This window comes from Furipterus horrens, unplaced genomic scaffold (assembly GCF_987537825.1).
Source record: "Furipterus horrens unplaced genomic scaffold, mFurHor1.1.pri manual_scaffold_4, whole genome shotgun sequence".
Taxonomy (NCBI): Eukaryota; Metazoa; Chordata; class Mammalia; order Chiroptera; family Furipteridae; genus Furipterus; species Furipterus horrens.
Window position 1 is genome coordinate 15,322,856 of NW_028327174.1, and position 128,676 is coordinate 15,451,531.

Genomic DNA, 128,676 nt, shown 5'->3' on the forward strand with positions numbered 1-128,676 from the left:
TGAAGTTATATTCATAAAAGCTGGCTCCACAGCAATATCACATTCTTAAAATAACAGGTTTTCCACTTGCCCACCGATCACCAATAGTAATAGTTGGTAGGCCGTGGACAAGAGTGTATGTAAGCTTCCAACACATATCCATATTCTTATGTATCCTTACTAATAGAATTTCAATACTATTTGTGGTGCCAACTGGAATTTAACTAAAAATTACTTCCTAGCTTCCCTCATAATAAGGAGTGATCGTGTGAGAGTAAACAGACATACCTGGCTGTCTGTTCACTGACACGTGCCATTGCTTATGCCCCCTCCACCTCCTTCCACCCAAGAACACAGATGTGACTACTGAAATTGCCGCAACCACCATGGTGATCTTGGGAATGGAATCCAATGAAGTATGGCCAAGATGATAGAAAGAACCTTCTTTCCGGTGACGCTGTGGAGCCAGCACACTGGCCCTAGTGTGATCATTCCCAAACTCCCCTCTGCAAAGAAAAACGAAATCCTCTGATTTATTTAAGTGCCTCTATTGTAAATCTATGTTACTCAGCTAATTATTAACTAATACAACAATCCCTCTAATTATTATGTGCATCAATGGTGGCAGTGTCCAACGATAAAAAGCATACACAGATATATCACTTTAAAATAGTCTACATGAAGTTGCAAAAATCAACAAAAAGAAAATAATTCTCAGGAGGTGGAAATTACACTTCATAACCCCCTTCTCTATTTAAAAAGAAAAAAGAAAAAAATTGCCAAGACTTAACAGCATGAGCAAGACTTGATGATTCGAAGGGGAAAACAAAATTAAAATGCTAATCTCTGGTTAAGTGCCAATCTTCACGGCTTATCTTCTAGAATTTTCTATGGAATGTCATTGGTAACATCAACAGCAGCAGCAGCAGCACCAAAAACATTTATTAGTTAGGCAACTATAACTGCACATCATACAGAGAGAGGTAAATAAGGACCGTTTGAATGAATTAGCACCATTTCTGCTTCCTAGGGAAGATTCATATATGCACATGTCACAACATATGAAGAGCTTCAAAGACACAATAATTGCCATCAACAAGAAAAAATATACTTTTTGGCAACTGCCAGGACACATTGTTTCTTTCCATCGCTGGCAAGACCTTGGCTGGAATTCTTTTGGATCAGCTACTGTTCAATAAGGGCAACTGTGTACTCCCAGAATAACTGTGGCTTTAAACCACAGGGCAACTGACATAATCTTGGCTCTATAGCAGAAATAAGAAAAATACAAAAAACAGCCTGAATATTACTAAATGTATTGATTGCACTGAAACTTTTACTGTTGTCTATAGACCTGACTTACAAAGTACTGTGCTTCCAATTCATCAGGATCTAAGGAGCTGGTGGGACAGTGCATTAGTTAATCAACAGTCATTTAAACAGCCACTGTAAACCTGGCACTATGCAGATTATAGTTATTTGTATGATTGTCTATTTCATGACTATCTCTCCCATTAGAATATGTAGCAGAAAGAAAGAAGGAACTCCTGCCATTTGCAACAACATGGATGGAACTAGAGAGAATTATGCTTAGTGAAATAAGCCAGGCAAAGAAAGAAAAATACCATATGATATCACCTAATACAGGAAACTAAAGAACAACACAAACAAAGGAACTAAATAGAACAAAGAGCAGAATAGCAGTCAATAGGGGGGAGGGGAGAGGGAGAGAAGGGGGATAAGTAAGGGAAGGGTTTAATTAAAGAGCCTGTATGAAAGACTCATGGACATGGGCAACGGGGAGGGATATGATTGTGGGAGAGGGGGTGGGTTGGGTGGGGGAGAGAAATTGGGGGAAAAAGGGGACAACTGTAATTGAAAAACCAAAATAAAAAATTAAAAAAAAAGAATATAAGCTTTATCTAGAAGGACTACCGAATCCCAGTGCCTAGCAGTGCCTGGTGTATATTATTAGATGCACAATGACCATTTGCTGAATGAATCAAGGTACAAGAGAGTTACAAGACACAATACTTACATTTCCCCATGGGGTGACAAAACATAAAATAATTATATCTTATTATCTAGATTAATCCTCACAGATCCCACTGTCTAGGGCAATGCTATCCAATAGAACTTCCTGCAATGATGAAAATGTTCTGTAACTGCACTGGCCAATATGATAGCCACTGGCTACATGTGGCAACTGAGCACTTACCCTGCAGCCAGGGTAACTACATTCTGTTACCCTATCCTCATCTTATGCTATGCAGCCTCGTTTGGTTTTATTAAAATTTCAGTTAAGAGTTTCTTGGACCTTGAAGTAGGGAATGGAGAATCCTAACATAAGATTTTCCATTAAAGTGTTGCTTTCCCCCGCTTCCACTGCCCCCCAAAATATACACAACTAAAAGAAATCCAAGAGAGGACTTCCGGCCAAGATGGAGGCTTAGACGGACACGCTAGGTCTCCCTCTACAACTAGAGAGGAATACAACTACTTCAAAACAAAGGATAACTAGAAATTCCAGAAAATAAAACTACACGGAAGTCCAACATATGAAGTTATAAACCAGCGGTGCCATTTGGGCAGGTAAGAGTTAAAGAGGGCAGTGCTGTTTGCGGTCGCACCTGGACAACGGCGGGGCGGCGAGGAATCCCGGCTGCGGCCAAGCCCCTGGCGGTGCGCGACTCCGGCGCTGGGGAGAGCGGCCACCGCATCGCCTTGAACAGTGAGGCCCAGGGGGGCGGGAGGACGGATCCCGGTCTCCTAGCTGAATAACTGTGTGAATCCATCTTGGACCTCCGCCCCCAAAGAAAGCACCACAGGGCTGCAAAATAGGTCGCGGACAGGCAGGCGCCGGCCGGTCGCTGATTTGTGACGCGTACACAGGCACTGCCCCCGACAGCCAGCCCAAGAAAACAAAACGCATCTGTCAAAATGAGGCAGACAACTATAGAAATCCCGGTAACACAACTCACCAGACAGCAGATAGAGAACCTGACAGATGAACAGATAAGAAACCTGTCAGAGGCTCAGTTCTGGGCCATTGTTAACAGATGGCTTACAGAATTCACAAAAGAGCAGGAAAAAGATATGAAAGAAGCGAAAAACTTTCATAACGAAAGGAACAAAACCGCATACGGGACAGAAGGAAAGGAAATAAAATCCAGAGTTCATTTCAACAAACTGGAATATGGAGAAGGAACAAGCAGTCAACCAATGCAGCGAGAGGAAATGGGAAGCAACAATGAAAGGATCAGAAACCTCTGGGACAGCTATAAAAGGCCCAACATAAGAATCATTGGTTTGCCAGAGAATGAGGAAGATGAACTAGAACTTGAAAAATTGAGTGAAAATATAATAAAGGAGAACTTCCCAGACTTGGGGAAGGGAATAGACTTGCAGGTCCAGGAAGCAAGGAGAGTTCCCAAGAGACTGGACCCAGGGAGAATCACTCCAAGACACATTATAATCAAAATGTCAAAAATTAAAGATAAAGAGAGAATCTTAAAAGCAGCAAGAGAGAAGAAAAGAATTATATACAAAGGGGTCCCAATTAGACTATCAGCTGACTTCTCAAGGGAAACCCTACAGGCAAGAAGAGACTGGCAAGAAATATTCAAAGTAATGAAAATCCAAAACCTACAACCACGAATACTCTACCCAGCGAAATTGTCATTCAGAATAGAAGGACAGAGAAAGTGTTTCCAGGACAAAATAAAACTGAAAGAGTTCATTAGATCCAAACCACTGTTATATGAGATGTTAAAGGGACTGGTTTAAAAAAAAAACAGAAGCTAGGGAGATGAAACAAAGGCAAACTAAATAGGCAACGAGAGTGGAGAAGGAACTGTGGGTACGGGAAGCATATTGGGGGGAGGTCAACAGGGAGGGGGAATGGGGAAAGGGAGGGAGATGATATAGGAATTCGGGATCAAGGTAGGAGGGAATGGAATAGACGGAGAGAGGTTGGGAGGAACTGTATGCACAACTAATGGACATAATCTAAAAGGGGGGGACAACTGGAGGGAGGGGGGCCACTGGGTGGAGGGGAGCAGAGGGAAGGGAAATTGGCACAAATGTAATATTTTAATCAATAAAACACATTAAATCTGAAAAAAAAAAAAAAAAAAAAAGAAATCCAAGAAAGATGGCTAATAGATTGTTTGCCTGGGAATTCTACTTTAACAAGTTGTAGTTGAAAAAAGGTAGAAGAGAGTTTAACCATCTTTAACTAAATAGAGAGTAGCATTTCAAGGACACAATATTAAAAGTTAAGATTATAAAATCAAACATTTATAATACAAATAAATCCACAGAAATATCTCCATAACAGTGTTATGTAGGCAGACACTATACCAGCCCAAGCAGTGCTGGATGGATAACTGGACCGTCATATTACAGAACATTCACTATTCAATATACATTTATTGAGTGCCTACTGTGTGCCAAATGCTATACAAAGCACTAAGGAAACAGCGATGAACAGACTGATAAAACTCCTGTCCTTGCAGAGTCTACATTTTGGTAGGTAGAGACAGCCAGTCCACAAAGAACTGAGTAAAATATATAGCATGTCAGGTGGCAGGCCATACAGGGAAGGAGCTGGCTCAGGAAGACCTTACTGAGAAGACGACATTTAAGACAAGATTTGGAGGTAAAGGGGTGAGCTGGCAGGTACCTGAGGAATGAGTTTCAGGCAAGCAAACGGCAAGTTCGAGGAACAGCAAATAGGCCTATGTGCCTGGAGCTGAGAGAACTAGTAGGAGTGCAGAAGAGATCAGAAAGTCAGGGAGAGCCTTGCAGACCACTATAAGGACCTTAAATGTGACTCTAAGAATGATGGGAAACCTTCATGGAGTTTTCAATCATCAAGTGAAATGATGTGACTTCCGTTTTCAAAGGTCTACTTTGGATGCGATATTGAAAGAGACCGTTGGGGAATGTGGGGTGCGGGGGAGTATGGGGGAAATTAGGAACAAGGCAGGAAAAAGACCCTGCTCTCAGTTAGCTTACGTTCTAACAACTAGAAGCAGGTACTTCTCTATCTTACAAAGGACTTTTTAAAAAATTCATTTATTTAATTATATAATTAAATGACTTGTTATCAATATACAACTTATTAAAAGCTGATCTTAGGAATGCCTGCCAAACTAATAGATAAGCAAGCACTTCCAACAAACATATGTCAATAATATATTGTGCATTGAACAAGAGAGAAGCAAGAAGAGGCTAGCAGCTCATCCTTTTAAGTCTTTAAAGAAGGGGTAGGTGTCTCCAAAATCTCCCAGTAAAAAGATTTCACAGAAAGGTCTTGACTAATAAACTTATATTATCAAAAGGAGGTCAAATTAAATCAAGGCTATAAAGATTCATGGTTTGTGTGAGACGCATTACCCAAAAACCTCTGGTTTTTCAGGAAATGCCAATGGAAATCTCACAGCTTTTATGTGAAGACAATAATAGCAGCAACAAACAGAGAGGCTGTATATGATGACGTAGTTAGGAACACAGACTCATGAGACAGAATGTCTGGGTTTGAATCTCACCTTCATCTTTTGTTAGATATATGATCGTGAACAAGTGGCTTAGTCTCTATCCATGAGGATGAAATCAGTGAAGGCATGAAATGTGCTTTGAAGAAAGTGTGGCACATAGAAATGCTCAGTACCTGTCACTTGACGAGTGTACTGATATTTATTGAGCACTTACTATGTCCCAGGAACTACTGAAGGCTTACATATCCATTCTTACAACAACCTTTTGAAGTAAACCCAGAGAGTTAAGCAACATGGCCATGTGCCTACAATAAGAGGCAAAACAGTGATTCAACCCAGACACTGGCTCCATAGCACAGGCTCCTAAACTATGCTATTCTTCCATATGCTAGGGTGGATCCTATCTATATTTGTGGTAGGCCAAAAATAGCCCCCAAAGCATCCATGTCAAATCCCTGTAACCTGTGTTACCTTATTTGGACCAAGGGTCTTTGCAGATGTGACTAAATTAAAGATCTTGAGACGAAGAAATAATTCTAGATTACCCTGGTGAGCTTTAAATGAATCCTCGTGAGGGGCAGAGGATCTTAGGGACACTCACAGAAGACAGACACAGAGAAGACCACGTGACAACAAAGAAGAGAGAGATGCAGCCACAATGCCAACAGACACCAGAAGCTGAAGAGCAAGGAAGAATTCTCCCCTAGAGCCTCCGGAGCAAAGGTGGCCCTGTCTACAGCTTGATTTCAGACTTCCTGCCTCCAGAAATGTGAAAAATAGATTTCTGTTGTTTTAAGCCATCGAGTTTATAAGAGCCCCAGGAAATTAATACAATGCTCTATATCATATTCTAGAATCTATTACACCATGTACCATCCTCTTGATTAACAACAAAAAAAAAGTTATCCATACGTTTATCTCTTATTTTTTGAAAGTCTACTATGTGCCAGAATCTGTTCTTAATGCTGGAGATAAAAAGGTAAACAGAGTCCCTACTCATGGACACTGGGGAAGATGGACAATAAATGTAGGCAAGTAAGAGAATTTTAGAAAAAGCACAGTGAAGAAAGTTGAAGTTGAGTGAAATGGAACAGGGAATGACTGGGAAGGGGGCTCTTTAGGCAGTGGGATCAAGGAAGCACTATCAGAAATCATGACATTTGATCCGAGCCTCATGACGATAAGAGGTCAATGACCATACATGTAAGAGGAGAAAGATGCTTCTGACAGGGGGCACACTAGGGCAAAGATCTGGAACCAAAAATAAACTCCCCGTATCGCAGGAACAGAGGCCAAAGTGTGAATAAAAAAGGAAGTACAGGCATGTAGGACATTTATATCAGTTATCTACTGCTACGATAATGCTGTGTAACACACACACTCAACTCCATGTTTATAGCCTGTGCTTCCGGGGTCAGCGGGGGGTCCACTAGGCAGCTCTGCTGATCTCAGCGGGACTTATTTCAGCATCTGGTGTTTGAATGGCAGCCTGCTGACCAAAAACGGCCTCAGCCGTGGCCACTGGGGCCCTGCTCCATGCGGCACTCCCTCCAGCAGGCGAGCAGGGAAATTTTCTCATGGTGATGGCAGAGGTCCAACAGGGAATCCCCAACGTGCAAGACCGGTTCAGCCTTTTCTTGCATGATCTAACATCTCATTCATTAAAGCAAGTCACCTGCCTGAAGTTAGAGTCAAGAAACAGGCAAGGCACCCTCTCCACAGTAGGAAGTCAGAGTCACACGGATGGCAGGGAGACGGAACAATGAACAGGTGAAGCCAGCAAGGCCAACTGCTGCAGATATATAGGACCTTGATAAACTGATGAATACAAGAAACAATTACTTTATAAATAGGATAATGTTTTGTAGTTTAGAAAAAGAGATTTGACTCTAGTACTCAGAAGGAGCTGCAAAGGGAAGGCTCTTGAAGGATAGTTTAGACTGAGATGGGTGGAGGGACAAGATGAGGGAATTTTAAGAGTGGGGAGTAACATGAGCAAAGTTATGATGGCAGAAAAGAGCATCACACATAGACAGAATAAAAAATGAAAAAACTGGCACGTGTACCAATAGCAAGATGTTCCATCTGATCCAGTCTCTGTCATAGAAGCAAATGAAGTAAAACGAGTGTGTCTCATCTTTATCCGACATTGCAAAAACCACTGCATTTCCAAACATTTTGAGTCCAGGGTTCTCAAAGCGATAATAAGAAATGTGGGAGGGCTGAAAACAGCATGAAAGTACAAACATAAGATTCCCAATAGGTGCAACAATGAAGACTCGATGCAGCATCTACCACAGTGGTGAAGAAACCTAAACTATGAATCAATGTATAAAATATAACAATCTTTTTTTGTAATCTAACATTGAAAACTATCATCACATTGTTATTTGGAAAGCATTCTATCAGATGAGACCAAAATTGCTAAGACTCAAAACAAAACACAAGAATCATCTTTGCAAGGCAACTGAAAAATCTGGCCACAAACATACTCTCAAGGATGTTCATGTAACTATTTGGTATTACTTATATCCTGATTTAAGTAATGCCTGATGGCATTAAGATGTTAAGGCAATTCTCAAGATATTAGTCTGCCCTCTAAAAAAATGGTGATTAACACTAGAACTGTCTCTTCATTTGGCTCTTGAAACAATTTTATTAATTCTGCTTATATAACACTAATAGCAATATTTTGTCCAGTAAACAGACTCAGGAAAACAGCCAATCCACTAGTGTTCATAGAGGTGAATTCAAATATTTATGCAATTAACTAAAAAGAGGAAACCAGATGCAAGGCAAACCCATTAATTCAAATACATATTGTAGCAATATAAATATTTAAATCAAATAACCACTGCAACAGTGGAAAAAACCTTGAGGATAACAATATTCCTACTCATCTGGTCTCATAGTCACTGGACTAATTCCAGTAACGCATCACGAGCTCTCCCCACATCTCCCACCCACCATCCCACAAACCCAGTGGATTGAGCATGGCGAGAAGATACCATACTCATGCCCATTGCTGGAGCAAAACTGAAAAGCTTTATGGCCTCCATTTGGCACCGCTGATCACTGTGATTTTCTGCATTTACTGAGGTGATTGTGTTTTTTCTCCTTTAGTCATTTAATATGGTGAATTTCATTAATTTTTTGAAAGTTAAACCATCTTACATTCCTGAAACAATTCTCATCTGGTCATGAAACATGATTCTTTCCATATAACTGGTTTCTGTTTGATATATTTTGTTTACAGTTCTTACATCTGTGTTCATTAAGAAGACCGGCCTATAATTTTCCTTCTCTTAATAGCCTTGTCAGGTGTTCATATCAAGCTTATACTACATTCATTAAGAAGAGAGTTGGGAAATGTATCAAAATGCAATCAGAGAAGCAGAACCACTCACATATATACACACACATAAACACGTACATGACTTGTTACAGGGACTTGATCATAAGCAGTTGTGGAAGCCAATTAAGGAGTCTCCCTAAGATTGTTCCAACTGATGCTGGAGTCGATAGGCCAGGGGGTGGGAAATAAAGATGGATGTGAAGTAGGGAAGAGTACGGACAGCTGGAATCCACAAGCATGAGTTAAAACCAGTGAGGACAGACAAACTTATAACCCATCTTGCTGCATCTGACATTGACGGTATGTTTGTCCTACAAAACAGCTCATTCCCTTTATCAGAGAACGACACACACACACAGGCCCAGGAGTGAGAGAAACTGAAAGTGGGCCCAGGAGAAAGGAGGGCAGGTATAGGCCTGATGCTGCCTGAAACCAACCAGGGAAGCCAGCAAATAAGCAATATCCTGTGTGAGCTACAGAATGGTTGCTGTTCCACGCATCTGTCCTCCAATCTCGTACAAAATCGTCTCTCATAGCACACTCCAACTAGAAACGTACAGATAACGGGAAGGAAATTTCCGAAAATGTAATTCAGCCTAGGCAAGTTGACATGTTAGAAAACTACCATAGAAAATGTTTCCTCTTTTTTTATTTTCTGATAAGAGTTTTTGTAAGACTGGCAACAGTGCCTGGAAGAAATTACCAATGAAGCCAGTTGGGCCTGGAGTTTTCTTTGTGACAAAGGGTTTTAACTTATGGATTCCATTTCTTCGGTAGATATAAAAATGTTTAGATTTCCTGTTACTTCCTGTGCGAGAGAGAGAGGGGGGGGTATATGTGAGTTTATAGCATTTGTCTCTCTCAGGGGTCCACAAACTATGGCACCCAGGCTGGCCGTTATTTGTAAGTAGTTTTACTGGGACAGAGCCATATCCAGTCAATATACATTGTGCATAGCTGCTTTTGTGTTGCGATGGCAGAGTTGAGTAGATGTGACTGTATGATCCACAAGGCCTAAAATATTTACTATCTGGCCCTTTACAGAACAAGTTTGTCAAATGTATTGACAAAAAGTTGTTCATAATATTCACTTATCTTTTTAATGTCTGTATCTGTAACAACACCCCCTTTTTACATTCCTGGTATAGGTAGCTTGTGTATTTTTGTCTTTCTTTCTTGATCAGTCTTACTATAAGTTATTAATATATTAATCTTTTGGCTTTGTAAAAAAAATTTATTATATTGTTTCTTTCTATTTTATTTATTCTTGGTCTCCCCTCATATTTAGTAATTCCTTCCACTTTCTTTGGGTTCACTTCATTGTTCTTTTACTAATTCCTTAAGATGTAAGCAAGAGTGTTGATTGTTCAATCTTTTTTAATTTCTAAAATGTGTTTTAGATATACATAATTCCCTGTAAGCATGACATTAAATCCCACAAGTTAAGTGATGTTTTCATTATCTTCACTGCAAAATATCTTCTAATTGCTATTGTGATTGTTTTCTTCAACCACACATTATTCAAAGTGTGTTGCTTAATCCCTAATAGTCTTGCCTATTTTTCTGTTAATTTCTAGTTTAATTCTCATGTGTAAGAAAATATATTCTATGATTTCAAACATGAAATTTGTTGAGATGGAATATCCAGAGCAGTCTTGAAAGTTAACTAAGTTGAGCCATTTACACTCTTGATTACAATATTATAAAACTACAGGAATCAAGATAATGTGTACTGAAATGAGAATCAACAATTAGATGAGTGAACTCAGAGACCTCAAAAGTAGGTCACTTAATTTTTGACACCAAAGCAACACTGAGGGAAGGAAAATATTTTCAGGATATATAAAGAACTCCTGCAACTTACTAATAAAAAGAAACAACCCTCCCTCCAAAAGCGCAAAAGATGTAAACAGACACTTCACAAAAGAAGATATATGAATAGCTAATAAGCATAAGAAAAAGTGTTCAACATCATTAGTTATCATGGATGTGCACATGAAAACCACGAGATATCATGACTCATCTACTGAAAATGGTTAGGAGTAAGAAGACTTAACATCAAATGTTGGCGAGGAAGACCTAGAGCAACTGGAGCTCTAATACTTTCTTGGTTGAAGTATAAAATGGTATAGTCGCTTTGAACAATAATCTGACAATTTCTTATAAAATTAAAGATAAATCTACCCTATGGACCCAGCAATTCCACTCCTAGGTGTTTACCCAAGAGAAATAAAAACACAGGTCCACAAAAAGACTCATATAAAAATGTTCAAAGCAGCCTTATTCATAACAGCAAAAAACGGGATACAACTCAAGAGTCCATCAATAGGAGAATGGATACACCAATTGCGATATATTCATACAACGGTAAAAAAATTATGGAAACTACTGATTCACACATCTCAGGTGACTGTCCATGCTGAGCGAAAGAAGCCTTACACTACCTGCGTTTGCTACAGCAACCGAGTCTAACCTATTCCGGTGCTCTCTGCTCTGTGAGACTGGCCGTTATATGGACTTACACAGCGTTAAAAAAAAAAAAAAAAAAAAAGCCTTACACTAAAAAGACTACAGACTGCGTCATTCCAGAACAGTCAAAACTAATTCACAGTGGGGAAAAAAATCAGAAGAGTGATTGCCTCAGAGCAGAGGGTTGCGCTGAGGACTAGAAGTGGGGAAGTGATGACTATTAAGTACGAAGAGGCAAAAGGTAACTTTCTGAGGCGACGGCAATATCTGATCTTAAAAGAAATCTGGGTTACATAGGTGTATACATTTGTCAAAACTCAGAACATGTACAATCATGATTTGTACATTTTAAAAATAAATTTTACCTTAAAAGAAAAAAGTATGAACAAATATTAAATTCTGGTTAATTACATGCATGTGGAGAGTGCACTGATGTATGTAATATATTTTGAAATGCATTAAAAGAATACGATGATTAAGGGAAGGACAGAAAGATGAGTAGAAAACAAAAACAAGTGTAGAAAAGTATGAGAAGTAGAATCTAGGTGAAGGTATATGGGTTATTCACTGTGTAAATTAGGGAAGGAATTTTAAATTTTTCTTATATCTTTGGATAGATAATATAAGTGCGCAACTGTGGTTTTCACAGTCATAAAATCGGCCATTAAGAAATTCAGGGTTTCACTTCCGGCCAAGATGGAGGCTTAGACGGACACGCTCGGTCTCCCTCTACAACTAGAGAGGAATACAACTACTTCAAAACAAAAGATAACTAGAAATTCCAGAAAATAAAACTACACGGAAGCCAAACATACAAAGTTATAGACCAGCGGCGCCATTTGGGCAGGTAAGAGCGAAAGGGGGCGGTGCTGTTTGCGGTCGCACCAGGGACAGCGGCGGGGAGGACAATCCCAGCTGCAGTCGAACCCCCGGCAGCTCGCGACCCCAACAATGGGAAAAGCAGCCACCACATCACCTCGAACAGTGAGGCCCAGAGGGTGGGAGGACGGATCCCGGTCTCCTAGCGGAATAACTGCAGGAATCCATCTTGGACCCCCGCCCCACACAAAGCGCCACAGCGCTGCGAAATAGGTTGCGGATCGCCACTGGTCGCTGGGCAGAGACGACAAAGCGCCACAGCGCGGCGAAAAAGGTTGCGGATCGCCGCCGGTCGCTGGGTCATTACGAGTACACAGGCACTGCCCCCTACAGCCGGCCCAAGGAAACAAAACGCATCTGTCAAAATGAGGCAGACAACTATAGAAATCCCGGTGGCGCAGCTCACCAGGCAAAAGATGAAGAACCTGACAGATGAACAAATAAGAAACCTGTCAGAGGCTCAGTTCAGGGCCATTGTTATCAGGTGGCTTACAGAATTAACAAAAGATCTGGAAAAAGATGAGAAAGAATTGAAAAACACTCACACTGAAAGGAACAAAACCACATACGAGACAGATGGTGAGGAAATAAAATCCAGAGTTCAAATCAACAAACCAGAACATAGAGAAGGAGCAAACAGTCAACCACTGTAGAGAGAGGAAACAGAAAGCAAAGAAAATGAAGAGAGGATCAGAAACCTCTGGGACAGCTATAAGAGACCCAATATAAGAATCAATGGTTTACCAGAAGGCGAAGAAGATGAACTAGAAATTGAAAAATTAAGTGAAAATATAATAAAGGAGAACTTCCCAGACTTGGGGAAGGAAATAGACTTACAGGTCCAGGAAGCACAGAGAGTTCCAAAACAACTAGACCCAGGGAGAACCACTCCAAGACACATTATAATCAAAATGTCAAAAGTTAAAGATAAAGAGAGAATCTTAAAAGCAGCAAGAGAGAAGAAAAGAATCATGTACAAAGGGGTCCCAATTAGACTATCAGCTGACTTCTCAAGGGAGACCCTGCAGGCAAGAAGGGACTGGCAAGAAATATTCAAAGTAATGAAAATCCAAAACCTACAACCACGAATACTTTATCCAGCGAAGCTGTCATTCAGAATAGAAGGGCAGAGAAAGTGTTTCGAGGACAAAATAAAACTGAAAGAGTTCATCAGATCCAAACCACTGTTATATGAGATGTTAAAGGGACTGGTTTAGAAAAAGGAGGATCAAAACTATGAATACTAAAATGAGAACTGCATCACAAGAAACAACAACAGAAGCTAGGGAATTGAAACAAAGGCAAACTAAATAGGCAACAAGAGTGGAAAAAGAACTATAGGTATGGGGAGCATATTGGGGGGAGGTCAGCAGGGAGGGGGAAGGGGGAGAGGGAGGGAGATGGTATAGGAATTAAGAAGCATAGTAAGAGGGAATGGAATAGACAGAGAGAGGTTGGGAAGAACTATATGCACAAACAATGGACACGGACTAAAAGGGGGGGACAACTGGAGGGAGGGGGGCCACCGGGTGGAGGGGAGCAGAGGGAAGGGAAATTGGGACAAATGTAACACTATAATCAATAAAATACATTAAAAAAAAAAAAAGAAATTCAGGGTTTCAGTAAAACAATGACTAATCTTATTTGATTTGCACGGAATTTACTGGTATCACACTGCAAAGATACATTGTTTGGTGGAAAGAATTTCAATTAAGTTATTTACAAAAATGTGGTGTTAATAGTAGGTCTTCAGAGAATGAAGATCACATTTCACATAAACCTTTGGCCATTCCAAGGTTATCTGGACCACCCAAGCTCATCTGGCAATAGTTTTTCTTCTTCAAAGTTCCTTTATACCACTTGGGGACGTAATTTTCAGCATCAATGAAAAAGAAATCTATGCTCCATTGCACATCACAGTAACCAACATGAAAAAGAAAAGTTATCATTAAGGAACACTGGAAAATATCTCCATAATTAAAGGATTATAGGAAAACTTCATAATGTTCAGTCTATGACAATTTAAGCAAAAGATTAATTTTTAAAAATTAGCTAACTTTTCTAAACTATCAAACTGATTTATATTTGGTTCAAATTTTGGGTGAAAATCAGCCAAATAAGTTTATCCAGTGGAAATTTATAACAAAATACATAATTATTGATATTTACTATACTTTCAGAACAGCGACTAAGAAAAAAAAGTCACCATTGACAAGGATTTTTGTAAATTAAACAGCCACCTCCAAAGCAGGTTCAAACCCTGAGAAACAAACCAGGGCACAACTAACAACGTTAAAAGGATTTTTTAAAAGCCCTAAGTAAGAACAAAGAAGTCAGAGTTTCAAAGTCTTATAAGTACATTCTCAGAAAACACGCCTAGTAAGACTTGAATAATTCCTAAGAGAATCAACAGCTAACTATGGCCATCTCTGAAAAAATACTTTAAAAAATCAGAATATTAAACTAGCATTTAAGGACTTAAAACATAGCCCTATGAGTTAAAATGGAAATACTGTAATGAACTGGGATTCCCTTACACAGAGAATTTTCCACTAAAGAGTGAACTGAGACATCCATTTCCAGAAACATGGCCGACTAGTTGGGCAGGGAACACCTCTCAGTAAAAACACTTTCAATGCTAGATGAAAACATCTTCCATAGACAGCTTGGCTGAACTGGTGGTAAAATAAAAAATAAAATAAAACAATCATAGGAGGCCAGAAAAGAGAAAGTAGGATATTTCACAGGAGTTAATAGGATGAGAAATAGCATGTGCTATTTCTATGAATTCCTGGTGACCTAGTATCTGGTTTTAATGACCCACATGTGCTGTGACAAAAGGTCAAGCTCAGGACCCATGTAAATGAGAGATCAGATCAGTAACTCTTACATAAAGCTGGGAACCCCCGTAAGGAAGCCAACTAGAAAACATCTAGCTAATCACAGGAAACATGCCGAGTGTTGCAGTGGCACAAGAAAGAAGGGGGAGAGTGGGGGAAAAAGGTATACACTGTCCTGAGAAGTCCTAATGATAAAGGCATATTCACATAGTTTGCTATCTGCACTAATTGTGGTCTGAAAGGCCTCAAGCATCACACAAATGTGAGCTTAAGGTGGCCCTGGGCTGGTCGTGCTCCAGACGCCTGGCTGAAGCAAAGAGAAATTTCAAGACTTCCTTTGGATACAATTTACTTAATACATACATAAAATAAAAATTCCATGAACACATGATAAACACATCACGCGCTAAGATCAGCAGAAATAACAAACTGCAGAATCGGACAGATAAAATCAGCAGACACTGGAATAATTAGATACAAATACAGAGATTAGCCGAAGAACCTACATGCATAGCTCATGGACACAGACTACAGTGTGGTGAAGGCCAGGGGAGGAGGGACGGGGACTGGGTGGAGGTGGGCAAAGCACAGGGTAATGGGGACATCTGTAATAATGTCAACAATAACCAAAAAATAAATTAATGTTTTATAGATTTAAAACAACAAAAGAAGATACTGAAAATGCATTGACTAAAAAATAGAAAACTATAATTGACCAGGCAGATCTGAAAAGGAACTAACAGCAACTTTTAAAAATAAAAATAAAAGAAATTAAATTCAAAGCTCAATACAAAGATTAAACAGCAGGTTAGATACAAGTGATAGTGCATTAGTGAACTGGAACATAATTCTGACGAAATAATTTTAAAATGCAGCACACAGAGAGAAAGAGAAAATAGAAGAAAGAGGCTGTTAAGATAATGGAGAGTAGAGTGAGCAGGCAGGCCCAATACATACCTATTGGGAATTCCAGAAGAAGAAATAGAACAGGAAAGAGGCAATATTCAGAGAAACAATGATTAATAATTTTCCAGAATTCACAAGAAACACCAACCCTCAGATTCAAGAATCTAAGCTAGCTTACATTAAAAGAAATCCAGACACATCATGTGAAACATCAAAGGCAAAGAAAGATTTTAAAAGTAGCGAGGTAGAATAGAGATTACCCTATGAAGGAATCACTATTAAAACTGACGGCTGAATTCTCAGCAGTAACAATAAAAACTAGAAGAAATCAGTGAAGTACTGAAGAGAAAATAACTGTCAACTGAATAACTGTATAGACAATAAAACTATTTTTCAATAACAGCAAAATACATTTCATTAAAACAAAACATTAAATAGATAAATGGCTGTTGAAGAAAGATCTCAGATGTAAAAAAGAATATTGAGAAAAAAACCAGTAAACTTGTAGATGAATCTAAAAAAGGTAACTCTATTAAAAAAAAAAAAAACCCTCTAATTTGTTTCATTAAGCAATCGAAATAGAACTTAAATCTTAGAAAATAAAAGCATATAAATTAGAAATAGTGGTGACTGGAATTTAGGATTCTAAAATCTTTACATTACTTGGGAGGAGGGCAAAAATACTGATTAACTTTAAATGTAACTAACTGAAGATGATATTAAAATGTATAGGGTATCCTTTAAAAGAATGACAAGTAGATTAAATGTAAACCAGAAGGCAAGAAAGGGAGGAACATATTAGAACAAGTGAAATTCACAAAATAAGATAGTAGTACTGAATCTCAGTAATTCAGAAATGATAATGAAAATTATAAAACTCAGAACTAAACATTGACTATTCTACCTATCAAAATTGTAGGACTTAGCAAAAATGATGTATAAAGGAAAATGTATAGCCTCAAATGCTAACTTGTAAAAAAATCTAAACACTAATGACTTCTCTCTCCAATTTAAGTAGATAGAAAAATAATAAAATAAGCCTCAAAAAGTAAATAATAAAAAGCTGAAACTGATGAAATAGAAAAATTATACATGGAAGAACAAAGATGCCAAAAGTTAGTTGTTCAGAAAGCCTAATAAACCTGAAAAACCATTAGTAAGCCTGATCAAAAGACAGATGTAGAGCCCTGGCCGAGTGGTTCAGTTGGCTGCAGCATCATCTCCTACACCAAGATTGCAGGTTTGATCCCCGGTCAGGGCACATACCCAGGTTGCAGGTTCGATCCCTGGTTGCTGTGCATACGGGAGTCAATCCATCCATGTTTCTCTCACATTGATGTCCGTCCGTGTGTCTGTCTGTTTGTCTCTCTCTCTCTCTCTCTCTCTCTCTTACTTTCTCTCTCTCCCCCTCTCCCTCCATCACCCCACCTCCCCTTCTTCTCTAAAATCAATAAACATATCCTTGGGTGAGGATTAAAAAAACAAAGAGTGAGAACAAGAGAGACAGAAGAGGTCGCAGATACATATAATTAGAATGAAACACAACTACAAATGGAATAAGGCTTAAAATATTTAGAAGACAATAAATATTATTAATAACTTTGTACTGGCAAATTGCAAAACAAGTGAAATGGACAAATTCTACAATAATTTAAATTCTTAGAACTAAAATAAACAAGAACAACAACAACAAAGACTCCGGCTACCGAAGAAAGTGTATCAACTATTTGGAAAAAAATCTCACCAAGAAAACACCAAGCCCAAATCGTTTTACAGAAAAGGAATAAACCTTGATTCCCAGTTTGTTTTATGAAGCTAGTACAACCTTAGTGCCAAACCAGACAAAGGCAATATAAGAAAGGGAAATTACAGATTAATCTCACTCATGATAATAAACATAAAGTGTACTGCATCACATAATACCAAGCTGAATCCAGTCACATTTTTAAAAGGTTTGTGTCATAAACACATGGTTGGTTTAACACGAGAAAAATCTGTTCATTTCATTTACTAAATTAAAGAGTAAAGGAGGAAATTGGTATTATCATCTCAGTAGATGGAGAAAAAGTATTCAGTAACATTCAACAATTCGTGAGAAAAACTAATTATAAGCCAGAATCAGAAGAGAACATCCTGTAAGTTATAAGGAATGCCTATAAAAAAACTAGAGCCAACATCATGCTCGATGGTGAAACAGTAAAAGCATTCTCTATAAAATCAGTCAATCTGCAAAGCTGTCTGTTATCTCCATTTCCAACACTTACTGGAAGTTCGGTCCATTTGTTTGTGCACATGGACATGCAGAAACACACACACATAAATATATAGGACTTGCAACAAGGAAATAAAATTCCATTACTCTATTATTCATATCAGTTACCTTCATGGAAAACTCCAAAGAATCAATACCTTTATAAACTACTTGGAATTAAAGATTTTATAAAGTTTTTATATATGTGCACTTCCTAAAAGCCAATTACATGTGTACAAACCAACAATAATGTTAGAAAAGGTAAATTTTAAAAAATACTACCATTTACAGCCTTGGACAGTGTGGCTCAGTTTGTTCAAGCACTGTCCCATAAACTGAAAAGTAGCTGGTTCGATTCCCAGCCAGGGCACATATCGGGGTTGCAGGTTCAGTTCCAGGTTGGGCACGTAGTGGAGGCAACCAATGTTTCTCTCCTTCCCTTCCACTCTCTTAAATCAGTAAGTTTGTCCTCAGGTGAGGATTAAAAATAACGGTACCATTTACATTAACCAGGAATAAGAAGTTGAATTATAATTAAATTATAAAGAATTATAGTTATTCCAACAAAAGATATATAAGACCTTTATGAAAAAAGCAATATTTTATTAAAAGATTAGTGATCTAAATAAATATGGAAAAGTGCCATATTTATGTATAAGAAAATGATCTTACAGGTGTCACTTCCCCTCTATTGAACCGATATAATCCCCTTCATAATCTCATCGATGTTTCTCAAAGAACTTGTAAAGCTGATATTAAGATTTATACGGAAAAGAAATGGACAACAGCCAAGTTACTGCTGTAGAAGAGAAACTGATGGATGAGTAGGGGGTTGAGAAACTTGTCCTATTAGATATCAAAAATTATTTTAAAGTTATAATTATTAAGACCATAGATGTGGCATTGGAATCAAGAGTTCAGAAAGAGACCCACACATATATAGAAACTAGATACACTGCAGAGATGGCACTGGAGACTAACGGAGACAGGATAAATTATTCAAGTAAGGTAAGGACTTTCAGATAAAGAAAAATTGTATATCTTGTGTCATACGCAAAATTCCAGATAAATTAAGAATTTAAATGTGAAAGTAAAAACATTTAAACTTTTAGAATATAGAGAAATATGTTAACGATCTCAGGGTACATAAAACTAAGAAAGAATCAATATGCAGGATATATGTATAAAAAACGGCCATGAATCAATAAGAAAAATACAAACCACCCAAGAGAAAATGAAGAAGTATTTTTTTAAAGGCATTTTACATAAGAGAAAAGTTAAATGGCTCATGAACATATGAAAAGACACTCAACCTCTTTGGTAATTAGGGAAACACAAATTAAAAGGAAAATAAGATACCCTAGTGTTGGCTAGGACATGGAGTAACGGGAATTCTCATAGCCTGCTGGTGGAAGCTTATTGTTTGCCACTATTCTGTAAACATGTTGGCATCAGTAAAGCTGGACACACACATGCTCCATGACCTGGCAATTTAATATCTAGACATATACCCTAGAAAAACTCTTGCACATATGTACCAGAAGATATATATAAGAATGTATTCTTACTTGATGCGGTCAAAATTAAAAATTAACTATGAAATGTTTAATTAAAAATCATACAATATATTTGTCCAAAATTAATATTTAAGGAGCACATAAATATTATCTTCATGAACTTCTTATTCATTAATTGCTAAGTTCATTAATAAATATCAGTAATACCCTTTTTTAAATGCAGAGATAAAACATACTTGACAAGTCAATTTTAGGTATAACACGAATGACTTTGTTCACACTGACAGGCATATGCAATTTAATCATCAAAGACTGTATCAAGCATTTATGAAAGAAAATCCTTTTTGAAGATTATTTCAATTTAATCAGGATTAAAAGTAAGGAAAACTTTTATCCCTATTATCACTCAGTGAAATAACTTTGATTTTAATACCTTCCTCAATCAGAAAATATACAGAAGGAAACAATCAGACTATGGAGAGCCTGGCATCCTGTGGTCTTCCTTAATAACCATCCATTTTCAAGAGACTGTAATCTGCTGAATAGAAAGCATTCTACCAAGGATCTTAATCAGATTCTGAGAAAATTCACACTCAAAATAAACAATATGCCACTAAAACCAAAACAATGTAGGTATTAGCAACTATACAAAATGTTAGCTCTACCTGGTGAGTCATTTCCAAAGTGATGAAAAGTCTGTCTTTCAAGTGCTTTCTATTCAAACTGGAAAATATATAAAGGTAGATACCATTCATGAAGCAGGTTGGGAAATTTTGTTCATTTTACACATCCTTGTTTGACTCGATGCAAACATCAAACTAAGAATAGCAAAAATGAGTTTCTCTTCCTACATATTAATACTAACTTTTTCTTTGCTTTCTCAAGGCATTATACTTTCAGCATCCAAGTCCATAAGAAACTTAGAAGATGACATGGCATTTAATACATTGAGGCTGGGGAAAGCCTTTCAGAAGGAAGATACTGCGGAAAAATCAGTTGTTGCTCCTTCCCTGGAACAATATAAAAATGATGAGAGCAGTTTCATGAATGATGAAGAAAACAAAAATTCAAAGGTAAGTGGCAGTATGACTTGTCCTTTATTTCAATGGATATTTGAATGATTTTTATGAATCTTTTGAAAGTCAATATTTATTTTATAAACAGAAGTATATGCAAATAGTCACAATATACATTAGGACAACTGATGAAATTTTATACATATCAGGTTGTTCTTTCATCCTGAACAACTCTTATCCAAAAGTCTTTCCCATAAAACCTTGTATCTAAGATATTGCATCTCTGAATCAATCAATAAGAATATTATGCAATTATATTATATCGCCATTCCCAATAAGAGAGTTAAAATGCAAATCAACCTTCTCTTCACAGAACTCAGGCTACAAACATAATTTCTTAAATCATGGTCTGCCACTGAATCTGGCCATAAAACCTTATCTTGCACTAAAAGGATCTGTAGCTTTTCCAGCTGAGAATGGAGTGCAGAATACTGAGTCAACACAAGAAAAGAGAGAAATTGGGGATGAAGAAAATGCAGCTAAATTTCCTATAGGAAGGAGAGATTTTGACAGTGAGTAGTCCTTTAAAATTTAATTCTTATATCTTCGTACCATAAGATAGAACTCTAAGTTTACCTGAATTTGGATCCAATCATAAACCAAATTAAATAAGACCATGGTTCAATTACATCTGATATTAAGTGACCCCTGACAAATATGTGGAATTAAATAGCACTTAATTAGTTATAATTTTGATTTACATAGAATTAGCTATACTAGATCCAATGTTTTCATTTCTAATAAACTTTGTTTGATAATAATAGTTCTCTAAACAATTAAAAAAATTGTTTTCCCCTTCAGTGCTCAGATGTATGCTGGGAAGAGTCTATCGACCATGTTGGCAAGTCTAATACCTGTTGGGCCACATCATCTTTTCAGAAGAAAACAAAATCATTTAATTGCCTGTGGAGGAAAAGCCCTTAATGTTACTATGACATATTATTTTGAATGTCTGCGTTAAAAGAAAATCGTATTAAGAGATATCAGTAACCTAAATGATATACTTTATCTGTGCATTAAACTTTGTGAATATTCTGCATTATTTGACTTAGTAGTATTTTTTTTTAATTTTCCACATACTAACCTAACATACACTCCCCGCCAAAATAATAAAGCATCATAATTTACACCTTGATCTCTTAAATATTAAGTAAATGCCTTTGAATGGTTTTTTATATACGTAAATCTAAAGCACATAAAAGACAGATTCACAGTCTAAAAAACCGAGTTAACTTTGTCTGGCCAGTAATCAGTGTGTCCTTGGCAGCACACTTGTTGCTTTTTGCTGCTCTGGCTAGTTTGCCATCCAATTTTTTCTGCAAATCGTTTGATGTCTTAGGTATCTTAACGTTTTTATGTCGGGGTGGTTCATTTCCATTATCACAGAGAATGTTTTCATCATCTAAATCCACCTGTTTCCTTTTTGAGCTTTTATTTCCTGTCTGACTACTTGATTTTCTTTCTACTTTTTCATATTTACTTCTATCCAGATGAACATTTCCAGAACTTGTTCCAATTGCTGGTCTTCCAACAGATGAATTTACACCTTCTGTTATGCAAGATGAAAAGAGGAAAGGAATTATATAATACTTAGTATTATTACATATGAGAATTTTACAATAAACTTTAAAAATGGCTAAAGAATATTCAAAAATTTATGATTTGCAATCAAATAATGCTATAAATTACATGACTAACAAATATGACTATATTATTACCACATTACTTTTCATTTTACCATATTACTTTTCATCCCTACATACAACAAATACCTGCTTTGTTTTAGTGCATGACACATAATCCTTAAATACTACAAGTTATTCCTTAAATACATTTAGTTAAATCAAACTGTGTCCTATTCCTGTCTATAAATTTGTACTTAGATTTCACTTTTTAAATAAACCCAAGTCTTTAAAAATATACACCATTATGTTTCACATTTTATACTTTGCAAAGCAAAAATCTAGTTTTACTTAAGTTAAAACCAATTAGTACACTGGAATTAAACTGTTATTTAATTGTTCAAATAAGGTCAATTACCAGAAAGGTCATTTTCCATGTGAAGAACACAGGATGGCTTTGATGATGAGTTAATGTTATTCCATGTATTCCTGCTTACTAGGCAGTCATCTTTATAAGTACAAGAAAACTGGGATCTAATTAAGGTTTGCTTCATCTGGTAATGGGAAGAAAGAAGAAAATATGCAATTTATTCTTTATTTTTACTAATATTTTTCACCCGAATTGAAATACACTTAATAGTAATCAAAGTATCATAAATTTTCCCTTAAAAATTCCCTTATTCATTGAGAACTTTTTAACACTTGCTATTTCAGTTTTCAAATTCATTGATTGTTACAATAGCATTTTTATGCATTTTAGTAATACCAGTTTTATGTATATTTTTCATATTTTTTCTAACAGTTTAGAAAGATAATTTTAGACTCTTCAGAGGTCTTACTCATGCATTCCTGTGTCTGAGCTGCTTTGGAAAGTAAGTTTTATAAGTTTAATAATAATATACATGATAAACATAATCCTAGAAAAATACAAGTTCTTCATCCTAAGAATTACAGAGTACAACTCTTTAAAAAAAAAAAGCATACGCAATTCAATAAATTGAGAAATTGAGGAAGGGAGAAGTGCTCAGATAAGAAAGAGAACAAAATGGTGACTGAGAGGCATTGTCTTGATTAAAAACTTGAATATTTAAGAAAGTAAGAAGGATGATTCAAATATATCATTCTAGGAAAATCTGACCAAGTCATTTAATGGTTGAATATTCAAAATACACTCTTCCATTTATCTTCAAATGTCACAAATAGGAGAAAATTAGAAAGCTAAATTTAATTCTTAGTCACTATAAAGGACGCCAGGAAAATAGTTTTGGAAATGTATTCTGAAAACATAAAACCAGTGGCTGTGTTAGGGATAAAAATTAATTGCAGAACAAAGTACTCTAAACAGATAATGCAAATTTCAACAACTACATCCGATGTGTAATGCCACTCAGTTATGAGGACATTTCTCCAAATCCAAAATCATCCCAAATCCTTTACAGAAATAAAATTTAAATTTCAAATAAATGGTTAAATAAAGAAGACTTTACTTCAAAGTATAACTACATTATGCTGAAGATTATTTACAGAACATTTATTGATACAGTTCTTAAATTCTAAAACAGTATAACTTTATATTATATATTCAATAGTTATATATTATTTATTCAGAAATATCACTGAATTAACCCACTCAGATGTTTGCAAAGATGATGGCAGTGAAATCCACTGACTATGGTTTAGAATTAATTAGAATAGTGTCCGGTCCAGCTGCTTCACAAAATCAAGTTTTCTCAGAGTGACAAATGTTATACCTTTCTGACTAATGACATCTATGAGAGCCCACAATTCCTGGATGAGTAAAAAGTATATTTAATTAAGATTTAGATCATTAGAATTTATCTTCCATTTAAGCACAAAACACACAAAATTGAAAAATAAAGTAAAAATATAAAAGGTTAAAACTATTTTTTTAATTTAAATAGAGTAGGCTCAATAATAGAACTGTAAGTCATATCTTCATGAATCTACATGAATGCAACTACTATTACATAGTTTCCCCCTTGAGATGCCCTAAAAAATAAGTAAACGTTTTAACTAGCCCCTTCTAGACTTTATTAATTCCATTAATACAGAATTAAAGTAACCGACAAAGCTATTAAGTGAATTTCGTTAATAAAATAAACTTTCTATTATATTACATCATGTCATTATTATAGTACCTTTATCTAAAAACTTATTTCCATCTGCAAAACAAGTACTGTTGACATTATCTTTTTACACGACTCTTCTTTCATTTCACCACAATGATTGCTTATAAACAATTATAAATTTACTGCTTATAGAGAGTTACAGAGTACGGTAAGCCAACGAAGGCAAATGAGTGCTAAGTGGCTGGCTAGGGTCGCCCCCATCACACCCAGATAGGAATGGGTGGCTTGGGGGACTTTAGCTTCCTGCCACAAAGTCTTCATCAGCACCATCCATGAAACATTCTTAACAAAAATACAATTATATTATTTAGTACAATCAATTGGTGTTTTCTCAATCTCATGTTTAGCGTAAATAAAAATGTCTTTAGAAAGCTGTTATTTTTATTTTTATTCATTTTTAACATACATTGAAGTAAAAAACCTTTCTTTGTTATGTAAATACAGTCACAAAATAAGTGCCATTGCCGTACTTATTATAACTAGATTTCCTCTCCTCAGGCCCCCCACTGAGAAATTCTCTACCCCTTAGTGACATCAGGGCAATTTCAGAAAACTAGAATTGCAAAGCAATAGATTCTTAAAATCCTGAGAATGGGTTCGGGTATGAAAGGAAAATAGTTAACCCCTTTTTCTGCAATGAAAGATATTATTTATAAACATATCAAAACATAAGAGAGAACCACAATAGATCTATGGTAATTCTGAAATACTCATGTCCAAAAGAAATAATCTTGAGAAGTATATTGAGGGTATTTTTTTCTTTTTATACAAGATTATATAGGTTTTCTTTTCCCTACCATATACAAAAAATCTTTTTTATTAATTACTATTTATTAAGTTCCAACTATGCGATAGGCACACAGTGTATTAAAAGAGAGTACTAAAATGGCTTCTATAATCACACAGACATTCTACTTATAAAATTTGCTGTTGACACACAGCTGGAAGGAATAATAAATAAACTGGATAACAAAATCAAGATTGAAAAGATCTCAGATGACTAGAACCATAAGTAGAAAATAATAAGATGAAAATGAATGAGGATAAACAAAATTCTATATTTAAGTTCAAAATATCAATTACAGATGTACAGGATGAGGAAAGCCTAACTTAAAAACAACATATGAAAAAGATCTAGAAATTTTAATTGATCATGAACTTGATTGGAGCCAACAATGTTAAGGTCCAGCTAAGAAATCAGCACGAAAAGCAATGATGTGATGGGCAAGGCACCAGATTTGCAGTCAAAACACCTGGCTTCGAACACTGGTTCTATCACTTAACTAGACGAGGCTGGGTAAACAAAACTTCTCACTCGTCCACATATTTATCTTACAAAATTGTCAGGATTAAACGAAGTTAAAAATATGAAAGGGCTATATAAACTCTAGAGATCTATGGAGATACTATGCAGTTATCAATGTAATATCATATATGAAGACAGTATTTCTACAGAGTGAGAAACCTGTTGAATGAGATTTCTCAGGACCAGGCCAACCCTAAACTGATTCTAGGAATGCAGCTCAAAAGCGAGCTTAGAATCAGCATCTTCATTTTTAGTTATTAAAACAATACAAGGTACATTGGCTTGTATTTATAACTTAAAAGAGAATGTTTTTCCTTTGTTCATAAAAGTTGAATTTTTCTGCACAAGATTAGTGGCTACATAGAACTGAGATTACTTCCTGTTGCAAATCTTCCAAATCTCACTGTGTATTTGATTTGGAATCACAAATAAGCAAAACAATTCCCTCTTGAAAGTGCTTTTGAAGTACTAAACAACTAAGAATAATGTCCAGATTCATAGATGGCTGTTAAAATCATTTTATGTTCAAGTCACATGAGAGAAAAGGATTGCAAGTTTTCCTTTGTAGAGTGATTTCCCCCCTTTGGAAAGATTTCTATCCACAGTAAAATTGCAATGAACTTCAAACTTGCCAAGATTTGGAAAAGTCCTTTTGCCACAAGTTCTTTTTAAATTGAAATTATTAGTAGGTTCCCAGTTTGAGGAAAATAGTACTTCACATAGGAAAGCCTGACTCCAGTTAAAACGAATGAGTCAAAATATTGAAAAGCTGCAGACACTCTCAGAGTATTATTAAGAAAAGTAAAGTTCTAAGCCATTATACCGATAAATAGATCAACAAGTTTGAAAAAGAAAATTATTCTCAACGTAACTTTTAAATATATAACTAAAAATAAGTACTCTAAATTTATCTTCTTGTTCTAACATTATCACATTTTCAAAAGAACAGATTCGTTACCCTTATGGCATATGAATTTATACATACAGTATTGCAAATGATCCATTTATTCGTCAGTGAAATTTCATTTACTTTGCTTAATAGAAGAAAGCATTATCGTTTTATGAGTCCTCATTATAATTACTATGCCTTTATTTACTCTTTTAGAAACAGCATAAACCTTGAAGTCTTATACCTGAATACAAACCCTTGCTCTGTTACTAACTTATAGTCTAGGAAATGTCTTCTAGAGTTGAGCAAGGATTAATTAGGATGAAAGATATAAAATGTCTAGTATAACACTTGGCACTTAGTAGGTACTCAATAAATCCCAACCTCATTACTTCGGCCAAAGCGAATTCAATTTCTAATTGAATTTCTAGTTCAGTCTAATACAAAAATCCCATCTTCATTCTGATGAAAAATGCTGCTCATTCCCTTCATGTTTTCGCTTAATGTCACCTTCTCAAAGAGCCCTGTACTGATCATCCTATTTAAGAGCAAATCACACAGAAAGGAACACACTCTCCTTACTCTCCTCCCTAGCTTTATATCACTCCATAACACTGATAACCTCCTAACATACCATATAATTTCATTTGCTTGTTTTGTTTATTATCTGCCTCTCCCAACTAAAATGTAAAGGTCCATGAACAAAACCCTTAGCTTGGCCCTCCTGTGGCCCTCTCTTCCCAACAGGGAAAGGAGACCACAGAGCCTCAGATGTGCCCACCAGAAGACCATGACTCCCCTTTTAGGTCCTGTTGCAAGTATCTGGGACCCTAGAATTCCCTGCTCAAACTGCCCTACGCACTGGCGTCTTCCCCTAGGCTCAAGGGCTGACTGTTTATGGCAAGGATGATGGGGACTAGGGTTTGTATACCTCTTGGTGGAGTGTCCTTAAGAATATGGAACAGAGTCAAGGTTGAAGGGGTGTAGGGATAGATCAGGGGCTTCCATTTAGATTCTTGTACTCCAGGTCCACCAATATCTGGGGAAGACTTGTCCACATTGGCTTTTTTTGTTTTGTTCACTGATGTTTCTCTAGTGTTTAGGACAGAGCCTGGTATCCAGGAAGCATTTAATACATGTTTGTTAAATGAATTCAATAAAATTATAACCAACTCTAACAGGTATATGCAAATGGAAAGTAAGAGGAAACAGAAACATGAGTAAGCAAAAGCTTGGAGGTACAAAAAGATGTGCAGAATAGATTCTACTCTTTAAAACAGAGCAAAGAAACCACATGATAGAGAAATGAGAGACGTCAATTGGTAAACAGCCAAATCACCCTAAAGACAAAAGCTCTGAGATAGAAAAACATGTACTGAGTAAACTCTACTGTGTTCCATAAAGTAATGAAACCATTTGGTATGGAAACAAGAGACAAGTAACATGCAGAGAAAAGCTAAATCACATTTAAGCACAGAACCGTGCAGCTGAGGTCCTTAAGCTCCATTATATCAACCATTCCTTTCAAGTCCTGCAAATACTGCGCCTTTCTCTGGTTCTCATGCACATATCCTTACAGTGAGCCCTACAAAAAAATAGCTTCCTTAAAACCATAAGAACCACACTTTCCTTAACCCTGCCCCACATTATTTATTCACTGATTTTGTACAACAACACAATACACTCTCCCTTTATACCTGTAAGGCAATCTAATGCTTTCATCAGGTTGTGTACTCAGCCTGAAATGTTCCCTTTCATTCTCTCTGCCTGTTTAAACCCTATTTATTCTAATTTCCCATGGTCAAAGCACCATTTCCTTTACTTACTATGGGTTTCTAGTTATTGCATCCTCAGGTATCTCTAATATACAAGAACTGCAATTGTTTTAATATGCTAGCAACATGTATTTAATTTAAATAAAATTAAAAACCCAGTTCCTCGGTTGCAGTAGCCTCGTTTCAAGTGCTCAGGAGACAAATGTGGCTACAACCTACAGTATTAGCACAAACACAGACCATTTCCACAGAAAGTTCCGTGGAAAAGCGCTGCTCTAGAACAAAGCTTTATAACCTATGTCCCGTGGCACTTTCATGTGCTACAAGTGGACTCTCAAGAGACCCTGGTACACTTCTGCTTGTTGGGTCCATCATATTAGAACCCATATGCAACTTCATATGAGTAAAGGAAATCTTACATGTGTTGCCCTTGTTTTCTAACTACTACCTGATGTGAAGCCAATTAAGCTTTGGGAAAAATTATAACTATATATTCAAATATTGTTTCCATTTTCTCATCTTGTTCTGGAGTTCCAAAGAGGCAAATTTGTTAGACTTTTTCTCTGTGTCCTGCTCTTCTCTTTTGCTTTTTTATTCCGCATTCTCTCTTTGCTTTAGTTTGAAGGTTTTTCTAATTAACTGTTTTTAAGTCCACTTATGCCACCTAATGCGACATCCAATGTACTATTAAACTCATCTAATGAGTTCCTAATTTTAGATGTTTTTTACAGTTCTGAAATGACTATTTGGTTCTGTTTTATAGACTTTAATTCTCTGTTAGAATTCCCCAGTTTTTCAACCATTTTGTCCATCTTTTACATGTTGAATAAATTTTAATTCCTTGTCTGTTAATTCTAATATCTGGATCATTTGCTAGTTTTTTCTCCTAACTAAAGGATAAATCTTCCATCTCTTTTCATGTCCAGTATGTTTTATTTCAGCTGGGTATTGTTTATAAAGTAACTGTACAGGCTCCAGATGAAGAGTCCTCTATCAAGAAGGGTTTCCCTTGTATCTGCTAGGCGGACACAGTGAAGGACTGACAACTTCAGTGCAGTCAAGGCTAAGCTGGGTTAGAGCTCTTCTTCTTTCTTCCTTCGGAATGTCCTTCCCAGGCTTGCAGTTGAGAGCCTTGTGTATCTCTGCGACCTCTGACCTCAAAGTCGGGAGGATTCAGTCTGTTCTTCCGAGGTTTTTTACATGTGCTGTGTGGCCTTCCATCTCACTTCATGTCTAAATGTGGTAAATATTTTGAGGAGACAGCCACGTGTTTCAGGCAGGTCCCACTCTTCCAGCCACCTCAAGACCACAGCTGATGTTAAAAACTGGATTGAGGCTCCTTAGTCTTACTCTCAGCTCCCAAAATTCGGCAGATGTGTTCTAGGTAAAAATAAGTGTGCATTTAGGGCTCCTGAAGTTTCCAAATTGCTACCAAGCCCTCAAGACACACAAGATCTTCGTTGCTTCCTCTTTTCCTCTAGAGTTCCTTTACGTGGGCCAACACCAATCCTCAGGTCACACCCAAAACTGACAAATCATCCCAGGGGGGAAACAGCTAATAATGGCCAGTTCACCTCAGAAGAACTTCACTCTCCCCAGATTTTTAGTTTATTTAAACTGCTTCGATTACGTAGCTTTCCTATGTCTTTAAAATATATTTTCCCATTTTTCTGCCTTTTATTTTATTATTGAAGCAGAAATGGTATTCTGCTATGACCTCCTATATCTTGGTTAGAAACAGAAGCCTCCAAGTCTATGAATGATTTCTTCATTCTGTTCCTTATTTGAGAGCATTTTATTTTCTCTTCAGTTACATACTGAAGGCTGCATAGTTTGCTGTCCCTCATTTTTCTGTAGCCTGAGGAATGGTAGAGGCAGAAGAAGGGTTCAGCTGAGAGGATACACAGTTTGAAAAAAATGTATGGGTCCTGCACTCTCTTCTAAAAGTTTATTACACAGTATATGTACTCTAAGAAGGTCTGCTCTCCCTACTCAGGGACTGTTTTTCATTCAAATGAAAGGGGATCATTTGGAAATTCTCCCCAATTCAGTGTGTAAGTCCCAGGGTTCATTTTCCACATTTTATCCATATTACTCTCCAATGACCACTTCTACTATTTCTCTGACAAAAAAGGAAAACAAAACAAAACAAGAACACACCCACTTAGTTGGCTACTCAGATTTGGGTATATTAGTGATAATTCTCAGAATTTTGTCAACTCACCAGTACAATATTTGGATACTGAAGCTAGATTAAGTCACTAAGTCATGCTGTGCCTCTTCACTCTGAAATCTTCAGTTTCTTTCCTTGGTCATAGTTTTTGAAGTTTATTATATCTAATTACATTACTCTTTGTTGTTTGTTCTTGGTGAATATTTTTTGCTAGGTTTTACTATTCTGTACTCATTTTAAGTATCATTTTAAGGGGAGGGAAATTCTATGAGTTGAACTAAGTCTACCATTTTAATTTGGACATACGTAGAGTTTTCTAATACCCCAAAGGTTAAACTTGGATATCTAATTCAGAATTTCCTAACACCATGAGCGCTGGCTTGCCTGGCAGCTTGAAAGTACCAGCTACAGTACTCATTTTTTTTTTACACTACCTAAGTCCGAATTTTCACTCTTCTAATTAGGCCAAGGTTTAAAGATCCAATATTTTCTTGATCAGCTCACGTAAGTTATTAAGTCAGTCAACACTCATGATTATTTTACCATACATAGGGGAATAAGGAAAAGATCTGTATATATGACCTTTTAATGTGCCTGATGTGTAAAATACTGCTACACCCAGCTGGAAGGAATGGAGCAAATTTATTTACAGCGATATGTGGAGGAGTCGGCGTCGTCGTCGTCGTCGGCAGCCGTCCGTCTCAAGAGACGATGGTGTAGCTTCCTAAGAGTCTATCTGCACCGCCGAGAATGGTTGTGCAGTCCGACTCGGGAGTGACACGGTATCTGTCTCCTCCCGTGTTGAATCGACATCTTGCGATGACGCTGGAGTGTCCTCTCCAGTGAAGCTGAAGCTACAGAGCCTGGGCAGGGTGATATGGAGGGTCTGCTGTTGCCCATGCAGCAGACCCCCCCTCTCTTCGCAGCGGAAGGGTCCAAGGGAAAGACGGAGTCAATACGGCTTGGCTTCAGGTGCGCCGCAGGAGTTGCCGGTGTTGACTACAACGTCAAACCGCCTTAGGGACTCCGGCTCCGGATTTTCTGTCGGGGTTTACTCCCTTAGCCTTTCCCCTGAAGAGGTATGCCGCAAGGCAGCGGAGGTTTTTTGGAGTCAGAGTTTTCCTTCTCTGATGTGCCCTGACTGGAAGATCGAACCAGCGACACTTAGCTCGCAGGCCGACGCTCAATCCACTGAGCTAAACCAGCCAGGGCCAAGTGGAGGAGTATCTCCCTGAAAAGTCTTTTAATAAAAAGGTATAAGGGTACTTGTATAAATTGCTTGGAAATTGGGGTTAAAATGGGGAGAAAACATTCTCTAAAGATTTCTATCAAAACCATGAAGGTTCTGGAAGAACCTTCTGATTTCCTTTGCAGGAAAATTTACTTGACATAATTGACAAGTTTCCTAATAAACTACAGTAGGACATAAAACTTGAGGACTTAAAATGAGTATGTTAATAAATACTTTCCATAATGGTATCATAGGATTTTGTGTTCAAAGAAGTATCCATTTCTATTTATGAATGAGGAAACAAAAATCTAAAAAAAGTTAATTTGCCCCATATAAGAATGATATGGATATTTCATAATCGAATATCAACTACACATCATCGTTCTAAGTTCCCTAATATTTTCTATCTTTGCAGTGCTCTTTCAAAGACAGTATTTCAAGTGAAGATCATATACTCTTTCCATGTGTTAAAAAAAAAAAAATTGTATGCCAAAAGAGCAAAAGTAACAGGATAATAGGGTAATTAGCTGTTAAACTACTTTTCCATAGTTACTTAGTAGTAAATATTAGCAACATTTTTTTATTATTCCAACAAGTACTCTACCTGGCTATGGTTCAGCTATATAGCTGGCTAAATCAATTATTTTCACACTTTGCTTTTATAAAGAATACTGTACAATAAAATATAAAATCATAAACACCAATTCCTTCATTTCTCTATTGCCATTTGGAATCAGAGCTATGTAGACTAAGCCAGCTCCACTGTTAAGTAACAGAAGCAATATAATTATAACCTCATTAGTAGTTAATCATGGCTTTGCACACTGGCATAAAATATTTCCTGATAGTTATAACGTCTTGGATAATGTGATTTCCCAGAAATTAGGTCTCCTCATCTGTAAATAAGACTAGATTAAACAATCTCTCTTCTATTTTCCAAAACTTTATAAATTTCTCTGTATATTAAATTTGTCTATACTACACATTTTATAGTGATTAGTTGACTCTTACAAATTTCTAAAAGAAAAACCCTCCTCATTCTTCAGATAGATATTTTAATTTTGATTTACTTAGTTCTAACAAAATATCTTTATAATCTTTAAATGAAAATATTAAAGCCTATCAGTATCCATAGCAGGAAAAAAAACTAAAGAATTTACATGTTACATTTCTGTCTCTAATTAAGTCCAAAGAATATATGTTTTAAAAAAAATCTCATGCCTTAACTACAAATACTAATGGTTAATAACAAAGAGTTGACATTTTATTCTCAGAAAAATTGTATAAAACTCAATGTATACCACAGTTTAGTTATTAGCAGCTACTAATAATCAATAGAAACATAAGACTTATTAATACATATAAATAAACTAAATGGGTTTGGACTATGTGGATGAAATAGATGATAACTAAAAGCTTTGCTAATTGGAACTAAATTTCCAAATGGGAATATAAAGCACATACAAATTAGAGTTCTCAGATTTGTTCAAGATAAATAATTATTAGATGATTTAAGGATAACTGTAAGTTTTACATGAACATTTTGTTAAACAAATGGATGCATTCCCACCACAGAAGAGTATCTGGCACATAGTAGATACTCAAAAAATGGATGTTGAATAAATGAATGAAAAAAAAAAATTAAACCACATTATTGACTACGTATAGGTACAAATGTTTCAAATGAGAACAGGCTTTGGTTTAAACCCAAAGAAAATATAAAGAGCAGCTCTAGTCAAGGAGCGATGTCAAACGTTCTCCTTATCTCACTCTACAATTAATTATATTCTGCCATTATGTCTTGAGACAGGAACAAAACTAAAATTATGCATTCTCTCAAGATTCAATTTAAGATATAGAAATGTAAATGAGGAAACATGTTCCTTTATTTTCTCCTTCATTCACAGAACAGATATTTCTTAAACACTTACAGCAGGTGCTTAATTCCTTTCCCTTTTAGACCCAGTGGAATGAATAAGCCAAGGACATATTAACCAAGATTGTATAAAAGAAAAACTTCTGTATGTCAACTGTCATAACTCATTTTCCATTTAATTCCTATTGTTCCATGCACAATATATATCTAGCATATCCAGCTGTTTTATATAGTTCTTCTAAAAATAAAACAATTTCTTTCATTTTTAGGACAACACATTAAATTGTACCTTTATTTTTTTCTCTTCCATTGACTTATGGATGCGTTCTCTTAGTGGTTTCACCGATGAATTATTCACTTGTATGGGAGATCTATGTCCAAATAAAGCAAAAACTTATAAACCAAAGTAGCCTTTTAAGTCTACTGTGCCTCCCCTACCAAAAAGCGATTATAGAATAAAAGACAACTGAATCTAGTTGTGTATAATATTATATAAAAATATCAGTATCCCGGGGACTTCCGGCCAAGATGGAGGCTTAGACGGACACGCTAGGTCTCCCTCTACAACTAGAGAGGAATACAACCACTTCAAAACAAAGGATAACTAGAAATTCCAGAAAATAAAACTACACGGAAGTCCAACATATGAAGTTATAAACCAGCGGTGCCATTTGGGCAGGTAAGAGTTAAAGAGGGCAGTGCTGTTTGCGGTCGCACCTGGACAACGGGGGCGGCGAGGAATCCCGGATCCGTCAAGCCCCTGGCGGTGCGCGACCCCGGCGCTGGGGAGAGCGGCCGCCGCATCGCCTTGAACAGTGAGGCCCAGGGGGGCGGGAGGACGGATCCCGGTCTCCTAGCTGAATAACTGTGTGAATCCATCTTGGACCTCCGCCCCCAAAGAAAGCACCACAGGGCTGCAAAATAGGTCGCGGACAGGCAGGCGCCGGCCGGTCTCTGATTTGTGACGCGTACACAGGCACTGCCCCCGACAGCCAGCCCAAGAAAACAAAACGCATCTGTCAAAATGAGGCAGACAACTATAGAAATCCTGGTGACACAACTCACCAGACAGCAGATAGAGAACCTGACAGATGAACAGATAAGAAACCTGTCAGAGGCTCAGTCCTGGGCCATTGTTATCAGGTGGCTTACAGAATTCACAAAGAGCAGGAAAAAGATATGAAAGAAGCGAAAAACTTTCATAACGAAAGGAACAAAACCGCATACGAGACAGAAGGAAAGGAAATAAAATCCAGAGTTCATTTCAACAAACTGGAATATGGAGAAGGAACAAGCAGTCAACCAATGCAGCGAGAGGAAATGGGAAGCAACAATGAAAGGATCAGAAACCTCTGGGACAGCTATAAAAGGCCCAACATAAGAATCATTGGTTTGCCAGAGAATGAGGAAGATGAACTAGAACTTGAAAAATTGAGTGAAAATATAATAAAGGAGAACTTCCCAGACTTGGGGAAGGGAATAGACTTGCAGGTCCAGGAAGCAAGGAGAGTTCCCAAGAGACTGGACCCAGGGAGAACCACTCCAAAACACATTATAATCAAAATGTCAAAAGTTAAAGATAAAGAGAGAATCTTAAAAGCAGCAAGAGAGAAGAAAAGAATTATGTACAAAGGGGTCCCAATTAGACTATCAGCTGACTTCTCAAGGGAGACCCTACAGGCAAGGGACTGGCAAGAAATATTCAAAGTAATGAAAATCCAAAACCTACAACCACGAATACTCTACCCAGCGAAATTGTCATTCAGAATAGAAGGACAGAGAAAGTGTTTCCAGGACAAAATAAAACCGAAAGAGTTCATTAGATCCAAACCACTGTTATATGAGATGTTAAAGGGACTGGTTTAAAAAAAAACAGAAGCTAGGGAGATGAAACAAAGGCAAACTAAATAGGCAACGAGAGTGGAAGAGGAACTGTGGGTACGGGAAGCATATTGGGGGGAGGTCAACAGGGAGGGGAAATGGGGAAAGGGAGGGAGATGATATAGGAATTGGGGATCAAGGTAGGAGGGAATGGAATAGACGGAGAGAGGTTGGGAGGAACTGTATGCACAACTAATGGACATAATCTAAAAGTGGGGGACAACTGGAGGGAGGGGGACAACCGGGTGGAGGGGAGCAGAGGGAAGGGAAATTGGCACAAATGTAATATTTTAATCAATAAAACACATTAAATCTGAAAAAAAAAATATCAGTATCCCTATTCTGACAGTTCTCAATATTAATAATTTGCTTAATTAATCCAGTCACTAGATAGTTGCGCTCCTACCATATGTAAGGCACTGCATAACGTAATGGGAAGAAAAGAAAGTTTACTCCTTCATTGGACCTGAATTCAAGGATCATGAAGTCGATGTAAGATAAATAAGACATTCATTTAACTAAAGTTCAAAATAAAAAAGACAAGTGCCATAGCAGAGGAATTCAAAAGAGAAAAACATAGTTTCTAAACAGAATGGTTAGAGAAGGCACAAAGGAGAAGAAGACACTGAAGTTTTGGAGCCACACAAACCTAGATTCCTCAATAAATTCCTTTGTTGGTTCCAGAGCCAGAGTCATAAGCCCTTCATCTCAAAAGACCATTATAGAAGAATAAAGGACAGTCTATTCTAAGAAAGACTAGTTTATAACCTTACATTGACTTATATTCATATACCACATTGTCCTTCATTTTATCATTTCAATGAAAATGTACCTTACCATGGACAGTACCTGTCTGCACAACAACAGTTGGAAGGGCCAAGGAAACTGTAAACAATTAAAATGTGTTTGGCCATGTGACCGAATACAGAAAAATACTTTTCTAAAATGAATGTGGGGATTAATTCTGCTTTAAAATATTCTATTAAAAAGAAATAACTTTCTCTAAGGAAATGGTATAATTAAATGAGAGAATATTTAAATTATCCATATTTCTACCTAAAAAGCAAACTTTGCTGAACAGAAGATAACAGGAGAAAAAAAACAAAGATTTATTTTCTTTATATTCATTTCTGGGATTCTCACACAGAAATTCTAATAAGTAAATCGTTGATAAAGTAAATGTCCACTGTTAGGAAAATATTTGGGCATTTTTAAGGTAAAATGTGAAAGAACTATATTATGCCCAGATATAAAAGAATAAACATGGGAAGCTGGGGAAGAGGACAAGATCTAAAGGAATTATAGGATAAAACTGAATTACAGATCATTAACATTTCTCTTTAAACAGAAAAGACAGCGAGGCACAGGAGGCTGTGTGAAGCAATCATGCATGGATGTGCATGAACAATTTTAGACTAAAATTAGATTTCTAAAAAGTAGCTCAAGCAGGAAATAAAAAAGATCAAACAGTAGGATGACTTTGTAAAAGTTCTCCACAATGTACCAAATACAATTTAAATGTGTGTGCTAAAATTTTTAATGTTTCTATAAATGAATGCTCCTTAATTAAAAATACCATCAAGCTTCTCAAGTTTGACCTACTTATTGTTAAAACTGGACAGTATCAATGTCCTGCATGGAATACCAATGCTAATTTAGTGTTTTTCTCCATAATATGAGGAAGAACCAGTAAATGTCAATTCCAGGGGAAGCCTGGTGTTCTGCTCTCTCCTTTCCTCAGGCAGAACAGCACAGTCCTTGGAGTAGAGACCTCAGGCTTTAGAGAAAGACACCTTTGCCGCTTGCCAACTTAGCTCTCTTGGGCAAATTACTTAATATCTCTCTGAAGTCACTAATTCTTTAATTATAAAGTGAGGATACTATCACCCTGGCTGGTGCGGCTCAGCTGGTTGGAGCACTATCCTGTAACCAAAGGGTTGCAAAGTTCAGTTCCCAGTTGGGGCACATGCCTAGGTTGTGGGTTCAATCCCTGGCCTGAGGCACGTACGCTAGGCAGCCAATCAATGTTTCTGTCTCACATCGATGTTTCTTTCTCTCCCTTCCTAACTTCCTTCCTCTCTCTCCAAAAGCAATGAGAAAAAAATGTCCTTGGGTAAGGATAAATAAATAAACAAACAAACAAAGTGAGGATAGTGTTAAAAGAGGTTGCTATGAGGGCTGAAATAATATAAGTGAAAGTAATTAGCGAAGTCCTTGACACACATAGCAGAAGAAACACAGTAAATACTTCCAAAGGAAAAAACAAAAACGAGAACAAAAAAACAAAACCAAAATTGAAAAAAAAAAAACACCTGTCATACTCTCACAAAATACCTTTTTATGTATAACCCCTTCACACGGAGGTGGTCAATCTCCTTTTAACTAACCTTTGTTTTATCTCTTCATTCTTTTCTACAGTCTCCAAGTTTCTTACCATAGCACGTATTTGTTTTATAATCAGTGAAGTGCCTTCTCACAAATTCCCTTCATAGACTAGTTAAAGTTAACACTCACATACATACAACTCCCGCATTACTTACCTAAAAAGTGTGAGAAGTGAAGTTCCATTATGACGAATAGTGTTTTCATCGCCATATAAAAGCTCTGCTTTGTTTGTGGTAGGAGCACTGGCTGCTTCTTCATCCAAAAGAACGAGCAAAATTTTCACAGTATCTCTGCCACAGTATGCGGTGCCATGGTTTATGGCATACGATTTTGGCTAGAACAAAAAATAATTGTAAGTAAACGTTACAATCACCCCAGCTGGGTCGATCGGTCACTCATTTCCATTTCATGTGCCACTGTTCTCCTTCTCCTGTGCTGGTTAATAAAAGACCAGCCGTGAGAAGGCATGTGAATATTTCTCCCTCAAGCCACACGAAAATCAATCTTATCATCTTCCAGAAGCACAAAAGAATATGAACAATAGTATCATAAAAGAGAAAGACATTAGGGTCTGGTCAAAATAACATTAGGCTTAAAGTCTGAAAATGTAGCTATTGCCTAGCCATGTGACCTCAGCCTCATGGCTTACCCTCTCTGAGTATCTCTTCTCTCTTACACCAAAGAGAGACAGGATTCTGAAGATCTAAATACCAACCCCACAGATCTAGTCAAATGCGAAAATGAAAAGCTAGCTGCCATTCATTCACTTGGTAATCACTGATGACTACATACTAAGTCCCAACCACTGTGTCAGAGGCTAAGACTACCAAAGTAAAACCACTGCCACAAGGAACCCACGGTCTCCTTGATAAAATAAGTAAGCAATAACTGCATGGTACACTGCTCAGTGCTATTTCTAACATAATGTATACATGGCATAGTGGGAGCAGACAAAAGGTAGTGATCAATTTACCCGGGAATTGGGATGCCTGCATGGAGGAGGAGACACATGGGAGTAGGAGAGAGCAAGGCACTTTCAGGGATCAGGTAGCATGATGTGGCCGAAGAACAGGGTAACAGAGAGGCAGTTATGTGAAGTGAGCCTGGGAAAACTTTGTGTACCAAAGAGGTTGTAAGTCAGTCTGTTACAGAGTTAAAAATCTCTTGGTTTTCTTCAGCAAGGAAATAAAACAATACTATTTAGATTTTAGAAAAGTGATGGCAATGTATAAAATATAATCCATGGTAAGAATGTTATTAAGTCTGAAGACAGAATGACAAATTAAGAGACTGTAATAGTCCAGATTAGAACTGAAGAAGACAGTAGCAGCAGAGATAAGGAAAAAGCAGATTAGAAGAGGAGGACTGAAAAAACTTAGTGGCTAGGTAGAAGAATAAGCAAAAGTATGATAAGAACATTATCTATAGATACATGTAAGCACAAACTCTGAAGGCACTTCTGCCTAATTTTGATACCAACTTACTGCGCTGTATAAGTCTGGGAAAATTGCTTAACCTCAATGTGCTTCAGTTAAATCACTGGTAAGACAGGTTAGTGCCTAACCAACAGGGCTGCTGGACATAGTGCCTAGATATCAAAGTCGCCTTATCTGGGACCTTCCTCAGCTTTCACCAACATGGCCTTGGCCTCCTTTCTCTATTTGATGGCTGAGACTCAGGCCACAAGTGAACTATAACGTACACCCACACTGGAATTTTAACCAATTAACTATCATAATCCAATGCTTAACATATATATTCTTCATTAGCACCAGATAAGTCCATATTGTTTAATACTAACTTTACTGAGAATTATTGAATTGTATTTTTCAGATTTCTGACTTGGTTAAAAATACACAATTAAGAACTAGGCTGCTTGCATTTTTATCTCTCGTCGCTGGAAATAGAAGAGATTGATGCTCTTCATTCTCTGAGCTATAAAAATTCCTTATTTATAATGACAGTAATAACCTGGTTGCCATTTGAGCCAACCTAGTCACAGAAAGTGTTAAAACACATGGGATATATGGGGAATAACCCAGAATCTCCCCCATCAAATTAATCTAAAAACATTCACTGTTCTTGGAAAATATCTAAAAATAGTCCCCAAAGGATATGAATAAATAAGTAATAAAAGTTAAGCAAAAGTCTTTCTTCATACACTGGCTGTCACAATCCCACCTAATGAAAAAGAGCTTTTGTTACTTGAATAATTAAGCTGCAACAAATGGATTTTAACACATACTCCAAAATTGTGTTTTAGAGCTAAAAGCATGCTAGTCAACTTTTCCTGTAATAGTATAGTCATGATACCGCATAATGTTCAAAAATCTATGTAAAAATAAAAGAGGTGGATGTTCTGGGAATACATAGTTAAAAGATTTCTAAGTATAGGAGAAATTCCTTATGCTCACAGTAGGCTGACAATGGAGGCAGAAAGTAAGAAATCACGAAGATGAAAAAATTCTATAAAAGAAAAATAAAATACTGAATAGAAACCATTCCTGTTGCTGATATATAGCGTGCCCAGTACTGAGGTCAAACCAGAGGAACTATGTTCTTATTTTATATCTGAGTAAATGGGAAAATGTTTCATAAGAATAACTACTTAAAAATGATAAAACACCTTAGTATCCATCAAAAATTATAAATTTCTAATGATTCAAGGGATATTGAAGACTATTCAATGCCCTGCTTTTAACAAAAACAGACAACTTGGTCCAAAGATGTTATGATTTACCCAAGTTGAACATAATCCTACATAATCCTATTGAGAAACTTGAATTTTCAATAATGTAACACAGGAAACACATTCTTCTGACTTAAAGAGCAATAGCAAACCATTTCTACAACAAATAGAAGAGCAAGTGTTTTATATAAAAGGATAATAAAAAAATAAAGAGCTCATTACCCGTGCAGGACTGCTGTCAGTGGTGCTAACAGCTACGTCTCCTTGTTGAGAACTGATAATATTTTTAATCCTCAAATCCAAATCCTGAGCAACCTCCTCTACTGCTTTATAAAAAGGATCCCTGCTATTCTGGCCTTTAATCAGCTGCATCTTTATCACTGAAAGTATCCGACCCCCTGCAATGCTGAAAATAGAAATAAGATTGCCTTTATAATAGTATTAGAAATGACAATATGCTCATGAGCTTGAATATATACTTCTCAGAGTTAAGCACTTTTCAAAGAATATGGCTTTGGTATTGAAAATCGAATAGTAACACATTTAAGAAACATATGAGAACCATCAGAAGCAAAATTGAAAAGTTCTTCTAAAAGCAAGTCATTTCAACAGCATAAGTTAGTTCTTCCTTGATTTGAAAGCTAAAGGGAAATAATTCAGTTATATATGAAAACAAATTCAGATGCAGTTATATACACAAATCCCGTCGTCGGCAGCCGTCCGTCTCGAGAGACGATGGTGTAGCTTCTTAAGAGTCTATCTGCACCGCCGAGAATGGCTGTGCAGTCCGACTCGGGAGTGACATGGTATCTGTCTCCTCCCGTGTTGAATCGACATCTTGCGATGACGCTGAAGCTACAGAGCCTGGGCAGGGTAATATGGAGGGTCTGCTGTTGCCCATGCAGCAGACCCCCCCTCTCTTCGCAGCTGAAGGGTCCAAGGGAAAGATGGAGTCGATACAGCTTGGGTTCAGGTGCGCCGCAGGAGTTGCCGGTGTTGACTACAATGTCAAACCGCCTTAGGGACTCCGGCTCCGGATTTTCTGTCGGGGTTTACTCCCTTAGCCTTTCCCCTGAAGAGGTATGCCGCAAGGCAGCGGAGGTTTTTTGGAGTCAGAGTTTTCCTTCTCTGATGTACCCTGACTGGAAGATCGAACCAGCGACACTTAGCTCGCAGGCCGACACTCAATCCACTGAGCTAAACCAGCCAGGGCTTATACACAAATATACTTAAAATATGTACCCTTAGATACAATTAAGGTAACAAAAGCTACCTCTCATTGAATACCTGAAGTCCTACTTCGCTTTAATCTTAAAGCCAATTCTGTATTATTACCCTTAAATCACAGATGAGAAAATTGGGTCTCAAAATGGTTAAATAGCTTATCCGAGAATACACACTGCTTTGGGCTAGGAAGAAAGTGGGAGGATCGAGACGGACCTGAAACACGTGATACTGCACTATAATATGAGAAGTGTTACTATATGAAAGAGGAAAGTAAGCTAGTTAATACTGATCCAAAGGAAACCAGAGACCGGACCAACTATGATAAACAGATACGTGTTTTTAAAATCCTAGATTCAATTGTTTCTTTGTACTAAACCTGAACCTGAATGAATTTGTGTTGCAGTTCCTGCTCTAGATAGCAGTCCTAAAACCAATGTGCGGACACATGGAGGGATTTTGGTCCATTAGAGGTGCCCAACGATAGAAGGGGGCTTTTTTGAGGTCGGGAGGTCTCCATCCCCACTGGAAAGGCTGCACTGCGCAAATGAGAAGGGATGTGGTCTGAGTGTGGAGTCGGACTGCCTGAGCAAAAATCGCAGCTTCTCCACTTTCCACCTTGGGTGTGCTATTGAACCTCTCTGAATTTTACAGTGCCAGAAAGGAAATTATGAATTGAAGTTTCCATCCTCACTGACCCCATTGCCAGATTATATGTTTTAGGGAACAAGCCAGGTTCCCTAACAATCATCGGAAATAGAATTGTTCACATTTAAATAGCTGGTCCAAATAGAGAAGGAAAGTTAGGAAAAAAAAAAAATGCGGAGTGATTTGCTGTACAATAGTGCATGAGACAGTGTCTCCCAAATTTGCCTGATCTTCATAATCATACCCAGCATTAGTTTAAAAGATCAACTCTAGATCCATCCTACTGAATAACAATCTCCAGAGAAAGACAGTAAATAGTTGCATTGTTTTAAAAGTACCACAGGTGATTCTTATGATTAGATAAACTTGGGAAACATTTCAGGAAAAACATTAGCTCCTTGAGAAAGGACCGTATTTTACTAATCTTCTTATTACCAGTTCACACTTGGCACACAGAAATGATCGATATGTTTGCTGAGTAAATTAACCACTATCACACATAAGTTTTTAATACTTAAGACAAAATATATGCATCTTACTATGATCCATAATATTATTATTATTATTTGCAAATACAAAAGCACTCTAGGGGAACATATTTCTGAGCTTGGCAGGAATAAGGAGAAATCTCCAGGTACCACCCAATCTCTCCCCCAGAAAGGTACAAACAAGAGCTGGAGTGGAAAGTTGGAAGCCATGAGTGGTAAGCAAGCAGGATGAATGGGGTTTTCCTGAGGACAAAAATCTCTAGTAGAACCATGATCAGGACACAAAGCCCTGATTGACTTTCAAACTGTGTGAACCTTCCAAGGGGAAGGGAGCAAGTATGGCTTTTATTAGGTTTACTCTATGTACTTTATACTTCTGATGCTACTTTTTAACATTTTCTATTTGCTTTTTGTTTACTGACCTTGTGCCCAGCAACACTGATATCCTCTGCTATTAATTTCAACATTTTCTTTTGATTCTTGGAGTTGCCTACATATGTAACCATAGCATCATCAATTAGAGTTGGACTTCTTCCTTTTCAACTATTCTATTTCTTTTTCTTGCCTTACTACAGTGAGTTGGACATCTAATACTATGTTGAAAAGAAATGACGAGAGCAAGAGCTCTCATCTTGTTCTAAATCTTAAATAGAATGCTAAAGCACTTTACCATTTAAGGAGGTTTTCAGAGAAACCCTTTACCAGGTTAAAACTCTTATTCTTCTCAATAGACTCTTCCCCTCAGGCAATCCTGGGGCTTTATCCTATACCCTTCAGGCTTTGGCCACTATAAGAACACTCTCTAAATTACCAAACTCAGCACATAGTCTCAAAGTAACTGGTTTCCCTCCTTGACTTCCCTTTCTGGCTTTCTTCCTTCCCCCAATTTTTGTCTGTATTTTCATTGCATTTTCCTGTTTATCAATGCATTTAAAAATATGTTATCCAGCATTATTAATTACTGCAAAGGACGGGTCCATCAGCCAACCTAGTCTGCCATACATGCCTACTCAGTAGACTCTAAGAATTCTTCCATGTATACAGGCACTTTCCTTTTCAGCTAGTTTTTAAATTTTCAATTAAAAGCACAGAAAGTAATTGGATAAAGTGTAGCCAAAATGAAAACACAATTAACATTATGTGCTTTTTCTCAGAATTCATCTCTAATGGAAAAATTTTGGAAAAGATTCAAAGGGATAATAAAATATGAAAGAGTGTGTTAGTCAATTATAGGAACAAAAAAAAAAGTCACCTTTGCCTCCCTTTTCTCAAATTTTAAAAATAATATAATTCACTGATTGTATTTTATTTAGAAAAAAATAAATAAGACTTGTACGATATTTAGGACACTTGTAAGGTCAATATTTTGACCCCTGGCAAAATACCCCAAGCACCAGTGTTATGACTCATCTGTTGCTATGCATTCACTACATACTAGCCAACCATTAACTCTTCAAATATCTGCTCAGCAACAGAGTGGCTTAATTCATACATTTAATTCTGAAGCCTAGAAACTTCTGAAGTTGTAATTCAAATGACGCCAGGACATTTGTGCTAGGCACTAGAAATACAAAATGAACAAACCTTTGTCTTTAAAAGGTCATCATCAACATATGATATACAATGAGACACTGAAGGTATAGAGAGAGTTTGAGTGGGGAGGGAGAGAAGGGGGTGTTCAGCAAGACTTCCCAGGAGATGCATTAGGACTGTGCTGGATAAACATTACTAGAAGAATTTAGGTGAGAAAGGTAAACTGCAGCTCCTGACTACTAAATGACCACGACATTAGAACCCTGTAGCAGAAAGAGAAAAATGAGGCTAGTGAGGAAAACACAATTAAGTCCCCAAGCTTGTATCAAAACACAGTGACTGGAAGGGAACAGTAAGCAATAATAAGGACAAGTTATTGGTAATACTTTAATGCAAATACCAAGTATCTTTACTATATAGAACAATTGGCTTTTCCTCACCATCTTCATGAACTTGATAACTACTTGCTAAAATAAGTATTATCTCAAATAACTAAATATAATTAAAGGTGCTACATAAAGTATCAATGCTTCTGAAATATTTTTAAATGAGAAAAATGTAACATGAAAATTCTCGACTGAATACTTTTAACCAGGTTCAGTATTCCATAAATTCATAATATTTAGCCCAAAATACGCAATGCAGGTGTGCCCTTAAAGAGTTGTTGTGTAATGAACTTGAAATACAGAATTGTAAACACTTGAACAACAGGGAACTATGTAACCAGAGACGTTTTTTTTCCCCCAGGTGAAAGTATAGTATGCATTTTATGGTGGCCCCTACTGGCAAAGGGTAGAAATGCAGCCAAACAACAGCTAAGATGGCCAAGGGCAAATCGGACAGTGGAGAGCTAAAAGTGAGAATGGATTCTCTGACTTCTCCCCTGTCACTCTATTTTCAGTCCTTCTTTGGACTCAGGTTATTGTGATTCTCTTTCACCATCATCCTATGATAAGACACGTAGTACAAGCTCATCCTCAGTTACAAGAGTTAAATATGTCTTTAACTCTAAGTTTTAACATTGAGAGACAGGAGTTAGAGTGCATAGAGTTCGTATACCATACTGAGATATCTGGAGTTTTATCCTTTACCTTATATGGGATCTTTAAAGGGGGTTAATCATGGAAGTAACATTTGCTGTTTCAGAAAGATCACTGGCAGCACATGAGGAGGACAGGTTAGGGCAACTCAAGACTGGAGGCAGAATGAACAATAAGTGAAATAGGTGAAAAAATCCAGGCACGAAAGAATGAAGATCAAGGCACTGTAAAGAATGGAAATAAGATAACAGTTATAGGAATAGAGATGAAAAAGAATATAAAAAATGTTTAAGAAGAATTGGTGAATCTTGGTGACTGAAGGGATAGAGAAAGAAGAAAAAGGAGTTTAAGACATGTTCCTGGTTTCTGCTTGGCGGACTAGAGGGAGAGAGACTTCATCACATCAGAAGGAGAAGCAGGTTTTCAAAAAAAAAAAAAGATGAAGATTTAATCTGGGTATGTTAAGTTTGAGTTGCTTTGAGGTAACTATAGGTAAAGATACAATTTTGAAATTCCAGTAAGAGGTTTAAATTTCACTGCAATACAGGCTTAGAATTTGCATATATGAAGTCAGAGAGGTAGTTGGAAAATAAAAGAATGGAATCTCAGAAGTTATGGGGGAAAGAGGAAATGATCGGATTTGAGGACCTAAGACTACTGCAACTTGAAGATCTAAAATGATCTGTGCAGAATTAACTTCAATAGAGTGGAAAGGTGTGAAACAGCTAAGTACAGACATTGTCAGTATTGCGTGTCTACTCTGTGCCAGAAACCGTGCTAGGGCTAGCGAACATTAGTGAAGAAAACCGAAAAGCTCTCATAGAGTTTACAGCTTAGTGACAAGTGTATAATAAATAATTAGGGATCGGGAAGAGGAATAAAGAATATTCTTTTCAAGAATTTGAGCTATGGAAAGAAGGAGAAGGAACTGAGAAAGATGATGGTTTGAGAAGATGGTTTGTTGTTTTTCCTTGAAGTCTTTATAGACTGGCTAAAGTACGAATAAAGAGGAAGCTGAAACTATAAGACAAAATGAAGAAACAATGAAACAACGTCCTAACAGGTTACCCATATTGTGCCCACTTCTTCAGTGTCTTCCCTAGAGCATAAAGTAATTACTCATTATAACCAGATAGGATATTAAAAATAACTGGCTGCTAAGTTACTGAAGCAGTTAAGAATTTCTAAGAAGACCGTTAGTCTACCTCACACCCTAGATGCCTCTAAAAAGCACTTCTAGCTTTTTGCACAAATGTACATTACAAATTAACTTTTACCTTCTTGATAACCTACCCCAAACAGAAATTCCTCCTTTTGGAATGATAACAAATTACATCGGCTTGAATAGATGCATTTATACCTGCTCCCTCTCAAAACCCCACTAAAATGACAAAAAGGCAAGAAAGTTTTCAAATACTTTAAGAAAAAGGGAACAGGAGAGGAGACAGCAGTCAATGATGGCAGAGACATATCATGGAAGTATGGAAAAATGAGAAGCAGATGGACAAGTGGTAACTGACTACACAGACCCGAAAACACTAAACACTAAGTAACTGCTGAGAGAAACACGAATAAGAAGCAAGCTCAGAAATTCTCAGGAACTGAAGGCAATCTTGAAGGCTATGGTAAAGGTGGGGTTGCAAACAAGAAAGTTGCTTCAAAGTCTACATAATAGTTAAGATTCCTAAATCTCCTCTCCTCTTCTGACAAATCAGGCCAGTGCACTTCTCTCCCCTCAGCATGAAAAGCAGGGCGCTCTGCAGAAACTAAGCCAGAGAGGCTCCAGACCCAGAGACCCCAGAAACCGAAAACAGAGAGACTGAGTAAAAGTCTCCATGCTGAGCTGGGAGACTCAACACCAACTGACCTCAAAGACCAGAATATTACCAGCCACACCTACAACTTTCAGAAAGAGACTGAAGGATGCCTCCTCTGTAGAAATTTTTGGGAGAGCCCCACAAAAAGACATATAGTTACTGACTTTTGGAGAATCCCAAGTAAAAGAGCCAACTGACTACCAAGCTATGATGAAGTCCACTGGACAGAGGTACTAAAACAGCTTTCTAAGACCTTATTCTTAAATATGAAAGGACAGTCCAGAATCACCATACATCCTAGGAACTCCTCTAACCTGAAAGAGGGCAAAACAAACAAAAGCTCTCAACTTAGATAAAAACAAAGGTCATCCAGTAAGCAAATAAAAATAACATTAAAAATTAAAGCCCTGGCTGGTGTGGTTCAGTGGATTGAGCACTGGCCTGCAAACCAGAGGGTTGCTAATTCGATTCCCAGTCAGGGCACATGCCTAGGTTGCGGGCCAGGTCCCCACTGGGGGCGTGCGAGAGGCAACCACACATTGATGTTTCTCTCCCTCTCTTTCTCCCTCCTTTCCCTTCTCCCTAAAAATAAATAAATAAAACCTTTTTAAAAAATTAAAGATAATAATCTTAGATAAATGAAACATGGTAAGATCGCTGATAAAGAAAGGTGAGAACAGAATAAAGATATTTGTCATAAACAAACAAAATTGAAACAGACTCAGAGATAGAGAAAACAGACCGATAGTTGCTGGAGAAAGGGGGAGTTGGGGGCCTGGGTGAAAAAGATGAGGGGACTAAGAAGTAAAAATTGGTGGTGACAAAATAGTCATGGGACGTAAAGGGAATAAAGTCAATGATATTGTAATAACTATGTATGGTGTCAGGTGGGTACTTAAAATATCGGGGGAATCACTTTGTAAATTATATGCTATACACCTGAAACTAAAATAGTAAATGTAAACTGTAATTTTAAAAAAATTATAGAATAAATATATTTGTCTCCCATTTACTTTTTCTCGGAAAGCTATTTGAGCAAAATAGTTTACCAATTAAAGTCAGAAAGCAAGGCAGAAGCAAAGAAAATTCACAAGGTGATGATGAAGCTTCATGGCTACCACTCTGAAACAGGCCAAGCAAGCAAAGTAGATTGAATGAAGATGATAGAGGACTCTCCAGAAAGAATATCTTCAAGGGCAAAAATCAGAACTGGTAGATGCCCTATTATTAAGAAGAAACTATATAGTTTTGTCTCCCTGGCTGGTTTGGCTCAGTGGATTGAGCGTCGGCCTGCGAGCTAAGTGTCGCTGGTTCGATCTTCCAGTCAGGGCACATCAGAGAAGGAAAACTCTGACTCCAAAAAACCTCCGCTGCCTTGCGGCATACCTCTTCAGGGGAAAGGCTAAGGGAGTAAACCCCGACAGAAAATCCGGAGCCGGAGTCCCTAAGGCGGTTTGACGTTGTAGTCAACACCGGCAACTCCTGCGGCGCACCTGAACCCAAGCTGTATCGACTCCGTCTTTCCCTTGGACCCTTCAGCTGCGAAGAGAGGGGGGGTCTGCTGCATGGGCAACAGCAGACCCTCCATATCACCCTGCCCAGGCTCTGTAGCTTCAGCTTCACTGGAGAGGACACTCCAGCGTCATCACAAGATGTCGATTCAACACGGGAGGAGACAGATACCGTGTCACTCCCGAGTCGGACTGCACAACCATTCTCGGCGGTGCAGATAGACTCTTAAGAAGCTACACCATCGTCTCTCGAGACGGACGGCTGCCGCCGCCGACGATATAGTTTTATTGACGAGCTTGATAAAGAAGTGATAAGTATATAGAAAGTAAAGAAAAAAGTAGATAATTAAAACAAAATTAAAAGTAGATGAAAAAACAAAAATTTGTACAAAAAATGTGTAATCGTGGTATATCACATAGTTTAGCTACAGACAATATTGATTCGAGTTGTAATAATATAAACTAATAATTTAACTTGAAATTGTGTCTGGTGGGAAGGAGTATTGGGAGGCTGGTGAGTGGGTTGCAAATTCTCACCTCCCACGGCAGGAAGTTAATAGGTAACGTCTACAACTGAAAAAATCAAAAATAGCTGCATTAAAACTTTATTTAAACGAGACAAATATAAAACAAACACAAAAAAAGATTAGAACTTTTTCTACTACATCTGTAGTTATCATGTGACTTTACCAAAATATACATATATTCCTTTGCTAAAAATAAAATATCTTAAAAAATTAATTATGTGCTACCTCAGAAGAAATAATGAGCCATTATATTATCACAGAGTTCATTAGATGTCACTGATATTTACTTCATTATAACAGATACCCATGTAAAAAGGAAGAAGGATGTAATTCAGAATAAAATCCTGAAATAAATTCTTCCTAGGATCTTGAAATGGAAAGAAATTTCATGGAATAAGACACAGTGACTAAGGGAATGCTTACAAGGTCAGAACTGGCAGAATTCAGATCTTAGCACCAGTACTTAGTAACCATGTGACACAGGTAAACTACTTAATCCCAATGTTTCTGCTTCTTCCTCTCTAAACTGAGTACCTATATAGTATCTCTCATGAAAAGGTTTAATAATCAAATGATAATCCTCATAAATCCTGGCTGGTTTAGCTCAGTGGATTGAGCGTCGGCCTGCGAGCTAAGTGTCGCTGGTTCGATCTTCCAGTCAGGGCACATCAGAGAAGGAAAACTCTGACTCCAAAAAACCTCCGCTGCCTTGCGGCATACCTCTTCAGGGGAAAGGCTAAGGGAGTAAACCCCGACAGAAAATCCGGAGCCGGAGTCCCTAAGGCGGTTTGACGTTGTAGTCAACACCGGCAACTCCTGCGGCGCACCTGAACCCAAGCTGTATCGACTCCGTCTTTCCCTTGGATCCTTCAGCTGCGAAGAGAGGGGGGGTCTGCTGCATGGGCAACAGCAGACCCTCCATATTACCCTGCCCAGGCTCTGTAGCTTCAGCGTCATCGCAAGATGTCGATTCAACAGGGGAGGAGACAGATGCCGTGTCACTCCCGAGTCGGACTGCGCGGCCATTCTCGGCGGTGCAGATGGACTCTTGGGAAGCTACACCATCGTCTCTCGAGACGGACGGCTGCCGACGACGACGAATCCTCATAAAGAGCTTAGTACAATGTCTGACACATATTAAGTATTCAATGAATACCAGCTATTTCTAAATTGACAGTGATGTACCACAACACAATTGCTATTATATACAATCCACCTGCGCCCCCCGAAATTAATCTAAAAATTACTCATCATCCAATATACCTCTACTATAAATGAATCTGTAAAATTGTAAAAAGAATCTCTTATTTCCACTACCACATAAACACAAATTTCAGATGAAGTAAAGATTTATGCATAAGAAAATGAAAAAAAAAAGCTAGCAGAAAATAGAACAGAGAATTCATAATATCTTAATTTTTTTATTTATTCTTTAAAAAAAATTATTACTTTATTTTTTTCCATTACCATTTATCCCCCCTATACCCTCTTCTACCTATATGGGATTCGTTTACTGCTAAATTAAAAGCTCAAAGATATTCTCTATTAGATCATTTCCAGTCCTAAAAAATCCATTTCTTCCAGATAAAGACAAATGGTAAACCTGTTTCTCTAAACAAATTTAATTTGAACATGTCTTTTGACTTTGGTGAATCACAGAGAAGCAGCAATTTAGGGGAAAGAGATCAAATGATTATATTTCATTAGTCTTCTCCCTCCTATTTGGTCTGAAGATTCGTCATTTCAGTAGCTCCTATATTCCTACCTTTGATTCTGTGAAGTTTTAAAGATAGAGTAATAACAAACATTTGTAATTTAGGAAAAGTCATTACCTTGGATTTGATATTTCTCCAAGAATCTCATCTAATTTGTCAATGAAATTAATAAAATTAGACAATCCTTTTATATGTGTCCTTAAAGGATCAGATGGTGATGGTGCGTATCCTTTCCCTCCAAGCTCTATTGTTCTAATGAATGATGTGGCCACCTATGGTTAAAACAAATGACTTAGTTATGCTTAATGATTTAGTAAGTTAAAACTACAATTCACTTTATGAAGCATGGTATATTTATATAATTCTGGTTATACAAGTGAAGTGTTTTTGTGACTCAAAACACACTTTGACTGAGAAGCAAATAATCAGAGAAACAGGTGCCATGCAGAATTCATGCCAGCAATGGTTAGGGGACAAATTAAGGGCATAGTATGTTCATAAGAGTATATCATTGACGATAAAGAATTGGTTTATGAATGTATTCTTATTTAGGTTGGCTACTAGCTACTGGAATCGTTGCATGGAACAAAGGGCTTTTCAGTGCCAACTGTGCTGATTTATTCAAGGTTGGGCAATTAATTCAACTCTCCCAAGCCGTAGATTCTCTACATGTAAAATAAAGATTTAGACTAGATAATCATGTGTAGTTCGAAAGACCTTGCCTTAACAACAATAAAAATACACATGTGATGGTTATATTATACATAAAAGTATCTCTGCCAAAGAAATATTCTAAAGCAGTATTTTCCAGAGTGTATCCTTAAAAAGACAAAATCTATGAAATTTCAATAATAGGAGAAAAAGTTCCACAGTAAAATAACTTAGGAAACAACATATTAAATAACAAGGTTAATTTAAGCATATTTTTTTAGAGCAGGACTTTTCAAAGATTTTGATGTACAAATATAAATTTATGTATATCCAGTAAAGGTATATACTATTTCCAAACATTTTGTTCTTGGAAACATTTATTTAAGAAGCATGTAACAGGGTTTTTTTTGCCTTTGGCTAGCACAGTACAGGATACATGCAGGGAAATCCTCTTTGCAGAAATTCTCCTTGCCTAATTTAAAGGATTTAGCAAAAAATAAAAAATACTGTGGATTTTCAAATACAGAGGTAGGACATATAGTAATAATTTAAAAGTTAATTTATCATAGTTGCAAGAATTCTACATTAAGGTACCTGGATCCATTGTTCAAAAAGTCTTTATTTTAAAAATCTTGAAAATGTAACATATCCATACCAAAAAGATAGACATCTGTTTCTCTCGAGCAGCATGCTTCAAATCAGTGAAGGCTTCTCTTCCAAGTCCTCTATCAGGGATATTGAGAATATGAGCCAGAGCCAAGTCATTCTTTGAATTCACTAGCAGATTTAAATATGAGTAGATGATTTTCTTTGCTTGTAACTTCACCTACAAAATAAAATATTATTTTTATTGAAGTTGTTCTGAATGAATCCATTTTTTTTATATGTAGTAAAAATATTTATGATCATTCAATGACAATTATCTCACTCAGATCTTTGGGAAAAGAACTGCCAAATAAACTGAAAGTTTGGGTCCGACTATTAACATAGCTTTGCTCATATAACCAACTCGCTACAATGAAAAGCTATGAGTAAATATCAACTATCATAATTATTGGAAAATGGCTCTTAGAAAATGATATAAAAGATACAGTCTAAAGCCTGCCTGCATTTCTGATGAGGCCCGATCTCCTTCCCTCACATACATTTGCCATTAAATAATAGCCAATAATGAAGCTCCCTGAAGCCGAGGGCATGGGTCAACTGGCACTATTTGGTCCTATATCCCTTACAGGGCTAGATATAAGGGTTGCAGTTGTATGGTTAAACTTTTGGAGAATCACGAAGATACTGAATTTGACAATACCAAATAACCAAGTAAGTATTAAAATGAAAAGATTCAACCACATGCTAAGCAAATAATAGCAAATAGCTGACGTTGATAATAACTGGCCAGAACAGAGCTGAAGACCATTCAAGCACAAGATACATAATATTTGAAAGTACTTGATGTGGGCATCACTTCTTTTCATATATATTGTACTTGTCCTTCATGGTCAAATGATAAAACAGGACAGAAAGGGAGGGGGGAGGGAGAGATGGGGGTAATAAGGGGAAGGGTCTAGTCAAGGAACATGTATTAAAAAAAAAACCAAAAAAACAGGACAGAAAGACAATAAAACAGCAATAAAAAATTACAAATAATTAAGTCTCTTAGATAATTATTAAGGACATCTCAAATTCATATACATCTTAAAAGTACTTTTAAAGATAACATCCATTTGAATTATTTAAATTTCATGTGAAAAACAGTTATTGAAATATGGGAGAAAGGTTCAATTTTAAAAACCTCATTAGACAGAATAAGGTTACCTTAAGTATGGACTTAAAATATAATTTAAGCAAAATTGATTAAAAGAAGAAGTCTAAATGTTAACTCTATAAAATTTTCTTCTTAAATATTAAAGGTACTAACACTTATTACCTTTGCAGAGAGGCTCCCTAATTTCCTAATATAAAGAAGACAGCCATTCACATACTCCTTCTCACCCTGTTATAACTCTGCAGCTAAGTCAGTTATATAATTCTCTGCATAGATCTTAATACTTTCTGATACTTTATTTTCTTAATATTTCTATTACTATATGAGTTCCATGAGAGCAAATGATGTATCCTTAGGGCATGATAAAATGATTGGCATTGTATTAGGAAATCAATCCATTTTGTTAATAGTTTCTCAGTTTTTGTTCAATGATGAATGAAAGAAAAATTAATACATGTATTTGGCCCTTTTAGATATTTCAAAATTGAAGCTATGGATAAAAACTTACATGGGATCAAATAAGTGCTAATATATTTTTATTACATTGTCTTAAAAAGAAAAGTACTCTATATTACAATTAAATTAAAATCATCTTTAAGATCTGTCTTAAACTTTTATAAACTAAGATATAACATAGTTTTCTGCTTATATTTCAAATGTCCTTTTATCTTTCATGGTAAATCATACTACTTCATGTGAATCTATAAAACAAAAATTTCCATTTAACTTCACAGTGCAATAGTATGTCTAAAACATATCTTCTTTATCTCTTTGACATTGGGAAGAGTAACACAATTTGCCAGAAACCAAGACAGAGAAACCATGATATCTACACTGTACTCAGAAACTTTTTTAACTTTTTCTATATTTAATTCCATAAAACTACATTTAGGTTCACTGCCCCCAAATAATGAGGATTTACCAGTATGTATATACCTGGATCATTACTGGGTATAAAACCAGGTCTTAAATTCCTGCATCTACCACTTGCTCTTTAAGGCTAGCAAATTTTGTCCTTCTGATGGTAGGCAAACATCAGGGGAAAATCTCTTGGAGTCCTCACAGTTAGAGTGTTTCTTTTAACTCATGGCTGTAATTAGAAATCTGTCCCTATCATTATGGTCAGATAACATGGCAGTTATGGTTTCCCTGCTCTTGTATTTGCAAGTGGGTTTTAAAGAGGTTCTCTGGAAAAGCATTCCACATAAATACAGTTAGGATGTCCAGAAGCAAGGGCCTAAATTGAAAAAATCCACAAGATTGAAGCTTTCACTGAGATACCAAAAATAAAGATACTATTCTGTTTATTTAATAAACTGATTCTGTCCATACCACAAAGTATTTGCAATGTTTGTTTAGAAGTTGAATAATTTCAAGCTTTCTGAAAATTCCAAGTTTCTTTTCTTATCCTTTAATTATTACTGAAGTGCAGATATTCAATCTCATTTTGAAGTCAGTTTTTCTAAATTAAGAAGATTGACAATTTATATGGGTATTTTTTACTTTATTTGCCCATACATAAATTATTACATATAATGACAAAAAATAAATAAATAAATAAAGGTTGGACTAGAACTAATATACTGGTAAAATTTTTCATTTAACTGATGATTTCTTCTGGGGTCTTTATTATACTTTTCGCTTCATTACTTCAGAATTTCTAAAGCAATAGTTTAGCACCTTAAAAAAATAAAATGAAGTAAAATAAAAGAAGGAAACAAAAACATTGTTTCTCAAATTCATTCCACTCATCTACTTGAGGACTCTTGTGTGGCATTAGTAAGCACGTTTGGTGATAAAAATAAATCTTTGCAAGACTACAGCCCAAAAAGTTACTTTGGAATTTTAAAAGAAATATATTGCTTTCCAAAAATACTTTGTAAAAAGAAAAATTAGAAGTCTGGAAATACAGAAAAATGGCTAGATGATAGCTGGTCCTGTAATAGCCCTCATAAAATCTAATCCATCAGCTAACTAGTAGATAAAATATTCCTAGAAAATGTAACCCAAGAAGGCAAAAGATAAAAAGTAGAGGATTAACACAATGAACTATCATTGCTTTTTAAATGAGAAAACTATATGCTTATAACAACTACCCATTGGTTTCTTTAAACTATAACCCCTTTTCACAGGTGTATCTGTTTTATATCTCTAAGATGAAACTCTAAAAGCTTAGGTCACTTTACATGTACAAATTATTTCATCACTCCTAATTAAAAGGCACAATAACAATGATTGTTTCCTCCCTGTAGAGCTTGTAAGATAGATCAAAAGAACAGATCTGTAAACGATCTACCCTCCCAATATATGAATACACTCCTTAAGTACCACTGAGAAGAAACCAGGTAATATCATACACATTTTGTCAATATTTAGGGCAAGAGAAAAAAAACAAGCAGAATTGAAATGAAAAATTAATTTCAAGCAAGAGAAAATAGTTACAAATCACTAAAAGGAATCACAAATTTTAGGAGGAAACACCCCAAGGTCTATTTGGAACATTTTCTTGTACCAAAAAGGGGGAAGTGCTCAAAAGTCTAACAGGGCATGTAAAAAATATACAGAAGGCAGCTTGAAGGGGATCCTTCTATTTTAGCAACAAAGATTAATGACTGTAATTAATTTAAAACTCTAAATAAATGAAGCTCCATGAGTCCTTAGCAATATATACACACATAAAAAAAAGAGAAAGCTACATAGAAAAAAACCTAATTTGCCTCCCATAATTGGTAATTAAAGAGAAAGAATTAAGTAGTGAGCTTGCCATATTGGGGAACTGTACTTCATCCCAGTTGTTAAAATAAAGCTCTTCTTTATTGAGAAATGGCAATTAATGTAAAGACACGACAGAGCTAGAAACTTGCCATTCTGCCAAATCTAAAGAAATGACTGATTTAGACAAGCATGATCAATGAATGCATGCTTAAAACCATTTGATGAAAGGTTGTTGGGGCACAGGACCTCACACAGTGTCAAAGCATCACCCCACAGATCTTGCTGACAGCAAAAGGAGAAACCACTTCTTTATACTGGAAATACCAGACAATTCAAGACAACTTGAATTTGTGTTTCCTGATATAGTACAAAATGAGACACTCAGCATCAGTTATGAAGTATTTGTTAAGAAATGTTAAACCCTTGGGGGAAAGCAATGGAGAAAAAGTGGGACAGCTGTAATAGAAAAACAAACAAAAATTTTTAGTGGGGAAAAAAATAAAAGCAAAAAAAAAAAAAGAAAGAAATGTTAAACCTTAATCTAAACAAGCTTTCTGATGTAACTCCCAGTTTATTGGAAATAGAGAAAAAAGTTAAATAATACCAGTAGGAATTAATCAGATAAAATGCAAAAAATAAAAAAATAAAAAATAAAAGACTGAGGGGAATTCTTCTAGATTAAGAATCTAAAGAAATATAAAACCCATTTAGGGGACAGAGAAATGTGACTAGGAAAGACAGCAAATGGCATCAGGGAATACTTAAGTTTTCTTATATAAGATAATGATATTGTGGTTATGCTCTAATTTTTAGGAAATGACATATAAAGAAATTTAGGGATTAAGTGTCATGATATCAGCAACTTTCATACAGAACAGAAAAAATATCACATGCAGATATAAAGTGAATTACTATGTCTAGAAAGTAGGTATACAGGTATCTATTTGAGGGCAATGACAAATTGTATTTCTGAAAGTATTATCTGTCTAGCATGGGACTAGAGATAGAGTCTGTTTAACAGTGTTTCATGAAAAATGAAGAAGGTGATTCATTTAATGTGTTAACTTACTGAAGCAACTGGATTTGGAAGTAGGTGTATTCTAAACATTTTATATACTGTATTTTTAGATATGTTGAATGTATTTTTATGCTTTTTCCAATACTCATAAACTTTCACCTTGTCAATGATTCTATTAACCATAGAAACTTTCATAAATGTTAACTCACATGGTTAGTGAGGGGTTACTACGTATACTTAATTTGGCACCTACCTTTACCAGCCAAAGGTAAATCATATTAGACCAAACCTGCACTTGGCACTACTTCTCTGTGGTGTGCTTGTCCAGCACACCCTGTTATCAGAACTCATGATTCATCAGTTATTCTACTGAAAAGGGCTCAGAACAGATTTTCCAATTATACAATCTTCTTAAGAAGCAACCATATAAAACAGTAACTGTGAAGTTTACCAAATACAGTCAGCTCTCTGAATCCATGGGTTCTGCATCTGTGGATTCAACCAACCACAGATTGAAAATATGGGAAACAAAAAAACAGTTATGTTGCTGCTGACGCATAATATGTACAGTTTTTCTTGTCCTTGTTCCCTAAACAATATAGTATAACAACTATTTACACAGCATTTACATTGTATTAGGGACTACAAGTAATCTAGAGATATTTAAAGTATACAGGAGTATGTCCATAGGTTATGTGCAAATACTACATACATTATTTTATATAAGGGACTTAAAGCCTCTGTGGATTTTAGTATCCTAGGGAGATCCTGGATCCAATTCCCCAGTTACCAAGGGACACTGTATAAAGATTCAAAGAACCTGGCAACCTGGACCTTCAACAACACTTGTCTGATATTTAGGGCAATACCTATTTTTGCACAGCATCTGTTACCTTGGCCCCAGACCATGAAGTAACTGATTGATATGCTTTCGCCAGTCTCCAATGTATTACTCTTTGCAAACAGTTTTATTTAAACAAATTAAAAACTTATAAAAATTTAAAAAATAGTAACTGTATGTACAGTCAAATTTATAGTAATTTGTAGGGAATCATATCGGGCTTTAATTTACTCGCAATTTACCTTTTCATTACCCTGATTGTGTTCACTCATTGGTGATGGTGGTACATAAAGATCAGTTTCATCATCTACTGCAGACTGTCTGCCAGACAGAAAATCCCATAGTTGACTCTGCAGGAAATATAGGACATTATTAATAAAATCCTATGCCAACTATAAAAAATAATTCACACCTAGCTCTACTCAAGGTCACTGATGCTCCAGTGTACAGCGTATTACTTGGCCTTTGTTGGTTCAATAATATGTAGACATGGACTTAAACTTCCTAACAAAATGCTTCAATTAATTTCCACTGGCACCTGTACTCACAGAGCTTTACAAGTTTGCAGTTAAAGGATCGTCGGCAGCCGTCTGTCTCGAGAGACCATGGTGTAGCTTCTTAAGAGTCTATCTGCACCGCCGAGAATGGCTGTGCAGTCCGACTCGGGAGTGACACGGTATCTGTCTCCTCCCGTGTTGAATCAACATCTTGTGATGACGCTGGAGTGTCCTCTCCAGTGAAGCTGAAGCTACAGAGCCTGGGCAGGGTGATATGGAGGGTCTGCTGTTGCCCATGCAGCAGACCCCCCCCTCTCTTCGCAGCTGAAGGGTCCAAGGGAAAGACGAAGTCAATACAGCTTGGCTTCAGGTGCGCCACAGGAGTTGCCGGTGTTGACTGCAACGTCAAACCGCCTTAGGGACTCCGGCTCCGGATTTTCTGTCGGGGTTTACTCCCTTAGCCTTTCCCCTGAAGAGGTATGCCGCAAGGCAGCGGAGGTTTTTTGGGGTCAGAGTTTTCCTTCTCTGATGTGCCCTGACTGGAAGATCGAACCAGCGACACTTAGCTCGCAGGCCGACGCTCAATCCACTGAGCCAAACCAGCCAGGGACACAGTTAAAGGGTAACCTTAGAAATTTAATCTTAGGCTTTTATTTTTTATGAAAAAAGAAAAAGAGAAAGAAAAGTCTTCCCTAAGACCCACAATAAATGTTTCATTTTGGAATATTTAAGTAAATCTAGTGTCCTAAGTAGTACAATATTCAAACCAAATAGTCTCCATGAAAAAATTTATTAAGAGATATTTGCTTTCACCCTGCCATACCACTCAATGTCTCCACGTTATTTCATTTATTCTAAAGAATCTTACATAAACACACACATACACACACACACACCATTTCTGATGAGTAAACCAGGAGCAAAGGTACAAACTGAATTAATAAAGCTCAATGTGGTTGTAAACCACTCTTCCTCTCACATATTGCAAAGTTATAACTAAAATAACTCACCAATATATATTTCTTAAAAGTAGCATTTGCCGCAATTCTATTGATATGATGAGCTAGTACTCACAAAGAGTTCATCGTGAAAGAAAAAGAACTAGAAAACCTAGGATTTTGTTGTTCATAATACATACAATTTTTAATCTCAAAATTCAAGATCACTAAAACATTAATTTATAATTTAACAAATTTTGAACAGAGGTGGTCCTCATACTTGTGGTTCTGATGTTTTAAAAAGACATTGAAAACAAAGATTTATTTTTCTAGAAACACAATATTATGTTTTTAAGTAGAGTATTAGCTTTTGTCAAAAACTGTTTTTATATTTAATAACATGTAAAGTACATTATTCTAGATAAGTTCTGTAGGTCGAAAATATGGTCCAAACTGCGGTCCCTAAGACCATCCAGGAAGTCCCCATTTTTCTATCTATGTATCAATGTTAATCTTAATTTTCTTGACATACTTGAGTCAAATGATATATCAAACAGAAGTAGATATAAGAATCCAGCTATTTCTATCATACATGACATTAGAGATTTGTAAAAATGTAAAACAACACTACTCTCATAACTTTTTTTATTTTTAGGAAATACAGTTATTCTTCATAAAATGTTATTCATATCAACATTAATAGGTTTACTATTAACATTTTAAATAACTGTTAAATATTTTAAACACACCTCTATTTTAACTTTTAATATGGCAAATACCAATAGATATAACCCACATCAACAAAATCTCTTTGTAGTTCTAAATAATTTTTTAAGAGTGTAAAATGTTTCCTAGACTTAAAACTTTGACAAGGACTTGCCGCGGACCTCAGACCAGCGGGGTCCACAGCGTTGTGGGTGAAACGAATAAATGCACATGGGCTGCAAGAATGCTGTGGAGAAGAGGGGACAAAACTGGCCACCCTCTAAAGGAGAAAGCGAGGTTTGCCCCTGCCTGAACAGGCTTTTATTAACTCTTTAAGTGGATTACATCCAAGCAAGTTGTGAATCATTGTGCCAGTTGTTGCTTTATACGATTATTACTTTTATATAACAGAGAATAGAATGTTATACATGCATAGATGATAAGGATAACTGGTCTAGCCACATCCTGTCCTCGAAAATCAGCTCAGAATAGACCTTGAGAAACTGCTTTAAGGTTACATGCTGAACATCTTTTGTTCTCAGCCCAAGATGAGGGAGTCCTTTAGCAGAAAGCAAGCTTTTAAGCTATTATAGAAACGCAGGCCTGACTCCCCATGGGAAAACCGGTGTGTAGAGTGGGTCCTGTGTGCCTCCATGCTCCCAGTGGTTTTCCAAATCTGGGGCTGAGCTACATTTGCCACCACCAAGCACCCTGGCTTCCCATAAGGACTCAATAACATACCATAAAGCTTTCTGAGGTAAGCATAAAAATCACAATATATTTGTTTGTTGTAATACCCTATTAATTTTATTGATTTGTACCTTTGCTGATTTGATAAGTTGCTACTCATTCTATTTTTATCCTATTAACCTAGAATATGTACTATATTTTTCTATTCCATTAATTGTTACCTTCACTTTCTCTGTACTCAACTGAGACCCATATTTATCTATTACTATTTTAAAGTAATAACATCTGCTACTTAACCCCAACTACAATGTTCAGTAGTTTTAATTCTCAACTAATATCAGAATCTCACTTACCATAATCCTTCCACATTAGCATGCATAAGCCCAGTCTAACCATATAATTTTAACTATACACACACATGCTCCAAGTTTTACTGTTCACCTACCATGTTCCCCTAGATACATATCTATCCTGGTTCATCTGCTTAGTTATCAGTCTTTGGAAAGGTAATCTCTTCACAAGGTAGGAAGATGACATCCTTTAGATTTTTGCACATCCTCACAAATCCCTCCTTTAGCTTGACTAATAAATGATATATTGACTGAGGATGAGATGCTTAGGTCACTGTCCTCTTCTTTCAGGACAGGCCATTTAATTTTTTGCTCTTTATTAAGTAGCTTGTTCTGTCAGGAAGCTTATATTTCTCTCTGTTCTTAAAAGTTCAGATATTTTACCAATTTATGCCTAGGTATGTGTATTTTCTCATCAACATAGCCTGAAACTTAGTAAGTACTCTTAATTAGCCAACTCAGGAAATAAATAAATAAATATTTATTTATTTACTACAACAAATGTAGTTATAAAAAGTATTCCTTTTCTGCATCTGTTCCTTTTTCTCCTTCTGGGATACCTATCATTTGCATGTTAAGTCCTCTAGATCTAAACTCCAAGTTTCTTAACTTTTTCCTCATGATTTCTTTATCTTCACACTGTTCTCTCTGTGCTTTAAATATTTATTTGTACTTGATGTTCAGAATACTAACTTGGGTCTGAACTTATCTATTGCTTTGGGAAATTTTTTCTCTTTCTTCTTTCTAACATCTACAAAGTCTTACGTTTAGGTGTATCCTTGAATTTCCTTGAGTATTTCTTATTTGTTGCTGATATTCCCCTCTAGCAGCTCTGTTTTGTTGGGCATGTGTGTTCTCAGCTGACTCATCTTTCTCTGGCTGCTGAAACTCCTTAAGCAGGTATTGCTCTTCTTCATTGGCTCTTTGGAGCTCAGCTCTGACTGTCGAGGTACCTTATGTATATGACAGTTCTACAAGTAATGCAAGTTGAAATGGTCTCTACTTCTTAGGGAGCCTCAGTGGAGAAATAAACAGGATGCCAGTCACCTGCTCAGGCCAAGGGAAAGGCCTCCTGTGGTCTCTCAAGCCTCATCCACAGTAAGTCCATCCACTCAGCTACTTGTTGGCTTCTTGAGAGTCAGGAAATCCTAGCACTTTCACAGAGAAGCATTTGTTGACCTTCCCCAGAAAGTCCCCAGGTCTCTGATGGCTGCTAAATTCTTCTTAATCTACCATATGTGCCCAGGTCTTTGATGTTGTCCTCCAGGTAACTGCTCAGTTCATGAGAAAGCAAGCTCTTTCTTGGGCTCTGTAGGGGCCCTGCATCCATGTTCCTCAGGAGAGGAACTATCAAGTAAGGAAATAAAGGAGAAAGTATATTGTTCAAATTATCACGTTCTCAGAGCTTCCTTATTTTACCTTTATCTTAATTCCTCATTGAGGTTGAAATAAATAAGAAACAAAGAAACCTTATAAGGATAATGAAACTTCAGGACTCTGAAATTCACAATTGCTTGGAATTTTCTGATACCTTTAAACTCTTTTAGCATAAATTTGAATTATATTTAGTGCATTTTTGAGAACTCAATCGAGGGATTTTCTTTTTTTTTCCTGCTCACTTTTTCCTCACTGGAAATTTCCCTTGAGCCCCATAAGTATGAGAGATCAAGTTGTTAGTCTTCCCGGATTTAAATGCAGACAATTTTCTACTTCATATACTGTCATCTTAGCAGCTTCCACTTCATTCCTGATGTTCTTCAGAGAAGATATGCTCATGTTTGGAGACCCTTAAATATCTCATACCATAAGTTGGTTCTCTTAAATGAAGAGACTTACTAGAGGACTTAGATGGGGCAAGAGATAAGATGAAAAAATGTGCCCAAAGACCTCAGGCAAATTATTCTCTCAATGGCCAATCAAATCTTCTTTTTTGGTCCTACAATCCAATACTTATGTTTGATTAGCCTCTCCAAATTAACTATGTTAAAAGTAGTCAAAAATCATATTTACAAGCAAGCAAATAAAATATAGCTAGGGAGGAATTAAAAAAAACTATCTTCATTCATCAGTTCCTTACCATACTGTGGGTGTGCATGTGTGAGTACGTTTGTAAATGGATGCATGTGTGTTTTGAGAAGGATACAACAGGGGGAAGGCTTCCATTATAGCTTAATGAGGCAAAGACAGCAAACTACCCACAAATATCCATTCTCCCCTGCTTCCTTAGAAACAGAGCTTTTGTTTTTATTGTGGCGCGTGATTACCCAGAATAATGACTATACTCTCCATCCTCCCTAGCATCTTTATGTGGCCACGTGACTAAAGCTTTGAGGAATGAGATGGAAGAAAAAAAGCTATGTCTCTTTAAAAGGAGAGAGCTGTTCTCCCTGACTACTTCCTGCTACAAGGAATGCTGATATGACGTCTGGAGCTGTAACCACTATCTCTTGGACTACAAATAATCTTGAGAGTAGAGGTCAAGAAATAAGATCGGAGAACAGAATGACAGAAAACTCCTAGGTATCTGATAACCATGGAGCTTTCATATCTGTCCTGAATGCTTACCTTGAGATATCTTTTATAAAAGAGTGAAATAAACGTCCATTTTCTTAAAACCATTATTATTGTGGAGATTTCTATTGTAAGCAGCCAAAATACTATTCCCAAGTATCAGATAAAATATATATAAAATATTTAATATCTTAAGAAATACAGTAAACATTCTCTTCTAATTATAGCTAAAATTTAATGATTACCACTATTTAATATATCACTATTTAATTACTACTTGACGCTCAGTAAATGGTAAGATAAAGAAAAGTATTTTAAAACTAAATATATCCAAATATATTCTAAAACAATTTAGTAATTCTAATGTAAACAAAAGCAAATGTCAAGGGTTGTTACTCCATTCGCTTTAAAATTTATACTCCATAAAAATATAAGACAATGAATATATTTTTATATTATCTTCTCCTCATAAAATGATAACCCATGTCAGTAAAATATTATTAATCCACAGTCATAGCAATGATTTATATAACATATGCCAAATAAAAAGATGCACATTAAACCAAGAAAATAAAATAGGAAGGCAATCCTTGACATAATTCAAAAAGAAATCATGTCTGAGACTGATTTCTTTGTTAAACATTTTCTTATCTAATAAAAAGCTACTCATATTTCAACCAAATAACACAAGTCCAACAAAACTTACCACCAAAACATTTTTTTCAAGTAATGACTAGCTTTCAGGTAGCTAAATTTTCCATTCTTAACATGATGTGAAAAGCAAAAGTTATTATAAATGCTAATACCAGAATTAAAAATAAATCTAATCAAATTTTAATTTGATTAAGATAGAATTGTTTTAAAAAATACTTACAGGGGATATGTTGGCATTATTTTCACAATCAGAAGTCAAAACACTACACTTTTTATAAACATCAATCAGATCTAACATGTTACTCTTCTTTAAGAAATTATCATAAATCCTTCTAATGTCCTCATAATGGTCAATCATTTCCACATTTTCAACTGGTAAGTTCAGTTTCTCATGCAGTAAGTGTTTCCAGGTCAATAAGACATCGCTGAGAGAGACTGTAAATTCTCCACTGTGCTGAAAGAGATAATGTCAAAAATAAAAGGATAAAGTTGGGTGCCAGAATAGTGATGAACTTATATTTCAGAGGTGAAGTATAAATTGAATTTCATATTAAATTCTTGAGAATTTGAAGAGAAATCCAAGTTGAGCTATAAAATAATTTTAAAACCAGATATAAAAAAACGATTTTGATGATTTTATAAAATTTGAACAACTATGGCATTTTACACATGACAAAACCGGCAAATTTATAGCCATGGTCTATTACCTGAACTCCACTACATTTCTTCTACCCAAATTGGGGAGACAGGTGGGTAGAGAGCTGTACCTAAGTACTGTTGATCGGGGAAAGATTCTATTGTTAATTTTTAGTTCCTATTAGTTCTTTTAGCTAATGTATTTTAAATTTTATTTAAAAACCATCAGTGCCACAGTGAATTCCCACATACCACACACACTATTCCAAGTGTTAGTCTTAAAATATGATAATATTCAAATTTTTTAAAATCATGTCTCATTTCATTACTCTTCCAGAGAAAGCAAAATACCACTGCTAAAAACCTTGGGTCAAAGAAGAATTTTTATGCTTCCCGGCTCAGGGATTCACATAGGCAAATGAGAGCTAAAAAGCCACAGTCAGGTTTCTTTCTATTAATATAAGTTGTTAGACGTTAGTAATCAAGCAAAATTATTTCTTTTTTCTCTTTTTCAATATCTACATAGTGTCGTCGGAGGGTGGGGTGGAGATTGAGGAATAAATAAATAAATAAGGAAAAACTTACGGACATGCACAACGGGGTGGTGATTGTCAGAGTGAGGGGTGGGTAGAGGGAGGTGGGGGACAGCAAAGGAGGGATAAGTGGTGATTAAAAATGGTGGACATTTAAATAGGACTACAATTCACTGGAACTAAATTATAAAATCGTATTTAGCTAATGAAGAATAACAGGAAGAAATCAAATGGAACCATATAATGTATACTATTTCTATGTATCCTACTCTTTCAAATGTAAATCTTTATATCTTTTATGAAGATCAGCCACATTTTCTAGCTACTCTCCAAATTTAAGACGAAGTGTACAAACTGCCTTAAAATAATTAAGTCTCTCTTCATCCATACGAAAGCAACTAAGAAAAGTATCCTTACTGTCCTTATTATCCTTAGAGTAGGGACCTGTTACATCATAGTTGTAAAAATTAATTATATTTCATGAAACTAGTTCAGTGAACAACCAAAAAATATATCATTAACTCTCAAACCTTAGATCCATAATCCAAACATAAGACAATTTGTAATTTCTCAGTATTGAATCAAAAATTGTATATTTTACTTCCCAGCCCCACAAAGATTAAATACTATAAAATCTCCAAATGGTATTTAAATTAAATAAATCCAGTTATTTAGAGTTTCAAGTCTAAATTGTTTTATCTCAAAAATTCTTAAAACCATTTTAGTATAACATCCTTCACAGTAAAAATAAATTCAGATTTTGCTTAATGTAAATGTATGATTTATTCTCAATCTGTTGACTGTAACTAGTTAAAGTAAAACTAGGCAAGCTCTTGATCTTGTGAGAAAAGGCTCTGACTAGATTAACAGTATTTATACTTGGACTGTAAAAACATTTTAAATCCAAATAAAAATGTACTCCAGATATCAGTTTTCATGATCAGGTGCCCACCATGAGAGCATATTCTATTATCTAAACCAGCAACAACTGATTGAGAGAGAGTCTGTGGTCAAATCAGAAAATGTTTTGCTAGGAAAACATGCCAGCTGGCTAATATCTGAAGGAAGTTCAAAATGTTCAATGATTTAATTCTTTGATGGACATAAAAAAGATTATATTTCCAAGAATAAAGTGAGAAAAAACAAGAGTTATACTTTTTCAGAGCATATAAACTTTGTATATATTATCAACATTGTTTTTATAATTATTCAAAACTTTAAATAAACTTTACAATTTTAACTAGCTGGAATTTTTATTATTAAAAGAGAAAAGACAGGAGGTCCACTTATGAGCATTAATTGGCTGTTTAAACTTGAGTAAGATACTGAAATCCCTCTGAGTCAATTTCCTTGGTTATAAAACAATATTGTACTGATTAAACAACACCTTATAAATGGTAGATAATCAAAAATATCAGTTGCCTTTCTCATTCAAAGGAAAATAATTGTTAGTTTGTTGGCTCGGGGAGGAGTCATATATAAATGTAATTCAATTTTAAAATCTATTTCTTCTTGTGTGTTTCTATGAGGTCATTTTCAAACCTGACAGTCAACCACAGGTACTGCGATTGCTTCCCATGAAGTTATAAATTTAATATCTTTGTCTGTTTTATCCAATGGAATATTTGTAATATTCCTAAGGCTTTTTAAGGTGAAAAATAGCTTTTATAATATAATCACCAGACAGAGTCAAACTATGAAGCCAATTCCAAGGAAAGGAAAGGCTAAAAAATATTATTTGCAACTTAATTAAGTCATACATATGTCTGCCATAAAACGAAGCCAATAATGAATGAATCTATAATAGATTAAGTCTAGAGAAGCATAAAACTGCTAGAGAGGTGTTACATGAATTAGGCTAAAAAATCTTCCTCCTCTGAAAACATGCCAAAAACCTAAAACTCCAAGATTATATAAATATACTTTTTGTTTTCCCCACTAAAGCAGTTATGAAAACAAACATGCCAATAGACAGACTAACAATTTTACTAGGTATTCAAAAGCTTTACTGTAGTCAAATTCAGTTGTAAGGACTATACTTTAGGGACTCATGTTCTCAAACTTAAGAGAATTAAAAACCTAACTAGACCACAAACACGGGCTAAAAAAATACAGGTAAAGGACATTTACAAACAGTGACACGCCTTTATCACTGTACGCTACCTATGACCGTACCTGCAGGCACAAGTGTATGTTGTTTCATACTGGTGACTTGGCAGCCTGAGCACAGCCTGGAATGCCTAGGCTAAGTCTGTACAGAGAGTTAAAGTCAAACTAAACTGCAGCCCACCGTCTCCACTGCACACGTACGCACACCTACACGAACGTGACAAGCTCAGTTGCAATTCACCACTCCCCCTTTCCCACCCGGAGTCTGAAGTTTCACAATGAATAATGTGGATTAGCAAGTAGAAAATTAACAAGCAGAAAGAAACCCTGAGTGAATGCTAGCTACATAAACAAGTCCTGAAGAAAAACTGACTTGCATTAAATATCTTAATATGTCAAAATGTTTACAATGAACACTAAAACGTTTTCAGGCTACATTCTACTTAGCTTGTTGATATATTTATTTTTAATTATTTTTGCACAAGTGAACAAACAATAGGAAGTGATTTGAACATGCTCTGTTTGCTTCCAGAACAGCCCCAAATCACTAAACAGTAGTAATTCTTAATAATTGCCTTACTCTCTTTCTCTCCTTATTCCCCAGTGCATAAACACCGAGGTTTAACTTTCAGCTAGCCCACTGCATGTATGTAATATCCTCAGAATCTATTACCTACCTTAATACCATTTATGCAGATTATTAAAGAGGGACTTTTTTTTTTAATGCTCCAACAGTGATACTGACAAGACTTATATATGGATTGCAATGGGGAACAAAGGAAAGAGACTCTATGATGACCCTTTGATGTCCAGCTTTAGTGACGGAGTGAACAATGATATATACCATTGAGACTAAGAAAATGAATAGGAAGGTAAGTTGAGGGAGCAAACAATGTGCTCTACTTTCAAAAACCGATGTGGTGACAGTGATGGAACGTCAGGGTAAAATGTCCAATGCTATTTGATCATACCAAAGGAAGACTCAGTAGAGAGGTCTGGTATATGAATACCAATGAAACAACATAAGGGATGTATATCCAGTGAAAGTGGGTATAATGGAGTACATTGGAAGATATCAACAAAATATCAAACAAAGAGTATCTAAAATACAGGTAGACCTCTTTCAAAGAGTAAGAAGGAAACAAAAACAACTCAACAGCAAAATAAGCAAAGGATATAAACTGACAGTTTAAGAAGACACCTAAATGGTCAAATAAGTGTTTTAAAATATGTTTAAATGCTCTAGTAATCAGAAAAATTAAAACTCAGTACCATTTTTTCTCTTTTCTAATCAAGTTTGATAACACCTAATATGGAGAGAGAGATAAGGGAATGGTGCTCTCCTACATGATTGACATAAATGTAAATTCTAGCAGCCAAGTTGAAGAGCCAGTATGGCAATATCAAGTCAAATTACAGTTCAGATCTATCATATGACCTGCTGGGCATGGGGCCTAGAGAGCCTCTTGTTCAGTGGACGGACATCTAACTTCAGCGCATAAATGCTTGTAATACCAAAAACTTCAAACAGCTTAAAGGTCCAAATATGAATAAAATATATCAGTCATACAAAGCATGACTAATAAAATGAATAAGTTAGATAAACTTTTTATCTGTACTTGAAGAGGTCTTGAAAACAATGTTGGATGATAAAAACAAGGTGCAGGAAGAATGTATACCATCTGTTATCATTTCATAATAGACACATTACGTATGTGTCTGTACATGCAGAGAAACCCCTCCTGGCATAAAATACCTACAACTATAGGAGAAAACAGAAAAACATATTTTAAACATGACTAAGCTGTCCATAAGAGGAATTACAAAAATGATAAGAAAGTGCCAATATAAAGGGGTAAGCAAATGGTGGGGCCTGTGTTTCCCTGTTTTCTTCTACTCCCAGGCACTCAAGAAAACCTTATTTTTATGACCCTGAGCACAAGTTTAGGAGACAAAGCTGAGAATATATGGCAGGTGGGAAGGGACCCTCCATATAAAGCCTAAGTCCCTAAAAGCCTAAGCATCTGCCCAGCAGAAGGTGATGGTAGAAACAACTGCCTGTGAAGAGATTTTTTTTGAAGTAGCTTCACTTAGATTTTTTTTCTAATAGCTCATTTCTGCTGAGATAGGGGAAGGCAGTCACCCTTTCGGCAGAAAACGAGAGGTTTGTTTCCTGGAGAGGGTAGGACAGTCTCTGGCCTGAAAAGTGCAGTTGAGGAGCAGAGTACCCAAATGACATGACCGTTGATATTCTAAATGTTGACAAGTCTTTCAGGCTCCCAACACACTGGCCGCTCAACTTTACACCATTTGTGCAGGAGGAAAGACTCTTTTCTAAGGAAACTGTTCCAAAAGGGGTCTCCTAAAGATACCGACATCAAAGGCCCCCTAACCAAACTGCCCAGGCAGATCAGGTTGACAAGCACTAACCCTGTACCAGCACTTCCAATAAGCTTTCAGTGCTCGCTCCACTTAAACACAAGGGGATGGCCAAGGATCATCACAAAGAACCTCTCTAATAGGAAGAAAGGGAATTTTTCCCAAAGAAAACTAACAAAACAGGAACTTAAAGGAAACAATTATGCCCAAAAAAGCACCCACAAAATATTATTAATAATCTCAAAGGAGAAAAATATATCCTTGAAGTAAGAGAGAACAACAAACAATGACAAAAAAAGAACAAAAAACAGCCCTTGGAAACAAAGAGGACTCCAGTAGCCCCTCTCCATATTGCAGTTCACCTATCGTGGCCTCACTGTATCACAGGATTTTTTAAAATATTATATTTAATTATTTATCACAGATTTTCGCTATATCGCGGGATTTTGCGGTACTGTATACATATATTGTTAAAGTTATGTAGGCTTAAGAGTGTAGAATATGTTTAAGAACATAAGTAGTGTTTATAAAAGTGTGGGAAAGGTTAATAAAGGACTGGGAACAATTTATAAGTGTGTAGGAAGGGTTTATAAAGCCTTAAAATATATATAAATACTAAAATAAATGTAAGGTTCCTACTTCGTGGATTTTCACCTATCGCGGGGGGGTTGGGGGGGGGGGTCTAGAACGTCATACCTGCGATAAGTGAGGGAACACTGTAAACAGCTGTAATTGGCTCCCTTGCTATTCCTTGAACACGCCAGGCATCTGACCCTTGCACCTCAAGGTTCTTGCGTCTGCTGTTCCTTTTGCCTGGGAGTCCTTTCCCACCTAAATCTCCGTGCCTAGCACCTCCTTCCACTCATTCAAGTCTTTGCTCAAATGGTAACTTCTAGATAAGGCCTTCTTTGACCACCCTATTTCAATTGCAAGAATCCTCCATCCCAAACTTCATATACTCTTTTCTTGGATCTCTGTTTTGTTCTTCTCTATAGCACTTACTATAACTTAAAGCACTAAATATTTTATTTATTAGGGTATTATCTATCGTTCCTGACCAGAAGATTAATTCCATGGGAACAGGGATTTCCTTCAGTACCATATTCCTAATGCTTGTAATAATGTCTAGCACATAGTAAAAACTCAGTATTTGTTGAAAGAATGACTTACAGAAGATAGAATTTTGTCCAAATTTTTCTATGTCCAAAGCTTACTTTTTAAAATTATATTTTATTGCTTATACAATTATAGTTGTCTTGACTTTTCCCCCTTTGCCCGCCTCCACTCAGCAACCAGACTCCCTCAGGCAACACCCCCAACATTGTTCATGTCCATGGGTCATGCGTGTAAGTTCTTTGCCTACTCCATTTCCTATACTGTACTTAATGTCCCCATGGCTATTCTGTAACTACCTATTTGTACTGCTTAATCTCCTCACTTTTCACCCTTTCCCCCACACCCCTCCCATCTGGCAACCATCAAAATGTTCTCTGTATCCATATTTATATCTGTTCTTCTTGTTTGCTTCATTTATTTGTTAGATTTAATTGTTGGTAGATATGTATTTTTTGCCATTTTATGGTTCATAGTATTGATCTTTTTCTTAAATAAGTTCCTTTAACATTTCATATAATAATGATGAACTCCTTTAATTTTTTCTTGTCTGGGAAGCTCTTTATCTGCTCTTCAATTCTAAATGATAGTTTTGCTGGGTACAGCAATCTTGGCTATAGGTCCCTGCTTTTCATGACTTTGAATATTCCCTGCCAATCCCTTCTAGCCTGCAAAGTTTCTTTTGAGAAATCTTCTTATGGGAACTCCCTTGTAGGTAACTAACTTCTTTTCTCTTGCTGCTTTTAAGATTCTCTCTTTATCTTTAACCTTTGGCATTTTAATTATGATGTGTCTTGGAATGGGCCTCTTTGCATTCACCTTTTTGGGACTTTCTGTGCTTCCTAGACTTGCTTGTCTATTTCCTTCACCAAATTAGGGAAGTTATCTTTCAGTATTTTTTCAAGTAGATTTCCAATTTCTTGCTTATTCTCTTCTCCTTCCATTCCCCTATGATGTGAATGTTGAACCTCTTGAAGTTGTCCCAGAGGATGCTTATACTATCCTCATTTTCTTTGAATTCTTTTTTTCTTCTTCATGTTTTGATTGGGATTGGTTGTTTTTTGCTTCCTTCTGTTCCAAATCATTAAGTTGACTCTCAGCTTCATCCACTCTACTGTTGTTTCCCTGTAAATTGTTCTTCATTTCAGTTAGTTTATCCTTCTTTTTTGACTGGATCTTTTTTATGCTGTTGAGGTCCTCACTAAGTTCCTTGAGCATCCTTATAACCTTGAGTTCCTTGAACTCTGCACCTGATAAAGATTGCTCATCTCCATTTTGTTGAGCTTTTTCTAGAGTATTGATCTGTTCTTTCATTTGGGCCATATTTCTTTGTCTCCTTGTTTTCGCAGCCTCCCTGTGTTTGTTTCTACACATTAGGTAGAGTTTCTTTGACTCCGTGTCTTGATAGTGTGCCCTGTTGTAGTAAGTGTCCTGTAGGATCCAGTGGCACTGCCTCCCCTGTCACACAAGCTGGGTACTCAAGGTATGCCCTTTGTGTGGGCTGAGTACACCCTCCTTTTGTAGTTGAGCCTTAGTTGCTGTTGGCAGATCAATGGGAGGGATTTACCCAGGCCAGTGAGCTGCAAAGATTGACTGTGACCACTGACCACCAACGTCCACCCTCTGTGCAGGGGGTGGGTGGTGATGCTTCAACGTGGTCTGTAGCTGTCCACTGGGTGCACAGGCCCTGGGGGTTCCTGGGTAGTGCAGGCCAAGATCAGTCCCCACCTAGGTTTTCTCCAGGACCACCCTGCCTGAGCTATAAAGCAATCTGAGATGGCTGCTACTTGTGCTGGGCTTGGAGGTTCCCAGGCAAAGCCAAGCTATGGCTCTAGGCTGACTGCTGCTAGTGCCAGGCCTGGGGCTCACTGAGGCCAGGAGTTACTTATTTGAGAGGATCTAGGAAGTTGTGAAGCATGAGCCAAGACCAGCCATTTATATGGAAAAACAGCTTGGGTGGGCCCATAAGCTAGGTGGGGCAGAGTCTCTAGGAATTTCCAGGGTGGGTCAAGCAGTGTTAGCCAGAATGGCACCATCTTGCCTGGCTGTTGAGGGAATGGGTTAGAAAAGGGACAATGGCCTCTGCTGGCCTTGATGTCAGACACTTCAGTTCCTCCCTTTATGCCACTGATGACTTTCAAGCTGCTGCCCCGGTGCTGGAGCTCAGAGGGAGTGAGTCTGAGGTGAGTGAGTCTGAGTAGGTGAGACCGTGTGTGGGTTCTTTAAGAGGAACTGCTTGGGGCAGTTTCTTCCACTGACTCAATCCCTGCTGGTTTTTGCAGCCAGAAGTTGTGGGAATTTATTTTCCTGAGAGTGGAACCCTGGAGTGTGGGCCCTGGTGTGGGGCTGGGACTCCTCACTCCTGAGATACTCCTCCCAGATTTTTATCCACCACATGTGAGTGAGGGACCAGTCTGTTCAGTTACACCCCTCCTACCCATCTGGATGAATGTGGTTTCTTTAATTCCGCAATTGTCAGACTTCTGTCCAACTTGATTTCTGATGGTTCTGAATGACGGTTGTTCTATATTTTAGTTCTAATTTTGATGCGGTTGTACAAAGAGGTGAGCCATGTCTGCTTATGCCGTGATCTTGCCCAGAAGTCCCAAAACTTATCTTAATGTATATTGTTTTAAATATGCAAAACTGCCAACTATCCATGCATAGGAGAGACAATCTTTTTTTGAATTTCATACAATTCCTACTTTTCAGGTGTCAAAATAGTCTTCCTTTTTCAAAACGGTGGCTCTAGTAATTATTTTTTATCGGTAGTATTATTTGCCAACACAAGAAATGTTTGAATCTGTCAATGTCTAATTCTTTTGGAAATTTTACTGGCATGTGAAATCTAAAATTCTGGGAACTACTGACATAAAGGGTTAAAGTAATTCATCAGAATGTCATGTCACTACCTAGCCCAAGAGACCCATGGATACCAACTCCACCCTTCAAAAATCTTCTCTCGTCAAGACCATCTCCCTACCATCTTCAAATCATCATGATTTTGAGTCCTCCTGGAAGCTTCTTCTGAACTTTCCTCTTCCTTCAACCCTTCTTTAAACCCTTTCCATCTAAAGACTGCCATTCTTTTAAGTATAGTATCTAAAATTCGTTATGACTCCAGCCTACGTTCATTCATCTCTCATCTGAACTCCTCCAACCCTCTATATAGGGCTCATTTTAAACAGTAGTTTAGCCCAAGTCAATTAGGTAAGAATCACTTTGGGAAAGTTTTTAAAAAAAGACAATTTCCAGGGTCTCAGTGCAGATTAAGAGAATCAGAATTTCCAAGATTGGGGCACACAGGAGCTTATATAGCAAAAAAGCCCTCCCTTCTGATTCATAGCCTGGCTTGGGATCAATTAATTTATACTATAGTGTCTTAAATTAGTCATAAAATACTTTGATTATATTTAAATAAATATTATCTATGTGTGTCTTCCGGAACTTTTTAGAGAAGGAAGTCTTATAAAATAAAAATAATTTTTAGCCATAATAATCATAATAGTTGCATGTTTATCTTAAAACTTCAAATTAAACATCAAATGTGTATGCTCTATGTTAAACTATACATGTGAAGGCCTTAATTTTGAAACAAGTCATTTCAAATCCAATAGTAATTGTTGGCACAGATATGCAGAAACAGCCGTGAAAAACTGTATATTAATATTATCATAGGAGGGCATCTATTGCAAAGAAATTAATGTCATAAAGTGTATTCAAATAGGGAGCAACTGAAATTCACTTTTTTAAAGCAGTTTACCTAAGTAGAGTCTACTCACCTGTTTGTTGTTCTCTGCCATGGAAAGCTGCAATGCCAAGAGCATGGAGTCTGCCCCGCACACAGTAGTTCTCTCAGACTCGCAAAGAGAGTGCCAATTCCTTCTGAAAGCTTTAACCATGGCCGAGACAGACTTCTGATGAAGCACAGCCATCGTCTTAGAATAGGACAGAACACAATGTGAAAAAGCCTTATTTAATTTTTTAAGAAGCCTTATTTTAACTGAAAATTAATACTTAACATGTGTAAGCAAGCAAGAGTTAGAGAAAAATAAGTCATGAACGAGAGGTCATTTCATATTTATTAAGATTGCTTTTAATTAAATTGAGAAAAACAGACTAAAACAATTTCTACCCAATCAGATTTTCCTCTCCTTTAGTTTTCTTAAGCCAAATCTTTTGAAATAACAAAATCCAACCTTCAACCTGAAATTCATAAAAACAGATACACCAATTCTGCAAACTTATAATTATAGACACATAATTAAAACTATATTTTAAAATAATTGTTTTGAGATAGATGATAATATCTATGGTAGATTTGGTGGGGCGAGGCAGGGGGGAGGCCAATTTCCTCTCATTGTTACATTGTCCCAAAAGAGATGGTCTATGTTTAAATCTAGGTCCGATATGTGGCTTAATGTAACCAATAGAATGTAGCAAGAATGGCAGCGTGGGAGATCTGAGCCTACATCTCAAAGGGCAACTGCAGAAAACAGTTAATACAGCAGGCTTGGTTGCTATCCTTTGAAAGGCCCTTGGCTGGCTCCTGGGAGCTTAGATTTCAGGAGAGTTTCCAGGAGGGTGGCTCACTGTGCCTAAACTATTCGTATAAACAATATAGTTTATACTGAACACATAGGTTCCTTCTGAGTTTGGAATTTTGGAACAAAGACAGAATGCTTGTATGTTCAGCCCCAGTAAAAACCCCGGGCACTGAGTCAGTAAAGAATTTCCCTGATAGATAACATTTTACATATGTTGTCACAACTTCTTGTTGGAGGCATTAAGCGTATCCTGTGTGACTCCACTAATAGCACTTCTGGAAGCTTGTTTCTGGTCTCCCCTGGACTTTCTATCTTTGCTGATTTTGCTTCGCATCTTTCTGCTGTTACAAATTATAGCCGTGATTACTACTCTATGCCGAGTCCTCCGAGTTCTCTTAGTAAATCATCCACCCAGAAGGTGGTCTTGAGGGCTGTCTGACATAAAACCTTGAAGCTTTAGCTCTTACTCTTCTTGCTATTCTCAGACTGCCACATAAAGAAGTCCAAATGAGGCTGCTGGGGAGGCCTTATGAAGGAGAACCAAGATGCTCCAACTGACCACCAATACCAACTCACAGACATGTCAGTGAAGCTATATAGTAAGACTATCCAGCCCCAATCAACCTGCCAGATTAACTGTAGACACAAGTGATCCCAGGCAAGACCAGAGAACTACATAGCTGAGTCCAGGCCAAACTGCTGATACCACTAAGTTCTGGGATGGTTGGTTACACAGCAATAGATAACCAACACAGCAGCTAATATGTAGAAGCTTTCTTGGTGCCAAATACTTTTTAAAAGCTTAATATTTATAACCTTATTCAATCTTCACAAGAAACTTACGAAGAAAGTCTATTATTATCCTCACTTTACATCTGAAGAAAATGATACCCATGTCATTTAGCCAGCAAGTGGTAAAACAGACCTAAACCCAAGATGCCTCACTCCATAAACTGTGCTCTTAAATCACTATATTATATAACTTCTTCCAATAAACAAAAGCCTTTCAAAATAATTAGATATAATTCCAATGTTTTACATACCCAAGCCTACATAAGGCAGCCAATTTCTTTCTCTGAGTTTACAGACATGCCTGCTAAAAGTTTTTTTGTTGTTTTCTCCCACTTTAAGTATCCCAGTCTCCAACATACTCACAGGTCATTATCTTATTTTGGGTATTTCATTGTACTCATCCCATTTACTTACTCCTTTGGTGATCTTCTTCTTCTTCTTCCTCTTTTTTTTTTTTTTTAATGTGGCATAAACAAAAATCCCAGATGTTGAATATGTATCTTGGATTTCTATGATAAGGAAAATGGGCATAAATAATTTACAAAATAACAATTTATAGACACAAGCAGTGATACAACTTAAATTTACAGGTATAAGACTATAAATTAAAATATCTACATAAATACAAATCCTAGTAAATAGCTAAGAATTATATCCCTCTTAAAAATATCATCCTGTGGGCTGGGTGGGGGAGAGCAATGGGGAAAAAATGGGACAACTATAATTGAAAAACAATTAAATAGCTATATCTATATCTATATCTATATATATCATCCTCATCTCTTATAAAAAATAAAAAGGAAGTGGAGAAGTCACGCACTGGAGATATGATCAATTTGTCTGAAATAAATCTTTCGTAGTAAATTACTTACTATTGCTAGTATTTTTTAAAGGTACTTAGTTTAGAGTGCTAAGAATGAAGACAAATCTGGAATTAGACTATCCTGAATCCTGGCTTCACCACTTTCTTGCTGTGATATCTTTGCCAAGTTATGCCACCTCTCCCTGCCTCAGCTTCCTTGCACTGAAAAATTAAAATAACAGTTACTATGTCATGGGGTTTTGTAAAAAGTAAACAACATAAATATAAGTTAAGCTTTTCGGACAGTGCCTGGCACATATAAGAGCCAATAGTCTCATCCAGGGGTCAGCACACTTTGGGGAAAGGGCGAAATAGTAAATATTTGAGGACTGTAGGCCATACAGTCTCTGTCACAACTACTCAACTTGACCTTGCAGTGTGAAAACAGCCACTGACAATACATAAACACACGAGCTTCAACAAAACTCAATAAACTCTAAAATCCGAATTTCATATAATTTTCACACGTCACAAAATACCATCCTTCGATATTTTTCCCAACCATTTAAACATGTAAAATCCATTCTTAACTTGGGAACTGACTGCACAAGAACAGGCGCTGCCATGGGTTTGCCAGCCCTAATCTAGTCTCAACTCTTCCAGCAGGTAGGTGGCTGTGTAAGCCTAGGCAATACGCTTTACACCCTACTGCCTAAGTAGAGGTATCATCAAGTCGAAAATAGGAATAATACCTTCCAGCTGGTTATGAGGAGTCAATGAGACAGCGAATATGCAAACCCTCTGAATGTCAGGCTGCACTATACAAAAAACATTAGACGCGGCAGCGATAATAAACACTTGTCTTAAAAACCTGGACTCCAAACTGCACTGGAGCAAAAAATGTGAGACAGGAAACTGTCACTGGGAGGCAGTGTGAGATGATTAAAAGAACTACACTTTTTAGTTAGGCAGACCTGGATCCACATCCAGACCCTCCCACTTATTAAATATTCTTCTGTATTTAAAATCTCTGATAAGCACATATTTCTTCATCTGTATAATGGTAAGAATACCTCCTACCCATAAAATTGAGGTATTGGGGAGACAAGTAAATAATCCTCCTAGTGCTTGGCACTTAGTAGGTGCTCAATAATAATGAAAAAAAAAAAATGGCAGTCGTTGCTGCTATCATTGTCAGAATGCAGGTCCAAAATGACCCTTGGAAGGCTATAATAGGGAGAGGGCGAAAGTAGCATAACTGGAGTCTGCGTAGATTTGGGGACTAGCACCCTGGATTCTCGCAGTCTTCCAGCTCCTCCCACTACTAGACACTATGAACTCTCCAACACACTCAGACACAGTCTGGCTCCAGAGCAAAGCCACCGCACAGATACCTTAAACGATCACACGGAGCTCTTCTGTCATCGAAAAACCAGCGGCTTCAATCACCACTTAACAGGTGTGACAGGTGGCTGAGGAAGAGGCAAGACTCCGGGGAGTGGAGGAGTGGGGTGACCGGGGAGATGCGGACCCAACAAAAGAGAGCTCCTACCCAGCAGCAGTCACTCTGAAGTTTGAGTCGTCGCGGCTAACATTTTAAATCTCGCGGGAGGGCCTGACAGCCAATCGCCGCTCCCGCCCTCTGACCCGGAAGCAGAATCGAAGCGAGCCCCAGTAACCCGCGGTGGAAGACTTCTCTGGCTGAATCGTGGCGTCCTTCGGTGCGTAACCGGGAGCCCAGGAGGCTGCGCCGCTTCGTTACAGACCGCCCGGCTCTCCACGGGCGGCTCTTCACCCCTCTCCCCGCGACCTCGGGGCCTGGAAGGTGGTAGCGGGGTCTCGCAGGACCTGCCCGAGACAGGGAGAGGCGTCGGGTCTCTTAGGAACTTCTCTTATTCCCTCCCTCCTGTACCCTTCCAGCCCGTCTTGTACTGTGAGACCCCGATAAGGTGGTGACGCTGGGCACTACTTTCATGAGCCATAGGGGACCGATATCCTAACCATGAATCTTTTGCATTTCCCCCGCCGTTGTGCCTCTGCGGCCAACTCACCTGCTGGTCACCTTAAGATTCCAGTCCCGGATGCACACGTGCAAGGTTACTAGTTTATTGTGCTCTTGTGAATGTTAAGTATCATTTTCTACACATTTATTTGTTAAAGTGATTCCCTCTTCAATTACTATATCTTTAAGATAATCTAAACAAAATTGTGATGATTTATGCTGCAGGTATCATTTACAAAGTGTTTAAACAAATACTTTTAATTTTTCGAGCTGTCTGTGGCATTTGCAATACTCTTGTTTTTATTTTGATTATTTGATGACAGTGAATAACATTTTGACCGTTTCTCTCTGTGTCTGTGCTATAATTCACAGTTTTGTGACCTCGTCCAGTAGAAGGCTATTTTTACAACTACTCAAGCTTTCACATACAAGATGAAGCAAGATGTCACAAGAAATGCTGCCTACACTGTGGAGTGTGAAGATTATGTGCATGTGGTCGAATTTAATCCCTTTGACACTGGGGATTCTGGAAACCTAATTGCATATGGTGGCAATAATTACGTGGTCATTGGCATGTGTACATTTCAGGTCAGTGTACGAAACTGCAGTGAATGACAGTGAAGTTATTTCACTGAATTAGAAAGCTTATGCAAACTTTGGTAAACTTTTACTGAACTTTGAAAGTATATTGAGTTTGAATTTTTTAAAAAATGATACAAAAATCAACAAAGAGACCTTCCCGGTAATTTATACCTGAGATTTGTGGAAACATGAAATAGTGAAAAAGCAGAATTTAAGGTTTCTCTTTTGCCTCATGATTAGAAATGGAATATGTTCATAATCAAAGGTTATGATTAACTGACCATTAATTTGTACAGGGAAAATAATTAAATGAGATCTAATTAGTGCAATTTTTCTACATTCCACTTTCAAACAGGAAACAAACTAATGTTGAGAGCCTAAAAAACTACTCCAGAAGATTTTAGAGCTGTCATGATTTTCTGTTTTCCTATTAATATGCTCTCCTACTTTTTATCCATCTAAAGCATCTAGAGTATACAAGGTATGGGATCATATTAATTGAAGAGTTAGTTTAGCATATATTTAATAGGGTGTTCTGAGAGTTTAATACATTAGTACATATAAAGTTCCTGGAAGGCATTTGGCACATTTAATACATATATATTGTTTTAGCTGTCATTGATTTGGTCAGTGGTGACATTCAGGCACAGATCCTTATTTAATAACCAAATTTAAAATTTCTTTGTGGCAAGCACACATGATGTTTTCTCAGAAGAAAGCTAGTTTTACATGTAAGAGAGACATTGAACAATGATGGTTCAGCTATCAGGAATCTCCTGTTAATCTTTTGTTTACCAGGCTATTATTCATAGAACAGTAGTTCTCAAATTAAGGTTGATCAATGAAGTAATTTGACAGTGATTTATTTTCAAAGGTTTAAAAGAGCTCTATGATACACACCATAAATAGTATTTCCTTTTTTAATCAGGAGGCAATTTAGTATCTTACAATGTTTTGACATCATAAATGTAATTTAGCACTTTACAGTCCAATAAATGTATAAATTTATACAAAATTAGACCACATGCATATTTATCCTAAGGGGAAATTATAAATTAAAGGCTTCAACTTGTTGGTTTCTGAACAGGATGCAAGAGTGCTTACATTATTCCACATTTTCTTTTAGGATTTGTATAGGAATGTCTAGCTTTTAGGCTAAATGTGACCCTCAGACTGACTTCAGCTGGACTACCAGGTTAGGATCATGAAAACTCATATGATTAAGAGAAATAATATAACATACTCTTGGAGAATACTGAGGTAAAACCATTTTTCTAATGCCAGATACTAATTTACAAGAGAATAAATCAGCCCCCTACAGCTGAAACTTTTTACTTTATTTTAAAGTTAATACATAGAATTGTATTCAAAAATACTGAAAAAATGATTACCTTTATTTCTAGTGTTATGTTCAGCTAGAAGTACTGAGGGAGAAAGTCAAGAAGGAAGAAAAAATAGGAATGAAGGAAAGGCAGAGGAGGCAATGGGTGGCAGAGAGAAATGGAACAGAAGAGGAAAAATGAGAAAAGAACTAGCAAAGACATCTGTATTGGTCTTTTGCAGTTTGTGATCATATGCATTGTCCCTGTTTATCCTCAGACCTGTGAGACTGGCAATGTGGGTCTTATCCCCAAATTACCTAAGGAAAGAATTGGATTTTTGTTAATTTGGCAAGTAGTGAACATAAATTATATTCTGTGCCAAGTACTTACGGGAAGTGTGGTTAAACAGCTCTTCTGTCCTCAGAGAGTTTCCAGTCTGCTTCAAAGAAGTTCAGGGGTTTGTATGACTAGTAAATGAAAAAACAAGATGTAGACCCCAGCTTTAAACCCCTGTGCTTTTCTTCCTGTGCTGCTGTTCAGTTAGGTTGAAGCCGTGGTTCACAGTTGTGGAGAATTGCATTCCAATAATTTGCCCTTGGGGCTTCAGAATAAATTACCGCTTCCCTTTGAAGTTATTTTTTATCTAATTAAACACTATTAAACCTCGTTCTCAAGTCCTATGACACCCAATTTCATGCCTCCCTCTTGTCTTGAAAGGAAACTAAGTAAAGGTAAATTGAATTGAAAGATTTCCACATTCCCGCAAGAAAGGCAATCTTCGGTCTAAGACTGGTAGAAAAACAGTCAGTATAGGGAATTTGAACTTAAAACATTTTTCAAACTCTCATGTTGTTCTTTTGAATAAGATAGAAATTTAAGCTGAATGGTAGTACTATTGATTGGTGTCATGTATTTGTCAAATCTTCATGAAGTGCAGATCTGGTGCAGGAAGTGATGATGCACATTTTTAAAAAGCAAGGATCCTACCCTCAAGGAGATGTTTAAATGTAAACCAATGCAAGAAAACTTCTATAAAAGTCCAATGTGTAGAGGGGGAGAGGGAGCATGAAAATTTCCAAGTCTAGTCAAAGGGTCATCAATAATGAATTAAGGCCTCTACTGTGACTTGGATGAGAACACTTGACTTAGGCAAGCACATTCATTTTATGCAGAACATGAAGCTGAGGACACCTAATGTTTTGGCTGGCAGACTTCATTTAACAAATACTTTCTGTGCACATATTGTATGTCAGGCTGCTCAGATTCCAAATACTGTATAATAGATTGAATTAACGGGTCAAGTTGAACAAGCTAAAATTTAATAAAGATGAATATGTAGTCTTAAAAATATTGTGACTTCCGGCTTTCAGTCACCTGGATGTTCGCCATGAATCCAAGCAACGATTAAACTGCCAAAGGGAGCTAATTCAGTGCCGTCCAATAGAAATATAATGTGAGCCACGAATATAAATTTAAATGTTGTAGTAACCACATTATGAAAAGTGAAAAGCAGATGAAATTATGTTTTTTTACCCAGCATACCCAAAATACTTTATGTATAACCAATATAAAAGTTATTAATGAGAAATTTTATACTACTAAGTCTTTGAAATCTGGTGTGAATTTTGCACTTTATAAAGTATACACGTCTCAGCTTGAACTAGCCATATATCAAGTACTTAAAAGCCCCATGTGGCTAGTTAGCTACCATATTGGAGAGCACAGCTCTATATTCTCCATTAATTGACAGTCATGTTTAGCATTTACTTCAGGTCTCAGCAGTGGATTCTGATTCAAAGGAGATAATGTATTCGAAGACATTTCAGAGTGGTATTAAAATGTTTAAAACTGTCTCCTAAAAGAGGGATTAGACTCAGAATGGTAAATTATTTTGTGTTATTTGTCAATTCTATTTGAATGTTGTTGCTTGTAGTTCTTTAAGGCTGATGCCAGAGCTCCTTCTTTGAGGCTGTTCCCCCAAACGGGAATCAGCTATGGCCAGATATTTGCCATCACTGAATTAGACTTACTCTGTATGTTTCCAGAGAGCAGAATTTGGAGTCGTGAGTAGAATTTACATGATAAAGATTTCAGTTTAATATTAAAGAGAACTCTTCTGATAATTAGATATACCCTAAATGGAATAAGCTCCCCCCCAAATAGTAGCTAGTTCCCTTTCACTGAAAGTGTTCAGAGAGGGGTTGTGCAAACTTTTTTCAGATGTAGTAAAGATCCAAGCATTTAACGAAAGAAGTGGACGAGGTAAACTTCAGTCTCCTCTAACCAAAATTCTGTATTTGGCCTTAAATGGGTGTACTGGAAAGGCCTGCCCATTTCAAATCCTTAGAATAGCCCTTTCATCAACCTGGCTTTGCCCCGACCTCAAATATGCTGGAGCCTTGTATAATCATCTGTATTATAGCAAGTTTTCCAAAGTATCTTAATTTCCTGCCTATACAATACTGCCTACACCCAAAATAGCATTTGTCTCTGCCTATACCACACACACTCCCTGGCCTTTTAGTTGGCTCAATGGCAGACATTGCTGCCAGGAAAAAAGGTTTCACTGGTAATACATAAAGCTCAGGCTGTACGGTTGCCGGGATTTCTTTATCCCCACGACCACCCAATAACTCCATATATACTTTGGATAACAAATTACAGGACCTAATTGTCAACACTATTACAGTAGCAAAATACTCTGTGTTTTGATGGTAAAAACTTCATTTTTAAAAGATTGATTTGTCGAGTGTAGAAAAATAGATGTAACCCAAACTATGAAGTCAGCTATGATTAGGCTTCTAACCTTATTTTAAAATTGCTTAGTGGTTGCTGCCTTGGCATATCTGGCTGTTAGCCATACAGTTATATACACAAATTATGAAGTAATAAAATTTGACAGTATTTTTCTTTCCTTGATAAATGCATTTTTATCCTTTTTTAATTTTGGAAAAACTTTTTACTGTTAACTCTTACGTTCACCTGAAATTTAAGTTTATTTTCAAGGGGTATCTGAATTATGTAGAGGAAGAGATGTATAATATATTTGTGAAATGACTTTAAAACTACAAAAGCTGTCTTGGAAAAATCACATCCACTAGAATTTAATTAAAGTACACATTATAAAACTTAGCATTTAGATTCAGGATAACTGGAATTCTTAGAGTAAGCCTTCAGATAATATCATTTCATATAGACACATGTATTCCATTAAATATATGTTTTACCTGCTTTAGATTTTTTCCTGATATTTTATAATCCTATAAACTTTTATAAAAGATAGGTATAGTCATTTAATACAGAAGATTCCTTGGGCAAATTAAAATTTTGCTTCTGTCTCTAGACCCAGTTAGGGTATTGATTTCAATAACAAAGCCATGGTTTATTTATTTAAAAGATCACAATATTTTAAGTTTATAAAATGTATTTTAAAATGTCATCAATATAAGGTATAAAGAATAGTAATAAAATAGATCCCTGTAGAATTGTGCACCTGAAACCTGTATAATTTTGTTAGTGTCACCTCAATAAATTCAGTTTAAAAAATTAAAAGGAAATAAATCAGATATCCCTGGAATAATGAAAATATTTTAAAATTTTCCAATATTTAAGAAAATAAAGAAAAATGGAATGTTAGCAATTTTGTTGAAGCCCCTTGGGTATTCTTCCCTTACTACCTTTCCTTCTCACTACTAAGAAGTAGCCATATCTGAATTTTGTGTTGATGATTCCTTGTTTTTATTTAAAAAGTTACCATATGTGTAGGTGTTGCAAATCAATATATTGATTTTAATTTTTTAAACTTGATATCAATGATATTGTGTATTATGTTCCCTAATTTGTTAGCATTGACATCATATATGCTAGATTCCTCCATGTCCAATTTCATTTATTTTTCACTATTGTTTGGTGTTTTATAATATGAATATACTACAATTACCTATTCCTCTATTGGATATTTGGGTTACTTTTAGTTTCTTACTGTTGAAAACATTAATTTTTTTGTCTTTTTTCTCTTTTTTTTTTTCTTTTCTAATAGTTTGGAAGTTTTACATGCTATTTTCTTCTTTTAATGGTTACGGAAGACACTTTAAGATGCATACTTAATTAAACAAAGTTAAAATTAATATCTTTAACTTCTTGATGAGCAAAACAAGGACCTTCGATTCATCAACTGTCATCAATCACCCCCTCCAGGCTGCTTTTATTGTCTTTTTTTTTTTTAAGTTCATCATTTTAACCCACAAATTTGATGTTTTATGTAGCTAACATTTGCTTAATTTACCCACCTGTTTGCCTTTGGGGGTTTTTACTCCCTGTTCCTTACATCTGAGGCCTGCCTTCTGGGGTCATTTTTCTTCACTCAAAAGCACATCCTCTACTATGGGAAAATGTTAGCTAGCAAACTTTTTGTAAAGGCCGGATAGTAAATATTTTAGGCTCTGCCAGCGACTTAAGGTATCTCCTGCAAATTATTCTTTGTTTTTTACAACTTGTTAAAAATATAAAAATGATTCTCATCTCACCAGCCATACAAAATTAAGCCAGCCCTAGGCCAGATTTGACCTGTGACCCATAGTGTGCCAAGCTGTTCTAGGAGATTAGTGGTAATTTATTATGCTGACTTGGATTTTTGTTTTTCTGAAAATATCTATAATACAGTTTCATTCTTGAAAAAAAGTTTTGTAGTGTCTACAGTTTCACAGTTTTTTCTCTTATCATTTTGAAGATACTCTTCCATTGTCTTCCTGCATTTGTTATTTCTGCTGAGAAGTTAATGATTATTCTTCCCCTCTCTCCTGTATCCCCCCCTTTCCTCCCTTTCTTCCTCTCCCTCAGTCTTCTCTCATTCCCCCTCCCTTCTTTTCCCCTTTTCTCCTCTCCCCTCCAACCACCCCCTTGTATATATAACCGGAAAGTTCCTGTGTGTTTTAACTTTTCATTATGTTGTCTCTAACTGCAAATTTCTTTTTATTTAAGCTGCTGGGATTTGTTGTTCTTCCTAAATATACATAAAAGTGCCTATCATCAAGTGTGGAGAACCCTTTGCCATTATCTCTTCAAATACTGCCTCTTCCCCCATTTCCTCTATTTGCTCCACACCTCAAATTAGATATATGGTGGAACTTTTCTTTGAATCCCTCCTAACATCTTTTTGCCTTCTCTTTGCTACATTTTGAGTAATTTTTTTTTTCCAAATCTGCCTTCTAGCTACTCTAAACATTGATTTTTTTTTTTTTTTCTACTGTAAAAGTTTTGTTTAGCTCTTTTTAAAATCTGCCTGGTCATTTTTTATAATCTCTTCATGATAACTCATACTTTTTTTTTCCTTTAAGTATATTTTATTAATTATGTTGTTACAGTAGTCCCAATTTTTTTTTTCCCTTTGCTCCTCTCTTCCCAGTATCCCCCTTCCCTCCAGCAATCCCACACACCCCCTTAGTTCAAATCCATGGGTCAAGCATATAAGTTCTTTGGCTTCACCCTTTCCTCTATTATTCTTAACTTCCCCTTGTTGACTTTGTACCAACCAATTATTCTTCTTAGTCCCTGTACCATTTCCCCATTTCTCCCCCTTCCCCCTCCCAACTGATAACCCTCCAAATGATCCATATACCTATGATTCTGTTCCTGTTTGGTTGTTTGCTTAGTTTGTTTTTGTTTTTATTTTTTAGATTCAGTTGTAGGTAGTTGTTTGTTGTCATTTTAATGTTCATAGTGTTGATCTTTTTCTTAAAATAAGTCCGTTTAACATTTCATATAATAATGGCTTTGTGATGATGAACTCCTTTAGCTTTACCTTGTCTGGGAAGCACTTTATCTGCCCTTCCATTCTAAATGATAGCTTTGCTGGGTAGAATAGTCTTGGTTGTAGGTCCTTGTTTTTCATCACATTGAATACTTGTTACCAGTCCCTTTCTGCCTGCAAAGTTTCTTTTGAGAAACCAGCTAATAGTCTTATAGACAACCCTTTGTAGGTAACACTGCTTTTCTCTTGCTGCTTTAAGATTCTCTCTTTATCTTTAACCTTTAGCATTTTAATTATGATGTGTCTTGGTGTGGTCCTCTTTGGGTCTAGCTTGTTTGGAACTCTCTGTGCTTCCTGATCTTGTATGTCTATTTCCTTTGGCAAATTTGGGAAGTTTTCTTTCATTATTTTTTTACATAAGCTTTCGATTTCTTGCTCTCCCTCTTCTCCTTCTGGCACCCCTATGATTCAGATGTGGGGGAGCTTAAAGTTTTCCCAGAGGTTCCTAAGCTTCTCCTCATTTTTTTCAATTCTCGTTTTCTCGTTTTCTACTGGTTGTTTATTTCTTATGTTCCGTATCATTCATTTGAATCCCGGTTTTCTTCCCTTCACCATTGGTTTTATGTGGATTTTCCTTTGTTTCATTTAGCATAGCCTTCATGTCTTCCCTTATGAATTTGCTATACTTAAGCATATCTGTCAAGTCTATGATCATCTTTATCACCAGTGTTTTGAACTCTGCATCTGTTAGGTTGTCTATCTCCTCATTTGTTAGGTTGTCTATCTCCTCGTCACTTAGTTCTCCCACTGGAACCTTGATCCATTCCCTCTTTTGGGCCATACTTCTCTGTCTCCTCATCTTGACAGGCTTCTGTATTTGTTTGCCTCTGTGTGTTAGGTAGAGCTGTTGCAGCTGCTACATTGTGAGGGGCAGAGCCTTAGGTATTGGTCAGTACAGAGCTACCCATTTCACCATGTTGTGGCACTGTGTGAGGGAGAGCCCTGTCTGGATAAGTATTTCTTCTTTGTTTGTGGGACTTCCATGCAGCTCAAGTTTCTGGAACTTTTGGTTGTCTCTAGTTTTGAAGTAGTTGTATTCCTTCTTTGTTGTGGAGGGAGCCACAGCCTGTCTCTCTAGGCCTCCATCTTGGCCAGAAGTCCCCACAATAACTCATACTTTTGATTGCCTCTTCTATTTCCTTAAATATATCTTTTTTATCTAGTTTTTTAATCTAATGTCTTTGCAGGTTTGAGTCTGCTGTTTGTATTTGTGTAGGAGTACATTCATATAAAATCATATTTGATTGACCTGTATCTATAGAAACCCATTGAGACCTGCGTAGAGTTAATTCACCCAAAAAGAATATGCCTTTGTCACATGCTTGGGGCCACTACCCAGCATATGACCATTTTGAAATCGGTCGTCACTTTCTGGAGCACATAATTAATGTGAGTTCAAGCCCCAAAGGGCCACCCAGTGGTTGAGATTTCTCACAAGTGACTTTTTCTACTTTTGGGCTTCATCACACTAGGTATTTTACATGGCAGTTTTGGTTTTGGGTTTTTTTTCACCTACTTCCCCATTAAAGGTCCCAGCTGTATGCAGAGAGGTCTCTGATCTTCATCCTTCTTAGGCAGTCATTGGGCTTTGTCTTCTTTCTCCTGCTAACTGAAACTGTTAGTTATTAGATGTGGGCAGGTGCCTCAATGCTAAGTTGCTTCTCTGGATTTGAAGTTTTGCATTTTCATTTTTGTAGTGAGAAAACTTTTTAGGTAATTGTCCTAAATGCCAGACATAGATTACTTGACTTTTGAAAATTCACTTTTTTTCTTCATCTTCCCATGAAGATAAACTGAAATCTTTCCAGTAATACTGAGCCAGGTAAATAAACTGCCTTCATTAAACATCTTACCCAGAATCACATACTCAGTAGACCAAATTAACACAGTGTTATTTGAATATTCACTATCAATAAATTAATAGTATAGATGAACAATTTATAATAGCTTACACATGTATTGCCATATATAATACTATGTGAAAATCATTGATACTGTAATGATTTTACATCGTAAGTTTTTGAAGTGGTACATAATCAAAATTATATTTGGTGTGAATTCTTTTATATGGTCAGTTGTTAATCATTTACTTAGAATATTCTGGTTCGTAGAGCACTCCATTTTCATTGTTTCCTGTGAAATGTGTTTACTATTAGATACACAAGGTCTCCTAAGTAAGGTAAAGTATAACATGTTTACTGTTTGTATTTAGTTGCCTTCAAGAGTTATTTTGTGAGGCTTAGGCAGCTTTGGGCATTTTTCTTGTTGTTCAGTGAACCAGTTAAATCTCAATATCCAATCTGCTCTTGAATTTTTCAGAAGAATATACAGCAGGTCCTTCGGTAATGTCTTTTTAGTTCAACGTCATTTTGTTACAATGTTGATGAGAAAAAAAAATGTGTGTGTGGTTTGCATAGTCCCCCCAAGTCTGTGTGAGTTCTTCTGGGTACTCCAGTTTCCTCCCACATCCCAGAGCCGTGCATGTGAGGTGAACTGGCATGTCTAAATTGTGTTCCAGCCTGAGCGAGTGTGGTATGTGTTGAGTGTGCCCTGTGACAGACGGTGTCCTGTCTAGGGTGGGTTCTGGCCTTGTACCCTGTGTTGCTGGGAGAGGCTCTAGCCGCCCACAACCCTGAACTGGAATTAGCAGGTTGAAAATTCATTATCCTTCTTGTTTTTATTAATCTTTCTTGTATGTAGGTATAGCTCACATTTCAATATTTAATATAAGTGGTTTTTTTGTCTTTACTTAAAAGTTTGGTGATGTTTTTACAACCAGAAATATACCATAGGAACTTAACTGATTTATATCAGTTCGCGTCTGATAAAATTGGTTTTTTTATATTGCTTAAAGTTGCCATTTTCAAAGAGTTAAAAAATTTTCAAGAACCTGTCAATGACATTAAGTGAGGACTTAACTGCACATAGTATTATATTGTTTTTTCCCACAACTTAAAACATTTACGGTGTATTCTCAGGAGGAACAAGCAGACGTCGAAGGACTTCAGTATAAAACACTACAAACAATTCACCATGGAGTCAGGGTCGATGGCATAGCTTGGAGCCCAGAAACTAGACTTGATGCGTTACCTCCAGTAGTCAAGTAAGTTTAAAATTATTAAGTGCAGTATTTATTAATGTCTTCTGTGGTAAGTGATCTGAAGCCTTTGATTATTAAGGACATTTTTTCTCTATTTCCATTTTCTCCAACTCTAAATAATAGACATTTTAACATTTGCTCTATTATTTCATAATTTAGGCTTATTACATGAATTTGTGATTTAAATATGCAGCCATGGCTATAATGCCTTGAATACATGTCAAGCTCTCTACCTAGGGTTCATCTGAATATTTTGTCTTCCCTGAGTTTACCAGTTATTAAAAATATAACTCTGTTAAAATAACTAAATTTGATGGAGTCATTAATCAGCTCTTCTGCCCTATACATAGGCCAACGTTTCATTTCTGTGCTTAACTGTACATAAAACTAATTAATCTTTAAGCTTCAGTTTTTTGTGAAAGCATTTGAAAAAAACAGTTGCTTTTTGAGAAAAACCATAACACTGCCTGCTAAGACCTTCACAAAGGCCATACTATGTCAGATTATTTAAGGTTTATTACAAAACTCTAACTTTGCAGGTTTTCCCGGTCGGGGCACATGCCTAGGTTGCAGGTTCAGTCCCAGTCAGGGTGCATAGGAGAGGCAACTGATCAATATTTCTCTTTCACCTATATGTTTCTCTACTTCTTTCTCCCTCCCTTTTCCTCTCTCTAAAATCAGTAAGCATGTCCTCAGGTGAGGATTAAAAAAAAACACACACTAACTTTGCTTCCACAAATACCATTATCTATAAAAGATACATTTTCTTTTAATAAATAGTATTTAGTCAACCACAAGTTAACTGCTACTGAGCTAACCTAATTTTCTTTTTTATTAAGGAATAATTTACATACAGTGAAATTTCCAACTCTTAAGGGTAGAGTTTCATCAGTGTTAACAAATGCATACACTTGTATAACCCACTCATTGGTAATACTTAGCATTTCTGTCACCCTAAAAGATTCTCGCGCTCCTTCCCAGTTTCTCCACCCCATCCCCTGACAAAGCAACTATTGATCCAATTTCTATTAGCAGAAATTAGTTTTGCCTATTCTAGAACTTTGTATAAGTTGAATCATACAGAATATATTTCTTGTGTTTGGCTTAATGTTTATGAGATTCATCCATGGTGTGTATACATTTCTGTTTACCTTTGAGGAATATTCCATTACATTGTATAAATATCCAGCAATTTATATCCATTCGCCTACAAATGGACATCAGGCAGTTTGCATTTTTTTTTAGCTATTATGATTAAAGCTGCTTTAATCATATCTGTATACAGCTTTCAGTGGATATATGGTTTTATTTCTCTTAGTAGAATTACCAGATCAGAGGGTAGAGGTGTATTTAACATTTTAAGAAAGTACCAGTTTCCTTAATGGTTCCACCATTTTATATTCTCACCAATCACCTAAGGATGTTTAACTTTCTCTAACTCCTGTCCAGCATTTATTGTTGGCAGTCTTTTAATTTTAGTCATTCTGATTAGTACCACAATGACATTTCTTGACAACTAGTGATGGTGAGCAGTTTTTTACTTGCATTCTATTTCTTGCCTAAGAAATCTTCACTTACAACAAGATTGTGAAGTTCTGTGATTTGTTCTAGAAGCTTTTACAGATGTTAGCTAACTGAATTTTGAATCTATATGATAGCTCTTGTCAACATACATACGTCCATCTCTTCTTATATTAAAAGGAAGTGTTCAGAGCCTTTGGAGCTAAAAAAGGGTCAGTCCAAATAAGGCACATGCCTGGGTTGCGGCCAGGTTCCCAGTTGGGGGCGTGAGAGATGCAACCACACATTGATGTTTCTCCTCCTCTTTTTCTCCCTTCCTCCCCCTCTCTCTAAAAATAAATAAATAAAATCTTTAAAAAATATTTAGGATTCATGGCAAACTAGTTTAAAAATAGTTATTGCTTAGATTTGTGTGTTTGTGTGTACTGTACATTGATGAACTACTAAAAAGCATCTTAAAGTTTAGGGTCAGTACAAATAATACTCTAGCTAGTAGATGTAAATAAACCCACTTTTATAGGTATAAAAATATTATCTGTCATTTAATTTATTTAGAGAAATAGAAAAAACTGAAAGGCTTATGGATAACTGAAGAAACCAAAGGCTAAGGTTGATGTTTAATTGTGTTTTTAATATCTAATCTTGATCTCACTAAAATGAAGATTCTTTTTAAATCACAGCTTTTTATACTAAGAAGAAAAAGTTAAAAGTTAAATTCATTTGGTAATTTATAATAAAATTGCACACTTGTGTTATTGAAGAGACAAATCCAGGATATACTAATTTTTGTGTTTTTTTTTTTTAAGTTATTGCTATACGACATTTTTTACAACAGAGTCGCACCATACCCCTCCGCCCCAAGAAAAGCATGATTATGAGTAATGAAATAGCTTTGGCGACTGGAGGGGGGATTTGGAAGGGACAGGGTGGAGAACTTTTGTTTATAAAGGCTAAAAGTGGGTTCTTTTTTGTTTCTCTTGCTTCCAGATTTTGTACTTCAGCTGCTGATATGAAAATTAGATTGTTTACCTCAGATCTTCAAGATAAAAATGAATATAAGGTATGCCTGACAAGTATAATTTCTAAGTTTATAGCTTATTTAAAAACACTGTATTTTGCTTTTTAAAATTGGAGTTATCTGAATTTAAGATGACTTTATGCTCATCTTTAAAGTGTGTTATTTAAGGTGTCATTAATATTTTAGGCTATAGTATCTAGGTTCTTAGTAAGGACTGCAGATTATAAATCTGATATTACTTATTAAATTAATATATTAGGTTGGCACAAAATCACAGTTGATACAGTAGAAGTATAATGGACATGAACACACACAGAGGACAAGTTGATCTTGAAGGAAACAGATGATCGATATAACATAGTGCAAGGCAGGAATACAAACTGGCCTAGAGCACAGACACAGGAGCCAAACCACCTGGGTTTGAGGCCCAACTCCACCACGTTAGTAACAGTATGATTTCAGTCACCTTCCCAATCTCTTTATGCTCATTTCCTTATCTGTAAAATGGGTAGAATCATAGCATCTGCCTCATAGAGTTATGAGCATTAACTGAGCTGATTCGTATAAAACACTTAGAATAATGCTTTGCACACAAAAAGCCCTGTATATGTGTTTTCTGATGTCAAAAGAAATAATTCTGTAAGATAACTCAGACAAGTGTAGTTGACCTTTGAACAGTACAGGTTTGAATTACATGGGTCCCCTTATACATGCATTTTTTTCAGTAAATACCTGTACTATTTTTGATCCATGGTTAGGAGTACAGTATTCCTTCACTTATCGCGGGTATTACATTCTAGACGCCCCCACAATAGGTGAAAATCCGCAAAGTAGGAACCTTACATTTATTTTAGTATTTATATATATTTTAAGGCTTTATAAACCCTTCCCACACACTTATAAACTGTTTCCAGTCCCTTATTAACCTTTCCCACTCCCTTAACCTTTTCCACACTTTTATAAACACTACTATGTTCTTAAACATATTCTACACTCTTAAACCTACATAACTTTAATGACATACGTATACAGTACCGCAAAATCCTGCGATATAGCGAAAAATCCAAATCCCGAGTTACAGTGAGGCCGTAATAAGTGAACCACAGTATACTGAGGGACCACTGTACACTGATGTGGAGGGCCAACTGTATTCATTACTCACCAACATTTTATGTGGAGGACTTGAGCATCCTTGGAATTGTGTTATCTGCAGGGGTTCTGGAATCAATACACAGCAGATACTGAAGGTAGTTAAGTTTTGGGGAGTCAAAAGTTAAACACAGATTTTTGACTGCACAGGGGTCACCATCCCTAAACTCCAGTTTGTTCTGTGGAGTTTGAAAAAGCTAAACTTATAGAAACATTAGAACGGTGGTTATCAGAAGCTAGTTAGTAGGAGAAACAGGGAGATATTAGTCAAAGGGTACAAACTTCAAATCGTAGGATGAATAAGTTCTGACGACTAATGTATAGCGTGGTGAGTATAGTTAACAATGCTATATTATATACTTCAAAGTGTTAAAAGAGTAGATCTTAAATGTTCTCACCATAAAACAAAAATGGTAATTATGTGCGATGATGGAGGAATTAAGTAATGATCATTTTGTATTATATGTGTGTATCAAATCATCTGTGGTACACCTTAAATGTATAGTGTTATATGTCAGTTATATCTCAAGCTGGAAAAATTTAAGTAAATAGCTCTCAGTTTGGGTTGAAATTACATCATGCTTTTTATAAGAACAGTATCACCTTCCTGACTTTCTAGTAAATCAAAAGCATGAAAAGGTAAACTATAAACCTTTTCAATCATTTAAAAAACAGTAAAAAAAAAAAATGCTCTAAGCCATCTACAATGATATACAGCTGTAATGTGTACTGTATATATTAATGTAAGGCCATACCAGTGGTAGCCCAGTGTACAAATGACACATAAAATTTTGACCCATCAAAACTAATCGGCTAGTATTAATAGACATTAAATATTTAATATTAATTGTGTTTGCCTTACAGATTGTGGCATAAGCTTTGAAGAATGATTTTGAGGATCTGAGTTTGTTAGTTACCCAGGAATGTTTAAATCAATTTTTTTTTCCTTATGGTATATTTCTCAATAATAGCAGTTCCAAATCAAAGCACTGTTAATCTTAGAACTGAGATCAAATTTGAGTTTTTGGAATGAATGGAGGGAGCAAGAACAATATTCATTAAAATATTTAAATTGAAACCCTGTTGAGGGTTTCAGTTATAAAGCCTTAAAGTAGCAGAACCTTGCCTGCTCACGCAGTCCTCCCCTTGCACCTTCCCCTTTGTTCTTTCTGTGGCCAGAAGTGGGTTTGTGGGCTGTTGTAATTGTGGGCTTATAATTCTAGCTCTCCCCAGTACTGGCAGTCATATCGAATGAGTGAATAAAGACCTTAGAAGGTGAAGTTCATACTGTGTGTTTATTAGACTGCAGCAAGTATGCAGAGCTGTAGGTACGAGGTAAGTAGTTAAGGGAGACCGTCTCAGTGCCCCTAGAAAGTTCTAGCTTTAATCTTTATTTAAGCTTTATGTAATAAGTGAGAGAGGAGGTGATATGAGGACAGGTACATTTAAAAAAAAGTGTGTGTGTTTTTCTAAGAAATGCATACTAGAAAAGAAAGATCAAGCTAATAGCAGAGTGTTGAATAATCAGCTTCTTTCCAAGATAAACCTTCCAGAAAAGTGGGTGTATAAATCATGCTTTAAAAATAGCAGATTGCTTAAGAAATATTTATGGAAAAGAAAAGCATGCAGTGAAAGCTTTTAAGGCAGTGAAGTAAAAATATTAGGTACGAATACGGTAGATTTTTTTTCTGTGTTCTTATTAATTTTTCCCCTTATATCAGGTTTTAGAGGGCCATACAGATTTCATTAATGGCTTGGTGTTTGATCCCCAACAAGGCCAAGGAATTGCAAGTGTGAGTGACGATCATACCTGCAGGTATGTTGCTTATGATAGAAGTGCATGTTTTAATTTTAATTTTATTTTAATAAGAATTACATTTTAAAAATTAGAGAAAATTAACTTCTGTAAGTACTCCACACACTGATACTTCACTTAAATTGTATGACACAAATATTAATTTCAAAATTGGCAAGTTAAGTTCTCATCTCACTTTTGGAAACTTCCCTCACTGATTCACGGGTGCTTCTTTCCCTCCTATTTTGTACTTGCACATTTATGAAATCGGATATATATTGGGTCAAATTCTTCAATACTGGGCAAGACCAGTAGGTTAATAAGAGGCAGTTGCCACATTGCAAGGGTATTTCACAGATCCTGTCTGGTAAGTTAATGTTTGATAATGAATTGTGGATCTCATTTGCTAAATAAAGCAAGACTCACGGGAAACTTAGGTTGTGACAAATATGAAAGTCTCTATATAAGGTTTTCTGTATGTAAAATACATTTTAGTATCACATTCTTCCACCCCACCCCCAGTTTGCAACAGAGGAGCCAACTATAAGATTTTAATAATGCCTAAAGCTGGAGATACCACAGGTAAAAGACAAGATGAAGAGCCAGAGTGGGAGGTTGAAGTAAGCTGTGGCATCAGGAGTGAAATGAGTGAGTCAGTCAGTATCACAGTGCCAGTTGCTTCATTGTTTCAACAGCACTGTGAGAAAAAGGGAAAAAGGAACACTGCTATGCTGTTTTGCATAGTTTTAATATTTGATAAGTCCATACAAAATCATTAGTATTTATAAACTCTTGTACACATATAAAACTATTAAGTATATGTCCTTTCACATTGGAAGTAAAGCCACTAGCTACTTTTTAAATTTTAATCTTGGTAATAGCTCATATTTTTAAGGTTATAGAGTCATAGGCCATTATTCTTTATGTACTGCCTGTTAAAATTTTCATGTCAGGGACATGAAAGATTTACATGACATTAAGATTCTGAGGCCCCAAGTATTACAAAACCAAGTTTATATATAGACCTGAGGAGTAAATGGGACCATTTTTATAAAAGTTAGGTTAGATCGCTAGAAATAAATACTGACATTTTAGTTCCCTAAAACACGGACTTTCCTAATCACACACATCTAGAATAATGAAACCTGAGAAGGGAGAAAATGAGTGTCTTTGCAAGCCAGGGAGTAGCCTCTGAATAGTGAATAAGAGCCAGAGAGACCTGGAATTACATTTAGCGGTCTACGATTATTTTTATTTTCTTGTAGTAGACTTTGGGATTTTTGTGGACTAGTAAAGTTGTCCTAAAATTTTAGGGACTGACAGAGGGCTTTCAGCTTTTCATTTTATTAAGTAATAAGAATTTTTAAAGTTCTGCCTTCTATTATTACCATAATTTTGTAAAAGAAAGAACATTATTACTTTAAAAAGGACAAAAGGCTTAACTTCACTTTGAAGTTAAGCCTAATAAATTTAACTTTTTGAAAAACTCACTATGTTGCCCCTAATTTTCTTATTTTGCTAGAATATGGTTGATGGTATTATTGGTCAGCAAATACTTGCTTTCCCTCTTCCCCACCCCCTACCATGGAAGAAGGAGATTTCCCCACTCCGTTGGGCTTATCAATGTGACTTGTTTAGGCCGGTGTAATGTTAGCAGGTCTGACACAAGCAGACACTTTAAATGTTTTACTTGGTTTGTCTTGAACTATTATGCTCTATCTTTGCTATAAGTTGAGCATGTCCCAAATGAGAAACAGGTGAAGTAGATATGGTCCCATTTGGTATTATGAAATAAAGCTTCCCACAGACCCACAAGCAAAAAACTTATGCTTACTTTTGTAAGCCACTGAGATCTGGAGCTTGATAACATTATTGTAGCAATAGCTGGGGAGCTAAATTCAGAATGTATCAGCTTAGTTTCCCAGCTAGAAGTAAAGGACAGTTCTGATGGGCTTTTAAAGTTAAAACTTCTTGGGCCAAAAGGTAAGTAATATAGATAAGAGTTTTAAAAGAAACAGAAGATACAAGTAAGTCAAGAAGTCTAACCCTGGCTGATGTGGCTCAGTGGATTGAGCACCAGCCTGTGAACTGAAAGGTCACTGGTTCAATTCCCAGTCAGGGCACATGCCGGGCTGCAGGCCAGGTCACCAGTTGGGGGCGCGTGAGAGGCAGCCTTTCGATATCTTTCTCGCACATGGATGTTTCTCTCCCTCTGTTTCTCCCTCCCTTCCCCTCTCTAAAAATAAATAAATAAATACAATCTTTAAAAAAAGGAATATTAAAAAAAAAGTCTAAAGTAAGGAAGAGAAGAAAATATACACTCTCACAGTAACAAAGGAAAGTAGGAATTCTGAGGGGACAGACTACAATAGAAAAATGTTTCAGTACAGCTATCTTCGTTAACTCGAAGTATAGAACTGCCAAGTTACAAGTAAAGACACCAGCTAAATGACAGCTCTGCAAGCTGGGTAATGGAAATAGCCATTTGTGTCCCAGGAATCATTCCTATCACTCTACTAAAGTAATGCCTCCTGTGGTCTCAGTCTGCATGTTGTTGGTGATAAAATCTTTGCCCAGTCATAGTCAAAGCCTGTGTCATCTTGGAAGTAGTTTTATATGCAAGTGATACCATGCTTAAAAAAGACATGCTTAGGAGAATAAGTAGACTGAAGATCAGTAAAGAAGTAGAAGACTTGAACAACATTATATACCAACTAGACGTAACAGAATAGAAAACATTCATTCTCCAGAATAAACCATATGTTAGGTCTCAAAATAAATCCAAACAAATTTTAAAAGATTGAAATTACAGAAAGTATCTTTTTTGACCACAATGGAATGACTTAGAAATCAGTAACCGAAGGAAAACTGAAAATTAAACATCACACTCTTTAAGCAGCCAGTGTATCAAAGAAGAAACCACAAGGGAAATCATAAAATACTTTGAGATGATTGAAAACGAAAACAATATGCAAAATATCGGGTGCTGCAAAGCAGTGCTCACATCAATAACAGAAGTTTACACCTTAAGGAGCTAGAAAAAGAGCAAAGGAAACCCAAAGCTAGCAGAAAAAGAAAAAATAATGATTAGAACAGATAACAAAAATAGAAAATAGAAATCAATAAAGAGAATCAATGATATTAAAAATTGGTTCTTTGAAAAGATATAACAAAATTGACGAACTTTTAGCCACACAAACAAAAAGAGAACACTTCAGTTAGTAAAATTGGAAAAAGTGGAGACATTACTACCAAACTTACAGAAATAAAAAGGCTAATAAGAGAATACTATGGGCAGTTTACGCCAACAAATTAGATAACCTAGATGAAATGGATGAATTCCCAGAAATACAAAACTGCCAAATCTCAAGAAAAAAATAGAAAATGTGAATAGACCTATAACAAATAAAGAGATTCTTCCTAACAAAGAAGACACAGGACAAGATGCTTCACTGGTGAATTCTATCAAACATTTAAAGAATCAACACCATTCTCTTCAGTGCTTCCAGAGAAGAGTAGAGGAGGGAATACTTCCTAACTGATCCTATAAGGCTATCCTTACCCTAATACTAAAGACAGGCAGAGACATCACAAGAAAAGAAAATTGCAGACTGATATCCTTTACAATTATAGATGCAAAAATCTTCAACAACATCTAGCTAGAAAACTCTTAGAAGAAACAGGGGGAAATCTTCCTGACCTTGGATTTAGCAATGGCTTCTTAGATATGACACCAAAAGCACATATTAAAAAACAAGAAAGATAAATTGAACTTCATCAAAATTTAAAAACTTGGGACATATCTCTATTAACGGTCTCGTATCCAAAATATATAAAGAACTCTTCTAATTCAACAATAAAAGGACAAACAACCCAGTTTGAAAAAAATGAGCAAAGGACCTGAATGACACTTCTCCAAAGGAGATTTTAAAAAGCAAACAAGCACATAAAATGGTGATTGTCATTAGGGAAATACAAATCAAAAGCACAATGAAATACCACTTCACACTCACTAGGACAGCTAAATAAATATATTAATATATTTCTTAGAAAGCACAAAATAACAAGTGTTGGCAAGAATGTGAAGAAATTGGAACCCTCATACTTTGCTGGTGGGATTGTAAAATGGTGGAACATCTGTGATAAACAGTTAGGCAGTTCCTCAAAAAGATAAGCATGTGACCCAGCAATTCTACTATTAGGTACAGGTATATACCCAAAGAATTAAAAACAGGTGTCCAAACAAAAACTTGTGAAGGAATGTTCCAAGCAGTACTACTCACAATAGCCAAAAGGTAGAAACAACCCAAATGTCCATCATTGAATAAATGGATAAGCAAAATGTGGTATATCAGCTGTAAAAAGGATTGAAGAGTACAAATATATATTACAACATGGGATAAAATTTAAAAACATGTTAAGTGAAAGAAGCTAGACAGGAAGTATTTTGTGGTTCCACTTATATTAATATAAAATCTGCAGAATGAGCAAATGTATAAAGACAGAATGGATAGTGGTGCCAGGACCAGGGAGTAGGAGAGAAAAGGAGTGACTGCTAAGTGGGTACAGTGTTTCCTTTTGGGATAATAAAAATGTCCTGAAACTAGATAGTGGTGATGGTTGCATAGCATTGTGGATGTACTCAGTTAAGTGCCCCTGATTTATACACTTTAAAATGTTTAAATGGTGAAATAAATGAGTAAAAGGAGTGAATAAAATTTCTTAAATAGTAAGCTATATTATGTAAAATATTATAGCCTATGCAAAGGAACATTACCCTATCACATTTACGTAATATATGAGTAGTCCTGCAATGTAGAGTCTTAACATTTTGTCCTATAAAGAGCAGAAGGAATAATTCTCTGTGTTCAATACCATTTTTTTAAATGATTTTTTAAATACAGTATTTTGATCTATACATATTTTCTGATATTTGGCATTTCCAAGAGAGATACAATATTATAACCAGCTAGGAGATTTATTGCCTAAGAAATAGCACTTCAAAACAATCTATCCCCTGAGCAGGTTCATAAAGTTTATGTATTTTATTGTACATTGACAAATTCTGAACCAAACAGAATGAAAATAGATCTCACTTGCACTAGTATGTCAGTCTATTCATTAAAAAGTTGTCACTTGTTTACCTGTTGTTATAGAGAACAAGTGAATGTATAGAAAATAAATTAATGCATAGATCGGTTCGTTCAGTCAGAGAATATCAAGAGTCTACTATGTGCCTGTCACTGTGCTAAGCACTCAGGAATCACTAGTTTATTGAATAATGGTTTCAGAACCATTTTAGGCTCTTCTAAAACTCAAAGGTATTTATTGTCTATGTATAAATTGCAATCTTAATAAGCAAATATTACTCAATATTTTATTCAGCACTTTACTATATGCTCCCCACTCTAAGTGCCTTTATCTATGTAAATTTGTTTTTTACAACTCTGAGATAGGTACTATTTTTATCCTTATTTTACAGAGGAGGATACAAGGTATAGAGAGGCTGAGTAACTTATGACATAGCTGTCAGGTAGAGGAACAAGATTATCAGGCCATCCGGCTCACCTGCACACTTACATCACTCGCTCTTCTGCCTGAATGACAATTTTCAACTTTATCTTAAGAAGATGGTATTTTTATCTAAGACTATTTTAGATCTTTTTTACTTCTCTACATTCTATAATATAGCTATTAAAAGTATGAACAAGGATGCTACTTATGTGAAATGTAATTATAGATGATAGATTAAATTTTATTTAAGATTTCATCTAGCTTTAGTATTCTGTAATCTGTGCAGGCTCTTAAGAAAATTGAGTTCTCCTGTAAGTCAGTGGTTCTTTATCAGTCCCAATACCCCAATTTTTAACAGACATTATATAATGTCCACTGTGTAATCTTAAATGAAACTCACAGAAAATATGACCTATCGAAATGTATTATAAAAATTATACCTTAACTGAATTAAACATTCTATAAAAGGAAAACAAAACAGTTCATTCATATGTATATATGTATACTCAAATATGACTGCACAAGAATACATAGTGAGGTAGTCTTTGTCCTGTTTTACAATGTATACATTTGAATATCAGTAAAATAAGATAACAGAAAAATGTAATGCTTGAAAAGGCTGCCAAGTCGCACAATTCCAGGGCTATGGTTTGCATAGAAGACAATGTAAATAGTGCCATCTGGAGTTCTGCAATGTCATAGCCCTGAGTAAAACTTGTTATTGGGATGAAAACTCACCTCCGTAATAACAGAAAAAGATTAAATATAGTAAGTGAAAGAGGGAAATAATGTTAATTAAAATAGAGATAATATGACAAAACAAATTATAAGATGTCAAGTTGAGAAAATAAGGAAGGATAATACTCTTACAAATCAGCCAGTTTTTATATGATACTATCAAAAAAATTCACTGTTATACCATAGGATGGAGTACTAACAAGGACTGCAAAAAGAACATATCTCCTGCCTTGAAATGTCCCCACCTTTTGAGGTATTTCTAAATTTCACTGGGACAGTCAAAAGTCATGTAGAATGTCTACCACCCCTGTTTCTCATCCAGTCATTTCCTGTAGTACCCCAGTTAGTAGAACGATCAAAAATGCCCCCTAGATGTTAGAGCCACCACCTCTTGGGAATCATTGATTTAGATAATATGTGACCACACACTGTCCTAAGTGTTTTATGTGGATGAAGTTAATCCTCAGAAACCTTGTATGGTGGGTCTTTATTATTCCTTCTTTACAGGTGAGGATCCCAGGCAGTCTGGTTCTGAAGGGTTATACTGCAGTTTCTACTTAAGTTTTAGTCTTTTTCTACTTTTGAAAAAGCAGCTGTTCATAGTACCCGTGTGTTCTAATCAAAATCAAGCATGATGTAGGGCTTAATAAGATTGGCAGAATTGTAGTCATGTCTGCAGAGGTGTTATCTTCTACTTGTGAAGAATTTGTAATTCTTGAAAGATGCCTTTGCTAAACACTCTCGTGCCAGTTCTTGAAATGAAGCCGTCATGCTCCTCCTTCATACTGCATTAACTCCGTTTTCAGATGAGAAAGGAGAGCGAAGAGAACCAGACATTTCCCGAGGATGAGGGAAATTATTCTTGAGTAGACTTCTCTAGGCTTTTCTCTAATGAAGTCCTTCGCAGAGTCAGCCGGCTTCACTGCCTTAGCGTCATCACAGCACCTAAAAGAGTGCTCTTGTGGTATGTGCTGCATGAGTGGCAGAAGGAATGAATACAGCTCTGTCTGTCACCACATCTCTAGAAAAAAGATGCTGTTACCAAGCAAAGTATCTGACAGGAGATGTGTTTTAAGAAAGAAATTCCAATAAGTCATGGGATGGGGCCTCATGTTCTACACCATTTCTTTTATGGTCCACCACATGCAAATACATATACATACATGTACGTATATCTACATAAATATCTGTGTATGCATATGTGCAGGAAAATGTAAACACTAGGGTTTATCATTTTGACTCAGCATCACCAAAAGACAGTTAACGTTATAATACTTGAGAAGCAAATAAGTACATTTTCATTTAGGAAGACTTGAGCATTATCCCCTACCTACAAAGAAAATAAAAATGGTGTTTAAGTATTTAATGAGTTAAGCTTATTATTTTAAAAACTCACTAATACAGAACATCTCATTCCCTATCAGTGCCAAATAACAGATGTTCTTGTATATTAAAAACAGTACTGTGCTGTAAGAGCAAGTCAGATCAACAAGTAATTATTAAGCATGTTTAGTATAGCCAACATTCAGTACTTTGGGGGATACAAAAGAAATAGAAGACCCAGTACTCACTGTAACTACAAAGGAGGTCAAGTAAATTCCTTTCCTCCTCCTCCCCACCAATAATCTTTTAAAATATTACATAAATTTATGGTGAAGGAAAATTGGCTTCTAGAAACTAAGGAATTCTTAGTTCAAGACAAAAATAATAGAGGCAAGTAATGTGCCATTCACTTTGACTATAAAACATGGGATATTAGTAGTTGTCATGTTCTAGCTGTCATCGTTTTTAAAAAGAATGGGAAAAGGAGTAGGATATAAAATATAAAGAGCAAGATTGTTTTTTAGGATTATAACCAAATCACTTGATAAGGGAATAGTCAATTACCTAAATACTCACTAAGCCAATAGTATTGCTTTTTGAAAAATTTTGTAAGAGGAAAAAGAATGTTTATCAAATGTATTTTGTGTACCCTGTGCTGAGGTCTTTTCCTATTACCTCTGTTTATATAAATTTCAGAGTCTTCAAGATCCATAGTTAAGATGGAGTGTTCCTTCCGCACCCTTACCACAGTTGGATCACAAAATATGTGACCTATTTACAGATAGTGCTTGTGGGAGACAGATGGGGGACAGGGGGCCTCCTAAGGATTGGAGGTGAATCCCCACTTAGACACAAATGAACCATGCCTAAATAATTCCAGGAACAAAGTGAAATCAGGAGAATTTACATTATTCATTATAATGCTATGGTTAAACAAGTCCAGAAATAAAGTTCTCCACTTCTAAAATTCCCTCTAATTTTTGTAAGAATAAGATAAAATAGTTTGTCGGTAATAGTTAATAATAGTCCACCTCTAGCAAATGGAATGTAAGAATTGTGTGTCTTTAAAAGAACTATCCAAGATTTATACTAAAACCTGTTGATCACATTTGCAGACATTTTAATTCAATGAAATGAAATCATATATTAATGAAAGATTATACTGGAGTAAAAGTAATCAAGTTATAAAAGAATTTTCTAAAATTTTGTGTGACAGTGTACTGGTAACAACATCACTCTCTAGTATTCAACTCTTTGTTCTCTCTCATGTGCCCATGTCGGTGAAATACAAAACCTGCACCTCAGTGAGTGCAGTAATTTAAGCCTGCTTTATGGGCCCTCATTGGTTGCTGTGAATTGTATATATGGGGATACTACCCATAAACAGTTTTTATGTTTATTTTGAAAGTCCACTTTTGTGACTGATAAAGAGTACTTTCCCTCATTTACAGCATACAATCAAATTTTAAGTTGTAAAATATATCAAAGTTTTTCTTAGAAATAATAAAATGTTAATATTTCCTGGGTGGCATTACTGGTGCTTGTATTAAGGTTTATGTTAGTTAGAGGAAAAATCATTTTACTCTGAATTTCTTAAAGATGAAATTATTACATATGATCTATTTGAAAACTACCATATAGTATTTTTTGCCGTTGAGAGTTTTAATTTTGAGGTTTATTTTTAAATGTGACAAAATTTCCCACAATCCGCATCCTTCAAAAATTTATCTGATCGACTCATAGTTACTGAGGACTGGTGGTTGCCAGAGGGGAGCGGACTTGGGGCCCTGGGTGAACAAGGTGAGGGGATTAAGAAGCACAAATGGGTGGTTACAGAACACTCACAGGGATGAAAAGCACAGCACAGGGAGTACAGTCAATAATCTTGTAGTAACTAAGTATGGTGCCAGGTGGGCACTGGAAATATTGGGGGGACACTTTGTAAAGTATATGATTATCTAACCACTGTGCTCTACACCTGAAACTAATACAAAATTATTTTGAATGTAAACTGTAATTGAAAAATAAAATTTTTAAAAATCTATTTATCTGTGTAAGTTAAGTAAGATGTTTAATTCTCCTCTGGCATGGCCTTGGGCATTGTCTCTCCTCTGTGATGATAGACTTATAATTGCTGATGAACTTGTTTATAATTTCAAGAAAACAAATGAAGCAGCAGCATGTTAAGCTGTAAGATATTTTAAGCTTTCTGAGGCTTCATGAATATAAACAGTAGTAGATTATTTTTTGTATGATTTAGTTGGTTTATTTGTGTTATGTTTGAAACAGGGCACTTCCTCTCCCCTTCAAAACATGCACAGCCTTTGATTATCAACTGTATTTTTGACTCATTATTTTTAATTATTGAAAGGTAATATAAACTTATGCAATTATCTCTCATTTTTATTCATATGATTTATCTTCATCTCAAATCAGTAAGATTTTTGGTAATCCATTTCTCTCATCATTAATTCTACTAGTACGTTAATACTACTCTTTTAGTAGTGTGGAGTATGAAAAGAAGCAGAATTAGTCTAATCTTTTTTCTGAATATATTTTAAACACTGACACATACTGAAAGCACTCTACAAAATTCTATTTTATACTATTATGCCATTTTGCTGCCTCCACTGATAAGGCTTTTTGCCTGGCTACCAAAGTTCTTCACAGTCTAAGCCACAGGCTGACAAAGTTTATTTATTCACCACTCTAGTCTACCACATCCACTGTCAAGATTTGTCCATTTAATCCCTAGATTTATGCTTTCAATTGTATGGTTCCCCACCTCTGAACTCCTTTTGTACTTAAAACTAGATATTTCAACAGTGAATTATTTTGTAATTTTTTTCACTTTTCCTTATAATTATAAGGAAATACAGCATACCTGTTCCTTTTCTGAATCATTTATAGCATGATTAGTAACTTAGTGATTAATTATTTGGAAATGAGAGGGTAAATTTTTCATATTGCTATCACAAACTTAGTGAAAAAAATCTTTCTTGTCTGTAACTGTTGGAGGTCCCTTTCCTACACTCAGTAACATTGTAAAGTGCCTTTTCGTCTTTATAACCACATCTCAGTATTGCTTTTATTCTTCCTTTCATATTTAATTAATACGCTGATTCATATGATCCAGTCATGTCTTAGATTCTGGTTTGTATTTTTTGCTTTACCAGTTACGGAGGGCCGAATGGATACAGAATGTGTCATTTAATGTCATCCATTCCTTCTTTGTGTTGTCAGAAACATTTGGTAGCAGAAATTTTCTTATGCAATGAACCCCCTAACAGATAATGAGCTGCCAATTAAAAACAGAGAACAAATAAAAAGAACAGAGTATTACCCAGGAAGTTTCCTTTTGAATTCTCAAAGGGAACATCTTTCTCTACTAATTTAAAAGACCCTTGAGAGTATCTAGGATATCCTTAATATGCCAACACCCAACTCATGGAATTTTTTAATTAATTAAATGGGACAACTACATTTAAATAATATGTGGTAGCAATACTGAATGTTCTGTTGAAATACACTCAGCCTGAAGTAATTTTAACAGTAAACTACCAAAAGTAGTAATTGTTATTCTTAATCTTAGACCTGGATTACTCTTCATACATTTTACAGCTAAATGTAAGAGTTCTACTTAGGACTACAAAGTTGGGAGGGTTTAGAGATGTTTGTTGTAATTATAGTCAAATTGGGTCAAAACTGTCATTTTACTTGAAGAGTAATACCCTTTGATTCAGTCTATATTATTGGCTTCTTAATATGTCAGCAGATTAACTCTACCTCAAAAGCTTTTACTTTGAAATTTCCCTTACAAACATCTAAGTAGGTATATATATATATATATATATATATATACATCTTTCATATAGCTCTGGATTTTTGATTAAGGTAATTTAACTTGATAATGTTATATTTTTGTACTTTTATAAGTGGTCTATTATCTTTCCATGTTTAATTATGTATATTAAGAAGACTGTGAACACTTACGGCTTTTTCTGTGATGTACCACTTTTCTGAAAATTATGTTTCTGTGGTTATAATTAATTTTTAGGTAATTTTATTTATTATAAAAAATGAAACAAATTTGAAAATATTAAATATGAATTTCCAAGTTTATAGAATTTTCCCCATTAGAGTAGAAACTCTCTTACCTGACATCCTAAACCTGTTTCTTAGTTAAGCAAAAAGTCAGTAAACTTACTAAATCACTTTAAAGGAGTATCTACCTACCTTATTTTCATATACAACATACATATGAAAATTTGTCAGCTTGCCATTTGCAAACCTTTTGACATGATGCCAAGGCTTTCTTTTTTCTTAAGTTGATTAGTGTTGGGGACCTCTTTTTTGCATGAACCACACCCATAATACAGTGTCCACAATGAAAAGACTTGCTAAGCAGTCTTAGTTCAAGTATATCTAGATTTTATAAAATTTATTGCTTAATTTTTTATAACTGACACAGATGCCTAATTTAAGAATGTTTTTTAAATTTATATATTTACCTTTAGTTAGTTGCCATCAACTTAGGTTCATTTAAACAGTTTTTTTCAGCCCTGTCCAGGTAGCTCAGTTGGCTGGAGCATTGTCCCATACACGAAAAGGTGTGGGTTGAATCTCTGGTCAGGGCACATACCTAGGTTGTGGGTTCGATCCCAGGTTAGGGTGCGTACAGGAGGCAACTGATGAATGTTTTCCTCTTTCTCTGTCTTTTTCTCTCTCTCTCTCAAATCAAACACATCCTTGGGTGAGGATTTTTTAAAAATTAAACAGTTCTTTCACATTCATACTCTGTCACCTTATATAATATTAGTTAATTACATTAATAAGCATGGGTTTACATCATTTACAAACAGCGGTTGCCAGAAAGGAACCTGTACTCCCTCTTGGTAAACCTGTGAAATGCATGTGTGAGAATATTACAAAATAGCCTTCTTTTTCTCATCATTTCTACAGAGGGACAAAGGAAGATATCTGAAGGAGTTAAGTTAAGAGAGCTTCTACTCTATAAATTATTCACTACATTTTAAAACTGATGCATATCTATCCATACATAGATACATTAAAATAACATAAAATGCAAGAGAAAAGAGATGATTTGAGATATCTGCCTTACAAATAAGACCAACTAAAAATCTCTGCCTTTTACCAGTCAGACAGATGATTGTTTTAAGATTGTTTTTGTCAGAAAATGTTCAAGTTTAAGCTTTTTCAATCAGTAACTTAAAAGAAATGTGAGCGAAAAAAGAAAAATGAGGTACAATCAATTTGGAAAGCTATTTGACAATACCTACTAAAGATAAAGGTATTTGAAAGCTACTACCCAGCAATTCCACATCTAAATATATACCCAGCAGAGGTGTGTGTGTGTGTGTGTGTGTGTCTGTATTCACTAAAAGACATGTGAGAAGGTTTATGGCAGCATTATAGGTAATGACCAAAACTTGGAAACAACTTAAATGTTTATCAACAGTAGTATGGATAAATATATCACAACTTAATTAATGGAGTATACATACAGCAATGAGAATGAACAAGATACAACAACATGCAGCAATGTTTGTCAAGTCTCACAAAATCTAATGAGTGAAAGATATCAGACCAAGAAAATATGTACCATATGATTCTATTTTTATGATCTTCAAACAGGCAAAAGTAAGCTACGATGTTAAAAGTCAGAATAGTGGGCCCCTTTTGTGAGAGGGCAAGAAAGTAGGACTGCAAGGAAGCACACGAAGACTTTCGGAGTTACAGTAATACTCTGTTTCTTAAATTGGGTACTGTTTTCTCTGTGTTGTCTTTGAGCTTATGCTTAAGATTTGTGTATTTTTATTATGTATGCTATACTATAAAAATTATTTTTACGAATGTGATTGTCTGATGGAACTAATATTAACTAGATGAGCTATGGAGTAAAGACACAGAAAAATGAGCAGAGCTCCACGAAAAGATTTGAGAAGAGCTTAGTTATGAAATCTATCAAAAAGGGAAATAAGGTTTAACAACTTAAAGTGTACCACCTGTAGCTAATTTAGTTATGATAACTCATTTCAGCCCAATTTGTTGTGTTTTGCATACTTGGTACTTGTGTTATGCAACCACTGAGAATTATTTAATAAGCATATAATTATAAACCATAAGTCATTTTATCCTAGTGCTATAAAGTAATGTGGATCACCCTCCTCATTTTAAGTTGGTTTTTATTTTAAAAGTATCAGGTTCTATTCAGGATAAAATACTGTGAAAAAAAATCAGTTCATTGGATAGAAAATACACTTCATTAATTGACCTGTTTTTATAGAATATCTTTATCCATATTTTCTACTTCTTTGGTTTTCTTCATTTGAATGGAAAAAATCATGAAAGTTTTCTGGTATGTATTTATTCAATTTATATAATTGCAGACAAAAATCAAATGCATATTAGAATAAGATCAAACAAATGAAGCCTTTAAACCATTCCCTCATGGGACTCACTAAATTTGCAAGGCAAATTCCTACTATTTAAATCATTGTAAAATACATGCTAGCCCAGCACTTTATTATACAAAAGGCAATGGAGAAGAAAGAAATACTCAGGAACCATAATTAATTATATTCTTCATTGTGGGGAGTGAGACACAAATGCATAAACCATTGGTAAATGTGATTTACCTCTTCAATTAAATTGTAATTCTCTCCCTTATATAGTACATACAGATGCAAAGTGTTGATTTGGCAAAAGAAGAGAGTATACTTCTAAATTATCTAAAATCTATAATCAAGTAAATAATCATTTCGAAAAACATTTATGTTAGTTTATATGGTACTATAATATTTCAAAATTGGAAACACTATAATTTCTCCAAGGAAGGAATAATATTTGGAATAAGGCGGCTTGGTACAGAATAGTAGCATTGATCAATAAATATGTCTACTTTCATTGAAATGAATTTTTGCCTAGATTTTAAAGATACATGAGATCTGTCCAGAAAGTATCCAGCCATGCACTATGAAAAGAGAGACATTTATTAAAGAAGATACAAGAAACATTGTCACAGGACAGTGATGCCTCAGTCCCCTTCAAACTAGGTACCTTGGGACCTCACACAGTTCTCCCAAGTGCCATCAGCTGCCCCGTTGTAGTTTCCTGAATCTCATAGATGATCTGAAATCTCCTTACCTTTCAAAGGTGATTTTAGTTTTGGGAAAAGCAGAAGTTGCAGGGCGCCAAATCTGGCCTGTAGGGGGGCACTTGAGTGGTTTGATGTTTTGCCAAAAAGTTCTGCATGAGATGTGATGTGTGAGTGGGAGCGTTGTGATGAAGCTGCCAATCACCAGTTGCCCATAGCTGCGGCCTTCTGTATCATCTTAATAGTTTCTGCAGAGGAATGTTCAAGCTTAACGCAAAATTTGATGCACATCTGTTGGTCTACTCGCTCAGTCATTTTGAATGTGATGGCCACACAGTACACACGCTCAATGGCATCTACCGCCCCCAGTGATTAGTACAGTGAAGTCTTCGTCGTCCACACATGCGCATTCCAGTCCACTCTCCTTGGCTGCACAAACCATTCTCGTTATATTAACAGTGGCTGGACTTTTTCTGGACAAACCTTGTATTCTTTAAGTTTGTTTAAAATTTTTTATGGTTCTTAATGAGGTATGAACTATAAAACCTAGAAGAAAAAGCCCAAGGAATAAATGAATTCGATTCTTAAGTCCAGAATTCTTGGGCACTTTGCCAAGCACCCACCTACTTCTGTCTCCTGCCATGCTAACTCTGTCATACTCTGTACCAGTGAGATATAATAGTAGCTAAGTGTGAAGAATGAGCTGGAAACCTAGCAGTCTCAATGGAGGCTAGCACTCCTCACAACAAAATGAGATGTTCGAGTCTTAGTCTGCACGCAGGATGGGAAAGAAATTGAGGTAGAAAGCTATGTCGGTGATTAGCTTGGTCCTTGTTACTATGGATTTGTAAATATTGAGGGGAGAGAGAGTAGGAGGACCAGGTTTTTCTCTCTTCATGTCACCTTTAATGTGGTAGCTATCAATCAAGGCCACCTTTGGGAAAATTGGGGAAGTGAGCCAGATCTAAAAACATATAGGAATTAGTTCCTGACATGGAAACCCAAAGGCAAAAGGAATAAGCAACCGTGGGAAAGTACTTATCTCCCTAAATTCACATCACCTCATGCTAGTTTCTTTATATGTTATTTTGAAAACGGGAGCCCTGGTGTGTGTGTGTGTGTGTGTGTGTGTGTGTGTGTGCGCTCGCATGTAAGTAGAGCACTCTTGGTAGAAATTGTTGTTAACTGAAATGACTACTTATGTAGGAAGGCAATCTGATTAAAGGTTCTGCCCGCAAAATTAGGAGTATATGAATAATTTAATTTGGTTACAGATGTTGCCTTGTTCAGTTACTTAAAGAGAGCCCTGGCTAGGTGCGTCAGTTGGAGTGTCCTCCCGTGTACCAAAAGGTTTCGGATTCAATCCCCAGTCAGGGCACGTACCTAGGCTGTGGGTGCTACCCCCATTTGGGGCTCATATGGGAGGCAACTGATCCATGTTTATCTCTCACATCAGTGTTTCTCTCTCCCTTCCTCTCTCTCTAAAAATCAATAAAAATATCCTCGGATGAAGATTAACTCAAAAAATAAAAAATAATTTAAGAAATCAATTAAAGAGAAAATGTGACTCCATCATTCAATATGGCAAAAATTAAATTCTTCATACTACTTTCACAGTTTGTAAAATAATTATAATTATATTATAAATTTTTTAAAAGGGATACTTTACTAATGTCTATCTTAATTTTTAGTAGTAATATATAAAAAATATTTATAATTATACTTCTTTTCCTTTCTTAGGATTTGGAACTTGGAAGGAATGCAGACATCTCATTTTGTTCTTAATTCCCCTGGAATGAGTGTATGCTGGCATCCTGAGGAAACTTTTAAGGTTGTTATTATAATTAGCTTTCTTTTATCAAGCTGAAAAGACATATACATGTATAATACATGCACATGTAGAAGAGAAAAATCAGTGACCTTTTTCCACCTCAGAGATTCCAATGGTTGCAAATGTATTTACTTTAGAAATCTGTACCTTAAAAGTTCTATATAATTTTTACTTGACAACCATCATCTATAAATGGCATTTATTTAGAGTACACTTCTCTTGCTCTTTGGTAAATTAGTCTAAAAACTGATTCCCAGACTATCTAGTAACAATATTTCTTTAAAAAAAAAAAAGTTCAATCCCTGCTTGCGACCCATAGTGTATGAAGAGAAAGCATCAATGGCGTAAGGGCAGATTTGACCTAACTGCCATTACGCTCATCTTCTGTTCAAAGTGGAGCTTTCTAAATTCTAAAAATATCACTTGGCTTTAACCCTTATTTCACTGAGAAGATTGGAGCCATTCAACAAGAGTTCTCATTTGCCAGTATATTCTCTTGGGCATCATGCTATTTTATCTTTCCCTAGAATCTAGGAAGTTACCACATTCATCTTCTAAAAGTGTATCCTTCAGTTGTTTAGAGCCGGTGCTAGTCCTAAACATCCTGTGTTCACAGCTCCCTAATGAATTCGTACTTCTCCGTTGCCTCTTTCCTCATACTTGCACAGAAGATAGGCTTAGTTAATCATAATAAACACATAATACTTACATATAGGTGGCCCATTGTAGCATTTTGTGTATGTTAGCAGCTCATTTAATCCTCATGGCAACCTTCTAAGGAAGGTACTGTGATGAAAGCCTTATATTACAAATAAGGAAACCAAAGCTTAGAGACATTAAGTAGTTTGGTCAAGGTCGCACAGCTACTAACTGGAACAACTGGCATTTGAACCCAGGCAGCCTGATCCGGAGTTAACCACTACAATTTTGCATCTCCCCAAATGCTTGAATCCTTAACTTCAGTTCCCCTTTCCCCATTTCTTTGTCTAGCTCTGTAATCTCATTCAATCTCCAATACTCTCTGGAAGTCATCAGTGATATTTTTTAACAAATCCAGTGGGCTTTCCTTTCTGAATCTCAAGGCATCTTTTTACACTGTTTCTGTCTTGAAACCCAGCTCACTTATCTTTTAAGCCAAGTTATTCTTGTCCTCTTGAGCATCTTTCCACGCATCCTCCCTTTTTCTTTCTCTTCTTCTAATTCTTCTTTCACCCTGTATTTGTGAATTGTTGCAAGGGCTAGTTCTCACCTACACTGTATCCTTAGTTGTAATAGAGGCTAAAGCATTGAATCAAGTCGTAGCCCTAAAGTTACACACTGACTTAAAGGAAGAAAAATATGTAAATATAGCAACACAGATTTTAAGTGTTGGAATTTAAAAATCTAGTAAGTAGAATGATGCCATAAAGAAAGATTAATGAGATCTGCTTGCAGCTTTCACAGAGGAGGTAAGCCTGAGCTGAGATGCCCCAGACTATATAAATGTATCCTCTGAGCCCAGGATTCCATGCATAATTTCTGATTCCAGGTCCTAAATTTTATACCTAGATTTCTCCCTTGTAGGAGTAAGTCTCCTTGAAGCATAATCAGTGATTCTACCAAAATACTCATATCACCATTTATAATAAAATAGGCTACTTTAAAAAAAAATTATTTGTTTGTTTATTTATTTATTTTTAGAGAGCAGGGAAAGGAGAAAGAGGGAGAGAAACATCACTGTGTGGTTACCTCTCACTCGCGCCCCCAGCTAGGGACCTGACGTGCAACCTAGTCATGTGTCCTGACTGGGAATCAAACCATCAACACTTGGTTTGCAGGCCGACGCTTAATCAGGCCGACGCTTAATCCACTGAGCCACAGCAGCCAGGCTAAAATAGGCTACTTTTTAAAACTGTAACCTGCATTACAAATGAAAATGTTTATTACAACTCCTATCCCAAAACATGTTTTAATGCTTAAATTATGATTATTTCAGATCTGTTTTTTCTCTATGCTTTAATTTCTGTTTTTCTTCTGTAGGGGTGGACAAAAGTAGATTTACAGTTGTTTGTATGGAAAATAATACAATAATTAATACATAATAATATAATGATGAACTCTGTGTTTCGTGTACTCAGAACTGGAAGCCCACTTTTACCCACCCTGTATATCATTAAAATTCTACTCCATGCCATCTCTTTTTAATTGTTTTCATGACTTCAGAATGTTTGAAAACCCTTCCTCTAAATTGGTAAGCTCAAAATCCTAAAATTACTTTTGACATCTTTCTTCTCTATGACGCAAACTTTTTTAGGTCTTTTAATTTTTTTCTTCAGTCTCTCTAGGATACATTCCTCCTCTGACATTAGGGTGCCTTCTTCACCCTTGTGTTCTCACAAGTACTTCTTGCTGAGCCTCAGTCTGTTCCTAAAGTCTTTGGCTCTCCACTGTTGATTCTTGTTGCCTCCTGTAGTCAGACTAATCTTAAAATACCAGTGCCATCACGTCACTGCTAAACTCAAAAACCTAAAATACAGAAAGATAACACAGAAGCGATTAAGAGTATGGACTCTTGAGTTAACTGCCTAGAGTCCAATCCCAGTTCACCACTGATTAGCTGTGCGGTCTCTGACAAGTTACAAAAGCTCTCTCAGTCACTGCTTTCACTTTCTCATCTCATAAAATGGAAGCTCACGAAGATGAAATTAGTGAACACTTCTCAAACACATAATAAGCAATCACTTTTAGCCGCTTGTCATTGTTGGTGTTATCATTACTACTGGTACAATCTAGTGGTTCTCAGTGGTCTGCCATATCGGATTGCACCCAGAGTGAGTCATAATCCAGAAAGCACCAAGCAAATGCAAGCAGTTCATAGTAAAATATACAAAAGTCAAAAGATCTCCAGAAACTAAGCTTTCAAGTTCAATAAACCACAGTTGGAGCTTGGCTTTCAGGAGGTAGTGGTAACAGAACCAAGAGTTTAAGATGTCATGGGATTAGAGAAATGGGACTGGGGACATTTCAATTTCTGACCCTAAGAGAAAAGAGGGTAGAGAGCCACTAAATGAAATGAGGTGTGATGCTCAACAGTTGTTGAATGCTTTCTCAGTGCCAGGAACTATGCTGAGTACTTTACATGTGTTTTCTCATGTAATTATCACAAAACACTCTGAAGCTGGTAATATTATTCTATCCATTATGTAGATGAGAAAACTGAAACACCAGAATGTTTTTAAGTAATTTGTCCAAGATCACACAGTCACAGATTTGACCTCTCTCTGGTTCTGTGCTACTTAAGATACTTCACCCTTGAAATTCAGTGTATGTACTATTTATGGTTCCAAGAAGCCCTAAAGGAAAAAATTTCCCTGTAACATTTTAAAATCCACCAGTTTCCAGACTTAACTTTTCAAATCTATCTGCTCTAACAACAACAAAATCTGTTATCACAATTGAGCACGGTTTTAAAACTAGTAAATAACAAAAAAAGACACTTTTTTGCTAGAGCTGTTTTCAGTCTGACTTCATCCTCTAATAGCTTGTGTTTTTTGAGTGCCCACTCTGTGCCAAAACAGTTCTAAATGACATGTGTGTTAACTCACACCATCGTAAAATTATTTTGTGCATTTGATAAAGTATTTCTTAGATAGGGAAGGGGAAGGAGAAAGAAACCAATTAATTTATTGGACATCTGAAATCAGTAGTGTTTTAGAATGGAAGTGATAGTAACTACTATTGAGTGAGTAGCTGCTATATGTCGAGCACTGTACTGGGTGCTTTGCGTACGTTACTCATTGAATCATCACAGCAATGCTGTAGCTAATCTTATCCTCACATATCCAGTTTAGAAACGAGGAAGCATCCAATCAAAGCCTTGTAACTTGGCCAAGTCATCTAGCTTTTAAGTCGAGGACAGAGTCTTGCTCCTTGGCCTGTCAGTGCTCTTTAACTATGCTATGCTGCCTTCCATCCTGGAAACAAACTTCTGTTGCACAAGGATGTGTAACACACAAATACATCTCTTTTGTTAGATACACAGTTATCTATCCTTCCTAGGCAAAATAACTGAAGAGTAACTTTTCCTAGAATGAATACTTAGGCTGACTTATTTCTGAGGACCATACATCATTTTAAAATTGTACCAAATTTTCTTGAGTCTTTTGCCAATTTTCTGTAAGGTTCTTTTTATATATTGGATTAAAAGTTTTACATAATCCTTCTTCCTTTGTATTTGATCTTCCATTTATAACCTATGCAAATGTTTAAATTTTACTATATAAATGTGATTTCTGCTACTTCTCAAATTTGGTGAATTAGATGGTTGAATTTTCTTATTTTTCTGTTTTATAGTTGATGGTTGCAGAGAAGAATGGAACAATCCGGTTTTATGATCTTATGGCCCAACAGGCTATTTTATCTCTTGAATCAGAACAGATGCCATTAATGTCAGCACACTGGTGCTTAAAAAACACCTTCAAAGTTGGAGCTGTTGCAGGGAATGATTGGTTAATTTGGGATATTACTCGATCCAGGTACTTTCATAGCACATTTATTGCTTAGCCATTTTTCTATACCTGACGTCACTGTAGAGCAAAGCAAGTCTCTCCGGTAGAAGGGCCAGAGCTGTGGTTTTTAGATAAAAGATGGGCATCTGTGCTTTGCAGGTTTGCTTTGAGTAGAACCCAGAAAGAGCAACGCAGAGAAAGAAATCTTTGATCTGAGCAATGTTTACTTATGTTTAAAAAAGAAGAAAAACACTGACCCTGTTAAATGATCATGTTTTGTAATGGTTCTGCATCATGCTTATTATGTCTTTATCATATTTCATCTATTTTAACCCAGTGCTTATTTGGAATTTTATCACAGTTTATTGGATATTATGTCCTTTGAAAAGAAAACACCTGTCAAACCTTAATTTAAGTTCTACTCGAGATTAGCACATAATTCATAAAATCCAAAATATTATCTTTTAGTTACCCTCAAGTTAAGAAACCTGTCCACATGGATCGAGCCTGCATATTTAGGTAATGTTGGAGTTACAGTTTGATTTTTTTTGAGTCTGGTTACTTTGTTCATGCTGTGCAACTACCTGGAATACTTTCCCTTACCTCTCTTTTGCTTGGGGTTTTTGTTTGTTTGAATATATGGGGGTTGCCGTTTTTTACTCTGATGGTTTTATAAATGGCTATTTTGTTTTCCTAAGTTTTTGCTTTTGTCTTTTGGGTTAGGCAAGGGAATGATTTGTTTTTCAGTGTTTTGTTTTGTTTTTTTAATTTTAAAAAACATAAAATATGTTGCCACTGTATAAATAACGACCCCCATGATCTGGAGCATATGCTTTCTTATTTTTGTACTGATCAAGAAATAAAATATAGGTAAACCTATATCTATATATATAAACATTTTTGTGCTAAATGAGAACGTGCTAAATATTATTTACCTACAACTTGCTTTTTTTTTTTTTTTTTTTTTGCTTAAATGTACACATCTACCTTGTTTTTCACTCATTTTTGCACAATATTGCATTGTATATAGTATAGTCTTTAGGGTGCTTTCAGCTTCAAGTAATAGGAAAACTTACTAATAGAGACTAAAACCAGTAGAACATTTATAATATGCTATATTACATCAAATCTAATATTATATTAAATGCAAGAATGCCATAGACTGTAAGATGCATCCTGATTTCAGAGATGTGAGCAGATATACATTTTAAAATCGATGAACTATGGTACTTAAGAAGTCTGGAGGAGGCAGTCTCAAAATTGGTTTAGTAGCTCAGCAGGATCATCAAGTGTTCAGACCTTGCCCTCTGCCATCTTCAATGGCAAGGCATTGGGCTTGTTGCTTCACAGTCACAGGACAACTACCAGGGTGGCAGGCATCACAGCCTCATCCCGCGTTGCCCAAAGCGAGGGGAAAGGAAGAGCACTCCCTTTTCAGTGGGAGTTGCTCTTGTTGCCTTAAGCCAGTTGTGTTTCATCCCTTGGGGTGGGGACACATTCTGCTAGAACGTAGTTGGGGTTCAGTTAGCATGGGAAAAGGGCGGAATTTCAACTTCCACAACTGTTTTTTTTTTTGGTCAAGGAATCCTTTTTTTTCTCATATCTCCTCTACTTATATGGTGCTGGGCATGTCACTGGGGCGCTGTTAACAGTTGTTGATTCATTGATTCATTGTATTCCAATGTCTAGGATGCCTTGAAACTTAAATATTTAAACACCTAAGTATTCTAGGTGTTTATATCATCCCAAGGAATTTAAACTTTGTGAGTTTATCACTATTTTATAACAAATGTCAATAAGAACATTAGTTTTCTTAGTGTATTGGACTATGAAATATTTTATATCTGTCTTAGTACCTTGTTTGTATCTTCTACCACATTGTCAGCCTTTTGATTATAAAAAAGAAACTGCTAACCTTGTGTAAATTTGGAACTTAACTAAGTGGCACACAATGAGCGCTTCATAAATATTCACAAAATGAGAAAATACAGTTAACTACCCTGGAATTCCCAGTCCAACTGTAAAGCCATATTAACAAATATAGGGTTATAAAATTATTGTTCTGTGCAAAAAAAAAAAGAAAAATTTACCTATTTCAGAAAAGCTTATAGTTTTCTGTAAGACAATATACTTATTTTTACCTTTTTTTTCTTAGGTGGTCCACAATTAATGAAAACTTGTTTGCAACCACTGGTTATCCTGGCAAAATGGCAAGCCAGTTCCAAATTCATCATTTAGGACACCCTCAGGTAATGTGGAGGTGTTTTGTGGCATGTGTTTTTAAATTTGTTTTTTACTTTTCCACTTACAGCCCCCAAATTTGTAATGTGTAACTAAAGATATTTACAAGTGTCTGTTATCTGATTAAATTGGAAAGAGAAGGCATTTTTGGATGTTTAAATCACCATTCATAATAGACTTTTTGTCAGTACTCATGTAAGAAACATTTTATTTCCTCTGTTGTATTTTCTCCTTCATTGAAATATAAAAATTTTGCTTACTTAGTTCATTTAGGCTGCAAAAATATTTGACTCTGGGCTGCATCAATTATTCATAGATAATCTGTATCCTTCATTCCAACCAGATGCAAACAAATAATGCATATTTCATCTGTGAGGGAGTATATTTTTTAATTCTGCTATAAATAAATACAGTGTATTAATGCAGTTTTTTATTTTTGAAGGGTAGTTTAAATTTGATGACTTATTGAGCTTCTTTAATTTTTTTACTTATTTTATAGCCTATCCTCGTTGGTTCTGTAGCTGTTGGATCTGGCCTTTCCTGGCATAGAACTCTCCCACTGTGTGTAGTTGGAGGAGACCATAAACTGTTCTTTTGGGTAACCGAAATGTAAAATAAGTTTTCTGTCTAGTTTAGGTCCGTAAGCTTTGTATTTTTAGTATATATTCTGGATAATTCCTTATTTTTATATCAAATACACTATAAGCTCTACAAATGTCCCAGTTGTTTTTTTAAATAAAATTTTGATTGTTTGAAAAGTTATTTTTCTACTCGTGTGTGTGTGTGTGTGTGTGTGTGTGTGTGTGTGTTTTGTAGTCATCTCTTAAGACTATAATTGACTCAACAGTTCCAGAAAAGAGATGACTAGGGAAACATAATGCTTCTGATTTTATCGCAGGATTACCCAAAGTATATCCTGTCCTCTGTACTTTAAATATATGCTGTTTTCTTAATTCTTGGGACAAATATTTATAAAAGGACAACAGGGTAACTTTGGGTATTACTCTGGAAGTTGTTGAAGGTATATGTTTGTGTATGCATTTTTCAGCAATCTGTTATGTGTATGGATTTTAGAACTTTTTCAGGAATTATTAAAGATTATTATTGCTCAATTTAATATAAAAATGTTTTATTTCTTAAAAATGTGACTGATTATGTCACTAAGCACTACTTACTATATGCAAATTACTTTTGACTATAAACATCTCCACATTCTTAAAACACCTGGTATGTGGGATATAGCTTAACTTGAAAATGATTTCTCTTTTAGCACCTTTTAACAGCCTTCCTCTTTTATGAATTTTCACCATTGTTATCAAGAAATGGACATTTCTTTACATCTAGCGGCAAAAGAACTATTATTTACCATCTCAAAGCTCATTGAAATAAGTATTATATAAGGCAGTCACCGTGTTTTTGTGACACATCATGATGTAAGCCAAAAAGTGGAAGCTTAAGGTTCTGCTTGTCAGTCAGGCATAGAATTAAGTAAATTCATATAAACTCTGCATACTTGTGAGTTAATGCCTTCGCCAAAACTGCATTTCCTCCTCTAAAGTAGAGATAGCAATCAGTGTCTCACAGAGTTACTTTGAGGATTAAGTAAAGGTGAATAAAAATGCCTAACAAGTGTCTGCCACAGTGTTCAGGGATCTTTAGGTATTAATTTATATCAGAGATGTATAGTTCTCATTTTTGAAGAATTGGAATTTTATTCTAATTAATACAAATAAATATTTTTACTAAAGTTCTGTATTCATGATGTCTTATAAAAAGTATCTTATGGAATCAAGAAAATTAAGAGATAGGAAAATGTTTCAGGTATTTAAAAGAATTTTAGTAAAGTTTTATAATTATGTATATGTTTGGTATAAACTGTTACATGCTGCCTTAAAGTACAAATGGAAAATTGTATACAGTGATTTCCATGTCAAATATTACCACCAAATAATAAGAAATAGTTTCATTTACCCCTTCCTAAGCAGACTTGGAACTTAAAAGGGCAAAGGGCAGAGAATTTTGGCCTGATTTCCACCAACAGTCTCTGTGATGGGACAGAGAGCCCTAGCCTCAGGATAGGCCAAAGAATCTGTAAGAATTTGTCATTTCAGGATATGACAAATTGGACCAGTGTATTTGAAAATTGCCTTATACTTAGAAAAGCTGACTTAGTAATTGAGTGGGTTGTGTTTAAGGATTGAGATTGGAGATGAGTATGTTGGGCTTAGTGATCTAGGGTATGGATTCTTCAGAATAAGGAGTTACCCAAATATAAAAGTTGTGTGATGGAATTACTGTGTCGGACTACTGTCTGTTAGAGGAAAGGTAACTCGTGGTGGGCATGTAAACACAGTATGCCCATGAGAGGCAGGCAGTGTTCCTTTTGTAAATTAATATGCTGACTCTGAGGTAAGACATTCTTAAGAAATGATAGAGATATCTTTACCTCTTAGTTTCAGAAATGGTATACATTTCATCCTAGTAATCATTGAAAACTGTAACCTTTTTTTTTTTTTTTTTAGATCTTACATATAGGCTATGCAGCAATGTTCCAATTTCTACTTTGTTGTTAAACTTTATTGTGTACAGTTTCTTTAATGGAATAATGATATGCTTTTTCCTTAGTAAACTTTGTTCTCAGTAAACTATGTTTAAAATTAGACTAAGTCAGGAAAAACATATTTAATTGGGAATTAGTTATTAGTCATCACATCTTCCTAATAAATAACATGAGGTGTGTGTGTGTGTGTGTGTCCCAGTAAGTTTTAGTTTTTCCATGTTTGTAAGTATGTCTAAGATGGTTTTTCTTTTGTTGAAAGTAAGGTTTCCTTAGGATTGCTTCACTTACAAACATTGTAAAAAGAAAAAAGTTATACTTGTGTTCTAAAACTTGTATTATTTAGGACTGTTGAAGCAAAAGTCAGGATATCACAGATCTGCAAGATGTCAGAACTAAATCCTACTTTTTTCAAAATGATGGGATCATAAGTCCCATTTTATTTTTATGATTTGGCTTGTATATTGTGAATATTTCAATGTCTCTCCCATGCCAAAACACAAAATCGCACACCATGCACTCCAATTTGTTTCTTACTTTGGTAATTTGTGACTACATATTGACACTGACTTAGAAATGTTCCTGTTGCTGTTTTAAATCTCATGTCAGTAGAGAAGAAATTGAAATCTGGTTTGCACATTTGTGTCTGGTTTTTTGTAATTGTCCAAAATCTGACATTATCCCAAAAGTGCTGATTGGGAAGTTATGAGACTATACTGTGCCCAAGAGTAATTTCTGAGGAGAGAAAAAGTATTTGCTCCAGATATTCTCCATGTTTTTCTGTAGCTCAAAAAGTGAAACTCGATTTAATCCAACTTAATGCCATACCAGTAATAGCCTTAGTCCTGAACCCCAAGAAAATTTTCAAAGTAAGAATTACCATTATGGTGATCCATTTCCACATATTCCTCATGCGAGTCTGATCAAGTCCTCAGAAGCAGCATTCTGTTCCAGTGTATCCTTAGCAAGTGGTCAGCGTGCTCAGTAACAGGGACAGGAGAGAACACTCTGTTTCTTTAATCTAACACCTTGCTGATTCAGAAACATTTATTTTAACAGGCATTGGAAAAAGATTTCAAAAGAGCTAACATGCGTTTCTAATTAAACATTTAAAGAAATATGCCCTTTAAAACATAGGTCCTGTGTTGTTACAATTAACATGATTTTAAAATGTATAGCAACCATTTTTAATGAATCACAGTAATACAACAAAATAATTAGGATATCAGCTTTGAGGAGTTCACTTCACAAAAGAAAAAATGAATACACATTGGATGACATATTCATTATTCAAACTCAATGTAACCAATTTTTTTTTTTTTGCATGCATGGACACAGACTTCATGGGAAATACAAAAGCCTTGAATCTACTTTCTGCCCTTTTTGGTGTTCTTTGAACTAACTTAGTAAAAAACAATTGTGGCCCTTATGTAGGATTAAGTTACATTTGCTTGGAAATGTCCTTGGATCAGCTTATTTCTATTTAAGTTATGTCTTCGTTACAGAGCTATTAGCCTTCTCAACTAATTTTAACAGAATACTCTACCTAGGAGCTTGTAACACTTATATAAACTTACAAAATTCATATGAACAATGATAAGTGAAAAGGGACACCACCAGATTTCTCGGCCTTTGCAAGCAATTTGAGTAACCTGATAGACGTAAAGATAGATGAAATAAGCATCTCTACCAACTCCATTTTTAGTGCTGTATTGAGGTGAGTACCTATTACCTTCCTCTGTAATAAAGTGCAGTAAATGCTTCTGATATCTTTGTGTCTAATGGTGATTAAACACAAAACTTTGATCTTTTTTATAAACACAGCTGTTGTCCTATCATTGACCAAAATTCAGACAAGATGAGATTCTGGCTGCAATTAAGGTTTCTGCAACCATGTCAAGTAAGAACTCTCTAATAATATTTTAGGAAATCTCTATTTTTGAGACAGCGTATAAAGGAAATAAGCCACAGACAACCCCTGAAGTAAGCCAGAGGCAACTAGTGATAAATTATACCACAGTGATAAAGAAGATAGACTGTCTAAACAAATTTGTTCATTTCGGTTCATTTTTACTCAGACTGTAACTGTAAGAAATGACTTTCTTAGTTAATGTTAAGTTTACAACAGACCAATATGTTATTTTTTAAAGGACTTTCTACCTGTTTTCTTTAATGTTCCCTTGGCTAATTGCTAGTTCCTTCTTCTACTAATACTAATGAAAACTAGGTGTTTACTGATTACAAATAAAATCACTCAGATATATATTATTATAATTATTGTATAATAGATCACTTTGGTTTCCAGCCTACATTTTTTAATTTAAGGTTTATATTCTGTGGAATTTTAAATACTTTGCCACTTGTCCTGTGGGGCTGGTTCCCCTGAGAGTTGTACACTGGAGCCTCAAGCTGTGCTGTGAACAGCTAATGATGCAGCTCTCTCCAAAATGCCTGTATCAAGGAGAGCATCTGGGTGTGTGTCCCTCATTGTAATCTGTGGCGCTCTAGTAAGATTTCTCTGGCACTTGATTTTAAGCAAGTGTAGGACCTGGTCGTATATACAGCTGTATCAGAGGTCTTACCCCACAAATACTTTAACCCCCAAGCCCGTGGAGCCATTCTGGAATTTTTTCATGGTCTTTGACCTATTCTTTTCCGCAGCATTCCACTCACCTGCCACAATAACTAGGATGTGTTTCCCATCTGCCTCTTCCTCCCCGCAAACACCGTTCACAGGTAGGAAGAATGAATCTTCCAAAGAGCCCTTCCCTTCACTTCAGAGTGGATTTTGAAGATCTCATTCATAAAAATTGAGAGGGTTAAAAAATTCCCAGATATATCAAAGTGTGCCTGTCATTTTAATATCTATTATGTGACCCCAGATTTGGCTCTGGAGTTCAGATGAAAACCAGAATACTTGAATCATCCCTGCCTATATGATAAGAGGTAAGACTTTCCAAGGCAGGGTCTATTGTAGGAAAACTAATCGACCCTAAACTAGAAAACAGAAGGATGTGAAATACTATCTTTGAATAAAAAAATTGGGATTTTAAGATGGGTTTCCCAATATAGTTCACCGTTTCCATTTAATAGTCCCATTTTAAATTCTCAACAATGTGTATGTGCTCATTCAATGAATATTCAATATGCAACCACAATCATCTGGGGATCCTCAATTTTTTTTTCTATTAAGGGCTTCTCATACTGGAAAATATTGTGAATCACTTTCCTAGACTGACTGGCTCACACCTCCTGGCTCCTTTTTTTAAAGGGTAATAGCAAAGGTTCTAACATGATCATTTTGGACTCTAGAAACAAGGCTACAGGACCAAATATTGATGTTGAACTTTCAGAGTACTGTTAAGTGATTTTATGTGGTTGTGATTCAAAAAAACCTGACCGCTTGAAGAAGTCCAGGTGCTGAGTCATTTACTGAAACAGCCAGAGGAGGTTAATTAGAAGCAGCTGATAGTGGCATCATTTGTGGCAAATTTTTTTTAATAAATGGGGAAGGTTATTCTGTAAGGAAGACAGAGTGGTATAGAGTATACAGAGCTAGCAAAAACTTGTGGCTAAGACCTACCTCACTTACACCCCCACCAATTGAGTAGAAATCTCACCTAAGATAGCGTGGCTCTATAAAGATGGTAATGGTTACTTCTAGGAAGAGTGAGTGACAGTTTTCCTCCTATACCTTTTTTTTATTCTGTTTTCCATGATGAATATTTCACTTTTATAATAAATTCTTAACTTAAAAACAATCAGCTATTAACTGTCTTTGATGTGCAGAGCTGTATAATGTTGTAAGGGAATTTAAAGAAATGGAAACTGGCCTCTGACCGCAAAGAAATTACAGAGTTTGTCAATACCACATGGTCACAAAAAAAGATAAAGATACACATGTGCTAGATATTAAATGAGTGATAAAAGTAAGGAGTGGTATAAGGATTTAAAAAAATAGAAATGACATCATTGTTTAAGGCAGGTGAGTTAAGACATTTGGATTTCTTGACCCATCAATTCCTCTAAGCAGAGGGTGTGGAGTGTTTCAGGGGTTACTAAAAGAGATTTGATGGAGAGTCTGGATGAAGAATGATTCAATTCCCCCCCAAATGTCCTCCCTCTCTTGCATAGCCAGGCAGCGACTCCTTCCCTTGTGATCACGTCTTGAGAAATTAAATGAGACCCTAGACTCAGGAGAGGGTGTCTTACTGAACACATTGCCTGAAAGTCCACAAATGCAAGGTGAGTGTGTTTTCTTAGATTTTGTATTTGTCTTTTAAGCATCCATTCATTACAGGACCCATTATATTAACCTTTTTTTTTTTTTTTTTTTTTTTCTATATTCTTGAAGCTCTGGCATTTCTGACCTCATAAACCCTGGGAGAGGTGACCTCTCCCCAGGGCTAGCAAATTCCTGAAGATAATAAAACAACTTTCTTGTAAGCACGTTTTTACATGAAAACCAACCAGTCCCTAACCCATGAAGGTTTCCTCCTCTATCGGAAAGTAGAGCATCCCTACGAAACCTTTCATAGGCTGAAATGGTGTGAAGTGAAGAAGCAATTACCACTCACTCATATGGAAAAATATTTGAGCATTTATGGACCCAAAGTTCAATGCACACACAATGTCTTTATTTTGTTCTCAATGATCCAAATGCTTAATTGTGTCCAGTTTTATGCTAAGCGTGACACCCTTATGAGCTCTCTTAGGGTATTTATTTGTTTTTGCTTTCTGATACCTTAGCACATCTCATTCTAAGGGATGCACAGAATACTTGAGATAAAGCACAGATGGGCACAGACAGTTCAAAGCTATGGCACGTTGATGCTGAGATGCTGAGTGTAGTTCCCTGGGAAAGAAGCTTGGCGGGGCCGCTCTCGGATGTTGGGGTTGCGCAATGCCTCTATAATGGTTTTCTGCAGAACAGCACTATTTTCCGCTATTGCCTTTTTTCACAAAAGCTAAAATCATCTTTCGATTTCTTTTGGTTAGTTAGCAAAGTGGCATTAACAAGAACTTGTGAAAAGCAGGGGTACCTGTACCCCCAGCTACCTTATGTAAGTTTTTATACATCAAGCCAATATTTCCCTTGCCCTAAATCCACCCAGAGCCAGGTACAGACGGCTAGGGACAGTCCCTATTTTCCAAAACCCTCCAGAATCATTCACACTAGCCAGTCTTCAACTGTTTACCCTGCCCTGGCCTGCCTTGACTTTCCCACAAAAAAATCCCAATAAGGACTCTGGCCTAGGCTTTCCCAGCTCCTTCTGTCTGCCTCCAAACCAAAATTCACATTTCCCCTATGGCCCTGTGTGGCATGGCTTGCCCCCCTCTCTTTGGGAAATGTAAGCAATAAATTATTTCAATGGCATTAGCCTCTCTGTGTTGTTACTTAGTCACCTGCATATATTAAAACCCATGGGTACAATGGTTTCCAGATGGGAAGAGAGTCAGGGGAGGGGTGAAAAAGGTGAAGGGATTAAGAAGTACAAATTGGTTGTTACAGAATAGTCATGGGGATGTAAAGGACAGTATAGGGAATATAGTAGCCAAAGAGAATATATATGCATGACAATGGTGTGGGGATTGCCTAGGGGGTGGAGAGGGGCAGACAAAGGGGAACAATGGAACAACTGTAACGGCATAAGCAATAAAATATCATTTAAATTTTTAAAAATAAATAAAACCCATGGGTATAAATGTAACTGAGGCCTCTTCCCAACCCCCTAATTAGACTGCCTGCTCTTTTATTGGGGTCTCCCAACTGTAAATATCTTTGAATCTCTTTTCTTGAAGTAGTCAGCTTTCTAGAGGGGAATCCAGTTTCCAGCCTAGAGGATATAAGACTACAATCCAACTTTCTGAATGAAGTTCCAAAAGTCAGAACAATTAAAAAGTAGCCTGAAACAATGAGGATAAAGGGCAAGATCACTGGAGGAGAGTTGAAGGGATCTTGAGAGATCAGGATACCAGAAAGATGATCTCTGTAGATACTCAAATCCCAAGCATTATAACAGGAGTAGTAGTATAAACAATGGCAGTGAGCCAAAAACTAAGAACTTTGAGGAATGAATAGTAGTAACCCAGGAAACTGGAGATGACTGCTACAGGATATCATATCTGATAGCATAACTCAGAGTTGTGGGGTGATTTTATGGAAGAAGGAGGGACAATGATCTGGAAGCAAGGAGAAGCAAAGAAAACACCTACCCGTCCTCCTGGCCTAATAATGTAGGAGTGTGGGTGAGGAACGAACCACAGGCTGAACAGCATGCCATATCCTCAAGGAATAGTCACACTTCATTTGGAAGAGGAAAATGATCAAAGAGGTTGAGAAATGAGGGTTTTGCTAATGCCCGATTCTCAAACCCTAGAGGGAGGGTCTAGGAGTTGGGACGCGTTCAGAAAAGGTGACGAAGAAAGTCATAAGAGGTTGGGAGTCTGGAGGATGAGGGATGACTTGAGACTAATTGTGAGGGTTTCAAGGCACAGAGTGATAGTAGAAGAGGAGGTGAGAAGCTAGGCAAAAGCAGGGGGTTCACAGAAGAATTAAGTGTTGGCCTTCTCTCCTACCGAAAGTGGTGCTCCTGTCGGAAGCATGTAGATCTCTGGGGTGCAAATCCTAGTACCTGTGTACATGCTGTTTCTCTTTGTGAAGTGCTCCTCCCCCTTCTTTACCTTGCTAACTTTCATGTCTTCAAAGTTCAGTTAAGAAATAAGCTCCTCCAAGAAGCCACACCTAATTTCATCGAGCTGAGCTAGGTGCTACTATTTCGGGCATACTGTCACCTAGCCTTTGTCTCTTTATCTCTTAGCTATTAATCTCATTTTTCTCCCTCCCTTCCTGGACCATGAGCTACTTAATACTTGTTTGCTCACTTATTTATCTGTTTACCTTAATGAAGGCAGGATTTTCTTCTGTTTACTGCTGTGTCCCATATTCATACAACAGTATTTGGCACATACTAAGGAATATCTATGGATGAATGGCTCTTCAATGCCTAGCACCATCTTGGCTCATAATAAGCCCTCAAAACTGTGTATTAAAATTACTAATGATTATTTATT

General features: G+C 36.2%; 3 protein-coding genes and 1 pseudogene across 3 annotated transcripts; 3 read left to right on the forward strand and 1 right to left on the reverse strand.

The window, feature by feature from the left end:
* The first annotated feature begins 11,246 nt into the window (after positions 1-11,246).
* On the forward strand, positions 11,247-11,362 carry LOC150011166 (small nucleolar RNA SNORA28; annotated as a pseudogene).
* Positions 11,363-20,471: 9,109 nt separating this feature from the next.
* PMCH (pro-melanin concentrating hormone) lies at positions 20,472-21,820 on the forward strand. The gene is made up of 3 exons (XM_090272609.1): positions 20,472-20,770; positions 21,087-21,285; positions 21,575-21,820. Exons 1-3 carry the CDS (start codon positions 20,531-20,533, stop codon positions 21,622-21,624), a joined length of 489 nt encoding a protein of 162 aa, XP_090128735.1. The 5' UTR covers positions 20,472-20,530; the 3' UTR covers positions 21,625-21,820.
* Positions 20,778-77,148, reverse strand: PARPBP (PARP1 binding protein). The gene is made up of 11 exons (XM_090272610.1): positions 77,109-77,148; positions 75,138-75,293; positions 64,806-65,039; positions 58,483-58,590; positions 52,560-52,730; positions 51,371-51,525; positions 40,973-41,156; positions 38,217-38,395; positions 34,085-34,166; positions 22,814-22,949; positions 20,778-22,322 (listed from the first exon to the last, which is right to left on the reverse strand). Exons 2-11 carry the CDS (start codon positions 75,288-75,290, stop codon positions 21,982-21,984), a joined length of 1,743 nt encoding a protein of 580 aa, XP_090128736.1. The 5' UTR covers positions 75,291-75,293; positions 77,109-77,148; the 3' UTR covers positions 20,778-21,981.
* A 2,046-nt stretch (positions 77,149-79,194) lies between these two features.
* On the forward strand, positions 79,195-119,807 carry NUP37 (nucleoporin 37). Its single transcript, XM_090275351.1, has 10 exons — positions 79,195-79,321; positions 79,871-80,086; positions 90,190-90,314; positions 92,820-92,892; positions 95,721-95,815; positions 112,227-112,317; positions 116,650-116,831; positions 117,273-117,323; positions 118,960-119,053; positions 119,545-119,807. The coding sequence occupies exons 2-10, from the start codon at positions 79,931-79,933 to the stop codon at positions 119,656-119,658; spliced, it is 981 nt and encodes a 326-aa protein (XP_090131477.1). The 5' UTR covers positions 79,195-79,321; positions 79,871-79,930; the 3' UTR covers positions 119,659-119,807.
* The last annotated feature ends 8,869 nt before the right edge of the window (positions 119,808-128,676 follow it).

Bases quoted from the DNA above. Each gene is read 5' to 3' on its own strand.
- NUP37 (XM_090275351.1), top strand. From the start codon at position 79,931: ATGAAGCAAGATGTCACAAGAAATGCTGCCTACACTGTGGAGTGTGAA. The intron at 95,816-112,226 runs GTATGTTGCTTA...TTCCTTTCTTAG, and splicing joins AGTGACGATCATACCTGCAG to GATTTGGAACTTGGAAGGAA. The intron at 117,324-118,959 runs GTAATGTTGGAG...TTTTTTTCTTAG, and splicing joins GATCGAGCCTGCATATTTAG to GTGGTCCACAATTAATGAAA.
- PARPBP (XM_090272610.1), bottom strand. From the start codon at position 75,290: ATGGCTGTGCTTCATCAGAAGTCTGTCTCGGCCATGGTTAAAGCTTTC. The intron at 65,040-75,137 runs GTGAGTAGACTC...TATCTCTTTCAG, and splicing joins TGGCAGAGAACAACAAACAG to CACAGTGGAGAATTTACAGT. The intron at 22,950-34,084 runs GTACAATTTAAT...TCCCATTACCAG, and splicing joins TGGAAGAGAAAAAAATAAAG to ATGAAGCAAACCTTAATTAG.
- PMCH (XM_090272609.1), top strand. From the start codon at position 20,531: ATGAGTTTCTCTTCCTACATATTAATACTAACTTTTTCTTTGCTTTCT. The intron at 20,771-21,086 runs GTAAGTGGCAGT...TTCTCTTCACAG, and splicing joins AAGAAAACAAAAATTCAAAG to AACTCAGGCTACAAACATAA. The intron at 21,286-21,574 runs GTGAGTAGTCCT...TTTCCCCTTCAG, and splicing joins AGGAAGGAGAGATTTTGACA to TGCTCAGATGTATGCTGGGA.